Genomic DNA, 144,179 nt, shown 5'->3' with positions numbered 1-144,179 from the left:
AATCTTTAAGGAAAATCTCCACAAACTAAGAATTATATTTACTTTCAGCAGGCAAAGCCCTCAGAGTCAAACCCACTGGCTTCCTATTTCAGACTGTGCACCACCAGGTATTAAACAAGCTCAGCCCCAGGTCCATCGCACTCAGCCTGCCATCCTCCTGTTTGCTCTCAGCTCTGGTCCACAGGAAACATTTCTACACACCCAACTAAGCCCGAAGTTGTTCTTTGCATGCTGCCCATCAAAATTCAGGAAACAATTTGCCCCAGCTACACACAACACTGAACAACGGGAAAGGAGAAACTTCACACGTAAAAGCAATACGATGGCGCGGGGGCAATTCAGAACGAAGAATATGCTGAGAGGGAAAAAATACTGAATGGAATGGCGTTAATTAAGTTATGAAGGTCAATTAATTTCCATTATATTAAACTCTATTAAGACAGCTAACAACCAAAGATAAGAGGCTGAAGGCAATAACACTCAGCACTATTACACTGCCAGATGGTTTTCCTAATAACAAAGGGTTGCAGGAACCCAGAACTCTTATTTTTCTGTCAGCCAGCTCCTGTTCTGCTGGTGGCCACTATTCTTAAATAATATGCCCTGGGTTAAATTGTGACTGCTTGCATGTACAATCCTATCCAGTCACTTAATGCAGGGCTACATTTTACACAATAATGGATATTTTAATTCTTTTTTCGACACACATTTCTGTACTTTGAGCACATACAACTGCAAGGTTTTATCTCAAATCAACCAACGTATTCAATTGGACTCCCAGATTATCTGCCTTTGAAGGTGACTTATGTCAAAAACATTTTTCATTAAATGTGTTGCCATTTTTCCCATTTTCCACATTGAATATTTTGTACTACATGGCTGCAACATATACTGGTTCAACACCGTATGGCTACTGGGTCAAAAATGAGATTTATCCATCATAATGTCGTCCCAGACGGTGGCATTTTAAATAATGATATTCTGAAATGCATCGAGAGCGAACACGTATCTGTGACTATCTGTGACTGTATGTAAATGTGAAAACACACTCAAACACATAAAAGCAGAAAAAAGTGGCAAGCTGAACAAGCTTAAAAGCAAATACTTTTCTATTAAAAGGCAAGTTGGTCAGCTCAGCTTATGTCTGCAGTATGATTAAGAACCCCACTGTAAAACAATTACCAAGACACTATTCTGTATTTGATGTCTGAAAGAGAAAAGACCTCATGCAGACTCTGTGTGAGCTGGCAAGTCTATTTTACTGCTGATTTTCTATGAATAAACATATGCTAAGAGTGGCTGAAACACACTGCTGGTTTTAAACATGCTTAATGTAGTATTAGGGGTTCGTTTCCAAAGCTGTCTGCCTTGTTTATCAGCTTCCTCCCTCCAGCTGGCAAAGAATACCACTGATAGCAACCCCGATCAGTTGTCTGGCACAGTACACTCATCTACAGGAGACATGTACTTCTAGCAAGGAAATAAAGCCAAAAAACCCTAAACAAAATGGTTCTAGCAATTCAGAAAACAGTTGTACTTTACTACTGTGAATCAATAATAACCATATAAATTATATGTCATCAAACTCATTCCGTTGTAAATGTTACGGTGTACAGCACTTACGGAGCTTACAAACGGAGCGCGTGATGCCTGGGCTGCTCCGTACCACTCCCTGCACCCTCCTGTCTCCATCTTCCATTTGTGAGACCCTCTAGTGTAAGTGTAGCATGAAGATCAGAAAATGAGATTACTTTGTCTTTTCTAGCAAATTTTAAATTGAAAAGCTGTAATATAGTTCTCCAAATTGCTGTATAATCTGTAGGCAAATACGTTCCATACAGTTCCACTTAGGGCAGTTATTAACATTGCATCAGAAATATTATTATTTGAAGGACAGTTTAGACAGCACATTTCATGTGATAAGGATCAAGTAACAACAGAAAACTTCCAGAATTATTTGTAGAAAAAAAAAAACAGGAGAAAAGAGTGAGATCCAGAGGCTGCTGTGGGTCAGAACTGCCATGAGCTGACGGAGCTTTTAGGGGAATCTTTTGCAGCACTTGCCCTCGCAACCAGCACGATTGTGTCTCCTCTCCACATGCTCTGCCTTTCATAGGGGGGCACCTCCCTTGAACAGCCCAGTCTTCACATCTTGCTCACTTAACACTAAATGCAACTGTCCTACAGCATTCGGTGCAGAAGTTCTCCAGCAGAACTCGTATTTGTGAAGGGTGTCATCTGCATCCTTTGCCTTCTGTAATTTTCACAGAAGATGCCGACTATTCAGCAGTGGCTTTCGATACCTCCTGGGTCAGTGCTGACGGACAGGAGACTCCTCTGCTCCAGGACATCTGTTCTACACCAGGAGCAGTCACTCGCTGCACAGGCCCGTCTCCTGCCCCTTGCAGATCCTGGCTTTTAGTTACAACTGCTTACACATGCTACCATGTAGTCTGGATGAGAGATATTGATTTGTTATGAAAGATGCTGGATCAGGTCTGCAAATTATAAAATGCAGGCAAGGTCTTCTGCCCTGCTTCCCCCATAAACAGACCACCAGCCAATCAAGACAAAGATTCCTGCAAGTTTTGCTCCAAGACCCTAATCTTGGAGATTCCTGGACTAGAACAAAGTGCTAAATATTTAATGTAAGCAAAAACAAAAAGCAAAACAAGTTTTCTGATTCTCTATTAAATTTAAAGCAGAGCAAGTGTGAGATGGCTGACAAAGCAGCATTTAATTCCCAGCTATATCTAGACCAGAATACCCAGCCTAATTTACACAGACAGTCAGTCACAGTTCACATAATCACATACAGCAGAATATGACAGTGGAATTAAAGGACCAGGAAAGCATGTCTGAACCACGAGCTTCCTATTCTAAATGTATTAAAGGCAGACGTTTAATTCAGAAAAAGGCTAACCTGGTTGTTTCTTATTTTAAGCCAAAAATTTATTTCAAGCAGAAAATACAAAGTGAGTGATATAGCTTTTTTGATTACCTTTTTTTTAAATAAATCAAATAGCCAATTTAGACTTAAGCTTCCACATGCCACAAAGATGCACTAGAAGCGATAGCCAAGATTTTGAAATAAATTCTGATACAGCAACTGATCAGCAAACGAAGAATCGTCTTATTCCACATGCCAGTCTGTTTTTCCCCAGGTTCTTTTTGCAAACGGAGCTGACAGTACTCAGAATTTCAATTCAGTACGCTACACTGGTATTCACCTCCCAGCATTTATTTCCAGAAACAGGTGTGAAGTTTTTGACATCTAGCCTCACGCTTTTACTCCAATGTAAAGCAGAACTTGCTCTTGTGAAGTTACTGTAGCAACACTGGTATCATTGAAGGGAATTAAACAGCCAGTCTAAAAGTCTGATTTTACCAAAATTGTGGGCTAATTACTCCACAAATTCAGATGAGCTGGTATTTCTTGAAAAGCCTCATTTAGAAAATAACACATTCAAAGCTGCATCTGATGGAAGCTCCTGTCTTCCTAATACCTCATTTTATTGTATTGCATTTAAAATCAGTCACCTTTAATCCCAGGAACAAGCTCATTTCTACACTGTCCACCTGCCCTCTTTCCTATTACTTTCACATTATTTATCATCTTTATTTGTGTTGTCATATCTAAAACTAATGGATGGGCATTTTAGGACAGGAAGTAATCTCTCCGAACCTGTGAATGATGTAAGATGCTTTAGGGCATTCAAAATGAAAATTAATCATAAGCAATCACAGTACAGAATTTTTGGAGAAAGAAAACATAACAGAGCACTTGTTCTAATAAAATGAAACTAGATCATGTTAAATTTTCTGTAACTTTTTTTTTAACGTTTCTTTCATTTTGAGGCATTGCTCACATTTGAGCTGAGGATGGTTCAGAAGCCATGGTGGGTTAGGGCTCCTGAAGCTAAAGAAAAGCAGTGGACAGAAAGAAAACTCATCTTCCAGCTTAAGTTTATTATTCTTTATAACTGTTTGCTGTAGGCTACTTGAACGGAAAACTCTAAAACATCTGTTTTCTCACTGCAGCAGCTTTCTTGGGCATTTTCCTGGAGAAACCACTTAAAATATCGTTATTGGTCAAGGGAGAAAAAATAACCAGAAGTAGGAATTTGTCTCACAGAATGATACTCTCTTGAGATCTTACAAACACTGCCAAACTTGAAAGGCTGGCATCTAAAACAAGGAAACGTTTTCAGTAAGGCAGGGGTTTTTCTTCACCCTTCACTACCTAGATATTCAAAAAGGCACTATCAGAAAACAGTGGCCTAAAACAGGATGTCAGAAATGCTGGAAAAATCTCTAGAAAGGATAGGTGTGCAAGTGCGTTCAGCTCCCAAGACCTCAGTACACGAACAGCCTGGAAATTTGGGGCAATGCTTTGCCCCACAGGTGACGATGTGCAGGCAGAGCTGGGTGCTGGTCCCTGGAAGCCACGGGCAGCACAAGCAGAGGATGCTGAACACTCACCTACACAAATGGTCCTTTAAAAGACAATGCTAATGATCTGCTAATGCGATGAAGGGAAACAAAATCCTGTGTGTAACCACTATCACATCATTGTGGGTGATTAGTCAGAAGCAAGAATAACGAAAGGGAGCTTCCAGACGCGCAGAAAGCAGAATCTGTTCTCCATATCCGTAATGGGTAAGGCAAGAAATAGCAACCCAAAAGTGCATCAACGGATTCCCAGCAGTGAGGGCAATGAAACATTGAAACGTGCTGCCTGGAGATGCTGCAGAGATCCCATCTTAAAAAGCTTTTAAGAAACAGTTTAGGCAAGTGTTTGTCTGGAATGACGCTGCAGGACAGACTGGGTAAAGCTGCCTCCAGCCCAAGCCGAGGCAAGTCTAGGAAAAAAGCTTCAAAAACAAACAAAAAAATGGTGGGACATTTTTCTCCATTCATCTGCAAAACAGAAAACTGGAAAAGTTGTTTCATAGACCAAATCTTTACCCACTGAAAAACTCCTATGAGCTTTTCAATTCCATTTAAGAATGTAGAAGGAATCGGTCTCCAAGGCCATCAGCAAGCAGGTAAATGTGAGTCCATCCTCAGTGCATGTGCTTGCATCCTTTCCTATACTCCTTGCAAAGTGAAGCTTTGGGCATGCTAGGGATTAAAATGACATTTTTCCATGACTTGAGCTACCTTTATTTTAGACAAAGTTTTTGCTGAAGTCAAAAAAAAGTCTTGTTGACTTCTTGTTGAAGGCAAAAAACTTCAACATATTAGGACCAGTTTAAAGTCAGAGTGGAAACAGCATATGCTCAAATTACCCTTCAGAGTAATGACAGAAAATCACTTACTCAATTTTTACATGAAAAGCAAGTAGACCCTGCCCACTGAATAAACTCATGCCAATCTGTAAGAGTTTGAAAGCCTTTTACCTCCTCACAGGATGAAGGAGTCTTACTCAGCTATGAATTTCTTGCTCTCCATCTTGCAACAACCAATACGAAGATCCAATATGATTATTCAGAAGAGTAACAAACCCAAGATAACTATCTCACGAAGAAGAGTCAGATAACCAAACAGAGTTTGCCTAAACAAAGATGCAATCTGAGACAGGAAAGCTCACAGTGAATATACAAAGAATGCAGCTGTGAAGGAGAGAAAAACATGGAAGAGACCTATGGAAAAAGAATATTGACATGTAGATATTAACAAACCATGCTATGAACAAGGTATTTATGGATTAGACATTCAGGAGATGACAAAGGTTCACTTACTAGAATGCAAATACAGAGCAGCCAATGTGTTAAAAATAGTTTTAAAAAAATCAGAACATAAATGTACTTGCAAGACTAAAAGAACATAATAACTAAAAACCATAAATACCCTGCCTCATTTTCATTTACAGCATGATGATCTTGAACAAATCACCACATCTCACTGCTATTAAAACTTCACCTGGAAGTCTAGACTGATCCTGTTCTGAATTTGACAGCGTCTGCAAACAGACCTCAAACTTAAGCCGCATATCTGTTAGCTGATCCTTGCTCGGGCATGCTGAAGAAGCATTACAAAATGATTTTGGATGCTAACTTTTAATAATAATAATAAAAACCTCAAAATAAATATTTCAGCAGAGTTCAAAATAAATATCTTAGCAGGGTTCAAATTGCTTCATAACGGAAGAACATCCCTAAATGTTTAGCATCCTGCATTCTCAGTGTTGCTAACCAAAAAGGAAGGGAAGCCCTGCAGACTCTGAGGGCAGAGAACATATTTGGACAAAAAGGAAAGGCTCCCAAAGGACTGTAAACGTACCCTGCCCAAAGGTAACCTGTCCTTTCCCAATTCAGTGACAAATATTTTTCTTTAAGACCAGAAAAATGTTACATTAAGCCCGAAATTAGTAAATCAACAGTTTAGGAAGCAGGAAGATTAACCTCTCTCAGTTTTGATTGGTCTCTCAGTTCCCCAATGTTGAACAAGCAGGTGTTTTGTGCTCTGAAACGTCAACCAGCCATTGAATCAGATGTTACTTGCTGCAACAGATGAACATATTTTCATCCACCACTAAGTGGAGCTGTTACTCTTGGAAAAAAGTTTCTCCATAATTGCAAGTATATTTGCAGAGCAGATTTTGTTGGCAGTATCTACAGCTTTCTGTAGGGGGGGCAGGGGGACCAAAAGCAACCAGTTTTATTGTTGTTTAAGGTCTCAATTTCTGCAGTAATGCTATTTAATAAACTGAGTATTTCTCAGTGCTGTTTAGATTAACTGCTCTAATCCAACAATAAGCATCTATCAGCAAACATTCGGCAGTTCTCATGGGATGAACTAATGGCATAACTGTGGTTGTAAAGAATAAGCCTGAACATAACAAGAGACTGCTCCGTAACTGATACCTACTGGAACCATTTCCATCTGCTTTGTCAGAGGCTGTGTGTTTTGGGGCACAGCAACCCAAGCAAAACCTCCCACCTTGCAAGTTGTTACTGCAGCTCAGTGAAGATCTGAGGCACAAAGTGAGAACGGCATGCATCAGACGTCTTGCTGCCGCCTCTAGACATCATCCAACAACATATGAAAAAGCCACGTGCAAGGAATGTGAAGTCTATATGTGCACTATAAACTTCTGAAAAAAGTCTGCTGCAACGTCACAGGAAATCCAGCTACACCCAGAGGGGTTGACTGAGACATATACTGACATTGTTTTATCCAGAGCAACTTGTACAGTGACAATTGGTGATGGAGACTTCCCTGATTAAAATAAACTGAGATAGAAAAGGAAACTCCAGGAAGCAGTAACTAAACTGTGTTTTGTGTTCCCAAGTCCCATAAACGAAAATAGAAACATGACATTTAAAAGCAAAGTATAAATTGCACTTGGCTGTCAGCCCTTTTAAATGATCGGTCACTGGCAATCAGAATAAACCTTTGCTTTCAACACCCAAATCACTTCTGATATCAAAAGAAAGAAAAAGCAGCTGTTTTTTTTTTTAAGGCAAAATAACTGTAACAGGCAAATTCCATTGCTTTTGCATACCTCAGTGCTCCAACTCTGACATTACTGCAACTCGGTATACGAGCATTTTTTAAAGCTACAAAAATAAAAACTAAATTGAGTTACTGAGAAACAGACCAGAATGAAACTATATTAATGAGACATAAACTTGGGGTTGCAGTCCAATGTGGAGGACAGAACAGAAAAAAGGAGCTCACGAAGCACTTGCTCCACGTAACATTAAGCCCTGCCATTTGGCAAAGCCTGTTGTTTGCACAGCCCTCAGGAGCTCGGCTCTATGGGAAGCTGTGGGAGCTCACGGCTCCTCTAGGCTGAGCTTCACAGGAACCACCTTTTTGGGTTTTGCTGGGCACACACCGCAGCCCTCGTGCAGCTCCATGCAAGACAGGGATCCCAGAGAGCACGGGCACGTCATGCTTCTCTTGCTCTTTTCTAAGGCAACAACTGCTAGTCCCACCTCTCCACCCTGCGTTATAAAACGCAGATGACAAAACTTCCCAAGTGGCATTCAAAACAGAGAAGGGTGCGCTGCAGAGCGAGATGTACAGATGTCACAGCCCAGCTCGGACTTGTTCACTCCCCAGCTCATAGAAAAATAATGTGTCATAACCCATAAAACCATGAGTCATAATCCAGCTCTAACTTGTTTACTCCAGTGCTCACACAAAATGATGCAAAGATGACTGATGCTTACAGGGAGAGAACTTAAGCAGTGCGGTACCCTGCCCCACTTACCTATACTTAACCAGGACGTAAGAATGGGCATTTTAATAAGCCTTCATTACTGTGGAACAAGGTTTTACCGTGTCTCAGCCGCCCAAATTTTACTCAAGCCTCTTCCAGCATTTGGACACCTTTTCATTATTAATCATTGTCTCACATGTATAAAAAAAACATAACATTCCAGCTTACATTCTCTATGACAAACGTCCATTCTTTGTCTTCAAACTCTTCAGCATGGGGATCCTAGAAAAACAAACCAGAGAACTTAAGTCTAAAAATAATCCAGGGTGCCACAGAGAGAAATTCAGCCAAGATTTTAATACACTCATAGAAATATTTTTACCCACTGAAGATGATGGAGTGAAATATTTCAGCTAGGAGGTAGGCTTCAACAGATGTCAAGGAGATGACAAACAAGTTGGTGTAAAACTGCCAAGGATTTAATAAAGCCTCCTACGGATACACACACGAGGTTTCTTCTGATATATGCCCGTAATTTTATTTCCTTTCATCCCAGGCAAAGAATAAACAAATGTCACTTGAATTCTTACATTCCACCTTCCAGTAAGTACAACACATCCACATCTCGCAGAGAACTGTGGAGGAAGGTGCTGCTCCTCCCTGGCATGAGAAGGCACCCACCTACAGCAAGCATCCAAACCATCGTCCCCACCACCTCATGCTCAAAGCATGAGCGGAGATCCAGAGCCATAGCTTCAGCTGAGCACCGCGCTTCACTGCAGATTACTTAGACACCTGTCCTTCCTTCACAATGCTTCTATTACATTACACTCAAGGAACAACAACTGTTTTCACCAACAGGAAGACGAATAATGGGTTTCACAGATTTGGCATTTATTTCCAATTTCACGAGCTCTTAGTGCAGTGGTGTAGTCTACATCGTGTTGTCTGAAATCAAGATAATGTCAGAAAATGTAAGTCATCCCCTTCATGCCTTTATCAAGGATCTTACCTTAAGAAATATGTATATATTTTAATGTCATTAATTTATCATCCAGTCATACTTCTGAGCAGCTATAACAAAGTAATGTTCTCTTGCAAGGAACGTAACTTCAGCCTTTCTTCCTAACAGGAAGAGTCATTTTGCTATACCTCAATTTTATCCCATTATGTCTGGTTACAGGAAACCCCTCAACTACTCATTTGCCTCTGACACTTGCATGCTTTAGATAATTGCAGATAAACGTCACTCCCCTATAACTGCCTTCATCACACTCGGTGAGATCCCTCAGTACCCCCAGAGTTTTCGTGCTTCTGCCTGAAGTCCATTGATGACACTACATTAATTCTGTCTTGCTGCTGTAAATTAAGACAATGGATCGAGAGACTTTGCTTCTGCCTTGTGTATCTGCAGTGGTGCCCTCCTTCCTTCCCTCCCAGGACACTACAAGTCTCACGTTCAATCATTACAGCCTTATCTGAGTATCACCTTATTCGGGTCTTTGCTTTAACTAGCAAGTTACCCCTAGTTTTGCCTTCAAGTCTGACATGCAGTCATTACAGGGACTGTAACCCAGTACGAGAAATAATGCTCTTTAACTAGCTCTCATCAAACACACAAAAAATTTAGAAAACAGGAAGTTTACAGCATAAACAACTCCAGAAAAGAACAGTCATTTTCCTTCTCCAGCGCTCAAAATAGTTGGAAAAGAGTGCTCTTAAATACGCCTCCTCTTTGACTGAACTACAATAAAATCCAAGAGGACAACTATCACCTTATCCCCTCCAGCGCAGTGCTTCCAACAAAATCCAGCAAAGAGAGTTTGCTGCTGGGTGCAGCCCCTGTAAAACACCGGCTCTTCACGCAGCAGCAGTGCCACTGGGCATCAACCACGCTCACAGGGCGAATTCAGCCTTGGGCACCAGCATTAGCTGCGTATTTTACAGCCACGTCCACAGGTGTCGTGCGCAATACCCATTTTTAAACGTACTGCTCCAGCAATGGCATGCAGTTTCAATAAAAACCATGGTACTAGAAATTGATATCAAAATCTGATATGATTTCTTTTGCTATATGAGTAAACCTCAATAGATTAAAAATCGCAGTAATTTGAATGCTACAAATGAGTGTAAAAACATATTGTACCACTAGCCTTAAAGACAGAAGTGCAGCTAGATACATACAATAAGATACCTAGGTATCTCCATGTTCCAATTAACATACTTGTAAATATCAGATTATGTAATCATACATCCATCACGTTAATCAGCTTTGTGCAGTTCTGCATTATGTAAATAAAGAGCACGCTACCTGCTGCTTTGCTGTATCTCACATCAATTCCAACGATATCATTTTCTGTAATCCAGCTATTAAATACTTATCATTTTCACAAGTTAACCTGGGGCAACTACCTTTTTGTTTAATTGCTTCCTCTGATACAGCATAAAACGACATAATGAGATTTAATAGGATCATTAATCACTTCAGGTTTAATATGCTACTCCTTAATATGTGACTAAACTCTTAAAGAGTTCATCTTGCTCAATTTTCTTCATAACTTCCAAAACCTATTAAGGCAAGCTTGCAGGTTTCCATAAAACTCCTTGCAAACTCAGGGCCTGGTATTTTATCCTAGGTAACAAACCAAGCACTTGTTATTTTGTCCATGCAAGACGACAATCTATAAAGAAAAACTAAGCCCTTCTATTGATGGCATTAATGCTGATTCCCACCTCTGAAGGCCACAGAATCAGGTGCTCTGCTGTACACTTCTGATAATCTGATAGAGCAAAATCATACTGTATATCAAAGAGACTTCTCACTGCTTAACATGCTAGCGTGTACTTTACAGAGAAGCGAACACCTCAAGAAAGTTAAACCCAGTCTATTACCCCCGGATACCAATTACACAGAACAAAAAAGAAAAATGAAAAACTTCAAGGGCTTCTCTAACGAACAACCAAAAATCCAGCTGGCATGAAGCATGCTAAGACTTGGACACTTTGTGTACGTGTAAGGTATTTCAGATTTAAACATAAATATGTTCTTTGTTATTAAAGAGCCACATTTCTTGTTAGTCTTAAAATGACTCAGAAACATAAAGCCCCAAATAAGCTTATACAGATCAGCCTTGGCATTTAGTTGCAATAGACAAGTAAGCAGCTTCACTCTTCTCACTAAAATGCTTTTAGGAGAAATCCAGGGAGCAGCACACATTGTCCTATTTCTAGCTAATTTACAACTCGATTATGTGGTTAGCATTAGCAGATATGACTATAATTAACCCTACAATAGTTTCTGTTGCAACCACCATTCCACCCTTTGGGCTAACACTCCCATGTGTGGCCTCTATAAAAACGATGCCTTTATAAATCTGCCTAATTCTTTGGCTTATTTTGGATTTGCAGGGGGTAAATACCAGTAAAAAGCATAACAGCACGTACTTCCCTCATTATTGCAGGGCTAACCCCTAACTCTATATGCAGTTCCCACACAAAACTCAAGTGATGAATGCAGCAAACTATCATTTGAGGGCTGTACAGCTGACTACTTCCTAGGAAAAATAGCACTGCTGTGCGAAGAATCACCCTAGTAGTAACAACTATTACAGCCTTTCAAGTTTTCACCATGTGAAAGTCCTCCCAGATAACACAGCACACAAAACCCCACCTCACCTGCAAGCAGATGCAGCTCATCACTGAAAACGTGCAGCTGGAAACACCTGATGACAAGAGTTACAGACAGACCTCACTCCCCTGCTCCCTCCTGAAAGCAAATGCTAATGAAAATCACCTAAAAAGCTCAAGGAACAAACAGTGTAGTATTCTTCTCAGGCTGAAACTGCCTCAATACCATCGCTACCTTACTAACACAGAAGGAGCACGAGGAGGCAAGAGCCAAATGGATAGTTCTCTAACAATCTCTTGCAGAAGCACAGCTACACTCCATCCAAGATTTATTGCACTTTTACCTCGAATTGAAAACTGTATTTGGGTGAATGGATTAGAAGACTCGCCATTTCTTCTCAATATCATTATTTTTTTAAATCACCATTCTCAGTATCAAGAAATGGGGCTCATTTTCTTGTTTTTCTTTCCACACACATTAACCTCTCAGTATGATGCTCTTTTTTGGCATCTTCAACTAAGTTTTGGAGCCTTCTTCCCCCTCAGCCCTTCCTTTTTCTTCGCTCTGGCAAGCAGATGATCTTAGCACTCAAAAGAGATGCTTTGGTGGGAAACCAAGAGTAGGGAACTGTGCAAAGGAGAGAAGATCACCTTACAGCTCTCCTACAGTGAGATACCCATTAGATATCCTCAGACAACCATGTTCCCCACTCCCTTCTCAAAGTCAGTGGAGCATTTGGGTCCACCAGCTGAAGCCTAGCCATATCGTGCTTACCTGGGAACTCTCAACTACCTTCCTAGAGGTACGCTGACCCTCAACTCAATCCCAGAAACCTTCCTCTGCATTCCCACCCATCAGCCTCTTTCTGCACCTCTATTCTGCCCATCCACGCGCCAACTGCCATAAAACAGCCAGTCCTTCTGTGCTAGGGCAAAAGGAAAGCAACGAGACATCTGTGCATCCCATTTTTCCTGGTTTTTACCAGGTCATCACCAGCCCATTCTTCAAGGGGCTTTGCCGAGAAGGAGATGCTTTCTACAGGGTGGGAAGTGGTTTCAGAAGACTGAGTGAAGTTTACCCATCTCCAGTAATAGTTTAAAAGTTATCTTCACAGTTATTGCTGCTTCTCTCATAACAGAAATGAAAGAAAGGTACTGGCAAACAAGGGACTGCTGCTCCTCCTGAGCAGCAGCCAGAGCAGGTGGGGAAAATCTTCAGACTGTTAGCATCTGCTGCATTCCTCCGTCCTTCCCCATGCCTCCTCCCTAAGCTTTCCTGGCTTTTGAAGCTTGTCTTTCAATTATATCACTTCATACCAGCCTTAATCTTCGGTCTTTCTTCTGGGGGAATAAAAGGACTTAAGGCCTGTCATGCTGAATCAGATCAAGCGATGACGGGGTTTGATCTTCCTCTGCCAGTAACCTCCAGCAGATGCTCTGGGTACTCCAACATCTGTCTTCAGTGGTTGTAGTTGGCTGTTTGAAGCTGCAGAAGCCTCAAAATTTGACCCAATTCTTGTCACTTCCAATGTTGTTTGCAGAGGCCCGATTAGTCTAGAAACATCACACACAGCTCTGGTCAGCTCCTGTTCAGCTGAGCTTCCAGAAGGCAGCGAGCACCAAACAGACCTGTCCCTGTGCATTGCTACTCCAAGCTCACACTTGCCTGTACAGCCTCTGGACTAGAAAGACAACAAGGTTGACTTTTTCTTTTAACTCCAGTTTTACAGTTAGTGCCCACACTAACCCCGGTATTAAATTTAGTAAGCAAATGGAATTTTGCATTTCTCACATCCCTGAGGCTTATGACTTTTATACCTGATACACAACATCTTATCTTGTCTATGTGGCTGTTTCTTCTCTTATGGATTAACCTCCCAGGAGTCAGGTGAAACCACTGCTCTCTCCTGAGCAGAAACAAGTATCTTCTGAACCAGGGCTTCACTCTTCACTTCTAGCGAATGGTGTTACGGAAGGCTTTTTTCTCTTAAGAAAGACTGGCTACATTGGAAGGTAATGCTAGTGAAATAAAGGCATTAGTTTATAGCAAGGTAAATTACGTGACTTTGAGTGTGATGTATAACAAATCTATCAACTTGATGGAAAAAAGCCACCAAGGAGGAGAAGCAGCTTTTTCAGTTAGATTTTGATTATGACAAAGGAACTATGTACCACGTGTCAGCTGAAAAATGACTGTCCTGTGTGGTACTACGGGACATCTAGATCTGTAGAAAGCTAGTGGGCTGCCTGTTAATCTCGGAGTAGAAAATACTAGGGTGTTTCACAAACAAAATATATCACATGCATTACTGCTTGTTTCTGAAAATAACTGATGACAAGCATACTAGTCAGCTGTCCTTATTTTTTAATATCTGAAGTTATAAACTTAAGTTTCTCTCTACATATATATATATATATATTCAGCCTCAAACAAAGCCAAAGTTACAGAATTTCCCCCAACACATTTGCCCTTCTGCCTCAGTGAACCTACTTTTCCCTCTTCCAGCTGCCCCACGGCCCCCCAAAACTGCAGGAGGTGATCTGTACAGCAAACTCCTCGAGGACTGCGAGCCACACGACACACACCACCCCCTTCAGATTGCTGGGGAAAGGTGGGATTTCAGGAACAGCCCAGAAGCTGACAACAGCTCCACCACTGTGGGATGGGGCTGGCATCTCTGGATTACCTGGCACTGCTAACCTCATCTACTAACCTCCCATGTGATTTATCCAGAGACATATGTGGGGATGGGAATACTTTCAACCACTACAAGTCTCCTTTCGACGTCTATTTTATTCTTATTTTACTCTGCCTTTTAAAGTGTCTTTCTTCCCAACTTTGAAACGAAGAGCTGGTGATCTTCCCTGCTGTTGCAACAGCGCACTGGTGGGACAAACCATGTGTATTACTGACAGAACGAGTGCTTTTTGTAACCCAGTGAAGCAAAGTCCACGCTTCCTCTCAATGAACAAACATATTAGCTTTGGAAGCTCCTTGGCTTTTAAGCTAGAAAATAATGACCTTGCAATTTAAATCTTCATGGTGCAATCGACATTCACTTGGCTTTGCTAAAAGCATTGGCCTCACCTGAGGCAGAAAAAAAATCTCATTTAAAATCTCTCTAAGGTAATATAGGTGCGTGTTTGTACATAAGAACACAAGCAAATATACATGGTTTCACATATGACAGTTAAACCTTGTTTATGCAGGGACTCTAAAAATGAACTTCTGGAGTGCTACCATGGCAACAATGAAAAATGTGAATTCAGTGCGCTTTTCTGGCATTTGGGGATCTTTCTATGAAAGCACTACAAATCACAGACTTAAAATGCACAATAGGTTTGTTCTTTAACAGTGCCTCTTTCTTCCCATTTTGGTTGGGAAATCCAAGGCATAACCAAACAGCAACGTACAGCGCAGCAGAGAAAGCAGGGACATTTTCAGAACAAATGGAATTTTTTATGTAATTAGCACTTCAGCTGGCTGGCTGGACAGGAGCTAGAGCTAGCTAGGGGAGGCTGAATCAGTATATCCATTTGATGCTTTTTCCCTACATGACTCCAGAGCATTCTAAAGTTTTACCAGAGATCCAAACTTAAGGGAAAAGAAAAAGTTTATTTATTTGAAGTGAAAATTTTCAAAATGAAGGTTATTGTCTCTTCAATACTTGCTCTGCTTGAATTACAGATACATGGTTGGCAACAAGCTAACACCCAAAATAGGGATGTGCAGATAATGCCAAGTATCTTGTCTGCTGACCCATCACAACCGCTTCACTAGCCAGCTCTCAAGTGTCCACAGGTGACTACTGAAGAGGATATTCTTAACATTCTCATCAGCACTTGAAACCTCAACTTATCTCCTAATCCCACCAGCAACACGTTTCAACAGCCACTTACAAATGCACAGCCACTACTGTGTGAATCATTTCCCCAAACACGTAGCTGTCTATTTTGGAGTCTGCTCTTTCCCGTCCCTGCACTTCCATTTCAAACAGCACCACTGCACTAATTTGTTATCTGTGATTGCTACAAAGCTCTGTCGGAGCAACCTGCTCCCATCAGGAGGCTCTGCCAGCCTGGACGTGGAGCCAGCAGCTTGCCTTAGCTTCTCAGGCTGTAGCGAAAGGGGACAGCCACTGCTTGTTAAACAACAAGGCCATGTTAAGTGCAGTTATTGCGAAGTGATAAATGTTCAGCACTCACTCTTCTTCACAGGGAAGTGGCTCCTGAAGGGGCTTTTACAGAACTGCAAAGTGAGCCACCTCTTTTCCTGAGCTTTCCTGCTCCTTTTAGCCTCCCCCCTTCCAGAGGAGGAAACGATATAAATACCTGGCTTGGAAGTCAGCTCCCAAAACAGCTGCTGCAGTCTGCTATTACATGCTTCTCTTTGCACTCCTTAAGCACTGGCCAGCCAATCCATCAACCCTGCAGAAAATAGCTATTTCCTTTTGACTGTCTTTGCCCAGAACATACCAGCTGCACAAAGAGCAGCTCTCCAGGTGTGAGGACAGAGCCCACACTAGAGCCCAAGTGCTGTGGTAGCGCTGAGCCAAGCGGCCGCAGCATAAGCCGTGCTGACACCACGCTGCCTGCAGTCATTCCTCGCTCGTGGCCATTCATCCAGGCAGGCTGCTGTGCCCACAGAGATAAGTGCTTCTGGTGCGTTACCCAGCCTGCTCGAGAGGCTCTGCTCTGTAACACACCTGTGTCTCCTCGCAGAGAGAAAAAGGGGGTTGGGGCACTTCCAGGCACTCTCGCTGGAGGAGCCTGAGGAGCTGTTAGAGCAGACTTATGCAAGAGCTGCCTAAGACTATGGCACTTCTTTTATAATCAAAGTATTGAGATCAAGCAAAACTTGTGCTCGTTCCCCTCGGTGCGTACCGTTACCAGCACACAAAGCCTCTGGGGTTTCTCACACTCCTTCCTCTCCTCCCAGACCAACCTTTGTGATGGACAGGACAGAGACAGACTCGTTTCTGGGGAGAGCAGGAGGGGAGGATGTCCAGCAAACAGCTCTGTCTGGAGAGGCACAGCGCAGGGCAAGTTCAGGCTGTAGTAACACCTGACACTGGCTCCTTCCCTCCCCTCGCTGCCTGCTGCCAGCCTCGCACTACAACATGCAGCCCTTCAGCACCACAGCTAGGAATGAAAAGGCAGCGTGGGACCGCAGAAGGGTGGGAGACGCTTGTATTGCACAGCCACTGCATCACCCCACTGCACTCAAATGAAACTTCAGGTCCAACTCTTCACGTAACACGTTATTGCACACACGTTCAATAATTGTGTACATTTCTGCTTCACTTTACATGTTAAAAATATTAAGTAACGTCTAACGCATTACATAACCATATTCAGCTTATACAGACACGCAGCGTGGTCACTTAATGGTCTTAAACATCTTAATCCAAGCAGAGGCCCTTGAAGCATGCAAAGGCAAACAATTTTTGCTAGTGAACTTTTGAACCTCAGCTGAAGACTATGCGTCTGCTACAAAGAGAGACAAATTTATGATAGCGTCACCAGCAGCCCAGGAAATTTCTTTTCATTGGCCGTGCAAGGACAAAAAAACATATAGGAGAGAACCCCCCCGCCCTTTTAAGCTTAATGAACCAAGTAATAAATTCACATTTGTGAATTTAGTGACTAACTAGAAGCTACCTCTAAGTAGTTTTTCAGGGATGAAGTCCCCAGACCAGACATATAAATACTACTAATTGGAAAAAAATGTTACTGCTGCCCTAAACTCTAAATTATAAATGAGGACAGCCAAAATGTAGCTGGAGACACTAGATAAAAGAATGAGAAAGAGCTAACAGAATGAAAATCCCAGAAGAAAACCCTCTGCCTCCTGGGCAACCTCCTGTGCTGTCACACATCCAAAGCTGCATTTTTTCTTTATGCAGAAAGGACTCTGTCCAACAATATTTGGGAATTAAATTCTAGCATAACAACCAATTTCTCTCATTGCTTTGCAGCCACAAACTTTTTTTTTTTTTTAATAGAACAAATGCAGCCCCTTAAAAACATCCCCTGCAAAACCTGAAATTCCCTTTACTGCTCAAATACTCCGAATCCACTCTTAAGATTGAGCTAAGGTAAGTAGTGCGACGTTTGTGTGACATACCAAATACTGTGAAATTTGAAGCTGGATCCTGTTCCCTAATCAAGGGCGTAAGAAATAGGGTCACTGCACTGCAGCTGAACAAGGAAGTCTAGAAATGCTTGTGCTTTGATGACTTCTGGCTTATAGTATTTAAAGAAAACCAACCAGACTAAACCTTTCCCAAGCACTTGCACACGTACTACGTGCATACTCACACACGTACTAAAGTCAGTGCCAACGACTAGCTGTAAGCAGCTCAATGGGATAATTTAATGTGTTAACTAAACTGCAAAAGCAAGCTTTGGCAGGGCACAGACCATCCTTCTCTCCTGGATTTAAGCTGTGGACCTAAGGTTGTGCAGTTAACGACTTAAACTCACAAACATTAGGCCTTTGTGAACATAAGATGATATTTCCAATATGATTTTTTTTTTAAAGTTGCTTATGAAATAGGAAAGATGATGCTTCAAAAACATACCTTAAAAAGCGTCACAGTAATTTCAACATTTTCAGGAACAGGCCATACGACCACTCCACGGTACGGGTTTTTGATTCCGGGCTGCCAGCTATGAGCCTACAGAAAGAAAAGGAACAGTTGTCTTAAACCCATTATAGAAGTGCTGACTCGACTACCACGGGACCCAGCACGTGCAGACAGAGCTAACAAGTCACCAATTCCAAAAAAGCAGCTCTCTTAAACATATGACTCCACAGAAAACTGTAAAGGACATCATTAAGAATGATAAGCAAGGAAACCCAAACCACTAGCAAGAGTTTTTCCAGTGAACTGAAGTTGTTCCTTACAAGGTCCTAAGCTCTGGTCTTTAAGTACACAGCAGGACGCTCAAAGTCTTGCAGAAAATCAAGTCTGTAAGGACAGAGCTTCTGTAACAAGTTGAGCTTTATTTTGGTTTTACCCAGATGAGGGAACGTTTTATTTAAAGAAAATATGATGAGTGCAGCACACAGTGCAAGGCATGGCCATCTTTAGACTTAGAGCCAAAAGAGACTTTTGAGAAAACACCAAACAACGGTTTATAACACAGATTACATGCTACTACAACATGGAAATCCTTAAGAATTAATATGCTGGGGTACCTACACCTGGAAGGATCATTTAAAAACATAGCAAAATAGACTGAGAACTTGCTTAGCTTTGAGCTTCAGTTTGGGTTGATGCCTGATTGATGCTGAAATTTTAACAGCTGGTCCTGAAAAATGCCAGGTGCAAGTATTTCTGTTTCAGAGCAAGTATCCTTTTTTTTTTTTTTCCCAAGCTTAACTTAATCCCTTCTGTGATGCTGTAAAACACAAGAGGGATGGCTGCTGATGCACAAGTGACTGCTGAGCAGCCAGGGCGTTATTAAAGGTCTGTTCAAGTTTCATTAGGAAAGAATGAACAATATCACTACTGCTCTGAAGCCAATTAACCAGACTTTTTTTTAAAAAAAAAAAACAAAAAACACTAGTGCATCACTGCTCATTAGTTTTATACTCCTTTCAACACTCAGATCTTCAGATTACAACCCCCTGTTTGCTGGTAAAAGGTTAGCAGAGCTTGCCCCTCAGGTTCTCGGGTACCCTAAGGTTTTATCTGGGCAACTTTAAACACGAGCTTGCTACATCAAGGTGGGAAGGAAAGGTGTGAGGCAGCCCTATTCAGGCACCTAAAGGAAGTTCTTCTCCACTGCTGTGTGCTGTGAGCAGCAGGTACTCAATGCTGGTTTCCCACAGCACACACCTGCTGCCATGAGCCCTCCTGCACTCAGCTGGGCATCACCAGAGCCCGCAGCATCAGCACACCGCGGGTGAGGAGCGGAGGGATGAAGGAGAGGCAGAGGAGCTAGACAGAGACGTGAGGCTGAACTTTGCTAGCTCTCTTGTGATTTATCGCAGATTTTCGCCACCTTTGGTGTTCTGCTTAAAAGCCCAGCTCCTACAAATCCCAATTTTCAGAATTAGGCAGAAATTTTGGCGAGTTTCTATGCTTTGTGCTTGCAGAATAAATTTAAATAACAGGACCTGGGGCATCTGAAGAAAGAAGGGAAAAAGCAGCAACCTGAGAACCCAATTCCTAGAATTTTAATCCCATGAATTTCAATCCAATATCATCATTCTTAGCCAAGCCTGGGTGAGCTTTGGAATAAATGAGCAAACTACGCCATTCATAGCTTTACCCCGCAAGTGCATCTTACAAGAAAAAGTTGCTTTACAAGCAGCAGGACAGAGCACAGTAGTTTTCACAAAACTGCTGGGGACTCACGGCACCTCTGGAAGCTGTCCTTTCATAATAGCTGTGGCTGACACTGACACACACCAAACTTTTGATGCCCAAGGTCCAGGCATGGACAGCCTGCTCAGCTGAGAACCATGTTTATAAAAAAAAAACTAGAAAATGAGCACTCACTGGTGCACGCAAAGCTTTAGTTCAAGAGCTTTCCCAGCACTGCCTCCCACCAGGAGAGCTAGAAACAGATGATACACACACACACACACACAGATATATATATATGCTTTTTCTGTCACTGTGACAAGCGTGTCACCAAAAGCAACAACCAAGAGACAAGCCCTAGCTAATGAGCCTTTAGAGCAAAGCTGTTCTGTGATCAGCTGAATGTTATTAAACCCTCCTTTGGCTTTGAAAAAGAAATACTGTGCCACACGAACAACATGACAGAGAAAGGTAACATCAAAACTACATCTAGGTTGTCAGGAAGGGGAAAGGGAAAAAAAGAAAAAAAAAGGGGAGAACCCCAGCAGAAGTGCTAAGAGCTCAACAATAACTTAAAAATTAACATGGCAAGCGTTATCCCAATGCAATTTCCTCTCATCACGTGTCTGAAGCCAAGGAAGCAGAAGTGGTCAGACAGGAGCACCTCAGGTGCTCCCCTCTCCAGCCACGGCTCCAAACCCCGAGGGACAAAAGCCACGGCCTGGACAGAGGAGCAGAAATGCTCTGCTGTGTGCCAGGTGAAAAGCAACTACTCCCTTCTTCTGCCACTGGAAAAGGAGAGGAAAAGTTGTTGTGTGAAAGCTGGTTTTAAACAAGGAAACTGGAGCTATGGGAGGGGTTGCTGAAATACCCTATAAATAGGCTCGGACTGTGACTGACATCCTACTGCGTCGTTCTGGCACTGAGCGGATGACTGTTGAGGGATAAAGCTGTTTAAAACAGGACCTGAAGGTGATCCTACAGACTGCCACGGGCACTTTGGTCTGCCCAGTTTTGAGATCTTTCCTCAGTTCTCTCTCTAAAATGACGACGGTTACAATCCAGATGGCTTGCTCCTCAATCTCCTCATCCGTGCTGCCAGGAACATCACAACTGTCCCGCTCTGTTTGAGCTGGCGAGATAAACTTGACGCCTCTGTGGTTTTAGCCTCTGATTCCAACAGGAAGGGAAGAATCTTTAAAAATAGATTGAATTTAGCAACTTCCAGGGCCAGATAAGCAATATGTCCAATGCTCCTCTGAAAGTGGATAATGCACAGACAACACACCAAAGGGCTTACGCACAAAACTACTGGCACTCTTGCATACTCAATCTGCTCTCAAGCAGTCAATAATTTCCAGAACCATTCAAGAAAACGCTCTGGCACTTGTGCAAGCTCTCAACATTTAGTAACACCTAAGCCATTATCAGCAAGGTACAGTCACTCCACTCTTGGTAAGCCTGCACTCTCCAGTTGTGTGGAACAGCAGAGCATCAAACACCACTCTCACCCCCTCCACAGGTTAGACAAACTCAACTTTTGCTCTCCAGTGGTTTCTTCTGGGGAGCACAGAGTGGAGTTGTATGTAAAAGCAGCATTTCCCTGCACTGCTGAAACAACTGTACCAGAAAGTAAAACGTTCTAGAAGACCGAAGGAGCTCTAGGTAGTTCCTTATACGGATATACGCTGACCAGACAAAGGAAACTGAGAACAGCTCACGTGAAGTTTGCCTTTACTATATCACCCTCCCTTAAAATTACCCACCAGGGGCTGACCTTGACCATAAGAAACCATTTCCTGCTCTTGGCAGGCAAACCTGGCCAACAGCAATTAGCACAGGTCCCAGAAAAGATGACGACGTTGTACTTGTGTCTTGCAAAGCTGTCCATTTCCATGAAACTTGGTACAAGCCAGGTATTGTCATAAATGTTGTTTTGGAGCAGAGTGCTAAATCTAAAAGCTAGCTATTATCAATTCTCTGTAAAATAAGTAAGTGTATATTCAGCGTCACCTTACGAGGAGGAAGGGGGAGACAGCAAAAACAACATATCGAAATCCACCAACCCCCTATGAGAAATTGTTAGTCAATTCCTGAAAAAAACTCATGAGACTGAAGCTAATCCTTCCTTATAGTCACTGCTCGGATGTTGAGATTAAAACCGCAAACAGAACAATCTTTTAAATCTAAATGAAAGAGATAAAAGGGAAGTCAGTCCCAATCAAGGACTTCGGTTTCAAACACGAAGTTAATGAATACCACCAGCAGCTGCTCATCACTTCACCAGGAGGAAGATAAGGCAGAGGCAGGCAAGTGGGCTAATGTTGTGGAGATTACTTCCCCAGCTGCCACGTGTAGGGGATTTCATGACCTGGCACATATGCCACTGATGTCACAATCCCCTCTGCTCACTGCTGAGCACAGTTTTCCATCTTTACAAAATTTATTTCCTGACCTTTCACAGGCAAAATGTTAAGTAATCACAAAAGCCTATACTGTGAGACCCCTGTGCGGTCCTAGGGCTGACCACAGTATTTTAACCTGCTGTGAATTCTGGAATAGTTTATATGTATGAATGAAAAATATGTTCCTATGGTCAAGCCCTCTGTATTGTTGTTTAGAAGCTAACGTCAGAACCAGACCTACCATTGCTCCTCACCTGGAGTTCCAGGAGGGGCTTTACCGCAGGTCAGTAAGCTCTTACTTTTCCTTCCCTGATAAAATTTTTTGCCAATTGCCTAAGATCAGTACAGGAGGAAAAGAAAAAAAGAAATACAAGGTAAAAAACACCTCTTCTACTTGTCTCTGTGGCAGGCTAAGATGTAAGAGCCACATAGGAGCTGGCTCTAGTAGTACTTCGGGCAGCTCAGCTTGTAAGGCAGTCCCTCTTCTTCAGCATTATCCAGGCACAACACTTAAGAAGAGGAAAAAATTTTCCTGACTACTTCACTGAAAGAGGAGGAACTGATCAGCCAGGCCCTTCATCCCGTGCCTCACTGCCAGCAGAGCACCTTGCTGCGATTTGCTCCGTGGGGCGAGCCCCACGAGGTCAGCCCCATCCTGCTGCCAGCAGGCCCGCTGTGAAAGGGACGGACCGCAAAAAGCTGCCGGATCCGTTCCCACACCAAAGGGAACCTCAACAGGCAGCCTACGAGTGATCCGGTCTTCTTTTGTACCACAGCTCAGCATCACAAAGGGAAGAGGCAAATTAAAGGCCGTGCCACAACCCGCATCCCATGATCATCTTGAAATCGCTGTGCTCGGCCCTCCAGTTAAAGGGGCTGGCTACCAGAACAACACTCCCGTCCCAATCCCGCCCTCGGGATGCAGTCCAAAAAGCCAAGCACGTGCCAGAGAAGAAAGTTTAAAGCCCTGCAAACACCAGAAGGCTTTCATGTAACCCACTGCTGTTGGTCTCCATTAGAAGTGGGAGGGGACACGAGCAGACCTTCCCACGCATTTCCACGAGCACGCCTTCCCACAAATATCTTCAATTCATCAACGTGCACATCTCACAAACGTTACTACACTTCTACATATTGCTGCTAAAAAGCTACATGACTGCTACGTTTGGAAAATGAACAAAAACCAGTCTGCAGAAAGCCACTTTGCTAACACTGGGCTAGCTGCTCAAGCTTCATTTGACTCAGGTACATTCTTGACACATCCCTTAAATACATGATTCATGCCGTCTCTTTCACCAAACCTTGCCTTCTTCACTGCCCAGCACAGATGATGCTCGGTTAAGCAGCAGCACGTCAATCTCCCCTTCTTTTCATGCAGTTTCTGGCCTCACCTATACAGAAAACTGAATGCAGTTATTTTTCTCAAGTTTTTTTTTCTAGGACATCCATCCCTTTTAGTCACTGCACCTCCAAACGTCACCAAAGTTTCATTTTAGGGGATCCCTGGAGAACAGGAGGGTGTTACAATTTACAAGCAGAGGAAGAATAGCCAGTTTCCATTAATTTTCATGGTCTGCTTAGATCAACTGCGGCCTTACTTTATAGGGACTAAGCATGAAACAACCTGTTTTGTTTTCCAGAGCATATGTTTTTCACTTCAACTGCAACGATGGCTGCTCAACACCACTGCAAGCCAGCTGCCGTGTCCTAGAAATCCAGCAGATGGAAAACCACCTCCAATCTGGCTGTAATATTCTACCTAGCCTCAGCCAGGAGCTCTGCAGCTGAGGATGCGACAAACCCAAATTCCCCACGGCAGCATTTTCCCACATACCAGAGAGGCAGCCTCTTCTGTTCATGTCCTCCAACTCCTTCGACAAACACCCTCCGACTTCCTTACCAAGCAAGCAGTTTCACTCGCTGCTCGGTCGCCGTTCTCCCTAAGCGCTGGCTTAATGAGGAGGCGATGCTGTAGAAAAACAGTTCAGAGTTGCCTTATTAAAGGCTATATCATACACCTAAGAGCACGCACCAACCACGAGGGTGACTCAACCTAGTTTTGACTGCTTGCATCTGCAATCCTACCTAACTTCCCTAATTTACTAATGAACCCCGAAGGCCCAGGGGTGCCATTACTGCACTGTGCTGGCCCCAGGCACTCAGCAGCACGTCCGAGTCACAACGTGCCTTTGTAACGCCGGACCGAGAAGCTGAGAGTAAGGGTTGGCACCTGGCAATGAAGCAGCCAGAAAAGGCAACAGATTGCCAAGGACAGCAACACTGGTGGCCCAACGGCTGCTTTACTGATGGCATGTCCTCGGAAAGCCAGGCAGACAGCTCTTGCTGACAACAAGGGATCCTTTCTACTCCCTACATATAGGCCCTTTTAGTTCCCACCCCTCTCCTTCTCTTGGCTCCGCTCTTACTGTTCAAGTCCTTTCCCCGTTCCCAGCGTTGTTTCTCCTCCCTATTTAAACAGCTTTCGAGAAACCTGCAGCAGAAACACTGGAATCACAGGACAGGCACCTTCTCTCAGCTTTGATACTGAAAGGATCTTTGAAGAATAATTCTGTCAGGCTCTCAGAAGCAAGTGTAAATTTGATTCTTCACAAGTGCCTAATTCCACCACAAGCCTGCTTGCGTTCACAGGAACAGCACAAAGTGCTTCCTTGACAGCACGGCAGCACCTTTCCAAACTGAAATTTCTTAGTTCAAAGCCTGGAAATGCAAGAGCATCTGAATGAAATAAACATATTTACAACATATTTTTCCTTGTTCTATGCTAGAACAAAGACATTCCTCCCCTGCTCAAAACAAGGGCAAGTCCAAAAACCCAGGGCCTAAGCAGCAGGGTGTAACAGGCCAGTGCGACAACCCCTGCCAGAGATTCCACCTTGCCTAAACCCTGGATGTTGAAGAAGGTACAGGAGAGCTCTGAAAAGCTGTTGCAAGCCCACCCGTGATTTAATTTTTAAATAATTAAAAGACTCGTAGAGTCCAGCCAAGGGCCGCTAAGGTGATTCAAGAAACTAGGGCATCTCTTAGAAGAGGAGAAACTGAACAGTCCCGGCTCAGCCTCCAGAACTGAAGGCCCAGGGGGACCTTGAAGGGAGAGAGAAGAGCCGGAGCCGGGCTCCCCTCAGCGGTGCCCAGTGCCAGGACAAGAGGCACAGACTGGAGCACAGGAGATTCCCCGACCATCTTGCAGCACTCCTGCACTGTGTGGGTGATGGCGCACTGGCATGGGATGCCCAGAGATGTGGAGTATTCAACCTTGAAGATCTTCAAAAGCTGTCTGGACTTGGTCCTGGGCAGGCAGCTGTAGGTGGCCCTGCTGGTGGACAAGGCACCTCCAGAGGTCCCCTCCAACCTCAGGCATTCTGCAAGTCTGGTACTGATCTGGTAGGGACATCCCTCATTGTCACTGACTACAAGAAAAATGCAGAAAAGAAATCACAGCCTCTGAAGAAGTTTTTAGAGCAAAATCTCAACCATTTTCCTCCTCAAAGAAGCTTAAAAACACAGAAAATTATTAATACAATGTACTCTCTGCTCCCAGCGTCTGTCAAAAATAAAGTAAGAGGAAATATTCATTTGACTTGCTTCCAAGAAAGCAATTAGATGAAACAAATATGTTGAATTAAGTATTTTACTGGCAGGATGACTAAGAGATCAAGAACATTTATTGATCTGCAGTCTTGGACCCAAAAAGCTCAAATCGTATCAACCAACTGAACTTTAAAATTAACTCTATCCTCTGTCAAGGCCTCAGGGCCACTCAACCTCTTTTTACGCACCTTTGTGGGATATTACTAGGCATTAATTAATTAATTAATTAGAGAGAGATTCTGAGTCTCGGGTAAATCTCCCGGTTTATCTGAGAGTTGCATCCGCTGCCAGGTTAGGAAGAGAAAGGACAGATGCAGGATGACATACACACCTTACAATTTCATGGCCTGACTGAAATGACCTCAGCCCAAAAGATCAGCTAGCGTGGGTAAATCCTCTTGGCTCAGTGAAACGTTACCCCTGGAGCCTACAGCATCATGCCCTTAACAGCATGGGCAAAAACCCAACACTTCACAAAGCTCCGCTGGACTTTGTCAGGCCTGCTGTTCCTGAACATCTCCTAGATCTCAACAAGCCAATTGTTCATGGACAAATATCCTGCTTTTCACTCAGCTTTTCCAGGTTATGGTGGTTGTGTAAATATTGAATTTACCATTCTACATTACCTTTTCTCTCTGTTCTACAGAAATTTAAGGAAACAAACAGAAAAGCCACAACGGACATGTACATCACAAGTTAGTAGCCAGATATACCCTATGTTATGATTTCAATGTAACTTGAGCTATTTTATCCTCCAATGAAAGAGGGATAGTCTGACCAGCTGTGCTCCAGAACAGGAACAGAAGCAGGAACAGTTATCTTGGAAAAGGAGCCAGCCTAAGCTCACACCCTTTTGTTTACACACCGGGTAGTACCTTTGGGTTTTCATACCCCAAAGCAGAAGCTTGGATGCAGGCACTGGAACAGGCATTTGATGCACAGTCACCTTCAGTCAGCAGCAGGGCTTTAGAAAAGACACCTTAGAATAGTTTAGATCTCAGGTTAAAGGACAAAATACAGCAAATACACATGACAATCAGAAAACGAAGTCTGGAAAGAGAAGAGTAACAGTTTAAAAATAGATAACTATCTCCGGAGTAGGGTAGGAAAACATGTATCACGTTTTCTAAACATTTAGGTTCTTCAGTGTCTAAAAGTGTCACGGTACCTCCTGCAGTGTGGGAGCCCTCTCTCCCCTGTCCCAGGGTTCTTGGGAGAATTACACTGAGTTACACACACAAGCTTAAACCATGTCTATTTAACTGAAACGTTAAAGAATTATTCCGAAGCTTCCTCTTCTGAACAAGACCACATGCCACAGGCCTCACCAGGGTAAAAGTCAACTGCTGTGGGGCAGGGGAACGAGCACGTGTTGCTGAGCTATATGGAAACATTGCTGCTCAAGGGGAAGGAGGAGACCAGAGCACCCTCACAAACCCACCCAGGGGCTAGGACACTTCTTTTCTTCAGCTCATTCAAGTTCCCCCACGTCTCACCTGACAACTTCTGGACAGCCGGGGCCAGCCCTACACCAGAGGATGCGAGCTGACAGAAGAAATCCTCCAATGTGAACAGCATTCACAAAGCTTTGCCGGCCTGCTGTACATGTGAAATATCCTCCCCACCTCCCCAGGCACCGTGACAACTGACTGCCATGATTAACAGCAGACTGTACTCTTATTAGTCAATAATTTAATGCCACACAAGACATGGCCATATCAGACACCGCAGACATTTAGAGATCTCTGCCATTTGTTCCAATCTCAGTGCAAATGTAGGACATGTGTTTTTAGCTTCATTTTCTATGGAAACAGAACCACACGACCAGACCGCCCGTCTCGCCTTCCCCTTCTCCTCAGACCCAAAGGAGACTCCAGACAGGATAACTGCATCTCGCTGACAGAGCAGTCAAAGCCAGCAGTCTAGACAAACTAAGCGCCTTTTAACAGAGACAGCGGTCTTGTAAGGCTTGCAGATTCATTGCTGCAGGAAGAAAAGCACAGGGTAGCTCACAGAAAAGAGGGCTACTCTGCTTGTAGACTGTTGCACACAACAAACCCAACCCCATGCAAAAGAAGCTTTATGAGTGCCCAAATATTGGACAGACTTCACTTGAACTTGCCTTTCTTCAGGCTACCAGGTCATTAGCTACAAGACACAAACGCACAGGCTTCCTCACGGTGTTTGTAGGAATAAAATGTTAAAATTTAATTCTAAGGTATATGACAGGCCTGAAAGAGCCTGCTTGTATTCCTTTCAATTTGTAGTATTCTCTAGCTGTAAAACAGTCTCTTATTTACACTTGATCTATTGCATGGGTGTCAGATTCTTTACTACATATATTGTCTTTAAGACACTTCTAGTAGGAAAATATTCTCCTTTCTAATTCTGCCTAGGAATTAACAACTGAAATTGAACTGATGACACACTTGTGCTAAACAAATAACCGAAGCAGAAATCAGACTTAAGTGTTTCCATAAATTAGCGTTGACATCAACAGCAGCTTATTTTCAGCTTTACGGCTAAACCGAGTTCAAAGGAAAAAAGAAAATTAAAATATTTCTCATTTCTCCTACTGCTCCCCACACTCAGGAGACCAGTCCCTCCAAGAGCTGAGACTGCTTGTCACCAGAGCTGGGACTTAATGAGCAATTAACTAACCTTAGAGGATTTTCTTCGGCTTCTTCTTGTCCAAACCACCACGAGTTTATCTGGCTGCCTGTTGAAGAAAAGGAAGAAACAGATTCATTTACAACAAAATCAATATGAAAACAGTTTATATTAGAACTAGACAGACATAATGACATCATTAGAGGATACGTTATCTCTTAAAAATAGCTTATCTAAAAGTACTCTTGGAAGCAGTCATTTAGCAGGAAAAATAACGTTGTATTTATAGAAAAAGGCTGTCCTTCATTCAGCACACTAACATCATCCTTCTCCTCTCCTTGCCTGCAGACATCTCCCCACAGGGCAGCGAACAGGATTCAGCCCACGCTTCACTTCTGCAAATCCAGCCTCTTTAAAGACACCTTTGAAACAACCCAGCACCCAAAATAAACATCAGTGCAAACCCCAGCTTGAATTTCTAAGCAGGCGGATTGAAAAGACTCTGCTAAGGAGCAATGCGAACAGGTGGTTGCACTTTTTCATCCCCAGAGGACTACTTTTCCTACTTAAATACCTCAAAAATCAAGAGAATGAAGTACTGCATCGCTCCTCAACATCTCCCTGGATGACTGCAGACAGATAAATCAGAGCTTCCTCAACTCCTGCTCAAAAGGAGAAGCATGCTGAAATACAGCGTTGCTCTCCAAGCAATTGTTTGTGTGGCATTTGTAAGGAACGTAGATGGAAACTCAATACAGAACACTTACAGTATAAATTCTTTTCTCTTGAAATTTCTGAAGATTTATGTCTTGGTTAATACAGCCCTATTAGTTCTACAGTTGTTCTGGGTAATTTTTGACAAGGACTTAAGTTTTTTTTGACCCGTGATCCACTTCCCATCCTGTGACCACATTTCTGGTCCCACTTCCAGACCCACGACCCCTCTTCCGGAGCCTCCCGACGCTCTGTTCCACTTCGTTTCCTGGCTGATGACACAACTTCCATCAGCAAGCCCAACGCTGCCAAGGACTTTGAGCAGAGCTCACATCTCCACTAAAACGTGCCAAAGCTGCTACTCTGCCTGGCCGAAATCGCTACCGTCATTTCTGAGACGCTGCTGGAACAATCCCTGCCTTTCTACAGCCAACAGCAAAGTCTGTTACCTGCTAAAAAAAATCTCGGGGGGGGGGGGGGAGAACGTAAGGTACAGAGAAGAAGAGAAGCTATTACATGCTCAAAGCATTCGTGAGAAGATGCATCCAAATAAAATCTACACGAGTACTCGGAATCGCAGGGAGATCACATCTGCTTCATAGCCAGCTCTTTTCTACTGAAAAGCCAACTGGTTTACCAGGCTGAGAGCTCAGCTGAGGCACTGCTGAGGTGCTGGCGACCACATCGCATACTTTCCCACTGAGCTGTTCATCATTTCTGCAGGCTGCAATAAAACTAAGAGATCACCTACGATTCACATTCGAATCCCCCCAGAACTGAAGTTATCCTGAAGAACAGTCACAGGTAAAGGACAGTTGTTGTGCAGGACATTAGGACAGCGGCTTTTGTTTGCTGTTCTGTATTTGCACCTTACTCCGTTAACATTTCTCTTTCTTTCCAGCTTGGGAGAAAAGGAAAGAAATAACCTGCTCCATTTTAAATTCTGTCAGCTCACTTTTAGGGCTTGTTTAGGAACCTGACCTGTTTGTTGGCTCTGCTTGGGGCTTCCCTTATAAAGCCCCACTTGGTAAACGAGGACAACCTGTTACACTTGGGCAGATTCTCACTCAGGTGGTGCATCAGGTGCATCGGGTTCCCCCCGTCAGCTCTGGGGGAGCTGTGCCTGGGCCACCAGAAAACAAAATGTCCCCAAGTGACCTCCTTGAAGCAAGGCAACCCAAACCTCCAGCCTGTGACAAACATTTTTTCCTGGACTTGTTTCACTTCACACTTCAAAGCTGACTTATTCCCATTTAAGAAATCTGCTAGAGGAAGCAAATTGAGTTCAACTTTGACTCACTCGATCCTGAGCTTTCCTCTGAGCACAGACTAACGCCAAAAGCAAGAGGTGGCAGGGAAAACAAGAAGTTCCATTTCTGCAGTGCCAGTGGCTGCTGCGATGATGACTCCCTCTCCAAGCATGAGACCGTGTCCCAGGCGTCCCACAACAACAACCTGGGCAGGAAGAGACAGGACAGCGCTGGCCAGGGCCCAGAGGAAGGGCACTTTGGTCCAAAAAACCAAAGGTGAAGGCCTGGTGAAAGCAGAGGCGCTGCCATCCCCTCCAGGCACCGTTTTCATCTCGCCCTGTGCGCATTGGCATCGCAAGTGATTTTTCTGCTGACGGCCCCGGATCCCCTCCCGTGCTGGACATGCTGCAGAAGTGAAGGGCGCAGGCAGCTCCTGGCATGCTAACAGCAGGAGGACAGGAAGGCAGCCCCGATGGAGAGGCCCAGGAGCTGCTACACACGTGTGCCAACAGGGCGGCCAGCAGAGGAAGCACAGGAGCGAAGCGAGGAAGGAGGAGGAACAGCAGTGCTGGAAGGAGGTGATACAAAGCAGGAATGCTGCACACCTGCACCACAGCCACTTGTCCATCATGGGGTGCTCTACAAGAGACACGTGACTATGCCAGGGGCCTTTACAAAATGAAGAGAGAGGAGTGGCTATACGTAGATGCAACACTTATTCTGAAAAATTTATGTAGCAAAGCAATTGTCAAACGTAGACAAGCCCCGGTGCAGGAATCCTTCAGAATCTGGACATAAAACAACCAGCCGTGGGCAGCAGAACGTGGGCAGTCCTCTCCTGTGACACTTGCACACGCGTCCCAGGCTGGTAACCAACCTTACATGGAATTTTAATTCTTTCATTTCTTTTTAAACCACAGCATTGCTCTGCTTTACACAGCCTGCCGGGGACAGCTGGTGCTTCAGCGCAGCTCCCGAGTGGGAGCGGTGTCACATACACACAGTTGCCACCGAGACTGGATTTACTTCCCAATTTTGAAGAATCCCCTCTGCCAGGAATACAAAAAAAAAAAAAAAGAAACCACTAACATGAAAAAAACAACTAGAGACTCAGCTCAGATGGAGAACAAGCCTTGCTGATAGGAGAGCACCAGCAGCACCCGCTCGTTCCCCGAGGCTCTCTCTGCAGTGTATTTATTTTGTTAAGTACTGAGCACACAGTGCTCCTTCAGCTGCGAGTATTGGAGAAATCCACAGCCAGAGGTACTTTGCCAAAATAAAAAGAGAAAGGTAAGCACAATATGGAGAGCGAAAATTTGGCCAAATGGAATGGGGAGAGGAGGGAAGAGAAGATCCCAAGGGATGAGCTTCCCTGCTCAGTACACCACATGCTGCACTGAAACAAAACACCAGCAATTCCTCCAAGGTGTTTTCTTCAAGAGAGTCACAAGTCCAACCATTTAAAAATACCTTCACTGAACGGTTTTACAAGAGAGACCGTGAACAACCATCTCTTCTGCAACCTGCTCGCTGTTCTTCCATGCCAATACACTTCTAACGGGAAAAGGCCCAGCTCACATTTTAATCAGCAAATTTGGTTGAAGGTTCCCAGTGATGTTGCAATGCTAGGAAGTGCCCAAGCCGTATAATTCAGTCTGCTCATTTAAAACATTTAAGTAGTATTTCGTTCTTCAGACTTCTCCCCTCCTGCACATCGCAGACCTGGGCTGCTCATTAACCAACGGCACAAGCAAATCGAGTCCCCTCTGCAGGGTTAGGCTGACGATCACATTTAGCTGGGTATTTTTTCCAATAAGCGTGCTTTGTAAACTCAGAAACTGTTCCAAATACAGAATGCGCTGTGTTGCAAGCTGAACAAACACCAACGGTCAGCTATAAAGAATCAAATTAATTTCCTGTGCTGCACAAGAACATTTCTCATCCCTCCAAGCCAGCAGCTTTCAGATAGCCACCTAATCGGCTCCAGCAGGGTCGGGGTGTTTGAGGTAAGGAAAAACACACTGCTCACCCTATGACGACGGGATTGGGGCAGGGGCAAGAAGGGAGGTTTAGTCAAACCGCTGCATCTCCACGTTAAATAATTCCTTCAACACGTACAATTCAACCAACCTTTCAGGGGGATCTGGCCTCGCTGGGGGCAGCCCCTGGGAGGCAGAGCTGGGGGCAGAAGGAAGGTGCCTTTAGAAGAGCATCAGCCCCTGCTGAAGGCACAGAGCGAAACATCCAGCTTGGACTCAAAACGCGATGCTCATAAAGCCTGCCATAACCTTGTGTCTGCTGTCTACTCACTTGTGTGTGGTTCAGAAGAGGAAACCAACTCCTGAGAAAAAGGAAGTTTATGGTAACGCTTATTATATTATTTACAAGCGATAAGTGAAAGTTACTCAGCAAAACAATGGGGAAGATATGGATTTCAGAGCCTGTGGTTCAGCAAAAAGCTTTGTCATCGCCCCACAAAGTTGATAATAGGAGAATAAAAACACAGATTAACAAAACATCTATCATTTAAAAGCATGCCTGCTTTTCCTGTCAGACAGAAGCCATGATTCTGGTACTTTCGATTCTCCCATTAAAACAACTGAGTTAGGGAAAAGAAAGAAGAAATACTGGAACCAGACCTCCCCATATCCACAATTATTTAATAAAGCAGTAAAAACACTCCACAGACTGGAAAGAACTACATCATCTGCTCATCACCTTACATGCCACAAAATTTACTGATTGAAAGCGAGGTTGTGCAAGAGGCAAGGTCTTCTGGGGTTTAGTTTGATGATTCCAGGAAATATTTGGCATGATATTTTGATTACAGAACTCTCCAAATATCATCTGGGAGAGAAGGACATAAAAGGTATCGGTCTCCTGCTAGATCTTGTTTTGTAAATCTCTTAGCAGAAACAGATAACGTGAGCCAGAAAAGATACACCCTGCTCCACCAAACCCACCGGCTGAAAGCAGAAAACTACACAAGACTTTACATTTAGCATCTGTTGCTGGAAAGGACCACAAATGGCCCGAACTTGAATTATGGCCACCGAAGCCAATGGCAAGAAAAATTACTAACAGCCCCTTGGTTAAAAAGCAGCAGACACATCCAAGGATTTTTTTTGTAACGAGGGATCGTTACGTTTAATAACACCCAACCATCCTTATGTGCCTGTAATGCAGGAGGTACCTTTTGGGGATGTACACAGACAGACACGCAGCCTGCGTATTTGTTTTGGCATCTAATCACCTGTGTTGAGCTTCGCTTTTTTGGGGGGAGCAAGTTTTTTTCTCACTGTGTTTGATTAGAACTGCATTAATTACTACAGACTGCTAGATTACTCTTGTGAAGCAAGCATAAAGGAATATAATTAACAAGAGAAGCAGCAGCGTTAGCACAATAGCATGCAGATGCACCTATTGAAGGATAAAAATAATTACTTGAGGACTGAAGTCAAAGTACTACTGATAAGATTATTATTATTTTTTTTTTTTTAACCTTTCATCCCCTCTGCATTGTGCACACCAGCATGACGTGGGAGGTGTTCATTAGGAAGCAAGCCTCCCTCCCCAGCAGCACAGAGCTTTCTACCTGACTGCTGGAATGCCATTGGGGCTCTTCAATGGCCTCTTAAAAATACACACCGTCGGTTCCACACCACCAGTAATTCGGGATGAACGTTACTTTTTCCTCATTTTACAAATAATTACTTCGAAAAGCTGTCTTCGCAGCGCCGTCTGCTGCACTGGGACTTGGGCTGCGTGTTACCATTAGCCAAGGAACTAACCAAGCAACAGCCTCCTGCGAGCCTCTTGCTGAGCTTCTTCCTTCAGCATTTCCTCTCGGTGGCAATCAATGAAATTCCACAGCTGCCTACAATGCCGGCAAGTCCAGGTGAGTCACCATCGGCGCTTTAAAGAGACCTCGAGATGCCGGTAAGGATGATGTCACATGTTGCTGCGTTTGCCAAATTAGCCCTCTTGCTGAGCAAAGGCAGGGCGCTGACTGCACGCCAGGAACAGTGAGAAGAAAACGCCGCGCAGGTAAAGCCCACCTAAGGTACTTTCAAGATGCAGTACGTTGCAAAGCAAAGCTCTGCCTTTCACGACTGAGTTTGGGGTTTTCTCTGGCACTCCCCCTTACCTTCCACCACAGCTGCTGTCAGTCAGTATTCAAACCACTCCACATCACTCAACCTGACCGAACGAGATGCCAAGCTGAACCAGGATGGGTGACGTGGTCACCTGGCCTCGTGTTCGCTTGTGCACCCTCTGGGTGTTACCACGTCAGGCTGTACCTGCACCTGAACAGCCACCTCCCAGCCTCGTTTATCTCTGATTATGCACCAAGCCCCTAGAAGAAAGCAAAGCTTGCTCTTCCCTCGCTGCCACCATCCGACAGCCTTCGGGAGGCTGAGAAATTTCAAAAAAGCAATCATGAGAATGGGCACAGCAACAGGACAGCGTGACCGAGATCCCTCCGCCTCTGCATCTTCACTTCTTGCCCTTAACACAGCAAATTTCCTCTTCCACTTCTTCCTACAAGAGGTCTCTACATATTTTTTCAAAACACTGATTTTTCGCACGAAATGAAACTTTTTTTTAAAAAATATATATGCAGTTACATAAACTGACCTCTACAAAATGTCTCAAAATTATGCTTTGCTTTCCTTAAGTCGCTCTAGGTTGGGTTTGCTTGGTTTGAAAACCTAAAAGGGACAAAGTGAGACACTATGATTATTTCACGAGTGCTGTCAGACCTACTGAGTCTGCACAGCATCTGTTTGTGAGGCTAGGCATGGAATGTGTAGTATGTGCCGCTGATGGCTTGGTTTTCTTAAACCAAATACAAATGAAGTTTGCAGAATGAGCTGGATTAAACAAAGCCTTAGTTCATCCATTATTCAGAACAAGAGACAAGGACAGATTCAGCTTCATTTTTCAAGGAGTTATTGCAGCGAAGAATCTTGAGCAAAACAAACTCAATAGGATTTGGTAGCAAAACCTGTTCTTAAAGCTTTTTTCAAAGGATTTTCATACTGCAGAACACAAAACTGACCCTACCCTTCAGAAATTATTTCCTTCACTGTGCTGTCTGCAGTAGCAGGACACCTTGACCAGCCCCTGCATTTTGTCACATCCATCTGCCCTTCACGTAGAAGCACTCTTCGTGTGATCCAATCCAGCCTCACTCGTCCCAAGGCAGAGCTAAGGGTACTGCACCAGCAAGACCAAGTGGATCTCCTCCCTCACTCTCCTATAATCTCAGACACTTCCATTAGGCAGACATTTCGGCCAGCACTGCTTAGTCTGCACATTCACACCATGCATCCTACCACACTACAGCCTGGGAATGCTTCCCACTGCTCTGCAACAAACCAAAACAGAAAACAAGAGCTGTTTAAGCCCACCTGTAAAACCAGCCTCCCCAGGCAAGCCAAGCCAGAGCACTTAAGCACCACAATGCCCAGGCCAAGCTGTCGGAGCAGCCAGCTGTGGCTCAGGCTATCAGGGCCGCTCAGGCACACCTTCAGTCCTCAAAACAGAGCACGGTGCTTTACAGAGGAAAGGTCACAGGAGGCTACCAGGAATCAGATCTTTCTCAAGTCCCTGATTTTCCTCCTTATGTTCTTTTTCAGAATATGCAGTCCCCTCCGTTGTAACAACGGATCAGCAGTTTTTAAAAAGCTTTCAGTTTTCAGTGGGTGCATTGCCCCGACGAGCAGCATGTGGGGCGAGCAGCGGTGGCGGTCCTCCCACTCCTGACCTCCTGTGAACTCCCTGCTCTGCTCCTCTTCCTGCAGAGCTGGGGCCGGCAGCTGCCAAGTGAATAAACACACGCTCGTTACAAGTCAAACTCATTTTCACCTCGTCCCTAACAGTGGGCTTGAAAGCTGGTTTAACAGGGTGAAGTGCTAGATCATCTATCTGCTACGAAACTCCAGCGCCACGTGCAGACCTTGGCGCAGCCTCGCCACCCCACACTTCGTTACGTTGACACAAATGACCAACGTTATCTGCCTCGCTCTCCATCAGCGTCCCTGCTCGCTGTGGTGTAAAATAAAATACTGATCAGTAACAGCAACCAAGGCATCGAAGTCTTAGGAAACTTAAGCAAATAAACCAGGAATTTGGAATCCAAATTCCAGCTTCGGTCCTCATTCACCACACTGCCTTCGGAAACTTTTCAGACAGACACTATGTGGTGGTGTCTAAACTATTAGATTTTAGCCATTCTGATTTTGAAACATCACAGACAAATGCTAGAGATGTGTTTATCATAAAAAGTGCAAAAAGCACAACCTCAATAAAACAGTTTAACAGTTTAACGCTGCCTGAAATGTAACTTCAGCCCAACGAAAGCAAATGCCCAGGTGAAACAACACATTTCTGTATTAAAAACATGCACGAGGCTTCTTGGTACAGCACTGACAATTTTAATCAGGCCCCATTACAAAACAGATCCCATTCCATTTTTCCTTATTTATTTTTTGGAAGTAATATTCAAACAGAAGGCTTGTCTGTCTTTCAATCTAGAAACAGAAGAGGGGAAAAAAATGTATTTCTGCAATTGCTGCGGAACAAAAGGAAAGTGCGTACATGTCATCAAAACCACAGTGTGAGAAAACTGATCTGTAACACACACAGTATGATTTTCTACCTCTAATTCATCTAAAACACTTTTTAGAGAGGTTCTTCACAGCCTATTGGGAATGATTAAAGAAAGGCTGGTCGTTGTTGGTTTTACTGCCTGGGTGAGCCTCACCTTCACCAACTGGCACAGGAATGAAGGTTTCAACTCAAGGACCGCAGGGTACGACGCGCCATTCCAACATGCTGGGACCCTGACAGAGGTGTCTGAAGCAATGAGACACTGAAGCTTCCATCCTCCTCCTCTCCTTTAGGGTGGACTCACTCTAAAGATTATAGTTCCACGTGCGCAGGAGCATCTTTTGAAGCTCCCTTCTAACCCAACACCACCAGGTTTTCTTGTTTGTTTTGCTTTTTAAGGCTATGTGTTGGGTACACAAAGCAACTACTCTACGTTGAAGCTGCAGAGAGATTGTGAACACCCTTCAAGTTTCTGCGAAGGGAGCAAGTGAGGAACGGCACCAGCTGGTGCTTTGTCTGGAAGAAAGTTCACATCGCCTGCATCAGGTGCACGGATTACAGAACTAAAAATGCTCACAGCCAACAGAAAAACGCTGACACCTACAAAGAGCAAACAATTGCCGAGACTTGCAGAAGTCTTCCTCTTCAATACCTGAAATGTTTGAGAAGCCTGAGTATAGACCTGAAGCCATACAGACAACGCAAACTCTTGATGTTCACTCCTAAAGAAAACTACAGCCTAACACTGGGTAGCACAGCGCTGGTATGGAGCAGGCCAAGAGGCAGACCTGGTGTGCAGTGCCCACGCAGGGAGCAGTGTGATGAGTTCTGTGTGACACAAACTGACGCTTAGCTTCCTGAACCATGACTTGACCGAGTCCTACACTAATCCTTAATTTATTCTGAGACGTGAGCCCTCCTGGTCCCTGAACAACGAGTTCTCCAATTAAAGGTTTCTCGTCTGTCATCAGCCTGCTTTTGCAAATTAATATCACAAAGAAAAAAAGGTAGGGAATGAAAACACGGCACGCTGCCAGCTGCTTTCCTTATCTCTGCCCGGGAGATCAGATTTTGCAAATATTGTCAGTTCTCAACCACAGCCGTAACAGATACGGTGACGAGAAGCAGGAACCCGCTTGCAGGGAAGGAGGGCACTGGGAGGTGTGCTGGCAAGCTCCTCCCGCAGCACCGATGCTGCCATCAGCTCGGTTAAATGACCCTAAGAGCACGAGCCAGCTGCTTTCAGCAAAGCACCCAGTTCCGGGGAAGAACTCCTCTCCTCTTCTCTTCCTCAGTAGCTGGGGCATCAGTGGAGGCAAATCCATCATCCTGCTGTGTCCAGAGATGGAAAACCAGAGGATAAAAGCACTGCAGCAGTTCAGCTGAAGACCTCGGAAGGAGCCACAGCTTCAAAACACCGCGGAGAAGCACAGAACCTTGCGTTTACACCCGGGTCCCAAACCAAGTCACACGCCTGCGCACCAAGCACAACGAAAAGCCCCAAAAGCCTCCACAAACCTCGTGTGCTCCAAGCTTAGTGAGACTGTCAACAGGCAAAAAAAAAAAAAAAAAAAGAATAAGCAAGTGTGATAAATTTTGCAGCAGTAAATTACGCATGGATAGTGATCAAAATTAAAGCCATGGTTCTGCTGCATGTCAGAAAAAGCACCGATTACCGGAGTTACAAAATGTTTGCATATGGTTTCAAAGGGCCTGTTGTAGGCTACTAGAAACTGCCACGACGTTGCCCACAGGACACCCCGTGTCATGTTGATGGCCTTTGAGAACTGCTCCAAGATGGAGGAATGGCCAGGAGAAGTGAAGAAATGAGTTGGTTAAGTATTTACAGCTAAGTAACTCTTGCAAAGAGTACAAATTCAGAACAACTCCTCCTCTTCCTGCTCAATCTGTTTAATTAAGTTGTCGCATGGCTTCCAAGCTGCCTCCTGGAACACAAGTTAACACTTCTCATTACAGAAGTCAGCCTCAAAAGCAACACCACTTCTATTTTTACATCACCAGTTTCTTCATCTAGAATTGTACATCCACCGAAGTCTATGAATTGAGATCATTTTTAGGAACTTAAACTGACTGAGCTTTTTAATTAATGCCCTCGCAGTCACACCCCTGGCTCACATCCAGCAGCAGGGACTGGCGAAGAAAAATTGTGCCTTAACCCATGGATAAGGAGAGCAAGTCCTGCCAGCGCTACAGCTGGATATGGTAAACAAAACAAAAAGGAAAAAAAATTCCCTAACTCAAAGATCTATTTTGGGAAAAAAAAACACACAAAAAAAAACACCACTACCACAAATCTTACAGCTTTGACAATATGAATTGTATTTCGAAAATACCAAAATTCCTAATTTGTGGATACAATTGCTGAGACCTATGCTATTTCAAGGTCAAAACCAAACAAAAGCCAAATATACCAACAACTAAGGATCTTAAAGAGATTTTCCAAATCACTGCTGTTTGTAAGATGGCCAAGAGCAACCTGAAAAAGACTATAACTAATTCTTTCAGGATCAGCTAAGCTGGAAATCAGCAGCATATTTAGTATGAATGTTTTAGAGCATGGGTTTCTAAAGAGGAAAAGAAAACAAAAACCAAACTGAACCTGCGGCATAGCTAAACCCATGCTGGTGTGGAAAGCACACAAATACACATAAATAAATCACGTCTTTCAGCCTTTTTTTTTTTTTTTAATTAATTTTCATATATTGTATTTCTTCTGTTACAACCTGACCCAGGTTTCGCTGAAATCAGGAGCTCCCCCAGCCCGAGCCCTCCAACCAGCAGGGCAGCCCCGTGGCCAAGCTGTCCTCGCGAAGCAGCCAGGAGCACGGTCCTTCACACTTGGTTTTGCAGCACAGTGACCCACGCAGCCTCTTCCTTGGAAGGCAGACAGCTGGCAACTGCTATTCAATCGGAGGATGTTCCTCAAGGCACGAAGAGTCCTTTGCACCTTCAGCATTTTTGGATATAAGCTGCTGAGAACGAGCGCGGCCATTTCCTTGCCCGCGTTCCTGACGAAGAGGTAGAGACACCCCCAGTATCGGCTGTTTCCAAGTCCCTCTGTCACCCATCACACACACTCTTCCTCATCCCGTGACATCCTGGTGGGCACTATATGTACCAATGAAACCCCAAATCCATACCCTCCTCACCCTGTAACACAAGGCCTGGTTTTGTTTTAGCCTGATGGCTGCTTTAGTCCGCTGACGGATCTCAGCACGGGGCGCTTGTAAAGTAACATCTGCAGCCACAGAAGAGACTCCTGGATGCTGTCCAGGTTTTTTATTAAGTGGATTTGATGTCTTGCAGGCTGGATTCCAGTCTTGTACCATTAAATGAGGCAAACGGATAAGGAGACAGAGCCCCTCTATCCCACACAGCACACAGCTTAAAAGATTAAATAATTTTGTCTCACCCTAGATTTCAACTTTATTCTGATTTAAAATTTTTTATCTGTAAACACAACTGTGTCTGGTGTGAAGAGCGGTTCTCCCTGAAAGCAGAAACGTGAACAGAAAGGGAAGCTGGGTTGGTTCCTGGAGCAAAGCACACTTCTCATCTCACAGAGTGCTGAGAGGCGTCGCTTCCAAGCGAAGGGCAAGGTCCCCAGCCTTGCTGTAGCACCCGCTTGTGCCGAGCAAGGAAGATAACCCTGCCAGAGAGAGGCAAAAGCCTCCTACCAGATCACACACTGCGAGATCTGGCACTAAACGTGGATAAACAGAAAGAAAAAAATGATACTTTCAAGCGTTTAGAAGGGTAACAAGGTAATGAAATGAAGCAAAGTTAAATTATTAGATCTCAAAGCAGAGTTTGGATACATGTGCCTAATTAGGAGCAAAGAAGCCTAATGAATAAAGGCCCGCTCTATAAACTAACCACCAAGGGAACGGGAACCAATCTCAGCAGCCCAGCAGCACACAGAGCCCTGGGTGGGAAAGGCAGTTATGTGCGGAGTCATCAACACCGACACAGCCATGTGTGGGCACGCAAAGTCCCAGGGTCCTGCAAAAAATGAGATTTTCCACATATTTCAGCATACTCGACACAAAACGCACTTTTCATCTTCAAAACAAGCAAGGCTTAACAGCTGAAGCCTGCAAGGTTTTAACATATCAGGTTCTGGAGCGTTCAGCCCTCGCTGTGCCAGCGCTGGGTGCGTGGGGCAAGTCTCCACCGTGTCACACGAGAGCTTGGGAAGGACAGGCAGGCCAGCGGCGCATCGCTTGGGGAAAGCGAGACCGCCGCACCCGCGGCAAGGAGTCCTTCTCCTGACCGACAGCACCCAAACGAGAGTGCAACAGGGCTTTATTTATGCGCTTGTGCTCTAAGCCAGCTCTCCTTAGCTTACCCGGTTTGTGAGCACAGACAAGACCTTACTCTAAACACTTATCTCAGCTTGATCTGTTCATTTAACCTCATCCCTTGGGCTTTGACAGATGAGCGCTGGCATTTCTAGTGCTCACGCTTCAACCCACTGCTACCGTGCAGTAAAGATGCCTTCACCGTGAGCTTTCTTCCCCCCACGCCGTCCAGCAGAGGATCTGCAGCTCCTGGGACACAACCTAGCAGACTCAAGTCTTTAATTCCTGTTAATATTGTAGCAGGAAAAGGTCAGGACTCCCTCTGCCAAGCGCAGGGCTGCCCATGCCAAACACGAGGCACATCTACACACACAACAGCTCCTAAAAGCATTCAGCCCCCTGACACCCAGCCTCCGAGCAGCGAGGTCTTTCTATAAATACGTGCAACGATCCCAGAGCGCCCAAGTGATGCGCACAGCCTGTCCCCGGCACCACGAGGAGACCCACACCGAGACAAGCAGGGCCACGTGAGACCCTGAGGGGCTTGGTGGCTCTGCCACCCTGCGGGTGAAGCCTGTCCCTGAGTGGCAGCAGGGCAGAGGTGGCAGAGCAGCGGCTCGGGCACCGACATGCTCTCACATTGGACACTTGGGTTGAGCGTCCCCGGGATTTGAAGATGGATGCAGGCTGCCTCTTCTCCTCAGCCACGCTCTTCCTTCTCCTCTTCCCTCTCCCAAGAAGAGAACGGGGATCACGTGTGCACAGGGAGCTTCCAGCAGGAACACCAAAGGGGTGGGAGAAAGGGTTTGAGTGACACCACTGACAAAACATCTGGAAGGTGAAGATGCCACACAGCCAGCTTGACGGTATAAACACAACCATTCAAAAGAGAAGAGGCGCCTACTTTCATCATCTGGCTTTGAAGCATTCAGTTTCCATACCCTTGTCCTCAAGAATCAGCCACGAACCAGAGCAGCAGCTACGAAAAGGCGCTGGGGGTCTCCTGGCTCGAGGATCAGAGCCAAGAGTTAGCCTGGCTCCAACCAAGCTCGGAGTGGTCCCCGCCGTTCAGCCTCATCAATATTTCAAATGTCTCACGTGCCACTTTATCTCCTCTTGCACTGCACATCACAGGACAGATATGCCGGAGAAACAAACAAGCAAAACAATAGCAGCAAACACCCCGCGCAGAACTGTTGGCATTTTTAAACGGTAGGAAATAAAGCGTGACTTTATCCCCAACGGCCACGTTCTCCCTCCCACAAGCGTTAGTTTTCGGGACTGATTTTGCGGATGGAATACGAAAGAGGAACCTGAAAATCACCTGAAATCCAAGCGGGAAATAAATCGCAGAAAAGATTCTGCTGCAATGGAGGGGGGAAGAAAAAAGGTGGATCGGTAATTCTAATCCAGCCCGCGGACGTCCGTATTGAAGTCAACGAGCTTAAGCAGCATATTCCAACAGCTCTGATTGTATCAGAGCAGCGATAAGCCTCTGTCCTGCTGGGCAGCTGCTGCTCTGCCGGGGCTCTAACGGAGCTCCATCCTACCCGCTTTAGCCCCAGAAGCCTCCGTAGAGCTTAACAGGGTCTTGGCCTTCATTTAGCACTATATTTTCTACATAAACGCCTCTATTTTTTATAGCACTTGGGGTTGAACGGTCAGGCAGCCCGCCACGACCGCTTGCAAGGGGCTCTGACACGCAGCGCAGGTCCCCTGAACTTCCCGCGCCGAAGCCATCAGCACGGAGCCTTTCAAGGGCAACAACACGCTTCAGGCACCCATCGCCCCGCTGAAGAGCGGCTCGGTCCTTAGTGTCGTTCTCTAATATATCGCCCCCATTGGATATCGAGTGTATCACCCCTGTTGGATAAAATATCGGTCCATAGAGGATGGATTTGGATCTTCGCGCAAATTCCTTCCTTCCTCTCACCTGGCACTCACCCATTACACGTACTCTTCTCGTAATGCCAAGTCACTCACAGAAAAATAAGCAGAAAACAAACAAGAGCCCCCTCCCCACAGCTAAAAGCTTGCTGCAGGTCCTGCACCAGCCTGCGCTGACAGAGCTGCAGGACCGCAGGAATTTCACCCCAAATTCTCCGTGCTCGCTAGTTATTTCTGCACAGCAGAGCACCTCTTCACTTGCTTTACACCAGTGCCACAGAACTGAGAGCTGCTGCCTTCCGGCCTTTAAAGCAGACATAAATCTTCCTTATGAGTAATTGTGGACGTAAAGCTGTAGGAAAGCTGACGGAAGATGATTTGTGCACCCAAATTAGGGTGTGATAGAAAAGGTGACTTGTCTACGGTTAGCAGGGAAGCTGAAAGAAAGCCTGGTGCGGAGCCACAACTTTCTGACTTGTGTTGTTCAGACCACTGTTTCGAACCAAATGAGAAGCAAAAAAGATTTCATTCCCAGGCCCTACAAAAATCAAACCCCCTACATAGAAAAATCAGCATAGAATTCACCAAGCCTGCTCCGAACAAATGAGGGTGCTGAACTGACCAAGCCAGAATTATTTATATGAGGAGCAAAAAGAACTTTTACTAGTACCTTTAGTAACTGAAAACCTAGATAGCCTTGCAAGCTCTGCCACTTCCAGTACTTTCAACAAGCCTACTGTGCAGCTCCTGCCTGCGTGTGAATACAGTGAGCAACTTCTCTGCTGTGACTGGGAACTTGCCTTGGGACAGAAAAAAAACTGAACTCCCCCAGCCACACACGTACAGAACCAGCTTCCCAGGCTCACATAAAGAGTTAAATCATGCTTTGCTTTGATACAATAAGTAGCTCAAAAAAATGATAAAGTGTTATTATCTTCCTGTGACTGTGCATAAACGCATTAAATTATAAGAGCACGTAATGCTTCTGTAGGTGCTGCATTATTCCCTTTCCGCATCAACCACCTGCGGACTGGCACGTGCCACCTACACGGCCAACAACCTGCACAGAGACCCCGTGAGGAAAACCCAGCACGGTGACAACAGGAGGGTGCCTCAGTTTGAGCAGCCCGAGACATGAATTTGAACTGAGTGGAATGACACCGAGGAGGGGCATACACGATGCAGTTTTCTTTACAAAGTCATAAACACTCCCTTGAATAGAAAATGCAGTATGAGAGCTCCTTTCAAATGCATTCAGAGGTTTTGGGTTTTGTTTATTGCTTTGCTTTTGTTTTTAAACATCATATGATAATAATAGCCAGGCTTTTCCTACCTGCATCTTAAGAGCAGAAATATTTAAGTTACATCATTTGTTTCCACTTACCAGAGGAAGAGTCCCTGGAACGCTTTAAATTTAGCTTTCTTCTTTAACAGTATGATTGTTACTATCACTGTCGTTCAAAAAAAAAAAGTGAAATCGTAATTAGCATTCATCAAGAGGAGCTGTAACCTCCCTTTTAAAATAGGCTCTGAAAGAACTGCGACTCTTACAAATTAGGAAAGTGAAACATTGAGATGTGTGTTTGAGCAAAGCCTCATTTTATTCATCTATGGGCCATTAGTGACATCCAAGCACGCAGTACTGACTCCAGCTCCTGCCCTATGATTTGTACAGCTATTTTTAGGATTCACACTTAAAAATTCAAGTGAAGATGGAGCCCTCCCTTGACACGAACAGAGGCGCAGCAACATTTTCGATAATCAAGGCTTGCTCGGGACAATTTTTGTGATAAGAAAACTTTCTTCAATTAGGGAAGCAACTCTGAGCTGGAACAGTTGCTCTGGTACAAGAGAAAATATAAACCCACTTTCTATTGCTGCACGAGTGCTTAAACTGGCTGCGCAGCTATTTACATGAAAATGCCTCTAGATAAGGTACTTGTGTGCTGCTATCTCCTGTCTGAAGGAAGAATAGGTGCTGCGTGACATTGATTGCAAAGGCACAGGAAAACAGTGGAGCTGCTGCATATAGATGAGCTCTGAGTATACTTGCGTGTATTGCCTCTTCAGCAAAATCAAGCCTGAAAGCTCCGCAAGACCCAAAATTCCAGTTTTAAGGTGGAATGGCGTAAGGGTTGGCTGGGTCAGCACGCTTCTGTCTGTGCAACAAAAAATTGATGGCAGCTGAAAGGAACTGTACCCGACAGGAGAATAAGCTCCTGGACCGGGCACTACAACGAGGTACTTCACTGCTTCAGAACCACTTAACCTGCCAGCAAAACGGCGCATGGTTGTAAGCAAAGTGAGACTTCAAACCCTGCTAAACTGTGTGCCCAGCACCGCTGGGAGCCTCCCAGAGTACACAAAGGCGGACAGGATTTGTCCCTTACACCTACTGCCACCCACTCCACTGTTCGTTGCCAGCACCCAGGCTTTCCCTCCTCTTAAAATTCATCAGCAAACACTGACCTCCTATAGGCACGCTGCATCTTGAACCCTACATATTACGCAGGTGACAGACTTCTCTGTCCTGTTACCAGCTTCCATAAATGCATTTCCCTGCTCCTAACTTCTGCTTTGCTGAAAGGGATGTTCCACACAAAAAGGAAGTTAAGACCCCAGCAATAAAATACAAGCTAACCAAAGAGATGACATTGGCAGAAATGCAAGAAGGCTCCACGGCTGTTCCCCGAAATAATTATTTTTGCTTCGCATATGAGTTGCTTGTATGTAGGTCACTGGTTTTGTATCCCCAAACACAACAGGACCTGCTTGTACAGGCAGACCCGAAGACATTCAAACGGGCCAAAAAACCTTACATTTTGCTCCTTACCCCTCTGCTCACCCAACAGCTCAGCTCACATCGCAGCTCATCCTTCCCATCACTGAGCAACACTGCAACGAGCACATGTCCCATGTAAAACGCAGTAAGGCCAACCATTTTTGAAGGCAGCAGATGAGGGAACAAAACATGTAGGAGACCTGTGACAAACCTCACCAAGCCTCCTCTGTGCCCAAAGGAAGAGGGGGGTAGAAAAGTTCTTCTGCAAGGCTAACAAGGCAGCAGGCTCCTGATTCTCTGGGCTCTAACAGGGCTCCATCAGCCACAAAAGATATCAACAGTTCTCACAGAGAGGTAGACAGAAGTTAAGGTAGACTGCAGTCTTCTTATAGTCAAAAGTAGCTCAAAATTTTCCCCCCACTTAAAATTTGTTGACTCAATTGCAAATCAAGCAAGCACCTTCTTCGTAACAGCTGCTGCTAAAACAAGAAGTATTCCATCTCCCCCCAGCAAGCGCTCTACTTCTCCAAAATTTATTTCAGACAAATCCATTCTGCTTGCCCCAGTCAGCACGTTTTTCCAGGGGGACGCAGACTTGATGCTTTGCAAGTACTTCATCGGGATCCTCCCCGGACAACAGGACTGAACCTACAGGCGAGAATTGCCCTATTCCTGCACCCCGTACCTGGCAGCGGGGAAGGAGGCAGGCACTGCCACCTGCAGCAGCACGACTAGCCATGCTGCCCGCAGGGGCAGTGCCCTCACCCCAAGCTTTCTACATTACTGTTTCTTTTTTTGTTTGTTTGTTTACTGGACAGTTTTACAGCCAGGGACTAAGGCAGGCATCACGTCTCAAGCACCAGATGCCCACACTTTGAGCATTATGCATGCTCGCACACTATTGTCTCAGTTCTGTCAGAAACCCCCACAATTACATCAGCCACTATGAGAACTCTGGGGGTTAAAATTACTCTTGCTTATCTTGCAATTCAGAAATGAAAAAAAGAGACAAATCCCATTTACTGTAGGAAAAAAGGAACCCATTGGAAAGAAAATAATTCCTACACAGTTTTAATATTGTCTGTGTCTTGGTATTCTGAAAGGGTGTGAAGGCACTAGAGCTCAAAGCAGACATCTAAAAGGAGGAAAGAAAATGATTTTAGCAAGAAAATGAAAAATGAAAAGCAAAGCCTGCCACCCAAAAGAACTCCTTTTTCTACATACACAAACCCCAATAAACAGAGATAAGAGCACCATCCCCACAGGTATTTTAAAAGGATCTTTTAAAAGGCATTAACGGTAAATGTTAATATCCTAGATATGCCTCAGCTAGATTCTTTTGCTTTTTGTGGTATGAGAGGAAGTGGTGAAAACAGGGTCAGGACTTTCCCATTCTTAACATTTTCTTACACGTCGGAGATAAAGGAATGCAAGGGGAAGTTTCATGAATATTCACTTGCTTAAAAGCAACTTATTCCAAGTGCTCTATCCAGTTCAGATCTGCATTTGAAGATAGGAGCAATTAAAAACTCTTGTTCTCCTGCAAGTTTTCTGCAGCCTAACAGCTCCTGTTCAGGTTACCTACAGGAAGAGACAAACCACTACATCAGTTTTCCAGAAGACAGCGGGTACAAGCAGAAAAACCCCACAGCCAAACTGGTAAGAACATCCAGACTCGCCCGCCCAGAAGCATGGCTCCAGAGCTGCAACGATGGCAGGTGTTAGCAGCAGCTATCAGGGCTAAACCCTCTGCTAACAAACTGCAAATAAAGCAGCAACAGGTTGGTTTAGAAATGCACGGGCTGCTGAGGTAGATCTTTGCTGGAAAAGGGAATTAAGCTGTTGTGACAACTCTTCTCTGTTTTAATTCCCCTCCTCATGCACTGCCATAAACAAGGGGATTCAGAGTTTCCTTAATGAGCAGTCCCTGAAAGTAAAGGAAGTTCACGGTGCACACTGAGCGGCAGCGCACCACGTGCGGCCAACTGCACTCAGTGGTCCAGATTCTCCCATTACTCCGTTTAATTTGGCTTTTGATATTAACAGTTACTACGCAAACACATCCTCCCAAGAGCAGCTGGGAAGGGAAAGCCAGCTTACGGCACTGGATTGAAAAGCACAGGCTTCAGTACCATCATCTTCGCCCCGAAGAAAGCTCGGGATGGCCAACGTCTGAGGGAATCGGGCAGCACCACACCTGATGGGAAGCCCAGAGCCGACTTGAGCCGGCACAAAGCGAGGCGATGGGGCTCGCCCCGCCAGGTTGGCATGAGCACGTGCTCCTGGGAAAGCTATACAGCCACTGAAACGCACAGCTGGCCCCAAAGCAGCCAGTGCCACCCATCTGCCAGCCCCGGCTAGCTCCAACCCTTCAGGTAGCAGCAAGGACACAAACACTGCTTCTGGGCAAGGTAGGGGATGGCCCCAGGGAAGTGAGAGGTAGCAGTGGGGGTCGTGGTAACGTGTGGGTCAGAACTGAGGTGACACAGTGAGTCTGAACAGGCCACCAAGTGTTTTAAGTCAGCTGTCCCTGGAATGGGAAATGATCTTGCCCTTGTGATGTTCGGTCAGCACCAAAGCTGTTTTTCAAAGCATACGCGTTAGAAAAGAAAGAGCAAATCTGCTAGTGTGCTGCTTTGATGCAGCAGCTCACCCAAAACGAAGCCCACAGAACGGCTGCAGGACTGAGCGTGCACATGAAATAAAACCCAAAGCCAGTTTATGCTAAAATTAATACACAGAGCCACGGAGATCACAGTTCAGCAGCTGCAGACAGTTAAGCAGCTGCACAGCCCGGCCATAGCTTGGCAGTAATCCTCAAGAAAGTCTCCTTAAATAATAATGAAGTCAAATAGAAATAAGAAAGGGCCCGCAACAACAAGTCTCCACCACAGGGAGAACCTCAGCAGGCGCACACGAATCAGTTCCACGCTGCCTATCTCCAGAGGCTCGCAGGCAGCTGGAAGCAATGGCTGAGAAGGGCTCGCACTCCTGAGTCACCCCAAAGGCTCGTGCATTGGGAAGCCCTGCAGTGACAGCGCGGGCACTGACTCACGGCCTGGCTGAGTTACTCCAAGCTCTTTGAGATGCTCCTGCCCGCAGCTGCGGCTGGTCCCTGCCCCCTGGCAGGTTTTCCTTCCTTCCCCCTGCGTCTGGGCAGCACAGGGGATCTGCGCGCGCTGCTCCGCTCGCCTTACAAGCCCGAAATGAGGCTGCTGGCAGCTCACGGTGGCACACCGGGGCAGAGGAAGGCAGGGGAACACACTTGCTAAGGGACAGTGACATCTTGGCTCCGCTCCTGAATCCAGTGAGCCTCGTGAGTCAGGGCCTGAGCCACCAGCAACGGCAGTGCCATTTCTGCTAATTTTAGCTCATGCTTAACCCACAGCTCCCGAGTCCCTGCAATGCATCTCCAGGTGCCAAAAGCCGCAGCTATCCTGTGCCTCCACTGCCAAACCCCACGGCTTCCCAGCCGAGAGGCAATGCGCTTCCACCAACCGTACGCAGCAGAAATACATTTTTCAAACAAAGACAACAAGAGGAAGAAAACAAGGGCTGCTTTATTTACCCTACTGCTGTGTGCATATCTTAAAAGCAAGGAACAAAAGTTCAGAACTGAATAGTTCCTGTGTTTCAGAGTCCACTCCGGGACACGCAGAGCGGGCTGGGGAGTGTCCCACGGCGAGGCAGCAAACAGCCCACGAGCGGCAGTGCCCACCCCGAGGAGCAAAAGCAGAGAGAGGGGCAAGGGAAGCGGCACGCTCGGCACACAATCCCCTCGGAGTAAACCGGGAAAGCCTTCACAAGTAAACAAATAGCCCCCTCCGTCCTCACAAAGCCACCCAAGCAGAATGCTCTTGCTGGGGGCAGCTGAAGGGTTCATTTTATAAGAGTTTCCTCAGATTTAGCCAACCTTACCAGCCTCCTCCTCTCCTTATTCACACCAGGCTGTGAAAGGGGCTTCAGCTCTCTCCAACCAATTAAAAACTAATTGAAGTAACAGACTGGCACTACACAGCCCGACAGACTGAAGACTCGGCTCAGCTGAGGCCTCCACAATGTCATAATATTTCATTTTATTTAACCTCTTAACACTGAAAGAGCTGAGAAGAGCATTCACAGCGATCCAATCCTGAAAAAAAATATCTTTATTCCTGCTTGAGTCCACCGGGTTCAAAGGAACAGTGCACGTACTTTACTGTACGCACGCAACAGTGCCTGCAGGAACAGAGCCAGGTTTTATTTACTTGCAAAGTTCTGCGAGGAAGTTGACCACACACAGCTTCTCTCAAAAAAATAAAGCTGTATTTTATTTATTCGAGGAGAGAGCCCCGTCCCTTTAAATGAGTGAATGACAGGCCATTAGGATGGATTTGTCTACACATGGCTATAACCTAATAACTTCTGCTTCTGACAATTATTTTTGTTACTGCCAGGATGGTAAACGAAGTCATGGAACTGCTGGAAAGAATTCTGTCTCTCAAAGACAAATACAACTCTGAGCAACTATTTATGATAAACCCAAGTCTCCCTGCATTAGAGGAAAAAACTTGGTGCCTGGGTCCAGCAATGAGGTCTTGTAGGGACCGCTCACAGGGTTTCCAATCCTCCCAAAGGGTTACTGCAAACAGAAAGCGGGTGTAAGCATGCAGCACTGACAAGGAGAGATTTCACATTCACCTGTACCCCTCCTATTAAAACCATCTTCGCTGCACAACACGCAGCCACCAATTTAGATGAGAAACCCCTAACTTGTGGTCCATGGCACCGCCGTACGGATATAGAGGTGGCCAGGGGCCAGCTTGGGAAGGCAGGGCACGAAAGCAGCTGGTGGGAAGGAGTCAGGACTGGGAGACAACCCCCTGACAGAAGCCAGGCACAGAGCCCAAAGGAGCAGATCTGGATTTCTGACGTGAAGCATTTTCTTTTGGGTGCAAAGGAGGGAGAGATGCAAGCTGGCAGAGAACTGCTTTTGCATGTGGACAATAAGTGTTTTAATTGTCTGCAGGAAGAAAGGGACAAGACTGATCTCCGAGGCAGCTGGCGGTGATTATTTGGAAAGAATAAGTTTGATACACAATTTAATCCCTCAAGAAGCCCTCAGACAAAACTGGAAATGAATGAAGAAAAAAAGTAGTGAGATGTATTTACAGATGGAGATAATTTGGAATGGAATTGGAGATCTAAATGAAGAGCGTGAGGACAGTATAATTTAATTGAGAAGGAAAGAAAAAAGCTAAAAACCAAGTGAAACTGCCTAATGCTTCCTTTGCATGAGCCGTACTTGTTCTGGTACACCTACACGGCCATCACACAACTGCAAGTCCAATCAAAAACTCAGAACAAGCCCATGACAAAAATCATGGGTCATGGGAAAAGCAACTCAGAAGTTCCTGAATTCACCTGCAGCTCTCTCTCTTTCTGGCACACATTTCAATGTGATTCACCTTAATAATTAAAAGCACTTAGGTGCTCACAGAATTCCCCCTTAATGGCTATGCAAAGCACGGAAATGAACCGAGCAACCTGACAGCCTGACCCTGAACAGGCAACCCGCAAGGATTTCCACCTCCAGCAGTCAACTCCAGGTCTTTCGGCAGCCTTCAGCACCAAGGAGTTTGCTGGAAAGCAGGGACCAGAAGGCAAGCAGACTGGTGTGAACTGTGCAATCTCAGGAAGCTCGTTTCTCTCCCATGCACAGTGCATGCCAAATCTCAAAATTCCTACAGCATCCAGTTATGAAACTACAATAGAAGAGAGAAACAGATGGCTAAAGCCTTTAGAAAAAAAAAAAAAAGATTAAGCATTACTTCATTTGCAAAAGAGAAAGATGTATTTGAAAATACAGAGCCTACTTCAGACCATACCTAATTGATATAAAATATGCCACTCGCCTGGTGGAAATGCAGCCTGCCTTCCGTTCAGGCAGCGTGCACGAAAGTTTAACCCTTTTAGAACACCACAGCTTAGTGTGGTTTTCAGAAGGATTTAAAAGCAAAGCAGTTCATAGAGATGACAACAGGCATTATACACATTGCTAAAAACCACACATTTCTCCAGCTCCAAAGCAACTGCTGGATGGCAAATCCTATAGGAACGTTACCCTTTTCCAGCGCTTTTAGGCAGCACCTACACTCAGGCGAGCAGCTTTCCTGCTCATAAGAGCACCTAATGGACAACAACATATTAAGAACTTGGAAATGAGGCAACACCACACTTGAAGATCCTGTTGAATCCCTGACTTGCAAGACATTACACACAAACAAGGGAACATGAAAGCCAGCCTGAGGAGCTCACGGGTTAGGCATTAGATGCTTCATCAGCCCTGTAAAAGTGCCACCACGGCTCCAGGTCCAAGCCCAGGAACTGGTCTCTGGTCTAAAAGCGCACTTTCTCCTGGGAGGCTCTTCAGCTGCGCCTGTTCCTCAGACGAGCGTTGACTCAGTGCTTGAACACAGGCCTCTGGCAGCTGAGGAGCCCCAGGGAGCCCCAGGATCTGTGTGGGGCCTGACAGGGGAATCAAGAGGAGCCCTGTGCTTCCCTGAGCTGGCAGCCTAAAGCCACCTCCACCAGCACCAGCAGAATCGGGTCGCAGCACTCCTGTCGAGGTGCCCAGCATGCTCCTAGCCCTGCTAGGACAGCCCTAGGAAGCAAATACTTCCCTTTGCACCTCTTTGCACTTGTACTGTATGCAGTACATACACAGTGACATAAGTGAAATGCATGAGACTGATTTCTCTTTTTTTGGTTTGTTTTTTCTCCTCAGTGAGACTAAATGAAATCTCCTACCATGCGCAGCCCTTTCAGGCCAGGACTGCAGCTCGCCTGCAAGGCTGGGTGGAAAATCCTTGCGCTGCCCCAGCTTATCCCAAGGGTAAGCGGAGGATGACACACTCCAGCCCTGCCAAGCGAGCGCCTTTCAGAAATCAAATGCTTATATGATTAATGCAAAGCATTGCGTTTTCACAGTAGCAGGAGTCACTAATCCATATTAAAGACCAAGGCTGCATTTATTTATATATTTAACGAACAGCTCGAAATGAACTAACTGCTCAATTTTTCAAAGGTACTGAGCCACCACAGTAATTAGGTCTGGGTCAGAAGGAGCAGACAGAATGCCACAGAAGCAGCACAGTCCTGCTAATTACCCAAAAAAAAAAGGTTTTTCTAATGACACAGTGACAACGCTGGACTATCTATCACAACCTGTCTCCCCCAAACACCACTAATGAACAGCAATCATCTGAGGGTAGCTGCCTTTAGTCGCTGACAGAAACGAGAATCAGAAGTTGCAGACAGCAGAAAAAGCAAGCAAAGGGATTTTCAGCCAGTGCTGGAAAAATGATGCTGTACCTACAGATAATCCTTTTAAAGAGTGAAGCAGCACCACCAGAGGGGTAGTGACTTCCCACACAGCAAGCATACACACTGCTTTTGTTTCTGGAGTTATTTTGAATGCTAAGTAAAAAAATAAAAAAATCCATCAACACAAGTTCGGAGGAGTCAAAAAGCATCACAGCCTACCAGAAACCCACCCAATGTTGCAAACTGCACACGATCAGTAATAAAAATCGTCTAAAGCAAGTCACTTGCTGAAGAGTTAGATAAATGGAAGCCTAACAGAAGACAGCAGTTCCCAGAGAGACACGCAGCCTGTTTTGGCCATGCACAATCCCTGCTCACAAACACATCTCAGATAAAGTGTGTTTATGACTGCATTGTCATTTATTTTAAAATATGAATGGAGTATTCTTTTCCTGCAGAAACACTGCATTGTTAAAATGCCAGCGCATTAAAATAACTTAGTGCTTACTCCATATTGATCAAAATACACTTGCAGTGTGGAGCTACCAGCACAGACTACAGCACTGACACGTAATATACGTTAGGACCGCTTTCAGTAAGAACTAGCATATGGTGTTCATTTTTTCCCTTTTGTTTTCACTTGTACCAAATTCAGACAAGCGTTAGAAATAGGAGAGCTAGTGATCCTATCAGCACGTGCAAAACCGTATCATCCCCAAAGTTAATGAAAGACTTAGCTGAATGTTACCAAAATACACAAATATCTCCCCTTTTGTTTCATAGAGGAGTTCCACTTATGACAGCAACACTGTATCGTAGCTTGCATGTTTAAAGAACATTTTTGTTAAGGCTCTCCAAACAAGAGGAAGCAGAACAGAAAAGCCTACAATCAAATGACTGCGTGAATGATGTTTTCCCCCATTGTTTTTTTTCCTAGAATTCATCCACATTTTGCTACCATACTGTTGTTTTTTCATAACCAATACAAGCACCAATCTAGCATGTATTTACATTAAAGAAAGTAAAATCAAGATTCAGAAGGAAAACCTACTTTTTAAAAAGCAACCTGCATATTTGAGGTTTTGAAAGACTCTATCGCAACTTCATACACACGCATTTTGCTAGGCGGGTACCCTAGCTTATGACTAAACAATAAGAATTGTTTCTAAAATAACAGCATTGCTCACAAGAAAACTTTCATGCATGGCTATTTCTTAAATCAAGTGAAAGTTCATTGCAGATCCAATCTGAACACTCCCTTGGAGCATTCATACTTTAGTGCTGAAGCATTCTGCAAATTCACAAGGAAGGAGTGAAAGTGAAAACAAGGGCCAAAAGAGGATTGGTTTATGTTAAAAAGAAAAAAAAAGCCATGCACCATCACAAGCACAACTACAAAAAAAAAAATAATTGAAATCACCGTAGAATACTCTTTGGCCTGAACTAACCAGTAGATCACATGAGATAACCACAACAGTCTCTTTCAACTTTCAAAAGGTTTTTATTCATGTTTGTTCTGTGAAGGAAAGTTCAACTTCCAAAACGGTTCTGTTTCTTAATAATCTTTCAAGACATTTTAGGCATGAAGACAGCTTGATTAAAAAAAAAACAAACAACTTAACCTGACAGTATTCCTTTAAGGCAGAGCAGCGAGCAGCCTTCCAGCACAGATTTCCAACTCCAAGAGATAGAACTGAAATTTGTAGAGGCAATTACTCATAACCAGTGAAAGCAGCCAGTGCAAGTGCCAGCCTTGCCAACAAGAAGACAGGCCAAGTATTAGAAGGGAGGCTGCAATTTATTACAAAACAGTTTGAACATCTCAGTCCACGAGGTCTGGAAGGCAATTTCTCTGTCCCCTGACACTACAAGCTCAGATTAATGTGAGGAATTATGGCAGTAACATCAATATCCCAAACATATAAAAGCACACTTAAGTATTTGTATAATGGAGATGTTTGCTAGCAGACTATCTGAAAGCTGTTTCCAGTCTTCCCCTATCAGCTGTATTTAAGTTCCTTCTGTACAGGAAGGAAGATGTGCCTGCGCCAGACCCGTACAATTAACTATAAACTGCTGTCTATGTCTAGTCAGCTCCAAAGCCATCCAGCCAGACCACTTAGGCACGAAATTCTGTCTGGCTAAACAAGCACCTTCAGACAATTCCCAAGTATGCCTCTCGCCTCCTCCCATTGAAAGATGGAAAGGAACAAGGAAAGGAAGGCGGAGAGCCAAAACATCTTCAGGTAAAAAAAAAAATAGTCACTATCAGAATTGTTTGTACCCTATATTACACACCACTGTTTTCAGGACCGATCTCAAATGCCTTGGTCTGCTAACAGTAGCGTCAGCAGGTAACATTCAGCATCCAGAGGTGTGTTGGAAGTCAGAAAACAAATCTCAGAAAATATCTTAAAAATAAATAAAAAGCAAGAGACACTAAGTCACAGGTGCTGAGCTCATAAATGCACCGCCCCACGTGACAGTAACGCCAGCTAAGAAAATCAGAATAGAGAATGAAACCAACAGGTCCAAAATAAGTACTCAGCAAAGCACTCAAGAGAGACTATGGGGAAGTAAGAGAAAGCGAGGGAAAGCAAGGCCAATGCACACACCAAACGGTACACAATAAGCAACATCCTCCCTATTTCAGCATCGGTAACTTCCTCCACCGTTTGTGCAGCAACACGAGCTGCTCCTTACCATTTTTTGGTGCACTCCACCATCAGCTCCTGGTAAGAGGCCACAAACTGGAACTTGGATGCATGTTTCCCAACACGCTGCAGTCTTTTCCAAACTGAAGCCATGACGGCGAGAAATACCAGTCCTGTGACAGAGTAGCAACTCTGTGAATACCAATGTAGGTTTAAGGGTGTATGTGCTCAATGCTAGCAGATTTCTAGACAGATACAGTAAAAACAATGCACAAGAAGCTTGAGGGGATGTCTACAATTCATATTCTGGCTCTCCCTTCTTCACGGGAAAAATCCCATCGTAGCTGAATGGCTCATCCCTGTCCAGGAGCAGCATGCAATAGGCGCGGATGAGTAAGAGAAAGACTGAAAGGAAGTTCTCTCATGGAATCATCATTCCTCACGCAGTGGATGATGTGGAGACTGCAGGACTGGAAGACAAAAAAGACAGGGGGAGAAAGCATCGGTTAACGTACGACATGCTACAGCACTGCAGGCGCGTGCCATCGGGTACCCTTCAGACAGCTACCACGAACCTCAAAAATATACCCCCCTCCCACCAATTAACTAAATAAATCAGAACGCTGCAGCGATGTCAGGAATGCAAACCACAAGACTATTTGGAAACATATCAACACGTCCTCTTCTTTTTTTTTTTTTAATCGGCACCATCGTAACTGGCAGCGAGAAAAACAGAAAAAAAGGGGGGGGGGGGGGGGGGGGGGACGACGACACTGAAAACCGAATCCCTCGGAAGCATCCCCGGGCATCACGGCGGAGGTACCGCCGGTGTGCGCCCAGCGGGAGGGCCACGGGGGGAGCCAAGTTCTTTGTCTGCAAGCCGACGACAAAAGGTGTAACAGTTGTTTTCTCCCTCACACACGCACGCACACACGCACGCCCTGCTCCCATGTCTCCTCCCGAGGAGCTGCGGGCAAACAGGCGGTACAGCCGGCACGCCCGTGCCCGGCCGGGGGCACCCCGAGCCCTGCCCGCCCAGGACCCCCCCGTTTTCCCCCCCCCGCACCCTCAGGGCTCACAGACACCGATGAGGTGCGAGGAGAGCCCCCACCCCCCCGGACCCCTCACAGCACCTCACGGCGGCCCGGCGGCACCCCCGGGGCTCCCCCCGCTCCCCTCCCAACCCCACAGCGCAGCCGTTGGGGTTTAAAAATTTAAACCCCAACGGCCGGCGGATGGGTGGGGGGCGCTCACCTGGCCCCAGGTCCTCACACGGGAGGGTCTCGGGCGGCGCTGCCCGTTACCGCGGCGGCAGCGCCCCGCGGCTGTCGTCCCGCGGCCTCATGGCTGAGCCCCGGGCTCACGCCGTGCCCCGTCAGGGTCCCGTCACGCTCCCGGTCACGCTCCCGGTGCCGTCCCGGCGGGCGCAGCCCGGCCCCGCCGCGCCTCACGCCGCCACCATCGCCCCCCTGCCGGCGCTGCGCTGAGGGGAGGTGCAGCCCGGCCCGGCTGGTCCCGCCCCCGACGCGCCATTGGTCCAGCCGCCCGCCCCCGCGCGGCTCATTGGCTGCCGCCCCACGTCCATCACCGCCAGGCAGAGAGGGGCGATCCCCGCGCAACGGGGAGGGAAGGCGAAGCCCGCAAGCCCTCCTCTCCCATCCCCACGCAGGCTTTTTTTTGATTGGTCGCGGCGCTCGGGAAGGCGGGGCTGAGTGAGAGGAGAGCGCAGTCGATAGGCGAGCGCGACTGCCCGTCAGCGCGGGAGAGCGCGGCGATTGGCAGCGGCGCTTCCTAAAGCCGTGAGGAGCGGGCTGCCAGGGGAGGGGCGGGGCCTGAGGGCGGCGGGCTGGGGCCGGGCGGGGTCCCCCGTCAGGTGCGCTCTGGGGCAGGAGGGGCCGTTTGTCCCTCGCACAGCCCTGCTGGCTTTATTCCTAAAGTTGTCTCACGTAAACACTAAGCACAGCTGACCCTTACACTTGTCTGCTTTATGTCCCGGATCCCACCCAGCATCCCGGCTGGCTCCCAAATCCTTGGCCACGGTTCTGTTGTCCTCCAGCTGGACGGCTCCTGGCGTGTGGAATAAACGCGGGAGGCCCGGGGGCTGCTCGGTGACTTGTGTTCCAGACATCATTATTTATTAACATTTTCCATTTCCTTCATAGTTCTCGGCTTCAGGTTACACCAGGCCAAAGAAGAGCGCAGCACATGGCATCTTTTTCCTTCATTGTAGGGGGGGATTGCAACACAGGCAACGCTCCTATTATCCCATGGGTTACCAACAGTAACCCATTACAAACGGGTTTTACAATCCGTGTCTAGCAATCCGCAGCTCTGGCGATTTTGGGGAAAGCTGTGGAATCCAAAGGGTGTGAGCAATTACTCTGAAAAGGGCAAGATCCTTGGCCGTGATGCAGGAGGAATCGTAGCTCAGCTACGGAACATGCCTCAGGATCTGAGTCAACATCTAGAGGAATAATCACATTTTGACTTAACCCAATATTACGAGCACAGTCGTGAAAACAGAAGCAAAACTAGTTGCACAAAAGTGTCCGATACTCACTCTTAAGGTGATTGAATAAACAACTCACAGAACTCCCAGAATGGTCATCTTGATCGTGAACAAAATGATGCATTATCTTAAGTACAAAGACCTCTTCTGCAAGCAGGAAAAATAGCCACATAATGAATAGGCGGATGCTTTTTTTTTATTATTTAAAGATACATAACATGTATGATACAATCTACCTAAACCATATTCCTGTCAGAACTGTTACCTTCCTCGCCTAAGGAAAGCTGAGGAAGCATATTTGTGTATATTTCTGTATGCCCTCATCGGTGTCGTTCTGGAAATGGCACAGAGCAGGATGCTGAGAGCTGCTCAGGCTGGGAAGCTGCTGGGGACGACCAGGGAGTCCCCAGAGCAACCTGACCTGGTTCTTGCAAGCAGCTGGTCCCACCAAGGACACCCTTGCTATCCAAAAATACATGCTTGTGCTCTGTGACTCCCTTTTTCTTTCCTTCTGCTGACACTGAAATATGCAGCCTCCCTCGCAATCTCCACAAAAATTCCCAGCTTCCCCCCCCCCCCCCCGGATTTTGACTCTTGCTCCCTGTTTTTGGCCTGATGTTGATAGATTGCAAGCCTCCTGGTCCAAGTAGAAAGATCATCTGTGCTCTACTTATGTTATTCCATTAAGCTTTAAAGCTATACAGCCTCTCCCTTATCCTTCAACACCTCTTCATCAGCATGACTAAGGACAGGTTGTTCACCAGTAAAAAATGACCTTTGCTAGAAATAGCTATCATTATAAATCTCAGTTTCCATGTCCTTCTGCATATGAGTCTGCAGAAATGTCACTGAGGAAATCGACTAATTGGATTATGTCAGATTTGCAAGAGCATTCAGCTTTTTGAGGCAATGGGCTGTGCACATGAGGTTACCTTCACCTGCCACATCTTAAACTTCCTTATCTTTCTAGATCCCATCAAATGTTTGATCCCATGTTAACAAGCGTAGCGGACAATTTGCAGTAATTTCTGTAGATCTGGGTAAAGTCCCCGATATGCCACTGACTGATGTGCAATGCCTTAAAATTCATTTCTGTTACAAGCTATGCTCATCACATTCTGTGGCAGCAGGCTAGCCTGATTGCTCTTTTCCTTTGTTTTGTCCCATCCCGACAGTAATTTAACAACAACAACAAGTTACATGCGTGACACAACATAAATATGTATGCAGAAAATATAAATCAGTTTTTAATCCTCCCTTCTTCCTTTTTTTTTTCTTTTTTGTTGCTGGAAAAACTCCACTCAGCTGTCTTTTCACATGAGCTGATGACACCAACAGTCATTCTCTGTTGGAGGGAAAAGTGGTCTGAATGTTTCCTCCGCTAGATATTGCTTTTTTTAAAATTATCATTTATTTTTTATTGGGGGGGGAGAGGTAGGGTGTGGGCAGAATACCCCATTTTATTTACGGGACGACAACTTGACTTTGAGACCAGCAGATGAGACAATGTGACTCCCACACTGCAGAATTAGCCAGCCCAGTTACTATCACAGCCTGTAGCGAAAGCATACAACTTCAGCAACACTCCCTGTTGCTTTTGGGGAAGTAGCACTAAGTAAGAAAACATCACAATTTGTTCTTTGCCTTACCAACAAAAGAAGCAGATCTTAGGATGTGCTGTAGTGGACCTGTTAACACTCTGGCATGGACAGAGGCCAGCAAGCCAGCCTGGAATTTACCTCCTGTCCAGCTGACCTGTGTAGCTTTTCTCCTGCTTGGCTTCAGCCCACACTTGCTGTGTGGTGAGACCCTGCTGTGCTCTGGCCAGGCAAGTAGTGCCTCCCCTCCCAGCTCTGTGCCAGAAGGGGTGCCCAAAAGTTCATTCACTGTGCGGCAGCCTCATGTCACAGCCTCTACGAGCAGCTTTGTTGCAGCATCACAGAGGCATGGGGTGCTCCTGCCTAGCCCAAGGACCTGTAGGCAAAGCCAAGAGTCTGGCTCAAAAAGGGTGGATGGAAAACATCCTCACACGTCTTTCCTTTATCTCACCTCTCTTGTCTGGCTGAAATTCTTCCTAATCCACTCAGCAGTAAGGGGAACATTGTATTTATCTACAGACGAGGTCAAGGACAGGAGTCACATTCCTGAAATGCAGAAGCTGCAATGCAGGAGTTCAGCCCTTGGAGTCAAGACAAAAGATTGGGGTGTTGATGGTGGAGACCCACACACTACGGACAGCATTTTCCTATTCTGCAGCATAAAATCCTGTATCAGAACTGATTTCTCCAAAGAGCGTTTTCCAACATTATTTCCAGTCAATTTCCCTTTAGTTAGCTTGCAAGTGGCCTGCACAAGTCCCGTCATTCAACTTCCAATATCCTCGAGAATTGTCTCTCTCATTGTGGCCCTGGTTTCTCTCTCTTTTTTTTTTTTTTTTTAAAGCAGCTTGTACTTCATCCATAAATAACAACTTTCGATCCTTTTATCATGCTTAGTGTCTTCTGTACCTTTTCCAGTTCTTCAATACCCTTCCTGTGTGGTCTCCCTTGCCTTTCTGCAAAGTATAATTACACTCATATACAACATCCTGCAGCACTAATGAGGTTAAGAGCATCTTTCTCTCTGCCTTTTTAAAATAAATACCACATTTCTTAACAAATAATTTAAATGTTAATTTAATTCAGGCTGCCCTTCAAGAATAATGACCTCAATTCTCTAGAACCATTCACCTTTTCTTATTGTAATATTTTTTTTGTCTTTTCTAAAGTTCTGTTTTAACTTTGAACACAGCTTTCTTTTTTAATATATATCTTTTTAATAACCTAATTGCTTGTTACACTGCCTGCCAACAACACTGTGGAGATAGATGAAAGTGAAAGGGCCAAGCTTTAGACAAGATAAAGCCAGGGAGCAACTCGTGGCTGGGATTTGGAAAAAGCACTTTAGGTGGGTATGGGATCAGGAGTGAGAAAGCGAGGCTTTCTCCACAAAAACAGAATAAGAACAGAAAGACTCTTTTCCAAGAGCATTGGCAGAAAATGTGAGATGGAAAAAGTTCAGAGGTAGGCTTGCTTCCTAGCTCCCAAACACACACCCGCGTTCCATATGATGCTGGATCTGTGGAATCTCAGAGCAGCCAGGTGGAGATAGAGGTTCCTGGAGACATCTGAAGAAATTGCAAATCTAAAGGCGGGAAGGTCACACAACGGTGGTTGTACAGCCCATCCTGGTGTTTTTTTGTTTGTTTCCTCTTAAAGTGAGATCCTGCCTATTAGAAAATGCCTAGCTGGACATGCAATCCGAATATTATACTGGAAAATTTTAAAACCTTTTAATGGTATTTCTATTACTCTGCGTAAATGCCAGAGAAATCATAAAAATGTAATACAGCTGTCTCCAAAGATTATGCAGGAAATTTCTCTTTGTCCAAATACAATATCATATGTCGTCTTTAAAGAGGACGGCTAGTTAACTTTGGATCTATACCATCAGTCATCCACACAGCCTGTTAGGAACAGAGGTATGCTTCCTTGGAGTAGAGACATCAACAGCGCGCAGACCAGGGCAGATCACATCTGAGGCCTTCTCAGAAGCTGGTCTAGAAGAAATTACCTTGCAGATGTGATAAGACAATCTGTTATGCAAACCTGAGCTCCTACGAGACTAAGGAAACTTGTAAAACCAGAATCCCAAACATCATACAATAGGACATTAGTGGCTGATGAAGACAGTCTTGAAGCAGAATGGGATCATGTCTGCGTGGTGGGGCCTTAGTCCTGCAGGAGGTTTATGGCTCGCAAAGTTACACATGATGAAAATGAGCCCCATGGACCTATTCGTGGGTGCAGAGATATCCAAGCAGACAAGCGTTTCCAGGCTTTGGTCGTGGTGTTGGAAGTGAGACTGCATGGAAAATGACCTATTTTGAAAGGACAAGCAATCAACTGTGTGGTAAAATTGACTGCAAAGTTGCCTGCTCCAGCTTTTGAAACCTCAGCAGTCACCCTGTTTAGGTAAGTATCTGTAGTTAATCTGGAAAAGAAACAAATATAATCACACCCAAATTACATAATTCCAAACTCAGAAACTGCTTTAATATGTGCAGATCAGCCCACATGTATTTAAATAGTATTGCAAGTTACTTCTAACTGAATGTTTTACTTTGTCATCATGGCGTTGCTCACCTTTTTTCACCCACTGTCTTGGGGAAAGGGACATTCATATTTTTTTTCTCTCTAAATAGTTTTAGAAATGTTATTGCCACATGCCTAGGATGAGTGAATGCTTTGCAAGCTCTACAGAGCTACAATAAAAATAAAAAAAGAAAGATCCCTACTGCATCTAGGTAGCACAGTGGTCCACCTTGAATCACTAATTTTAAAATGAAAGCTCTGGGGGCATAAATGGGTTTATCTCTTACCTCTGGAGAAAACAGAACTCCCAAAGCCCAGTGACAAGAGTCCCAGCCCAGTGCAAGTGCTGGGAGCCATCTGATCCAATGACTGCACTGAGATGCAACTTAATCAGTCAGCACAGATGTACCTTCCTTTCATCTCTAACCAGAGCTCTGGAGCTCAGCAAAGGACCTGCACAACAGCAAAAGGCTGCTGAAGGCATTTCAGCCTCTTTCTTACTTGCAAAAGTTCCCATATCAACCCAGGTAGCAAAATCTGTTTTGGGAAATAACATGTATCAGGTGTTGTGGCAAAGCACAGGAGAAATGACAGTTCAACGATGTTGAAAAGAAAACTATCAGAGATTAGTTTGCCTGACAGTCTGTCTTTATGCTCTCTGCTGCAGAAGATCAAGAGTCCTTTCACATACAATTAATTTACCTACAGCGTGAATCAGCCTCTGTCAGTAAGTAAGGGCTGTAAGTGTCGCCGTTTCAGAGCAATGGGTGTCACTGCTGCCTGGCATCTGCCCTCTGCACACCCCAGAAGGACAGCATCATCCGGCCACTTCTGCTGCAAGTCCTGCTTGTCTTATACTGGAGCATTGCATTTTGGGGATATAACATTCAGAACGTTTCCTGCACTAGAATTTTTGCCCAAGCAGGCAGTTCACACAACCAAGTGGGGAACTGCCAGCCACGGAAACCTCAGATACAGGTTACGAAGACTGAAAGAGGCAAGGGAGCAAACACTGCCTGTTATCAGGAGAGGCAATCCCAACTCCTCCCTCACAGCACCTCGCAGGTGATGCAGCCTGCATTGCCAGCTGCCCAGCACCATCTCTCTCTACGCAAGCACAAAGCGTGACCACTTCTATTGCAGCTGTTTTTCCTTTGAATGCTGTAGTGTTGCAGCTTGTGCAGAAACATTAATCCCTAACACAGGCACAGTTACACTACAGCTGCTCTCCCAAGAGTCTCTTCAGGTAGCAGATATGTATCATTCACTCACCACCCACTCTTCTTCCAAACCTAAGACACCCAGCACCTCAAAGCTGAGATACGAAGTAATGCCTGGAAGTCTCAGGTCCGTTTCTGATACTGGTAAGATGTCCAGCACAAATGACAGTTCTGCCTCTGGCCTGGCTGTTCTTCTGCACGCCACTCTCACAACCCAGAGGTGGTGGCAACCCAACTAAACTGGTGAGCTGTGGCTTTACTGGGAGTATGCAGAACCCAGCTCTTGCTGAAGTAGTGGCAAGAGCTCTTTGGATCTGGTCTGGTACAGCTGAGGGGAGGAGATGGAGCTGCAGAAAGAGGCCACCTCAGTTCTTGTAGTCTGTGGGAGGACTTGGTGGTGCCATCCAGGCACGCTAATGACACGTGTGGAGAAGCAGTTTGATAAAAGGTTTGCAAGTTGCATCCATTCCCAGCTCTGCCAAAGGTTAGCTTTTGCAATCTCTTAGTTATCTCTGCAATGAAAGGGTAATGATGCTTACCTACCTACCTTTAAAGTAGGATTAAAATACTCAGGCACTCTGTGGTGGACCAAGATATGCTACAAACAGTCAGCAGGAAAAGCAAGACTTGCACTCTGGGTTTTGTGATTTCTAATGTACTTCCCATCCCACTAGACTATTTTTAATTATTATTTATTTATTTAGGTGAAAGGAATAATTACTAAAGAAATTCTTCTGTGCATTCGTATATGATCTTTTTGTAAGCATAGCCAAGACATGAGTGGATTTTCTCAGGACAGTGAAGAACAGCTCTACCCTCATGGGATTTTCTTTTGACAGCCTTCTAGTTGACAAGGCAAACTGCAAAGGTGATAGGACTGTGCAACTCAAAGTTGTGTGTTCCTATTGCTCGTTCAAAGCACTGCCAAAACTACTGATTTCCCCTACCATCAGTCTTAGAAGAGCTGAACTGGTTTAGCTAATCTTCCCACCCCAAAGATCAACCTGAAACAGTCAGAAAAGCAGGCACAAAGAGTTTGGCTAAACTATAAGGAACCAAACAAGGAGGCTGTGGCATCTGGCAAGCTTACTAACCGTAGATGCACTTCAGCTTGCTGGACCCACTATATCATATAGCATTGACCTCACTGTTTACTGCAAAATCATGATGTGTTCCTCAGTGCATGGCACCATCACCTCAGTGAAATTAAAATAAAACCCACAGAAAGGGTTTATATAACACCAAGACTACAAGATCTCTAATGTAGTTTTCTTATTGGAGCAAGAGCCAAGAACAGCTTAAATTCATTAGCTAATGGCCTGTGACAATGAAGGACAAAGGCAATTATTAAGCACATCTCCCAACTGATTGTTTCTATGTGAAGAAAATGCAACAAATTATTGTTCTCCCATATTAATGTACCATAAAGGATTAATATCATATCAAGAAAAACCTATCCCTTTTAAAATGCAGACTAATGCGGACAAATTTGATTTTTATAGACATAAACTTGGTAGAAAAATCAAGATTTTATTAGAGCCATGGACAATCACATTACATTTTATATGATATGAGGACTTTGCTATTGAATCAGGAAATTGATCTCAGGAAATTTTGTCTTCTGAAGACTTATCAATTCCCTGAGCATCTCTCATTGCATCTCAAACACTTATCCTTGGATATAATAGCCAGAGGCATTATACCTTAATAGCTGTTTTTATTTATAGATAAGTCAGAAAAAATATGCAATATGGAGTCTTGAAGGTTAGTGAAAGCCTCCTACCTCTCTCAGTACTAGCTGTTGATACACTTCTTTCTTCACATATTTGAAAATTGAAAGAAAAAGACAATCAGTGTAGCTATGCATCTGGAATGATAAAAACTGTTATTTCATTTCTGTGTCATTAACAAAGCTTCACTTTCGATGAAGCTTAGATTAGGAAAATCAAAATTTTGCAAGACCTTGAGACTCACAGCAAGCATAAAAGTCCATAGGAGAATTAAACCAGATTTATGGTTAAATAGCTTGAATGCTATGGGTCTGTTTCTGACATTAATATAACAATACCCTAACATGGAAAGAGAAAAATCAACTTCCCAGTTCAGGCAAAGCATATGATACACAACTCTCCTTGTAATTTTTTAAGGCTGACAGGTAAAGCATTAAGGAGATACGTGTCACCCAAATCTGCCAAGAGCTGTAAACTCAGATTAAGCAGGACCCATCTGGATCCACTATGGCTTCAGGGCCCTATCCCGTACACATGCATGAGGGGCTGGTGGCTCTGAAGCACTACTAAGCCTCCCAGAGGCTGCTAACACCAGCTCCACATCAGAAAGGAAGGCCAGGCTATCATGCAGTCCCCTATCATGCAGTGAGGAGAGACCTGCTGAGATGCCCAGCTGCCATTGCTGAAGAGCAGACATGGCTGTCTCTTATTTTCAATATCGATTTGAGGTTTTCTGAAGCCTAATGTGCTTCACTACCACTCGTCTCTTGCCAGCAAGATGCTTGGCAACTGCTTTTAGCAGAGACTTCTCCCAGCATCCAAGCACACGACCTGCAACTCTTTATAACATCACACAAGATTACAAAGGAGACCAAAAGCCCTGGTTTTATGCACAGTATTTTTATGAAATCACACATTCTGGGAAGCATCCACCCATTGTTTTTGGAGAACACGTGTGATTACTCAGAAACCCACTTGGAGCTGCAACCCATCCTCCTCCTCCTTTGTACTCACTCCCAGTTGTCACTCATAGGCATTCAGGCCTTCCTCTTACTTTGGTGGTAACGGGTCATTCGTGCAGGGCTCAGCAAAACCCCAAACTTGTCCTCTAGTGACATGTGCTGGCCAAAACGCCTCCTTCAGCAAGCACTCTGTAATCCAGGCCTCATCCATCCTGAAACAAAAACAGTTTGGGATGAGTTTTGGTGTCCCAGCATGGCACAGGCATGCAATTACAGCTTGTCCCCAGGGCTTTGATGGGTGTCCCCCGTGTTCCAAAAAACAGCCTTTGTACATTTTCTCTTTGCAGCTGACCTTTGCAACATAAACCACTGAGAGTAATAAAATGAGTAACATGGACTATGTATATGGAGTGGTATACATTATGAAATTCAGTGTAATTTTTTTTTAGAAGTCATAAAAACATTATCTAATTCCCAGTAACCCTCCCCCCAGAGACTCCAGAATATGCTTATACACCTAGTGTCAAAATCATAAAAAGCCTGATTTTACACTATTTGCATTGTGGTGAGGTAGCTATTACATGACACTTCATAAATACAGTGACTCAGAAATAATTAGTATGCTGAATAACAAGCTTTCCACTACAATACAGCGCTGTACATTTTAAATCACCGATTTTCAGGAAGCACTTACACAGCCTAGCTTAAACACTACAAATAAAAGAGAATTCGGGGGGGGGGGGGGGGGGGAAATGCTGCTGTTGGGTTTTGTTCTGCTTTCTTTCCCTTTAAAGGGAGGTATATTGATAGTAACAACCCCGTGGCCCCAGGGACAAGCAGCAGTAGATGCGCCTTTCCCAGGTGGCAGGGACAAAAGAGGCAGCACGTCTCACCATTACGACACAAGGGAGAGGTTCCAAGAGAGCATCGCGTTCGCGAGATTAAAATTAACCCAAACGCCGAACAAAATCTTTCTTTGAAGGAATGAGATGATTTAAAACTGCTTGTAATTAAGGGAGAAATAGCACTGCACACAGCTCTGCTCCAGCCAAGGAGTACTCCAGATTTTCAATGCTTGGCTTATAGTACTTTTTTTTTTTTTTTGTAAAAACACACAGTGAATTTTATTGCCTTTTTTGGATGTTAATATGCAACCAACTATAAATTGTGACTTGCAGCACTGGATAATTTCCCTTCAAGAATGCCAAGCAGGTTCTGTGCTGGATCAGCCCATGTGACAGCACAGCAACTCACAGCATCTCGGACATTTTTCAGAAACAATTTGTACACAGCAGCTTAGCAGGGAAGCCAGAGCAAACCCCATCTCAGGGCCAGCCCGTGATGCTGGGTTTTAACCTGCTGAATGTTCTTCCTGAAAATAAAGAAAATTTCATATTTAGCTCAAACTCTCAGGAGCAGAGAGTCAGATTAAAAATAGGAAATAGCAGTATCATTCACCCGTGAAATGCATCAGAGACACTTGCCTCAGTTTCTTCTCCTGCTCTTTGCTGTTGTGCTGGCACCAGACTGAGGGCTCCCCTTCTTGCTGCTCATCCAAGGAGAATGACAAATTTTAAATGCAAGGCTAAAAAAAAAAACATAAAAAGGCATTTAGTTTCAGAGTTCACGTAGATACGATACACGCCACGCAGCAGCACTGTCTCTAGGGCTGCGTTGCATGAGACAATAACATATCTGAAACAGCACTCAGCTGCAGGGGTTTTCATTGCACAAATGTGGCCTCTTGCCTGTTATTTTTCCTGCAAGGAAGTATTTGCAAGAGAACTACCCTCGCTCTGAGAAAAAATATAGTTATCGGTAATTGCTGACATGAACCTATGGAAACCTTAATGACACTAGCTGGGCCAAAATGAAGCTTAAAGTAGGCAGCTGTGCCTCCACCAAGCCAAAGCAACAAGTGCCACACCTGAATTTTGACTAACAAGGGTATTGAACCTGAAAAAACACTACCCAAAGAAGCAACTATGGATGAGGATGTGCACAAAACACCAATGTTTATGCACGCTTTGCACCTCTTTTCTGTAAAAATCCCCTTTGCTCTTCAGAAAAATACTTATCTACACTGAGAGCCAAGAGAAGGCTGTTTTTTTGTTTGTTTGTTTGCTTTTTGTTGTTGTTTTTGTTTTTTAAACCTTAATCAGAGGGCTCGGCTTTGCTGAGTGTCATAATTTGGTTTTGGCAATCTATCACATAGGAACCCTACACAGTAACACCAGCTCAGACATAAAACATCGAGCTGAGGCCATAGCTGGGATATCCAATTGCCTTTGCCCAGATACTACAGTCAGCATGTCATCCTTAATAGACAGTTTCAAAGCAGCCTCCAATATTTGCAGGTTGTAGAGCACAATCTGTGTGCTGGAGCATCAAGAGATTTTAGGACACTCCAGTGACCTTGCTTCAGCACTGCCTGATGCTTTCAGCTGCAGAAATTTCCCTTTCCTCTCAACACCTACATATCACCTTCCAATTAACAGCTATTAAAAAACTTCCAAAAGCGTCTGCAGTTTGTCACAGTCTACATTTGATGATAAATTCATTAAAGATCAAATATCTAAATTATCTCTTATTCCTTGTGGGTTTTTTTTTTTTTTTTTTTTAGTCTTCTGTTTCATCCTTCACTCCCTCCATCGTTCATCAGAGGTCCGAGCTGGGATAAGTGAACTACTGAATGTGCGACAGCATGATCCATCTAGGAAACCTAATCCAGGAGCAATGATTTTCTTACGCCTTCTACTTTCTCAGGGCCCAAGGGTTTTCATGGGAGCTTGCTAAAGAACCATTTTGATTCGCCTGTTTGTGTAAAAATAATCCATGTTTCCTTGACATGTTGAGAATACAACATACCAGCAATAACTCGCACACTTCTGAAGGTCTTTCTGCTTGTGAAAGACCAGCACGCTACTGGCTTTATCAAGAGGTCTAAAACTTGCTTGTGGAACTCGAAAAAGGCCTTTCCAACGACTGATGCAGTAAATCTGCAGGGCTAACTCGTTAAATTAGCAGAACTGTTAAGTCTCACCAGGAGTAATTGCTGTCTTATGCAAAAGATGAAATATGCTCATCCGGAAAAGGAAATTTCACATCTCTTAGCTGGTAATGAAATAACAGGCCATCACAAACTCCTTCCAGACTATTCTTATTTGGACATGCTCCGCATCCTTTTCCAAGCCAGCATTTTCTGGCCAATATAACCCCCTGGGAGATCCTCTCTCTTCTTACATCTCCTTATTTCCAGCTCCAGTCTTGCTTGGGTAGCTAAGCAGAAGCCAGCTGAGAGTAACAGCATTACCCTCATAATATGTACTAGAGAAAAGTGTTCCAGAGTTGTGGTCTGAAGGATTACCATGTCCATAGGGCTGAAATGGTTTCATGTAGCTCTGTTTTGTTTGTAGCTTCTGTAGATCACAGTGTCATGACACTTAAAGCTACAGAGGAGAGGTCTCAAGATTTGTAATATTTCCCTTGCTACTGCCATTGCAAAGAGCTCGCTTACTGCTGCAGGAAAAGGCTAGGAAAGTTGGGATATTGGGATATTTTTAATAGGAAACCGGTCTTGTAGGCAGCCTCCTGCAATTATGTTAAAGGTGAATACCAGAAAATACTATATTTTGGAGAAACTTGCCAAAATCCCAAGATCACAGGTGCCACATGGTCACTTGTACTTACACGCATCCTTTGTGACAAAGGAACAACAGCACTTGGTGAAAGCACGTGCAGATGGAGTGGATGCAACCGGTGGCATCTGAGTGCTGAACAACGACCTGACTCTCACCGGCGGTGCTTTCTGCTCTGCACCTTCTGGGAGGACACCCACAGGGCAGGCTCCCTGTACCGAGGCCAGCACTGACATCTGACCTGCAGCTGGCTGAGAAACACGCGTCTCTGGGGAAGGCACTGGGTCTGCAGTTAGTCGAGAACAATGAGTTGTCCCAACGAGGGAATAGTTTGCAGGCTCCTTCATTCACCACACACAGACTGGGTGGAAGCTGTCAAAGATGGGTACGTCTTCCTCAAGCAGTCCTACTTCTGGTCTCCCAGAGAGGTGACAATAATGAGGGACCACATCCTCAGCTGGCATCCACCAGGCCACCTTTCCCCAAATGCCTTCTTCTCCCAGCTCAACCCGTGAAATGAGAAAAGCCCTCAATCGCTGCTTTTATGGATGTCAGATTAATTTTCCATTCCTGTTGCCAACAACCAGCCCAGCAATTGCAACCAAACACCTGCCTGGGGCGACTGCAAAGTCTTATCCTAGCAGGGCTGACAGCCCCCACGGGACAGCTATGGCTCTCCAAGAGGAACCCCTGCGTGGAGAGACAGGCTTTCATAAGTCACTGCTGGAAACCTTACCCTAGAGACTGGCAGCAGGGCTGGCACGCAGAGCCTGGGCACAGAGTTTGTCCTGGGGTCATCTTGAGAAGGAATGGGGCACCGCTCCCTCATGGAAATGATTCATTTCTAAAAATCCCAGAGCTAGCAAGGAGCATTGGGGAATGCTACCATCACACACACATCCTCAAAACTCTCACAAACCGTGGCAGTTACTGCTGGACACTGTCGGGTTTACTGGCCTGGATGGAGTTTGACACAAACACCAGTCACTGGATCTCCACAGCAGGATATAGGATGACTGCCAGCTGCTCTGATTTGCAGCTCAACCTCAGCCTGGCCCTTGGAGGCTTTAGTCTACAAAACACCTTAGGGCCAGCTGCACCCAGTTGCATGGGGAGAACAAGCTGCATCTTGGGCATTAAGAGCTCCCCATAGCTGCTCCAGTGCCAGACTTGGCTTTGCTCCCCAAAGCCAGACTTGCTGTCTGGCTACCTTTGACATCTCCCCAGCCACGTATAAGCTCAAATCCTGCACAGGTGACTGGGGCTGGGTGAATTCTCCCTCCTTACTCTGCAGCAGCTCCTGCAGCTCTCCCACCTCCACTGCATGGAGAGCTGAGTGTCAGAGCATCTGCAGAGCAGCAATTTCCCAGCCAGCTCCTGCCTCTATTATCCCTTGCTGACTGCCAGGAGTTGCATGGGACCCAGATGCTCAGGCCCATGCCTGAGCTCTCCTCCACGGCAGAAATCTGCACCAGTGTTGCTGCCCAGACACCTCCATGGGCAAAGAGACAGGGATGGCATTTGCAGTTACACCTACTTGTATCTTTGTGCTGTGTGAAAAACTAGCCTTCCTTGCTCATCTAGTTTTTGGCTAAAAAGGTCTTGTATTCGATTACATCCTAAGGCACATCTGGTTTTAGCAGTACAGACTGGATACTTGAGACATCACAGAGAGAAGGTGTTTGGGTTAAGAATGCTCTTGTGATAAAAAAGTATGGAAAGTCCTCAAGTGTTTGTTTAGAGAAAGTAATTTCCATTTAAATGCTGGCAAAATTTCAACAATTTGATTTTAGTTCTGAAGTGTTGAAAATACCCTCAGATAATTTCTGTAGCATTCTAGACCCCAAAGGTGACTGCAGAAAGCAAGACACCTAAGAAATCAAGTTAACTGCAGAGCTGAAACTCATTTCCTGTTTTCTAGGAAAACAAAAAAGGGCCCAATACTCTTAAGCTTTTCTGAGAAAGATCTTCTCACAAGCAGTTTAAACAAGACCGGTGTGATTTGCCTTTTTTCCCCCCCAAACTAAACAGAGCTTGCCCCTTGAGAACGCCTCTAAGGGTTTCACAAGACATACTGATCCATATCCTTTACTGGACTTTGGTACAGAGCATACTGCTGTAAGTACTGTTTGGATTAAAGATGAGAATGATCTAAAATGCATTTCTAATGGAATTTACAATCAAATATGATTTAAAAGATGCTTAAAATCAATGATACCGTATTTGTGCTCTGAATTTCATCACAGCAGTGGTCCAGCCATCATATTAGGATTTGGTCTTGCCATCAGGAATTAGGTGAGACTTATGCACCAATGCAGATTTTTCTGTTTCATCACCGCCTCTGACTTCACCTCACCTAACAGAATCCTGAAATATGTGCAAAATCAGAAAGCTTTGCTAGTTTGGGGTCAAAGTTTGACCCAGTTTCCAGTAAAAACAACATATCAGTCCAAATTCTCTCAAATTCAGGTCTAGGTTTACTGAATCTTCAGTTCATTGAACTTGGCTCCGATATGTAGAGCTCATTCTTCAAAGAAACCAAGTGAAATTAGGTCTTTAGCTCACCTCAGAAGAGTTAGCAACGCCCAGCTATACAGGTCTCAGCAGATTTCCTTTGCAGAGATTTTGCTAGCAGCACCACTTGTAACACGATTTGCCTCCATCTAGCAAGACGAGATGTTGCAACTAGCTGCAACCACCGCTGTTGCTTCATATCGGTTTCAGGGGAGCACATTCCTTAATACGGTTTGCAAAGAAAGCTGGTTTCCATTTAAAAATGAGAAAGTGTCTCTGAGCAGGCTTTTGAATGCTCTCCTTTGTTAACTAACACAAGTAACAGGCCTGAATATGACAACGAGCTTCACATCACTAGCGTGCCTCAGAGGGAGGAAATGAGTAAAGAAAAGCAGCTTGTGATACATCAGCTCAACCAGCCATCAGTGTGAGTGCACCCGACAGAGCACAACCTGCTGTCGGCTTGGTTTAGGCAAAGAAGGAAATTATGAAGATGACAAATATTAATAGTGTTCCTCTCTGCCAGGACTTCCCTCCCTTTGCAATCACCCAGCTTTATCGGACCTTTGTGCTCACAGAGCACTGGGACAGGACGTGTTTCTCCACTAGCAAAAGAAGAAGAATGTCAACTTGGCTTTTGCTAAAGCTGATGGTGTTCTGGGAGGAAAAGGTATCCCAGCACCCTGCTAGCACAGCTACTGCAAACTTAAAATATCTGTCTGAAAACGACAGAGGCTGCCCAAATCCCCTGCAATGCTGGTAGCAGCCATTTTGACGTGGCACGAGGATAGTGCCTGGCCCAACCAGCAGCTCTACTCCAGGCACACATGGCCAAGCACAGCCTGAGGGTGGCCCAAGCGCAGATTTTGTACAAACTGCAGCTGGGAAGCTCTCCCAGGTAACACAGCAGATCAGGATTTCCACCATGGTCTGAACAACGCTATCGTGGAGGCTCTGCCCACACCTGTCCTGGACACAGCAGAGAGACCTCCTCCTGCCGAGGAGGCAGCTTGGACACGGTGTCCAAAAGGCATTCAATGGAGCACAAACCCCAGCATGAATAGGCACGTTTTTGCAGAACTAAAACAAAACCCATCGTGGGTATGGACCAGAACATTTCCCGGCTGTGCCCGAGGTTGCAGGAGGTGGGTGCCGTGGGTACCCCGAGTATTAACCAGAATTTCTCTGCTGAGGTTTACCAGACTCATGGCCACAGCTCAAGCTCTGTACTGTAGCCTTGCGTTTGAGGGGAAAAATGGGATACCCACTTTAGCATAACTACCAGTGAAAAACTTTAGCCCTCTCCTACAACCAAAGCTGAAAAACCTCCAGGAAAGCCAACTTTAGTACAACTTTTCTATCTCAAGCATCTCTACAATCTTCACAGTAACAGCCAATTTCTTTACTTGACCAGCAATTGCTTGATGCTTACCCTGAGAAATCATTAAGAGACCTTACTTCACAGAAGAGAGTTCATCCTCTGAAAAATAAGGCCATTTTAGGTATTGACAGAGGGAAAACAAAAACTGATACCCACAAAATCCTTACTTAGATTTACAAAATGCAGTCATTAACACGTTTATATTTTAATCTCGTTCTATCGTTCTCCAGATTTAACATCTATCCCAGCTTTCCATTCCCCGCAGTAGCTTTGGGTTTTATCTCAATCTTGGCATTATTAACCCACAGACACTCGCTCTCCATCAGCATTTCTATTTGGAAGCAGATAAGAAATTAAAGCTAAGTTAGTTTATTGTTGAATCATTTTATATAACAGACTCAGTGCATTAATCCTGATATATGTGGTCTGGGGAGGCGAGCAGAGAGGGCTGTTATGCTGTTTTGGGGAGTTTTTCTGCTCTGCGCCTAGCACATGTGGTAAGGCAACAGCAATAAATCAGAACAAAGGAAATAAAATACTGAGGCTTTAAGGAACATGTGTTTTAGAAGGAAAACTTGGCGCACCACTAAAAGCAATATTGCCATATAACGGATGTTTAGAATACAGATGTAAAAGAGACAGGCAAATTTATATAAATAACAGCAACTTACAAGTCTGTGCAGCTTTCAAACACTGCAAGCCCATCTGTACTCCTCGGTCTTCCTGGACCTGGTCAGATAGACCCCAAGCTCCAACAGAGCAGCACACCTTGTCTCCAAGCCGAGCTGTGACACATCAGGCTGCAGACAAAGGATCAAAGAGTTAGAACCAACCCAGGCAATCAGTATCTTGCTTTCAAGGACCAAAGCTCTCCAGCTGCTTTTGATGGCCCCACTGCAAGCCAATGTCAACTTGAGACATGCAGCTGGAGGAGTAATGTGTCTTCCCTAGGACCTGTACATCCCTCCTGCTGCAGTGGTATGGCACTGGTTTCATGCAGCAAGAGAGGACTCTGCTGAGGCTCCCTTCCCAACCTTGGGCAGGCAGAAGTGCTCAACATAAGCACTAATTACTTTGGAGCAGATTTTCCAAGATATTTAGGAGGCTAGGCAGGAAGGTGGGGTTTTTCAGGGCCTCCAGGTGGCTCAGATTCAATCCCCGAGATGGACTTTTTCCTCCTCTCTCCCTGAAACCTACTGAGGAACTTCTGAAGGGCCACTAAGTGCCTTTCTGCACCTTCAGGCACCTCAGTACCTCTGCAAAGGCTTTGAGGTTTCATATCACAACCCCTCCTCTTGTGGGCTGCCCCTGGGACTCCTAGCCAAGCCGGTGGCCACGGGCCAGCATCAGGCAGACGAGGGCTAAGGGCAGGAAAGCAACCCCAGAAGCTGGCAGAATAAGAGAAATCCCAAGAGGACGAAAGGGCTCCTGCTTGTCTGCCCCATGCCTGTTAACATTTTAGGGTAAATGGTCTCTATTTCATTTAATGCAATAGCTTTGCCACCAGCCCTCTGGTCAAGTAGTGTAATGTTAAATACACCCTGCACACACTTTGCTTGTGAGGTAGGGTTTGCCTTTCCAAATTTGCCCCTTGCTTTATCAGTTCCAAGCTTAAATAAAAACAAAGCCCAGATGCTGAGAACTGAGATGGGGGCTGTGAAAAGAGACAGAGGGGGAAGACACCATAAAGGTGAATTAGGGAAGCACAAGCGTGGGGGTGATCGACGAGCTCCAACCTGTGATGAGTCCTTCCTATAAGCAGCAGATACAGAAGCAGAGCCAGCAGTGGGAATGACCAGAAGCGAGGAAAGTGGAGCCACATCTCCCAGCATCAGCAGCTCCCCAGCTGGATGCTGGTGGGAACAAGGAGTCCAGGATTAGCACCTAAGCAGGGCTTTGATCGGGATGCACAGCAGGATGCATGAGAAGGTTAGGGAACAGCACACAACCTGCAGGAACATGGGAGAGAAAAGGGAGAAATAACGCAATTCTATTTGCTATAGGCTAGTGGTGAACCAGCAAAACCCCAGGAAAAGGAACAAGGTGCAGCCAGACGGTACCCCTCTGCAGGAGAGGAGGAAAATCATCTCAGTGAGCACTTCTTTCCACTCACCACCATGGAAAGCCAGCCAGGGGACACCAGGAACATGCACAGGGCCAGCTGCTCAAAGCTGAGGAGCATCATCACTGCCAGGTCATCAAATTAAAACAGGATAAACCAGAACACGAGCCTGCAGACAGCATCACTCTGAAATCCTGTCATCCATACCATCCTGTCATCTGAAATCATACCATCCTTGGGGCTGGGCAGTCCTCCATGGTCCTGGAAGTCCCCAGCGCCAAGCAGAGCCTGGGCCCTCTCTGAGCACATCGGGTGGCAACCAGGCAGCAGCCCTGAGCTGCTGGAAGCCCTGAGAGCATGGCAAGGAGCTTCTCCACATCAGCAGTCCTCAGACCAAGTTGGTATTTTACAAAGTGTGGCCATTTATCACCCAGTTTTGGAAGGGTGCATCAAAGAAGCCATTTGTATCCTGCAGCAATCAGCTCTGGAGAAGACAGGACAGGCCCTCTCTCCTGGGAGACACCTGGGAAATGCACTGATTCTGGCTCCATCGGGTCACACGAGCACAAGTAACCCAAGCAACCTCAAAGGCAGCTTCCCCACACAGACAACCTCTCTAAATCTCAGTAGGTGAAAACCAAAAGAGATTGGTTTGGGCTAGAAAGAGAGGACCTTTGGCAGGTTACATGACTAATGACAAGGGAAAACACAAAACAATTTGGAGCAGCTGTCCTGCAGCATTGAATAGGATCCCAGCATTGCTGGTTTCAAAGGATAAACATGCGAATGAGGCCTCCAAAATCTTGTTGCTAGTTAAAAAAATAAAAAAATCCAAGCAAACAAAGAACTCAATGAATTTGGGGTTCTTTATTCATTGCTTTCCAGTTACTGAGCCTGTGGAGTATATTCAGGTCATGTTTTCAATCTTTCCTCCATCGTTACAAAATATGGAAGTATGCTTTATAATATTACACTGTAATGAAAACCGAAATTTCCTCCCTGTTCTCTGTTTCAGGATCCACACCTCTGAGGAAAGCTCAGAGCATTGTCAATTTGTGAGAAAACAGAGCAGGCAGAATTGGAATTCCAGAGGTGGACGATCAGGGGTGAGCTCGGTGCAGACATTTTATAAATCAGCCAAGGCTGAATTACTGTTAAAAGAAGAAATCAGTTTCAAACAAAGAAAAAAATAAGAGCTGTAACAAGCCAACCCAGTCAGAGTCTTTACAGAAAAAGGCTGGGTCACTCGAACACAGAGCTTTGGCTGCTGCTGCTGACCAGAGCCCTGCTGTGGGAGCAGCCAGGACCACCCTGCCCTTGGGATGCTGACAGTGGGATAGCCACAATCCCGCCCAAGAAGTACCCAAACACACGAAAGTCGCAGCAAATTCCCCTCCTCCTGCCACGGCACCCAGGGTCCTGCACCACAGCTGACAAACGGGGTCAGGGTAATCTCCAGCAATCCAGCTAAGCTGGCTTTCTGCTTGCTCTGCATTTTCAGCAGCAATGCAGAGCAGATGCAATGGGGGTCAGGATCTGGCCCCCCACATGCATAGTTTTAAAGATTATCATTCAGCAGAAGCTGTTGTGAGGAGGAAAAAATGCTGAGTCCAGAGCCCAAGTTATTTCTCTGACCTTGAATACTTTAAAACATAATATTTTATTTGGCCGGTTATGGAAAACATGTGGCAAAGCCTTCATTTTTTGGAAGGTTTGTCCTGCAACACAAAAGGAAGGAAAATAATTGAACTTTTATTCCGCCTCTCCCTGCTGTGCACATCCCTACACCCACACAAGCTGCTCTCACTTGAATTTTAAGTTCTGAATACATTCGATAACTTTATTTGCTCAGCAGAAATACCAACAAGGTCTCAATCAAAAACTAACGCCCTGGTCTGGGGGGTGGGGGCAAACAGGAAAGTGCCCCCACGCAAAGTTCACAATACAGGTGAAATGGAAAGGTTCAAAATGAGCAGTTAGAAAGAGATGAAAAGGAAGAAGTTGAGGAAAAACTTCAACAGGACAAAACATTCACCCCATTCCTACCATAGTTAGCAGCTGTAGAATTTTTTCAGTGATAAACAGTTATAATCTCTTACCTGAATACAACGCTGAAAGACCAATTTGCAGCACCATTTTTTGGGGAAAAGGGTTGTTTTCAGAGCTCCAGTTCCAAATTTGACCTAAATTCAGCCCTCAGACAAAGCCTTTCCCTGTTTAAAAACAAAAAGGGATCAGGAGAGAAGAAGGAGGTCAGGACTAATTCATTTACCTCCCCAAACCCCTGCACGTGCCCATGACCTCCAGCAACAGCACCTGCAGGAGAGCTAGGGGGTGAGGAACATTATTTCAGACAGGAGGAGCACTGCAAGAGGGTTGCCTGGAAACTTGTTTGCTGTTTTCCCCATCCTTCCAGCTGTTACTGCCGCATCCCACTCCCTCCTAAAACTTTCCAACAGACACTCCATAAAACAAAGGGAACTTCTACAAGTAAAGCTAGAAGGGCTTCAAGCCCCCCTCCAGCAGAACAACTGCGCGCCTGCTGCAGTGACAGTGACACAAAGGGGTGCTCAGACTTCCCCCAGGAAGACTGATGCTGTGGGACCACAGGTAAAAAGAAGATGCACATCTAACCCTACCAGCCCAGCTCCAGGGAGGTTTATTCCCAGCTGAGTAACAGCATCAAGCAGCAGTAGGAGATAACCCTCCCAGCCTTTCTATCTGTTCCCACAGATAAATGGCATGGAAAAGGTATTTCTAGACGCCTCAAAGCACGCAGTGGGTCGTGATTGTTGGGACAGTGATAGCTATTGTCCTACTTCCTTCTTCAGGGACAAATCCCACTTTTCCCTATAGCCTCTCCCCATCTGAGCAGGACCTATAACTCACCTCCTTTCCCCCTGTTGACTGACCAACCAACCCTGAGCTCTCTAGGCTTGTAAGTAACAGGCAAGCCCGCTGTTTAAGGCACCTGCACTCTGTATTCAGCAAACCAGTTGCCATTATCAGTGGTTGTGCTAATCAGGCAATCAGTGGTAGCCCCCGAGCACTGTGCCTGCAGCCCCGCCAAGGGCTCGCCGCTGCTCAGCAGCTGGCACTTGGCACAGCAGCTGTGCGTGACTCAGGCTGGCACAGCTCCGGAGATGCCTTCCCCTGGTTTGTAGCTGCAAGTGATTCATTGTGTTCAGACTCTGTTGTTGGCATGCCAGCCATGCTGTAAAAATCTGGAGTTAATAAACTCCGCTTTCAGGTCACAGCAGTGCTTTCCAGGGTGTAGCTTTGTAGCGCGGGCCGTGCTCGCTCCCGCCCCGTCAGCTAGCACAGTTGCTGATGAATTTCCCACTGGAAAAAACAAAAACAAAAAGAAAAGAAAAAAAAAAAACGTGGCCACATACACGAACAAGCCCAGGGAAAGCCTCTTGCTCCACTTTCTCCTGCTCCCTTTGGCATGCGCAGGGGAGCCCACGGTCCTGCAGCCCTGGTCCCTCCGCCTAACCATGTGAGAAGCCTCCTGGCACCTGCAAGCTGGGCTCCCCCTGAGAAAGAAGGGAAGTTTTTAAAAAGAAATAAAAGACGAGAGATGTCACAACCCCTCGAATCCAGGGGAATCTGAAAAACGTTACCCTAGCTCCAGGTAACAGAACTGTTGATGTCCTGGGCAGCATCCTGCTGCAGCGAAGCAGGTTCCTCCTGGGAGGGCTGTTCAGCCCCGCTGGCTCCAGCCCCTGCGAGGGGTTCTGTCTTGGGGCATTTCTGTTCTCCTAGGCCTATATCTATTTCAGATCTGGCCTTTGACCTCTGCCTCATGTCTGCAGCTGTGAGATAGAGGAATTCTTCTTTTCCTCACCTTTCCTTCAAGACAGCAAAAGGAAAGGCAAGCTTTGCCCTCCAGACATGCTTTGCAGAACCACAGAGGATAGAAAGGGAAAAACGTTAAGAGGATGGAGTTACGCTGAGGGGAAACTCTTCCCACACCTGGCATTTCCCCACCTCCTTTTTGCTGCTCTGCCGTGCGTTTGTGGCACCAGCAGTGACACCGCGCTGTCGCCTTGCAGGGCCTTGGACTGGCTGGGGTGTTCCTTGCAACGTGGCCTGCTCCTGCTTTGCTCGGGAGTGAGTTGCGCTGGAAACTGCCTGAGGAAAGGCTGTGACTCTGCACGACACCGAGTTCATCTGTGGAGCCATATAAATAACAGGAGCATCTCTGCCACACGCGCTGCACTCTGCTAAGCAGCTGCTGCCTCTCTCCCCAGAACCAGTGACATTTTGGAGCAGGTAAAGTGACTCACGCGTTACACTGCAGCCTTTTTTCTGCACCAGATCTGGAGCTCGCTCGTGGATCCCCAGCCAAGAAGGGGTGGAAGCGACTTTCCCTTCTCAGCATCCCACGGGACAGGTATGCTTCAGCACTGGCTACGTTTCAGCAGAGCGATTCGTTTACTCTCGGCCGTACTTGCAGCTTGTATAAACTGGATCGGCATCAATGGAGCTCCACCAGCTTACATCAGCCCGAGAACGTGGCTCTGTGTTTTCACGGCACGGAAATTGGGCCTGGAAGGTTTGGAGCAGGCTCTCGACAGCGCAGGCTGGGTGCCCCACGGGCACTGAGCCCTGCCTGGGGGCAGCGGGGCTGGGGAGGCGGGCTTGCTTTGCGGTACTGCAGGGAAGGACAGCCGCAGTGAGCGACAACGTGAGCAGCAGAGGGCCTGGGAGCATTCCTGAGGAAACGTCCATCAAGCAAAACAAGACATGTTAGGAGCAAAATGGGGAGCTGGGGCTGAAGGAGAGCTGCAAGAGGCCCAAGAGAGCCCCGACGTGGACAGTCAGGAGAGCAGGAGCAGACCATGGTAGAAACCAGCTCCACAAGACAGAGCCAGTGTCAGCAGCTTTTCTTACCAAGAACCAAAAGGATGGAAGCGCTTGCATTCAGCCACCCAGGAGAAAATCAGCAAGCACAGGACAGCTGCGTGCAACCAGAGCTAATCCCAAAATACCAGTTCTGTGCCCAGTCCTGAGCAGTGGGTCCTGCGCTCTGCTGGATGCTGGAGGTGAAGAAATGTGCAGGCTCCACCCTGGTCATGTCACACCCTTTGGGGTTAACGAGGGCTTGCAGCCATCCTCTGTCCCCAGGTCTTCATGGAGATTTACTCCTGGGCAAATCCCACCCCCCCAAAAAAGCCAGAAAAACACCACCTCACTGACAAACATCTCAGCCCCTAGCTACCTGGATTCAGCTTGGAAACTGATGTGAGAATGAGGCCGAGCACACAGTGCTGTATTTTATACATTGCAGTTGTCTGTAGGAACACTGACCCAGAGAGAGCAGCGCTCTTTGCAAAACAGGGCTGAGCATCCGTAAACCCATCTCACAAAAAAACTGCGAGCCATTAAGGCTACCACTGTTAAAATGAAATCAAAGCCTGCAAATACCTCAGGCACCTTAAGGAAGATTTTGGCAGATCTTGGGCCCTTTGGTTGAAAACTGCAATCCCTGAGCTCTGTGCTCCCCTTCAACTGCTGCATCCTGATTCATGTCTCAGCCTCCATAGGCTGCTATCCCCCTCCTAAGTGTGGCCAGAGCTGCTCCAGCCCAAACATCTCTGCTTTGCCTTGCACCTGAGCACCACCAGGTCCTGGCATCGCTGCCTGGGTCTGGTAGCGCTGTCCCCATCCCCAGCAGGGACCAGCCTGGGAGCCAGAGCAGGTAAAAAGCCGTGGTGAGCGATCCCATCCCCAAGAAGTGCTCCTGCAGCAGCCCAAGGAAGCTCCTGATCCAGGTCCTGCCCCCCAAGGTGTGGGGAGCTCCCCAGCAGCCCCCAAGCACCCAGCTGCCCTGTAGGGAGCAAAGCACAGAGAGACCCAGGAAGGGTGAGCGTAAACAGGAGCAAAACCCTTGCTGTGGCACGGACACCAGGCGTTCAGCGGCTGCGAGGCGTTTCTTAGATGAAGGCCAAAGCATTTTAACAGCAGACATTTACAGCAGAGCCTTCAGTTATCTTCAAGCCACCCATAGCTGTGATTCCATGCCATGTTTCCCTCCTTTGCAGGTGCTTTGTGGCATCAGTGTCCCAGATGATGCCAGCCCTTGTCCAGGGCACCCCAGGCTTGGGTCGGCTGTGCCTTTTGCCACTCCTTCTTGTATAACTGAAGCTGGAGGTAGAGCTTTGCTTCTGAAATCCTGCATCCATTTCTCCTTCTGTTGTGAGAACAGGGTGGATTCAGACAAGTAATAAAACATACTAAGTGCTTGTGGTAAATAAGTGCTGAGCCCCAGCTCTCCCCACGCTGTAATCCTCTGCAGTTTTCTCTGGGGCTAGTGCTTATTTACCCGCTTCCAAAATTCTCAGCCTGACAACTAATGATGCATTAATCACTGTCAGAGTGGGATCTTTGTTTCTGCTCTTCTGCAGGCATCTGTCAGAATCACAAAAGATTAATTACCACACCAGGCTGGGTGCAGGAACACAGAGACTCTCTGCATGCACGTTCTTCACTGGATGCCTTGCAGCCCCTTCAGCAGCCACTCCGGCCTGCAGGAAAGCGCACCCCTTCTCCCAGCTCTCTCCATCAGCCAGAGCAAAGCCTTCCCTCTTCGATTTCTAGCTCCCCCTGCTTTCACTCTGCTTCAGGAGCTGGCTGCCTGCACCCTCTTGCCCAGACTTTGGTCTTTTTTCAGCCTCACGAGCAGCACTAAGAAAATCATCAAAATCCTTCCCTGCCGCAGCACCCCGCTCCCTTCTTCGTTGACCACGTGAGACGGTGCCTCCTCTCTGCTTCACAAAAAGTTTTCTACAGTTCTGTTCTGACCTCCCAGCCACACAGTGCTCTACGGCATATATGTAGAAATACAACAAATAGACCCAGCAGCAGTCTCTGGGCGACATTTAAGCTCCACCACAGCAGCTGAAGCTGCAGCTCTTCTTACCTCATCATTCAGAAGAGCCCTGGCAAACTGAAATACGCATTTTACTTTGCACCCAGGAGTCTGGACCCAGATGCACCCAGGAGTCTGGACCCAGATATCCACAGGGAACGGACACTGCCAGAAGGTGGAGGGATGCTGGGGGTTTGTCTGCTCATGGTGGCTGCAAGCATTTGTGCGTGCTGAGGCAGCACCAAGCTCCTCCAGAGCGGATGCAGTTTGTGCCAATAGTTAAGTTGTTCCCTACAACATGGGTACAGCTGTTACCAAAGGTAAAAGGAAATAAGCTCTGTCTAAAGCATCTAAAGTGAGAATAAATAAAAATTGTTTGGTTTTACTCAAATGCAAGCTACTTCCATACAGAGGGGTGAAGGAAACCCTGCCTTGGCTGCTCTACACTGCTGAGCACTGCCTGAAGAAGCCTCTTTTTTTCCCTCCCATGAATGTTTCCGTGCATGATTCAGCAGCCGTCTACAAAAAGCAATTTGGAAGATGAATGATTTCACTAGGACAGGGAAGAACTGAGAGAGAACATCTGTCTGGGTGCAAGGGGGTGTTTCAGCAGACGCACCTCTCGCTCAGGGCTCGGATGGTTTGGGACCTGTCCGGCCCTAGGAGGAGCAGGAGGGATGGGGACCCTCACACAAGGCAGGATTGTCACCTCCACAGAGCGCAGCCCACTTACCTCCTCCCATCCTTGCAAGACACAGCAGATTTGTGTCAAGGCAAAGGACTTTCCCCTCCAGCAAAGGGGCCCGAAGCCTTGATGCCTCCCCTAACCTGACAGCAGCCTCTCGTTACCAGGTTGCACGTGCTTATTTTGTACGGGGACTGAAATCACGACATGCCTTAAGGTGTGGTTTTAGGACAACCCTACAGAGGCTAAATGCTACAGTTTGGGCTAAAGCAGGATGTGCCAGAGCAGCCCTCCTACTCCCCTGGCCCATAACAGACATGAGGCTGCTCTCATCTGTTTGTTTTATCATATTACAGTTGGAGAAATTGTGCACACCCCTCCTATTTTTTTGGCTGTAACAGACCCATTGTTGCATCTTGGAATCTGGACCCAGCTTGCTTCTTAGGAGTTTTCCATAATAAAAAAGCTTTCAGAGATAGGAAGATAATTGATTAAGTAACCACTTGCAAATATGTAACCAGGAAAGAGTCAAAACATGCATCCCTAAGCTCCTCTTAGCTATGAGGAATGGGGTTTAGCCACGGCTTGGAAGTGCGTGTCTTTCAGAGCATTCCCTGCTCTTTATCTCACCATTGCGATCAGGCAAGTACAGATACTTTTGGTGGGGCAAATTCTGCTGCTCTTAGTGCCAGATTGGGCTTGGCCTTTATCTGGGTTTCTGTGGCAAAGCTGTGGCAAAGTCGTAGGCACTTTTGAGAAATGCCAGCTCCCGCAGTCATGTTACGCTCTTACTTTATCACACTTCGAGTTCCCAGCCTCGCTGATGGCTGAAAAAAGTTCAGAGAAGATTAAAATTCAAAGCATGAAAGTGCAAGCACCAAAAGGCCCCGGCAAAAGTTATTACCCATTACCTCTGGCGATGCCTAAGGCAGCTTCGCCATTTCTGAGGATTAGTTTAATGGATTTTGAAAGCTTGGATCACACACGGTCCTCTCGCTTTTTCTTAAACAGGTCCCAGGTGCTGGAGTTGCTTCAGTTCTTGTTCCCCTCTCTTTAGTAAAGGCCTGAGAAGCAGGAACAGACAAAATCAAGCAGTAAACAAAATCTAGTATTTTGCATATAGTGCAACAGTTTTGTTCTAACAATCTTTGAGCGCGTGGGCTCGCTTACAGAGGGAGAAGGCTGGGCACAGCCAATGCAATATAATTATACTGCCTCTGATACAACTGAAGTTGAAAGTGTAACCGGATATATGAATATCTTTTCCCTTTGGGAGATTTAGCTTATACCTCCTTCCCAGAGACAAATCTAAAGCAGGAAAAGAGTTCTTACTCCCAAACTGGAATTCTCTAATCATTACACTGCTGGAGATTTAAATGTTCAATTTGCACTAGGAAATTGCCTCCTGTCAAGAAACTCTAGTAATTTCTGTAATCCCAGCAGTGTGAGGGATCCTCATGGCTGCTGCCCTTCAAACAGTTCTCTGTCCAGAGCTTTTCAGCCCGCTGTGCTGCTTATAAACACCCGAGAAAGCAGCTGAGCCTTCTTAGAGCTTTACTTCTTATATACTTCTGAATTTTAATTGATTTTCCTGGTTTCAGCTGCCGGCTGTCTCAGCAAAAGGACAGAGCTACACTGACCCACACTTCTCTCTCCCCAATGGCAAGTCTATTTGTGGCCCTGCACAGTGTCGGAAATAAACTGCTTTTCTTGGAGAGAACCACTGGCAAGCATCAGGCTCGCTACAGAGGGCACAGCAGTCTCAAAGAGACTCGTTTTAACTCGGATTTCAAAGTCCTCACCAATGGGTTTGGAGGGTTGGAAATGCTCCTGGGAGTGGTGGTGATGGAAAGAAGAGGTAGGAAGTAAAAAAGTAAGATTCCTCACCCCATTCTATGCTTGGAAAACAGTCCTTTGGGGTCTGCCTGCTCCCTTCCATCATATTTTTTCTTATAGCTGGAAATCTCACTAGTGCAGCGCTGAGAATATTTTAAATGACTCATTAATGTTTGCATACATATGCCAGATGCTTTCTTTTTTTTAATAAACAAACAAACAGAAACCTCAAACACTCTGAGAGATGTAACATTTTCCCCTCCAGTGAAGGACAGACTGACTGCTTGTGCAGGAGAGTGGAAGAAGGTTAAAAAAAACCCCACACACGTACACTGCCACCACCACCCCTCCCCCAATAAATAAATAAATAAATAAACAGAAAAACCACTTTATGAACATTTCTCCTCCCCTTCTGACCCCTTCCCCTGCCACACTGGCTATCCAGTCTCTGGGGAGGTGAGGAGGCACTGAGAGAAGTCACAGCTGTTTATTTCCTCCACAACACCTACAAGGAGCCTGGACTGGCAGCTTTGGACCACCTTAGCTGAACATAGCGGATGGGACACTGTGTTAATCCAGCTGCTGAGATCATTGATGGGTTGTTCACCAGAACATCAGCCCACGGAGGAACCCCCACCTCAGTACCTGAGGCCACCCCAGAGATTTTTTCAATACCTTATGAATGAGGCTTCCTAAGCAATTTAGGTGTTTTTAGTAATTTTATCCCAAACCCTTTTTCTTCTGATATTTTGCCCAATTCATCTGGAAATGAAGCGCTGTGATTTCCCAGTCCTGGCAGTCTTCAACTTTGCCAGGCAGTTCACCATGAAAACTGCAGAGTTACACAAGGGATGTCTGAGATAACCACTAGGTGTGCAGAAATGGGCCTTGGCAGAGCTGTCAAAGAGCTCAGATCCAAACCTGCAGGGAAGGTGATACCAGTGAGAAGTAATCTCTCCATGTTTGCTCCGCCAGCTTTTCTCCAACGCATCAGCTCTCATGAGCCAAGGAAATGACCACAGCTTCATATGCACACAGAGTCTGTGTTGTAGAGAAGTGTTCATACATGCTGAACTGATTCTACATCAGCAATCACTATAAAATATTAACTGAAAAAGTGAAGAGTATATTCCTTTTATGTTTTATGCAAAGGCAACAGCTACTGAAAGCAAGAGGGATTCAGGTGAGTGCTCCACAAGATGTGACTAGAATATGTTTCTTCTGAAGTCCTCTAATCAGAAATAGTAATATATTCCTTTTTTTCCCCCCTAAGACTTGGAAATCACATTTTAGCGCCTGCCACAGGACTGTCAGGATCAGCATTTCACGAAGCAATTCAGCCTTTATCAACATTCAACAGCATTGTAACTCAGGAATAATTAATGTAATATTAACATAGAGTTATCAAGAAAGGTAAGAACGTACGCGCTCAACATCAGATGCATTTAGCATTTACTGCAATAACGTGATCAGCATGGAGTCATTTAACATAAATGTCAGCTTCAGCGGGATGTCTCAAGGCAGTCAAGAGCATCTCCGAGACGTGCCTCTCGCTGTAGGTACCACCCTCAAGCTCTCCAGAGCTCTTCAGCGTGCTCCTTCTGAGGGCCATCTTGGGAAGTTGCACCATGTCTCTGTGTCAAAACAAAAAAAAATAAAGAAACAATTTTGTAAAACCCACTTTTCTGAGGTATATAACATGTATCTATATTTCCACTCATGAACTATACTAGACAGATCATACATACAGAATATTTAGGAATGACCGTAGTCTATAGAGAGTCTATAGATCCATATTTGTGCATTTATATAAACATACTGACGTGAAAGTAGATAAAATTCAATTCATATATCCATTCTGTCAAATGGGGGAACATGCTATGGCTTTTACAGAAATTGTTTCTTGACTTAGAGTGGATATATCAGGCAGCATAATGTGTACTACTTATACAAAATTACTTACACTTTGCTATGCTGCTATATATACACCTATATTTATATATATACACACACATACGTATTAAATATATATATATATTCAGTGGAAGGTTTTGCTTCATAACAAAGAAAGAGAGATAAGCTGCTTTTCCTCGTATGTGGAAAGGATTTAGTGTCTTTTAGAATGACCAGGTTCAGCAGTTTGGGGCCTGATTCCTGCTTTTCTGTTCCCTCTGTTCCCAGGAGAACTCCTGTACAGCCAAAAGGAAAAGGAGCTTGTCTGAAGGGTTTTGCCGCTCAGAGCTGCAGTAAATGGCTAGTGGGATTTGCAAACACAGCAAGGCTGCTACCTTATGCTGATATTAGCAGGAGCAAGGTGCCCAGGCACGCTGAAAAATCCCTGCAGCTACTCAAGTCTCACTTGTAACAGCACGGTGCGTGTGACAGACTGCCTGGAGCCAGGACCCCACTGAATTTCAGTGGAGCTGGGACACCTGGATCTAGCAAAACCCTGCAGCAGTGAGCACTGGCAGTGCTGGAGATCTGGAGCTTACACCCGCCGGTTGTGTATGTGCTGCAGCCTCGTTCTTCCATTCAGCTCATTTTTCCTCTGGCTGCCACGACTGCTCCAAAACCGGGGTACAAAGAACAGGGAACGACGAACACACACATAGGAGTAAAAACCTCTGCTCAGCAAGATAAGCCCCAAAGGCCAGATTCTGCGCCATCAATCACAGAGCTGACATCAGCAGCGTGCAGTGGAAGGGGTGGCGGATCAAGCCCGACTCAGGAGACACTCCTCATGTTATCCTAACTGCCTGAAGCAGCGGTGACACCACCTACTACAGTCTCCTTGCGATCCGTGGGGCTTTAACAGCGTGTCAAACATGTCTTGAACGAACACCACGTCTGTCTTTATTTATTTAAGAGCTTTTCCCACAAATAAAACCAGAGGCTCAAAATTATGTCTAGGTACAGTTCCAACACACTGCCTTTCCCTGAGGCACCAGCAAAGAAGGCTGATTGCAGTGGAGGCACTTGTGCGTGAGAAGGTCTCCTCACTGCAGAGCAGGCGAGCCAGCCTCTGCGGCCTCAGACAACACGCTGAAGCTGAGTCCCACCACTTTTCAGAGAGTGCCATGCTTGTTTGACTGCGTACAGACCGAGTGCTATAGAAAAATGTAAATATTTTTATGGCCTTGCTTGCTTAAAAGCCTACGAGGATGGCTGGCTAAGTGGAAAGGAATGCTGTGCACACACAGCAGAACAAATTTAATGAAAGACAGAACCCAGAGGTATTCTTTAACCCAGAGACGGAGTGCTTTGCATTGTTAAACAGCGGTTGTTTAGTACACCACAAAGAGAGCATTAAAGTCTAGATAACACAATTAATAATGAACTCTCCAACACAAAGTACTGTCCCCACCAGCATGACCTCACTCTCTTCATGCACAGAACACAGGCTGGCTTTACAGAGCTACTCACTCGTCTCGTCTTGCGTTTGAGAAACCGGCCAAGTGCCCACTCCACTCCGCGCTGCTGGAGGGTGACGGTGCAGACGGAGCGAGGCTCCTCTCCGAGGTGCACAGGGGAAGGACAAGGGGCAACGAGAATGAGATGGAAGACAGGAAAATCCACTTGGACATTAGGAAAAGTGTTTTTTACTCTGCGAGTGGTCAAACATCGGAGTGCAGAGCAGAGAGACAGTGGGTTCCCTCTTCTTGGAGATACACAAACATCAGCGAGGCACGGCCCTGAGCAACTTCATTCGGTTGGCCCTGTGCTCACCAGGGACTGGATGAGGTACATACAAGGACTCCTACCAGCCTCTCTTATTCTACAGTGCTTTGGTTATCCCCCCGAAGGGTACTTTTGAATGAGGTATTTGCCACTGTCTCTTTTCTTGCCTGCCTCCTGTGTCAGTGCATCAACACGGACTGGCTGTTGCAGACACCACAGCCACTGTACCGGCTGACAGAGCCTCCAGCCAAGTGACACCTCAGAAACAGCCTGTCACATTAAAGTCACCTTAAAGACTGGCTTCATCGTGCCAAAGCTAAAAGTCTACAGAAGAGACCCAAATTTGGTGCTGGATCCTTCCCACCTGACCTGCATCCCATTCCAGTTAACAGCTGAGCCCTGAAGGGGGCGGGGGAAGAAATGCATGGTTTTACCTCCACGAAATCAGCCTTCCAGCTCTCCTCCCAGCCCCAGGCAGCTGCACGTGTTGGAGAGCAGCGGTTTGGTGTCAGGGTGCAGAAGAGCTCAGCAGGGCTGCTCAGAAATCACTCCTCACAGCCCGAGGTGCCCAGCTCAGTCGTGCTGACCTCCACCCACCTGGGGAGCATGAGAGTTTGAAGACCCACTTAACAACCAAAAAAAAAAACACAGAAGTCTCATAAGACAGTCAACAAAAACCCTGAGCTGAGGTCTCCAAGCTGTCACCGCTGGGTGTCTCCAGTAACCACAGGTGAGACCTCTCAGAGTCACCTCTCTCTTAACCAAGCCCCTGCCTGGTGAGAAGCACAGCCCCCAGCTGCTTGCTACCAGGACGGCAGAAAAATCGCTGCCTGTCAACAGCGCACGTCAGCAGCAAGATCACGGGCAGCCAGCATCACCATCGGCTGACAAAAAAAATCAAAGGCAGCCTGGATCTCCCTCGCCCTGCTCCGTCTTTCAACACCGTGTTCAAATCAGCTCTGAGAGCAGTCATGTTCCACTTACTTCATGGCTCTGTGTCATTTCAGATGTTACCGTCTCAGCGAGGCACGGTCTCCGGCATAGGGATCTCCCGTTCAACCCACTGGGATACAGCTCTAGGGAGGCCAGGAGAAATACGCGAGGTGTAAAAACTTTTGGAAAAGAGCCTAGATGCAATACTGAAGAAGACGTAGGAGAGGTAAGCCCTGCAAAAAGCTTGGCAGCATCCTAATGCAGTTAATTTTTTTAAATACATTTATTTAATTTATTTTACGTCATCAGTGATTATGAAGCTCGAGTTTAACCTGGGGGGGGAAGGAAACAAAGACTTGTGGATGGATAAAAGCCCATCTAAAATATTAGAGCCATTGTTACAGCTAAATATTACAACCATGTTAAATTGTTTCTTCAAATACAAACGCTGCAATTATGTTAAATGCAAGGTTACTGCTTCCCATTTAACAAGCCCCTGGCCTTCTCTGCACGCTGGGATAAAAGCAGATAGACAAGGTTTAGCTGGGCCAGGCTAAAAGCACGAAATTATTGAGTCCTATGTCAGTTTAATCTAAATTGCACAGCACACGGTCTCTGACCGCTTGGGGACATCTTCCCCTTGACGCTGGGGCTCACACTGATGTCTTGCTGCCTGTTCAGCCCCCCCCTTCTTCCAATCCGTCTTATCCCTACAGTTCCCTCCTGCCTTTCCCCCTTGCTCCTCCTGCAGCCCCTGCCTGGACGCTTGCTGCCATGAGGCACCAGGGATGCTGATCCGTTCCCCTTTGTCACCACCCACAGCCTCTCTGCTCACTGACCAGGGATGTGAATTTGTCTTGCTCCTGGATGCATTTGGGGCATCTTTACTTGAGTCTGAATTAAGAGAGGTTTCAGCAGGCTGAGTGCAGCTGCAGCAGTGAGCCAGGGAGCTGTAAGGGGCCCGTGGTCCTGTTACTGCAGGACGACTGGAGAGTGTTTCCATTGGGCTTTCACGTGGCCTCGTTCCCCTTCTCCTGCTGTTTCTGGCTTCAGTTCCAGCCGCATGCGAACAATGCACCCTGTGTGCATGTTTCCCATTTGGTGCACAACCTTGTAAAACATTTTTAATATGTGATTTACAGTGGTTCTGGCTTGGCCTGAAACTGTTAGCCTCCAAAACAGAGCAAGGGTAGACTGGTAGAAAGCATTTAGAGGGAAAGACAGGAACGGGCAGGCAGGGTGAAGGCTCTCAGGCCGCTAGCAGCCCCAGCACCCAGCACCGCAGCCTATGAGAAGCAATAAGCAAACAGATTGTTCCTCCCTCAGCCAGCGTTAGCTCCACATCATCCCTGCTTCCAGAAGTGACATCTTCTGGCAGTAAGCAACGGTGATGGCTGCTCACTTCGACATCGTAAAAAGCAGAAGCAACCAAAAGTCACCGCAGTGTCTGAGCCAGATCCACTTATGACATTTTCTTCCCCAAGAAAACTGGAAAAAAAAAAAAAAGCCCTACTGGAATCATATAAGGAATGGACAAAGTGACATTATGCTGAAGCTGGAGGGGGCATGTGTGATAATTTTATAACAGGAATGTATTTTTAAAGGGAATTTTCATGAAAAGCAACATCTAGTTTACAAGCACCAGGCAGCCCAGTTTGTCATCATTCAAAGTCCTTAAATGATCTCTCCAAACGCTCGAGTAACTACACTAGGCACAGCACCCTGTTCGAATTCCAATTTCTTATTAGACTTCAATAAAGTCTCAACTGGAAAAGATAATATAAACTTCCTGTCCTAAAAACTGCTACCACATGCCGTTAGGGCAGTAGGGGAACGAGGCAGCGCTGTACTGTGCATCTGACCAGCAGATGCAGCAGCATTCGAGTCTCCCTCACGGTGAAAGGCATTACGAAATGGAAGACTGCTCTGATTTGATTTTACATACATACATTACGAGACGATGTAATCTCCGCTTCAAGTGCTGACAAAACACACTTAATCACCTCTTTGAGGATTCTTTACAGAGTTGTTGCTACAGTGTAAAGTGCAGAGAAATGTTTCGTGCAGAGAAATGTTTCAAAGCCCTCTGGAAAGCCTAGCCAGGATGCTTTCTTCACAGGTTGAAGCACACGAGACAAGCGCAGAAATCTGAAAGGCTCCCCAGACACTGCTCTGTGAAGAGTCACTGGGGGAGGTTCTTAAAATAATCCATCAACTCAAGGATCTCAGGTTTGATCCCCGTTTCAAACTGCTTTATACCACAGTTCTGTCAGATGCTTGAGGAAACCAGCACTAAACGATGCCCAAACAGCATTTAGGCAGCACCTGACAGTGCAGGTCTATGGCGCCCGTTGGGATGTGCCTGCTGGGAGCTCCCCAAGGGGACACCCATGATCATGGCCACTGTCCTGCAGCTCCCACCCAATGCCCTGTTCCCAGCTGTGCCCAGACCAGAGCAAAGCCACTGAGCCCACTCACTCTCTGCTCGAGGTTTCAAACCTCCCCCTTCCTCTCATTAAGACAGTCTAAAGATTATAATCTCCCTGTGTACGAAGCCTGCACCTCTCCCCACTGCCTAGAAACATTGCATTCCTCAGCTGCACCTATCTGCAGTGACTGAGCTGACGGAAGGCTCCTCCAGGCACTTTGGAAGGGAAAAGGGTCATCCAGCTGCTACCTGAACCCCTTGAGCTCTGAGGCTAGAAAGGATTTGGAGTGGAAACCGTGGGGCTGCCTGACTGTAACCGGGGTTGGAGTTGCATCAGACACTGCAAATGTGCTTTGGCCACTAAAGGTGAACGGAGATGCCAGAAAAAGCTTGGAGGTCTCATTTTGTCTTTTTTTTTTTTTTTGGTAAAAGTTTTCCTTTAGTTCAGCCATTTCATCTGTCTATGTCAATTCACTGAAGTAGCTCCCCCCCCCCCCCAGGTCCTGGGAGCCACAAAGGGCAGCCCACGGCTTGCTAAAGAACGACATTTCTTTTGGCATATTGATTACCAATACTGCCACTGCACTGCACATGCCCAAACAGGTTTCCGAGAACAGCAGGACTCTTAAATAAAATGCTTTAGTTCAGCAGGCGTATTTTCTAGTTACACTTCAAAACAACTGTGCAAAAGTTCTTCATTATTCCCCTCCTGGTTTTCCCTTCTCCATACCCAAATGCCAGTATTGAGCTTAAGACCTCCACAAAACATCTCTCCATGCGTTTTGTTGCTCTCTTAAATGAGCTTTTCAACCATACTCTGGCAGCAGCCTAAATATTCACTGATGTCTTTACAAAAGTAGAGGAAAGAAGCCTTCTTTCTCCCATCTCCACGCAAATATTTTTGCTTAAAAGCTAGCCAACAGCCTGACCAAGAGATGATGGCACACAAAATGATGTAAATAAGTGCAGCTCATATCAACCAACTGCAAGAGCTGAGCAAGAAGAAGTGAGAGAGCGCGTGTGTGTGTACGTGCGTACGTGCACAGGCGATAATATAGTAAAAAATTTCACTGCAGAACTGAAGCCTGACACTTCCAGATGCTAGGTTACTAGAAGTGAGGTCGTTTGTGCAAACATTTTTTGCCCTCCCTGAACATTTACCTTACAGTAGAGTCTCACATTTCATAATCACATGCTACTTTTTCCATTCCAGACAATTCGGTGCTTAGCAGGGGTGGCACTAACCAAATAAAAAAAAATATTCAACATTTGATTCTCATCACTCATGGTGTTGGCTCACGCCTTAGGTACCGTGCACGGTTCCAGCACTTCTCTGAATGCACAGCTACTCATTTTCCATATGGTCCTCAGTGAGATGCCTACTCCTATAGATCCTGACTGCTCACAAGCTCGAATAACTGTAACTGCGCAGCTCCCTGGCGAAACAAAGTGATGGTATTTATTCTTATTTAGGAGACGAGGAAGTGGCAAGAGAGATGGCCAGACGTGCCCCCTTACGCTAGCACCTAATGTTTTTTTTAGAGGCTGCCTCTTCAGAGGCAACTGCATCCAGTAGTGCTTCCTAGTGCCTGTACCTGTCCCTGCCTTGCCAGGGAGGGAAGGATCAGTGACGTCTTTGCCTGGTGACAAGGTGGCCTTTTTCTCTTGGGAGCTGATGCTGTCAATGCTCACGCACAGTCATCTTCACCTGGGCTGCACCCAGCTCTCTACCTCCCCGGGACTTTCCTGCTGATCAAATGAAGCCCCTGTGACCTCAGCATGTGGAGGAACTGGGACAACAGCAGCCTGTATGTGCCCTCCAGGCTCTGCCCGAGCTGCCTGTCATTAAGCAAAACGCTAATCCCAATCCACCACCAGTGCACCCGGCTCGATTAGCTCTGCAGCTGTCTTGCCCTGGACACTTAGAAAATGCTTGCCGCCCCCACCCCGTATTTCCTGGGAGCAGGCAGATCAGCTCTTTTGCCTTCAGACTTGACTTCAGCAGAACTGGATTGTCCTTAGGGAGCCCTGGAAGAGCTGGCTCATCTCCAACTGCTACTGAAATCAGGAGTCCCGTTGTTTTTTTTTACTCATGAATTTTGAGTCATGCCCCAACATGGCTCTACATTTTCCCTCTGCCATAGAGTCACACTTCTCCACCGAGGCTTTTTAGATAGAAGTTCAGTTAGGACAGAGCAGGCTACACTGTTCCCGAGTTGGCAGGAAACAACAGTCCCCAGACATTAACATGATGGACATGTCGACACAGAGAAACGTATGGTACCAATTAAGACAGTATCAACAATTATGCAGAACACAGTTGAGTGGATTAATTTGTTGCCTGGAGTAAAGGCTGCCAGTACGGAGCTAGCTGTCAAGAGACACACTTTCATCTTGCATGCTGCCTTGTGCCAAATACTGTGAAGCCCATGTGCACTAAGGATGATCGCCAGGTTTTCTTTTTCCACCAGCAATGTTGAGCAGGGAATCAGCAACCAATTAATGTCTCTCTCTATGTGCTGCTTCCTTTCTTCTCTGATTAAAAAAAAAAAAAATGGAAAAAATCCCTAAATGACCATTTTTCCCATAACACTAAAATAAGAACTACAAAGTAACTGGAAAAAGATGGTGCTTTTCTTGCTCAGAAAGGTTTTCTTTTGCTGAGGGGCTTACACGATAACTCATTTGTCAAGCACACTTTTTTTCTCAGTTCTCTAAGCAGAGAGAAGAGAACTGGTTAAGGCATGTGTGACTCCTTTCCAACTTGCTATTTTTACACTGACCAGAAGGATACTTACACATGCTCTCTCTCTTGCTTCCCACACATCCTTTGCCAAAGATGCAAGATTAACTCTAAAAAGTTGTGACTAAGGTCTCCTGCCTTATCAAGTACCTTCTAGAGGAGAGCTTAAAACACCTTAATTCTTGCAGGTTTGTAGGAGCAAGCAGCTGATTGTCGCAAAAATCTTCACGTTTGCCAAATGCTTCATAAGTCTACGGCTGTCAGAGTATTAAACAGTAAACACAAAACCAGGACTTGTAAATCATCATTTACTGCATTAATAAGCAGCAACATTTGAATTCCTGCTAAAGCTTTGTACCAGCTGTGCTTTGTCTCAAAATCCAATTAAAAAAAAAAAATCTGCTTATGCTTGTGCCTGCAATATGAAGAATATTGAGCTGCCCTTCACAAGCTCCACTGTTGCTTACAGAGCATACAGACCCAAATCATGCTCCCGTTGCTCCATATTTAGGCTTGTTAAACAACAGCGTGCCTACCTGAGCTATAAATTACCTCGAGGCTTGGAGTAATGCTATCCTGAGTAAGGAAACTATTCATAACACTGCACTCCTTAATTCACTGCAGGCAAAGTCCCCTACCCACTAACACGGCATAAGGTGATCACAATCAGCGATGGAGAAATCCAGTTGTAACACAACATTCCCAGTAACCACGTTGTTCTGGGAGCAGCACAACCCTGAAGTCTAGTTTTCTGTATGTTTACATCCTATGTGCCTTACTCCTCCAGCCATTACACCTGCAGAATACTTGCAGTTCAGCAGTCCTCCCATCACAAAACCTTCCAGCTCCCTCCTGGTATCTTTATTCCTACTACATCTCCTTGGGCAAGGGAGCTGGAAGCTGCAGGGTCCCAAAAATGACGAGAGGAAGAGCTGCCCTTCCCTAAGGACCACACTCCTGCAGGTGTCTCCTTCTCTTGACACTGATTTTCAGAAAAAAAAAAAAAAAAGTATCTACCAGACCATTACCCCTTGACCAATTTTGATCAAAATCGGTCAACGTTCACCAAAGCTTAAGAGGGTGAAGGATGGACAGAGAATGCAGGAGATCGGACTAACACGAATCACATCTGCATATTTATGAGCTACACATAAGCGCGGAGGGGCTTCCAATAAATTGCTCACCAGGCGCTGAGCGTTAAGTCTGTGGGTATTTGTCTGATTAGCAATATTCGCTGGTATTGCACAGATAACACAGGGCATTTAACAGGATATCGAGCCTTCACAGAGGCACTTCATGATTTCTACCAGTGTCTCAGCCACTGCGCTCAGGAATGGGAAGAAATCTTCAGTGACTTCCAACACCCTCACCAAACTATAACTCTGTGGCATCACTTGGAGACTTACTTCTGTGCCCAAGCACTTTGCCCCATCTTTCTAACTTAAGACTAAATTTTCTTCATCTCAAGAGCCTCGTGCACAGGGTTGTTTTCTTCATTGGGCTCAGGGATTTGCACAGACCCAACATCCTCCAAACGAAAAGATAAAATCTCTACAGGCACTTCCTGGAAAGTTATTTCTGCGGCCAGTAATCCTCTGCCCGCTGCCAGGCACGCCACCTTTCTGGTAAATACCAGCCTGGCTCTATGCTGGATGCCTGACACCTCCTCTGCGTGGCGAGGACACGGGCTGTACGACTCCTGCCTCCCAGCCCGTGGCCGCTGCTCCCAAGCCGCACTAAAGCGAGGCTGCTCCTTATCTGCCATTTCCAGACGCCTCTGACACAGCCTAAGGGGCAGAGGGGACTAGCAGTAATGACAAGGAGAATCAAGGAAGGTCAAAATGGGACAGAAAAAAATATATCCGTTCAGACGTGCCCAAATAGGATTTCTTTTTTAATTGAACATCTAAACATCTACATCTTTAGGAATTTTGATGAGGTTAACAAAATATGTTCCCTCTTTTTCCTCCAGCTGGAAACTGCAATAAAAATGGTTCCTCCTAAGCATCTTTTCACTATCTCCTTTTTTCCTTTTGTACCATTCTCCTTGTCTTTTACTATTTTGGAGCTTTTCCAATGTGAAATGTTTTCAAAAATGGCAAGATAATGAAAACATCCCCAAAGCAATAAAAAGAGATGAGATAAGGAAAATAACTACAAGACTTCATTTAGCCTTTTACACTTCGTAACACAAGAAAAGGAGGACACAGCAAACTTAAAATTCTGAAATATCTACATATCACCTTGCTAAAAAAGAAGTAAAGTAGAAAGAAACAAAACAAAACTCTGAGTTTTTTTTTCTTTAGGAAGTACTTGTGAATACATGGAGATAAGCACCTTTCAAAAGGTAAGTCAGGTTTGGTGAAGCAGGAAACATTCCACTGGGAAAAAAAAACTGGAACCCAGCTCACTGTCATGGAAGTTTAGTCATCACCATCGCATGATCAGCGATTAATAGGAAAATGAGGCCACGTTGACTGCTTCCCTGGCAATTTAGGATAGAGAGGAGCTTCAGGAGACCTCAGCTAATGGGAGAAGATAAAGGCCAGCACATGGTGTAGGAGTGAGGACAGTTATTCTGCAGCACTGGTGGAATAAGTGTGAGCTTGCGACCCTCCCACAAGGAAGAGGATGGTGGAGCCCACATGGAGAGGGCCGGGGAGCCTATGCCATTTGGGTAAGTTGGAATAAAAGGCAGCAAAACTATCTGATTCCAGCCTGCTCTCAAAGAAATGACTCGGGCATTCAAATATACTAAAATATTAAACACTGTTGAAGTATTGATGTACTTGAAAGTTAAACGTATTCTTCTCTAGGACTGGAGACTGTGAGCTCGAGAGCGATGGCAATCCTCCCACCAACCTTTAGATATCAAGGACACCCCTAGAGACGTTTCGACCTAGACTGCTCTAAAAGCTTCCTTAAGAGAGGAGACAACTAGCCAGGCCCCTCCTGGTACTCTCTTGGTGGCTACCTTCGAGATGATGCGACAGAAATCATCAGAAAAACCTCTCCAAACGTGTGTCTTCCTGGCTGTCTCAAGAAGCAAGACCAGGCTGAGTCCTGGGATCAGTTGTCTCCCGTGTCCTCTCCTCAGGGATTGCTCACATCCTCGCTCTGTGCTTCCCAAGTCGAAATCTGCAACTGCAGGGCGCTCTCTAGTGTCTCTGCTCTGCCTGGGAGAAGCACAAGTACCCCAAGGCACCGACACCATTCCAGACCGTGTATAAATGCCAGGCAGAGGGATGCCCGAGGCCTGCTATAAATTAAGAAGAGTTCGCCAGTGTATCTGTTTGAGCGAAGCGTCTGGTGGCAGCCACTGCCAGACTGGCCATCAGCATTGTGCAACCCGGGTTGTGGTCTGGGGTGTACGCTCAGGGGAGAAATTCTCATGGAGGAGCTGGCTCAGAGACGGCAGCAGGGAGGGCTCAGCAGGCCTCCTCCCACCACCACAGCACCGGGGGACGAGGCAAGGGCAGAGCACGTTTCTAGCTGCTGAAGGTGAGCACAAGCCAAAACAGTGGGCACAAACTGGCACCTGCTTTGGTTTCCCCTTAAACGGCTCGTTGATCCCTTTATTACTACACTTTCTACTGCTACGGTGCCTCTTTCCTCCTGTGCTCCTCTGAGGCTGACAACTCCTGACAGAAACGCAGCACATCCCACAGCCCCATAGCCTCAGGTCCAGCTGCGTTCACCTAAATGACAAGATCGATGTGGCAATCTGCTGCAGAACATATGAGATTCCCCTTCTCCCTCGCTCTCTCCTCTAATATACATTTCACATTAAATCAGCATCCAAAGGGAGGCTCTTCTAGCGCCTGAGAGAACGTATTTTCTTTGAGCTCGCAACGCTGTCTGGTGACAAGGGGGGGAATATGCTTGCACCATGTAATTGATTTGATGCACGCCACGTTTCGGTGGGATAAACATCCCCCCCCCCGACTCCTCACATCCCAGTGTCTCCAGCCTAAGCTCCTTGTTAAAGTGCGTTGGGAGCCCATCAAAGACACTGAGTAGTTTTGACGTGAAGATAAATGCTCTTATCTTCAGCTTCCGATGTTGCTTCTCTCAATAAACACTCCTGACAGCTTTCACTGTTTAAACTGCTCTTCAGCTGGGTATGGGAATACAGAGACACCGTTTAATCCACCTTTTATTTCATCAAACTTCTCTGCTGGGACTGGAAGCTGGGCTTGTCACCAAACCAGACAACTTCCACTGGAACACAGTGCCACAATTCACAGGGAACAAATTAAGGCTTCATCCAGGCAACACACTTAAGCACCTGAACAAACCTGTGGCTTAAGCTTATCTGTTGTTTTATGGGCTTAGCATGTCCCAGATGGACATGCGTCTCCAGAACCTCTCATACAACTGCAGTACACCAGCAAAACTACACATCCCAATAGTACTGTGCTGCTGAGGTACCTTCACAGGCAGGCAAACACTAAAACATAAATAACTGTCTTTCAAGAGGCCAGTGCAAGAACCAGGAAAGAAAACCTGGTCCTTCACCTTCAAATCCTCCATCTCTTTCTGCAGCGAGCTGGCCCTCAGCTCAGCCTCTCATCCCAGAACAGAGGACTGAAAAGCCTGCTTCGTGCTTTCAACCTCCCCTTGCTGAAGGACCACCTACAGATCCCAAACCCAAACACAGAGGCACAGCTCAGCTGGAGCCCAGGGAAAGCCCCAATGATTTGAACGGATCTAGGATTTCACTCTCTGCTTCCCTACATGGAGATTAAATAAATAGTCCCTGGCTCCAAAAGCACCACGCATGCCTGCCTGAGCTCAATGAGATATTTACTTTAAAGATGCAGAAAAGTTGCAATCATTTCCAGCAGTATGGCAGGGGATGAGCTTTAGGGCCAAAGAGGTATCCATTTCAGGCATCATAAATCCAGTCCATGTGTCTTTAATGCAGTGGAACAGACTTTGACAGGAAAAATGAAAGAGAGATTAAAGAAAAAAAATACAAGAGAATACACTGCCAGAAGAAATAATATAAAAATGCCTTAAGTATATGAGGAGGAAAATGCCTCGAGAAAGAGCAGGTCTCAGAGCCCCAGCAAGCAGGGGGAGCAATCAAATAAGGAGGTTGCAACCAAGCCAAAGTCTTTGTAACAGTACGCACACCAGAATATGACTGGGGTTAGGACAAGGTTGAAGAAATGGCTATTCTGGGGGTAACTGCTTATGCTGAGACACTACCATGTTCCCAAATTGAGAAAAACAGCCAAGAAAAATCATGTAGCTTGCTATGAAACCCCCTCAGGCCAAATGCAGCAGCAGATTTTTGAAGTAAGTGAAATTACTCTGAATTTCTAGTAGAGGAATCCAGCTTTGATTCTGCCCAGAGCATTCTGTATGAGCCTTTGAACTGTGGCAATGAAATATTCAGCTGCACAAATCAACAAGCCTATATCCATACCCAGCTCCAATGAAGGGTCACACAGTTTTCTATAATAAACAGCATTTTCAAACAATTTATGTTTAAAATTTCAGACAGGAGATGAACTCAGTTTTATTGGCCTCAGTTGGAAAGCCACCTAGACCATCCACGCTCATATTTCAGGGGGAAGTCTTCAATTCACGTTGCCATTGCATTCATTTCAATGCAGTGACCTCCCCTCTCTACCCCACAAAATGCTAATCACAAAACAACCCAAATTTAATCCTGTGTGTGCAGAAGACAGCACGCTTCTGGTCCCGCATGCTAACCACGAGACTGCACTGCTTTAACAAGGGTGGATAGCCTTTGGGTCCATTGCTAACATCGACCACTAGCGTCTGAGTTCATGCAGAACAGACAGAAATAGCAGTTGTAGCTGGTGACCAAAACTTACATTCAGAGTCCAGCTGCATAAATTTAGACCTCTTACTGAGGGAGCTCAGATACACACCTAGAACAAACAAACAAACAAAAAAAAGCACAGTGTGTTGTAGGAAACAGCTGTATGAAAGCACCCAAAATGTGGCTCCCACCAACCAAACTTCCCTGGCACGCACAGCAGGATCAGATTTTTTCCTCAGAACGAACAGTTTGCTCCTACTTTGGCTTGGTTTATGACAGCTATATTCTAAGGCACCTCCTGAAAGATACGTGGAAAGCAAGACACAGATGTCTTACAGATGTTTATATACACCAGTTTTGAGTTTTACAGACATCCTGATATGTCAGAGACTGTCAGTTCTCTGTGCTATTTGAGAAACTGTGTTGTTATCAATTTAATGAATCAGCTACAGAGAAGAGAACTCTTCATAATTCAGTTTTAAGGTCTGGTCCTATCACACAAATCAAAGATTGAAGATTGAATCAGAATCTTACAGGTTCCTCGCTACAATCTGCAGCAAGGACAATAAAGTAGATCAGAATTACAAGTTACAGTTATAACCAGCTCCATGCTGGAAGCTGTGCCAATGCTCATCAGCTGATTACCTGGAAAACACTATTTTTCTATGGCACTGACACTTGTGCTTCCCTTTGGAGGGTTTGTTGAGGTCAACCTGTAAGATTAAATGGGACAAGAGTACTAGTTTCCTCGTGCAACCCTTGCACATGCTTGTGTCCAGCTGCTGAAAGGAGTGATGCTCAAAGCAACCATGTATAGCAATGTTTGCACAATCAGGTGCACGAGCAATGGAGACATGCACCTTAGCAGTAGTTGCTAACCTGCCAAATTTACTAGTTTTCTCTCAAGACTGCAGGCTTTTCACCCTGTCTGTAGATACGGCAGAAACACCACGCAGAACACTATTTTTTATGGTTTCATATAAAGAAACAAAAAAAAGGTGTTGAGTAATTTACGCATTAAACTGTTCAACAGCCCATTTTTATTTCCCTCTTTCTTCTTACAAGTTATAAGATCAGACATACAAATTTACCAGCTTTCTCACAGAGCAAAATTTTAAGCAAATGCTTTGTTTTGTGTTTTAAACCCCACGTTGCTCAGACTTTGTGCTTCAGGCCACTGACATAAAATTTACCAGAAATTTTCCCTGGGGCTACAAAGAGATTATCCAGCTAGAACAAAACCCTTCCAAAAAGCAAAAACGCAGCCACTGATTTTGATTCTTGACTTCTCTCCGTCAGGTTTAGGAAGCCCTGCAAAGCACAGAGGAATTATCGTTTGAAAATAGCTTGGCAATGTTGGTGTGGATGCACTGCTACTGAGTGTTTTCTGCAGCTCCACGCCCAGAAGAACAGGCAGATCAAAGTGAGCAGGATTACTTGAGTTACCTACGGACTTCTTGCTGGCAACCAGTCCAAATTATTTCTGCGTGCATATCTCAGTGTGCTCTCTGCTGTCAGCATCCATTAGTACAGCTGGATCAGAACTGCGCTGGTTTTGTGCATCGACATCTTAGCATAGAGAGGGGAAGCTTGGGGTTTCATTTGACATGATCAGCTGCAGTTGTAGGGCTTGTTATCATTTACCTACATTTACCAGTGATGTGCCTTGTATCCACGGCAGGTCACAGGCATGCCTAAGAAGTGCACTAACTGCTGGTCGGCCAGCAACACAAGCTGGTATAACAGAGCAATCCTACATGACTTCAGCCTCGGTCCATCAGAAGGAAACTACTCTGAGTACGCTGGTGCTGTACCTATGGGATTACTGAGAAAGCACAAGGATTGATGCCAGGTAAGGAGCCCCACCAGCACACTACGTCACTAATGCCGGGGCACATCACGCACAGCGCCATGCTGAGCACCACGTACTTGTGCTGTCTCAGGTATCTCTGCAAGCAAACATCGAGCTGCACTCGAATGGCATGTTTGTCCCTTTATTCCACTACTAGATTTCAATCCATTGCTGTAACCGAGATGAATAATTCTGGGAGCACAACGGAGAATTGTTTGCGATCAAGGAGTTTTCTCAAGTTGGCAATGATTTTAAGGGCCTCTATATGCTGGTAAAACCCAAGAATAACTTAAATCTCAGAAGGTGGAGGCACCCTGAAAAAACAGACCTCTTTAAAGCATCCCCAGCTGAGAGCCCCAAAGCAGCTGGATCACCAGCCATTTTCCAAATGCTGGGCCAATGTTTGCATGTACAACGGAGTATTACGATGTCCAGATAGCAGTATGTGAAATTAATCAGCCCCAAAGCCAAAACACTTAATCAGCCCAAAACCACTTAGTACTGAAGCTTGATGAAAGTTCTGAGTGAAAATTCACGTATCGTCAGCAAAGGTTTTTTGAATGACAGTTTCTCTCAAGTGTCCTGGACTAGAAAAGTGCTTACACATAGGCAAAAAGAAACGTGAGGCAAAAACCAAATGTGAGTGTGTTTGATGAAAAATTCTTCTTTAGCTAAAAGCTGCATATTGACATCTCTCTCAGTGCTGCCTCTTTTCATTGCTGCTAGACTATGCTTGACGTCGTCCTGATTTCTGATCCTGCTAAAGGCACAGTGAGACAAGTTGGGGCTCAAAGGAGCAGGATGAAGCCTTTGCTGCTACCCAGGCACTCGTGGTCATTATCCTTTCTGTAACATTCCTGTATGAAAAGCATTTCTTAGCCTAGATTCAGCAAAGCACTTAAGCACATGCTGAACGCAGTCAAATCAAGACCGGACAAGAAGCGGGCTGTCATTGCATCAGCCGTTACAAAACTCACTGCAGAAGTACATAATGAAGTCGTATGGCCTGCCCCATGTGAAAGTTCTTACCTGAAAAAAAAATAAACCACATCCTTAATCCACTTCGGCAAAGTGCTTCGTACTGTCAGGACTTCGATCAAGCTCAGGACTGAAAATATGCCTACATTACTTGTCTACTCTTAGCAAAAATAACCTAGTCCCAAGGAATTGGGGACTTTTAACCCATTGCACTGGAAACTGTAGCTGATGATCTTTCTTCCCCAAATAATGTGACATTCTGAAGTTTAGTTTAACTTGGCGCTTTTCCTTCTCTCTTCTTTGAAATGTATAGGGCAAAAAGCTGTTCTAATATATTTGTCTAGCAGTTCACTCTTGCAAAGTAAAGAAATATTGAGAGCAAAATGGAAATAGCAGAAGGGTAAGTTATCCAGTCGATTGACTCCACCCCTCACAAGGATGAGACTTTTGGACATAACGGCTGGAATAAAGCACTGTCAGTCCAGGCTCCAAGGCTGAAATTCTCCCTCCTGGCAGTGCAGAACACACACTTGGCATGAGGCAGCTTTATGTCCTTCTAATCTGCAGCTGCCAGACCCTAGGCCCAGTCACCCATGCGAGCTGGGGCAATCTTCTGTGCCATGCCTGCTGCCAACAGACGTTCCTGCAAGCAAGGGGCAGCGGGATTCAGGAATAATCTCAACACGTCGCCTTCTGCCAGGACTGGCTGCCACGGAGGGACTGCCTAGCAATTATTTTTCAGTCGCTCTTAAACTAGGGCTCCTTGAGGCAAAGCTGAATGTCAAGGTGGAGGTGCCAACAGCTCTAAGTCTGATTTGTAAACTCGAGCAGCTAACCCAGATCTGATGTTAAAAGCCCTCCACATCCGATAACCGAGACTTTAACAATAAACAATCTTTATGAGGACTGCTTAAATTCACCTCCAGGGTTCTCCAATCTCACAGCTTTGTAGAAAAATCATCTCCTTTATGCTATTACGCTCTCAGAAATCCACTTTCAGCACAGGAGCAACCACTGACTTACACTCCCCTCTGCCTCAAGTAGCTGCTTGCCTTTTTATAAACAAATTCACCTGCAGCAGCTATAAACCAGTAACAAGTCTCAGAGGGAATGTTACGTTACATATTCACGTTACACGCTGGTGTATTTTAGGAAAGAGATAGAGTTTAGAAGTTAGAGGATAATAAAATTAAGAGAAATAACCCCTCAACTACTTCTTCAAAGAAAAAGACCATTCAGACAAACTGCTGATAGACTCCAGCCTTAAAGGAATTTCCTTCCATTCTGCATTTGGCACCAAGCTCTTTCTGATTTCTGTACCCAGACATATTTTCCTTCAGGGAAAATACATTACAGTTAGAACACTGCCCGCGATTTCATAATATGTATTTATGAAGTTAATCATACCCACGTCTCTCAAGGCGTCTGTTAACCTGGGCTGGTAAATTCCTAATTATCCTTGCAGGACAGAAATATCAATCCTGAGTCGTAGTACAGTGGTTTGCCACATTTAATGTTCAAGGGAATAACATGTTCTTTAGGCATGATCAATACAGGCTGTCTGGTACTGCAGTGAGCAATTTGCAATGTACACTGAAACACCTCCAGTTTATTCATCACCTAAACCTTTTCCCCTCTCTGCCCATTAGATTTCCTCTCACGGAAATCAGGGGAGACCTACTGTGATAAACATCTGGCATAAATGGACACGGATCCATTCAGCTAGATTTGTTTTGTTTACAGACGAGCAGATGAGGCAGCACATGATACGGAAATCAAGAAGTAGCTGCAGAAAAAAAAGCAGTTTATTAGCTCCATGCCCATGCTTGGTAAGACGCAAAGTAGAAATTGAGGAAAGCGTGGCTTAGACTAGATACTAGGGCTTAATTTTCTAATGATACGGACACCAGGATAGATTTGTCCAGGCAGACCGTGTAGTCTCTGTCATTGGAGAGGTGTGGTTTGGACATGGATAGCCTGGCTTTGGGACAGGAGGATGAAGCTGCCTCTCTGGGGCCTTGCAAAATTTGCACAGAGGATTTTAGGGAAGCCACACATACACCAGGTTACAACAGACAAGACCTGGTGGATATTTGTAACTTTTTAAATGCGAAAGAGACTAAGTAAGTGCTTCCTTATGGAAACTGACTTTGTTGTCTTCCAGCTTCTGTTCAATTACTTCTGACTGACCACGGTGGCAAAGTGCATAACCTGTCACACCGTAACACAAAGCCTACAGCACGTCAGCACAGGTCTTTTCCCAACTAAACTACTGCACTTCAGTGAAATAAGGCAGAAATTCTCAGAAGAAATCAATCACAGCAGCGTCACTTCAGAGCAGACCACAGCTTTTCTCACTGAGACCTCTTGTCATTCAAACATGTACGAACACAGCCCATATTTGCCTCTTGTTGTGGATGCTGCAGTTTAAAACACCACTTCACTCACACAGTCCAGCACTCGATATATTTCTAATTAGAGCTGCTGTATCAGCATCTGGTGTTTTAAAATACTGCTGCAATAAATCCTGCAGCTATAAATTTAGTATTTCATAAAGGCAGGCAAGATCTTGTAGACAGATTCTGAGGGGGGAAAAAAAAGCTTTCAATTGAGCCCTGTAATAAAGCATTCCAGAGAGAGAGAGGTCAAGCAAGCAAGCTAGATTAGATCCTTCAGTCTGCCTCCTCCACCATGAACAGCAACAATTCAGCATGCAGAAGGGGAATTCCTTGTTTTTAAACATCTTTACAGTAAAAAACACCATTAGACTTTCTCCAGTCTTAAGCACCACTTTGCGGATTCTGGTTACGTGAGGAACCCCATCTTCACATGACAAGCAGAAATTTTTCATTTCAAAGCCAGCAGATTGGGGAGTTCAAAATGATCCTTCACGGTACAACAGCAACTGGAACCACAGCTGAGACTGAGGTACAATGGTGCATATGGCCAGTGCGTACCCACACGTAAGAAGCCCCCATTTTAAATAATTGAAAATGTAATAAAGACAGAATTAAGCGCTCTTGGGAACTTCAGAAAGTCACTATACTCTTTCTTCGGTACTGCATGATGAGAAGCTGAGTCAAGTTTTGTTTTGTTTGGAAACACAACAAAAAGCCTAAAGCTAACAGATTATAGAACAAAAATAAACACGCAGCCAAATCCCCGTCCCAACGGAGAGACACCGTAGATTGCAGCGGTGTTGCACTAGCGTCCCCAGCAGCATAACCCACCATGTTTGAACCAGAGGTCCCGAACCAGAACTCTGCTTCTGCGGAATTTGCAGTCATTCTCACAGTCCTGTACGCTCACAGGCATCGGCCTGGACACGAATGGACAATGGAAACCCTCTGACACAGACCTGACAACAACACACAACTTTACATTTGGCAAAGCTTCAAAGCAGAGGGAGAGTTTGTTCTTGTTTGGAAGCATAAATTTAGGCAGCGGAATGCGTATCAGAGAATCCAAATAACCAGCCTCACTTTCAGGGTGCTGCTGCAGCTCCAACTTAAGTTGCACTGAAGTTTTGACACACTCAGGCATTTAGGTAACAGTCCAAATACAAATTTAGAAATTAAAAATACAAAACCCAACCCTGCGATTAGTTTCTTAACTAAACAATAGTCCTCTCTGTCTTGTGGCTGGTTTTTTTTCCTAAATGATCAAACTACTAATGTGTGTGCTTCACACATACAGGGCTTAGGCTTGAACTAACTGCAAAGGATGGGCAAAATTTATTGCAGGGAACTACTACCACCAGCAGCAGGCATGCAGTCACCACCAAGACCTTCCTTTGCATGGGTGTATCATCACGCTGATTCACGCCACCTCAAAGGTAATTTTTTTTAAATACTGTGCCATCTTTGGATTCTGTGATAAAAAGAGAAAGCTGTTTCTGGCCCTGCCAGGGCCCATGCCCCAGGAAGCATTTTGCAGGAGTTATAAAGAGTAACAGGTAAAGCACCTGCTGTGATGCCCAGAGAACACAAACAGGCCTCCCATCTGGGGGAGCTCATATCCACAGAACAGCCTTTGGGGAAGCTTAGATCTCTACACAGAGCTCAGATTTTAAATAGCTGAGCACCTTGGTTTAGCAAAACACTAGCCTCCATTTGCTGAGAGTTCAAACACATGCAGCAAACACATCCCTCCTTCCCAAAAACAGCCTTCTGGGGGAACCAACCCATGAAAGAGGTGAAGGTGTAACTGAGGCAGAATTAATCCCCAAAAAGATCTGGAAGCAAAGGAAGAACATCGCTTTGATCATGAGCTTTGTCAGCAAAACAAAACTTGAAGGCACCCAGCCTGTTTGCAGCGTTATAGCATGGCATTCACCAGCTATTCCACGGCTATCTTTTGGAAGTAAGGGACCTCTCTGCGCTGGTCAGGACACTCAAAGAGTCCTTTAAGGGTACTTCAAGGGCCTCAGTAGAAGTGAGAATCCAGCACAAAATCCACACCTTTACTCCCAGCATATCACACAAATTTAAAGCACTTCTGAAACACAAATGGTGAAACTTGTTTAATAGTAGCAGCAGCCTTGAGAATTTCCTAGTGTGCTTGACAAAACATCGAACCAACTCAAAAAAAAAGAGCCAAAAAAAAGCCAAGGAGCTGTTCTAACTAACTGCCTAGTACAACAGGAAGAAAATCAAACTGTGGGAGCAAGTAATAGCCCCTCTTATCGTTGTTGTTGCTGTCTTTATGCTTAAGAAAAAAACAGCTAAGGTACGTTTATTGAACAGAGCGGCTGCAGCAATCCATAATGGTTGAAACAGGAGCCTCGGAGAGGTCTCATCAGCAACAACAATTGTTTACCAGACACAAATATCCTGTAGGTATTAAACGAACACCAGGGACTAGTGTACAAGCGACACAGAGAAAAGATTGTCCTGGGGTACTGCACGCCAGGAACACAGCTGTGAAATTGCTCTGGCAGACACTGTCACAGCTAATAACACGATCCTTTCAAACACACACATTAGAGTCTTCGTGGCATTTGTAATTTGTTAAAACTACCAATCTGTCACTTCATTCTGAGAACAGGAGGAGAAAGCAAGCCTGTACTCTGCTTGCCTGCACATACCTCGACTCACCAGCACTTTTTACATTTTACAGCGTTTCAAACAAAACACTGGGCAGGTATTAATAAGGGTCAAGCAAAGAGGAGTGTGACTTTTGTTGCTTGCACGCTTAAGGCTACATAAGGGGCAGCAGCACAGGCATGCCAGGGAAAATCTCATTTGTGAGATTCCACCCCAGCAAATTCAGAAATACAGCCATTGCAATTCAGGTGCAAAGATAAACCACTGGCACCATTTAAATGAACTCTGTGTTTCTGAAATGCCAACTGTAAAAAACTGCTGATATTTAATTTCGATAGATATACTGCATCTGGTGTTTATGGCTTAGTGCTGTTGCCAGAGAGCCCCAGGAGCTTCGGTCTGGGAGCCAAGCCAGTGTCTACCAACTTAGTTGGACTACTGTGGATACACAAAGATCCAATATTCCTCTGATTTAAAGCTTTCAGGCAGATTTTCAGAGACTTTTGTTTTATTTATAGCTAGCATGTGTGGAGAGAAATAAAACGGTCATTTAATATGCTGCGCAATTATGAGCTTATTTCTTCCAGTTTCACATTTCAGTAGCTTATTTCAACACACAGAGAAATGGAAATCTGGTTATTTCTACCTTAACCTTTCATACATGGATAGACACAAAGAAACTAAGTAGCAGAATGTCTTCACATTACAAAAGGAAAATGCCAAAACCGGTTTTAATCACAAAAGCTGGACACTTACCGTATTTACACAGATGGTCATCATAACGGTTTCCGTCACGTAACAGTTAAATGTTTTTCCTTCTTCCACTCCTTATGGCCCATATTGATATCCTAATGTTACAGGAAGCTCTGACCTGTCAGTGCAGATGTTCTGGTGTTCTGATTCTTCACGTTCTAAGATTCTCTTCTGCTTGAAAATGGAGTGGGTGCTCTCCAAACGCCCCTACAGAAAATCAGAAGAATTTTGTTCATTAAATTGACCCCCCAAGATGTGTGCCTTGGTCTAAAGAAAATTAAACAGAATTAGTAAAAACAAAGCCTATATTCCATCTTCGGGGAATATTTTAAGTATTTGCGCAGACAAAAATATTAAACAAAAAAGTGCACAATTTCATTTCTCAGGGACATGTAGGATGCTTGGCCATCTGCTGAAAATGTAAGACTGCCAAATATCACAGATTCACACCTTGAGTCTGGAAATAGAGTTCACATGGCAAATCCATGCATTTCTTGTGGTGTCTGCATTCCACCAGCCTTTCCTTTACCTGCTGCTTAGTTTTACACTTCACTGACTGCTAAGCTGGATTGCTTCACAGTTTTTGAAAGAGCAGAGCCCAATTTTGCAAAGTCCCACTGACTGCCATAGAGCTGCTGGCTGGATACCTGACTGTATGCTTGATAGGTTTTCAGAATTGGGGAACATAAGAAAATCAGAGCATGTGGGAGATCAGGGCCTCTGCTCAAAGCCACTGGCAACAGGAAAGGAACAGTATTGTGCAGTTCAGGGAAAATTCTTCCCTCAATGCTGAGAAAGTAATCAAAAGGAAAATACTTAAAGGCTGAACTTTAACAGGCCACCAGTTTATACAGTGGGAAAAAAAAAAAAAAAAAGACTTCCACAAGGAACTGACTTAATCAGCCATAATTTTAATTCGTATAAACCTGTTCCTTTCGTCTAATTACCTGAGAGTGTGGGATCAGTGTTCCCCTAATTTAAAGGGTGTTAATGAGATCAGGACAAACGCAACAAGTGCCTGAAACTTTGTTTTACTATCTCGTTGGTAATATTGCACAGGTTCATCATCTCACCGCTGTCTATAGCAAAGAATTTTATGGTGAGATTTGTGCAAAAGTCACCATTATAGTTGTTGAGTCTGACAGCATCTATTGGCAATTGGCAAAATAACAAATACAGATTGCATTTTTTAATGTTCAGAAACCTACCTATGAAAACCAGCATTAATGTTAATGCTTCCTGAAACATAAAAGTCATCTTTGAGCCCTTCAGTTATTTACCAGGTAGTTCGCTAATTAGCAAGCATCCGCTCCCAGATTTTTATCATTGTAACTGTGGTATAACTCTACTGCCCTCACAGCTCAGAGCTTTGGCATCCACATCTAGCTAGGACACAACTGTGCGCACATCTGTGACTGCAGCTTGTGTTGCTTTACAGCCCCCAAAACAGGCTAACTAGCACAGGCATCACCGTCACTGTGCCTGTAACAGGACAGGCTTCAAAGTTACATAGCCAGGTCAAAAAAAGCTGGACAAACATTCAGACTTGTTGCTTTTACTAAATTATTTGTTTGTAGAGCTGTCCTGCCTGTGCTACCTAGGTAGCCCTGGTGCCACGCAGACCTGATAGTGCTGCTGAGCTGCTTTGTCTTTTCCATGAAATAGGGATAAGCCTCACCTGCACTTCAAGCTTTATTTTATAAAATCACTTACACAGCAGAGCCTGCTGCCTTCCCCACCTCTAAGGGGACATGCACAGCATCCCTTCAAATTCTGGGATATCTGTAATTCCTTCTCCAAATCTGCTGCCATTATTTGAAAATCACTTCCTCCTCGTCTCTTCTGAAGGCTGTCACGGCCAGTTTATTTATTTATTTATTGTGCAGATTCCTGCTGCCATACACGTGTTTGGAGAACTCTTGGAGAAGTATCTGTTGTCAATATCACATCGTTCATCAGCTCGATAGCCAAATGGATTTCTCAGAACTCATGCTTGTTTAGCTATCTTCCTCTGTAGTTCTCCCAGTGGGATAGAAAGAAATTAAATTTAAACTAGGCTTTAAATTATTTAGTCAGAGATAATTGAGTTTGGAAAGTCATACTAGAGAACGATCACCCAGGGAAGTAGCTAAATACAATTTGGGGAAAGGAGAGAGGAGACGGGGAAAGGATTTAGGAGATGGAACGGGAGTTGACGTGTCATATTATGTTCAGTAAAACCACAATTGTTACCAATCCTTGTAGTAAAGGGCACAAGCTGTTCTTTCATTCTGGTCATGAGGAAAATAACTTCCTGCGCACATCCTTTCTCCTCAGACAGAATCAGGCCCTAAGGGAAGCCGAAAAACCTGGTGAACAGACTACCTCATTTTTAGGGTTCAGACACAAAGTGACCGTGTTTTCTAAAGCAGGAACAAGCAGAACTTGTTTTCATGTTAACAGTTTTTCTTAATGCTGAGAGGGCATCCCATAAGGGACAAAACCTAACTGGAATAAAAAGTCTGCGCTGACTGCACCGCTGCTTTTAATAGTGACACAGAGAGGCACCCTCAAGGAGAGGACATTTTGTGGAGAGCTGAGGGTCATCATCTTCTCACAGGTAACTAGTGATAGGACTAGAGAGAACGGCCTCAAGCTGCACCAGGGGAGGTTCAGTTTGGAAATGAGGAGACGTTTCTTCTCAGAAAGAGCAGTCAGGCATTGGGACGGGTTGCCCATGGAGGTGGTGGAGGCACCGTCCCTGGGGGTATTCAAGGAAAGGCTGGACGTGGTGCTTAGGGACATGGTTTAGTGGGCGATATCGGTAGTAGGGTGATGGTTGGGCCAATGATCTTGAAGGTCTTTTCCAACCCTAATGACTCTGTGATTATATCACAAAACGAGCCTCATGGACATTCACTTCTAGCAACAGCACAGCTCCACCAGCTCCCCACATTCTCTCGTCCCAGCCCCTCAGCGGGAGCGCGGTGGCCCCCACCGCGCCTGCGCACCCCGCCCCGTCGCCACGGCGACGGAGGAACCACGACAAGTCGCTGCCTCGCAACATGTCGCTGCCCGAGCCGCTGAGGCGGCGGCTGGGCTCCTTCAGCCGCACCGTCTTCACCGACAGCCGCGGCGCCGGCCCGCCGCTCCCCGGCGACCGTGCAGGTAATCGGCCCGCCCGCAACAAACATGGCGGCGGGGGCAACCGGGGGGGGGGAGGCGGGGAGCGCTTGCCAGCAACCAAGATGGCGGTGCCAAGCGTCTCCTGGTGGCCGTTGGGGCGGCTGTGGGCGATGAGAGGAAGCCGACTCGACCCCAAAAAGTGGGTGGGGGTGGGATGGCGGAGCTGCCGGACCCGGCTTGGAGGGAAACCCCACCGCCCTCCTCCAAGCCTGGGCAACGCTGGTGAAAAGTGGAGATGCCCTGTACACGAGGTCTGGTTTCGCCGCCAGTAGTGTAGTGTGGCTTAGTGAATAATTTCCGGAGTAGAGCAAGCACAGTTTCAGTATCACGCTGCACTTACCATGCTGTAGTGTTGTAGGCTTAGGACTGGTTTCCTGGACACAGAGAATATTCAACAGGATGTTTTAAAGTCAGTTGTACAGGATAGTTTATACCCACCTTTACAGCACTGGAAGAGGGTTTGTGTGAAATACTACAGGTAAAATCCATTGTTACTCACACACCAGATACTCAGACCTCCAAAATAAAAAGGAAAAATGATTTATAGGGAACGAGAACAAAAAAGAACTGAGTTACTGGTTTAAGGTCAGTATTTCTGCACAGTTTGGACACAAGATACTCAAAAGCTTGAAGAGGTACACCAAGTTACAGTTAGATAGCAAAATCTCAAAGTATCAGCTTTCTTTCTTTTCCCAAGTCTGCCGTAAGGACTAATAACTATTCACCACGTTGCCAGTGAAACCTACAGGATAACATGCCCCTTTTTCATACCTTTGGAGAGACAGTTTATTTTCATGGCTACTGTCAATGTAGGAAGGTAATGTTCATAGAAGTTAACATACAAACATTTAACTGATAAATCAGTTCCTAGGTGATACAATTAATCAAAAAGTCACTTTCTTTGTGTAGTTATGCCAGTGTAGCTGTACTGCTCACACTGGTTACGAAATCATTTCATTTATCAAACAACATATTTTTCTAGGCTCCGAGAAAGTGATTGAATGTGAAGTGAGAAAATGACTATTTTAGTCATTTCTTTTCAGTTTCCTTTTACGAAAACTCCTACCTGCGTATTCAGCCCATGGAAAGCAACAGCAAACATACAGTTAGTTTCTTACAGATCAGGATTTCAAATCTTAAGCTTACGCATATATACTTCAGTGAGTTGACCTAGCATGAAAGAATTGGCCATTGCAATAGTCTTGCATTTCCTTTTTTTTTTAAAAACAATTCCAGAAAATAAGTACGAGTTAAATTAGGAATAGAAAATGAATTAGAATTGTCTTGTATTGCTAAGCATTCATTGAAAAGACAATTTTAAAACTTGAGCAGAAGTTACAAATACCACTGTTGCATTGATGAAACCTTTAATGTACTTCAAACATCATCATTGCAATTGAAATTAGAGCTCTTGGCTTCTGTTTTTGAATAGCATTATGAACTATTAAATGTTCATCCATTGCATATTATGTAGTTACATAGTGACTTGTAATTGGATGGTCTTGGGGTTTTTTTGTTTGTTGAAAAATAAAACAGTTTTGGAATTCTACCTCAGTGCCCTCCAAAATCAACTATTACTACATTAGTTTTGAGGCTGAGAGACTGATTCATTAGGACAGCTAGGACAAATTTAGGTAGATAGTGAAACTGAAATACCTATAGATTTTCATTCATTTGTAGATTGTGGCAAAGTGCTGATGCTTAAAAATGGGATTATTAAACAAGGATATTGGTTGTCTTACACTTTCTATTTCAGTATAACAAATTCCTGCCCCTCACACCCTACCCTTAAGGTCTGTCCTAGTTCTGCTCCCAAATCCTCATCCGTTCCCACCTAGTCTAGTAGCTACCATGAATACTTCTGCAACTGTCATAAAGACTTCTGGAACAGACTGTACCAGGCTGCATGTTGCTGGACTGGAAACAGGGATGCCAGACTGAGATGGAACAAAGACAGGTATGAAAATGGCCGGAAGATACGGAATGAGACAGTAATGTCAGAAGAGAGGTGGTTCTGAGTCTGGAAGCAAAGAAGTATAGCTGTCAGTCTGAGTTTCAATTGAATATTGTCATTGTAGCAGACAGACAGAAGTCTTGAATACAAATCAATAGGTCACAACAAATACTATCTAAACTTGTTTAGTTTTTAGTTAGTGCTTCTTAGTTAGAGCTTAGCTTCACTTATTAAGTGAGGAAACGTGTCTACGTTCGGGGAAAATGTGAAAAATGGGACTGCTGGTAATGGAAGTAAATGGGTTGCAATATCAGTTGACTATGACAATAAAACCTCACCCATTAAAAATGAACAATTCCCTTGGAATGCCCATTTATATTTTTCCTTGTTTTCAGTCTAATCTTTTAGATCTATAATTAAATGGTAAATATAGAATTTACAGCCTGCAGAGTTCAATATTTACTGTTCTCTACACTGAAGAGAACAAAACGTGTTGATACAGTCTTGAATAAGTTTTCATTTGATATGTATTTGAAGTTCTTAAGAACTAAAAGCATTACAGGTTTCTTGCAAGCCTGCTCTCTAGCATTAAGTCCCTACACAGGAAGATCATGTACAAAACAAGGATAATCCAGTGTGTACTCATTTCAACTTTGACCATTCTCTTAAGAACAGCAATAAAATTACCACCTAATATTTCTGCAGTATCAGTATACAGCAATACTTGAGCTAAGCCTATCAGTCAGATTGATTAGGTGGTAGCTTATGGCTTACTCCACAATCAGACACACAGCTTGAATTTACGATTAAGCAATAAAATTTCTGTATCCTGTGTACTGGAAGTTACCTTAGATTCCAGAAAATAGTGTAGCCTAAGATAGGGTAGTTTTTCTTCTTGATATGTGAAAACCTTTAACATTTAACTTGATGGAGAAAGGTGTTAATGCTCTTGCTTGAAGCTAAGATGGAACAATCTTTCTGTCTGAACTATGGTACAAACTAGGAGTGATAAAAGCTTCTGTTTATCTACAGATAATGAAATAGTTTCCAGTTTACCACTACAGATGTCCCTCTATTTCAACGTTTATTTTTTCCCATTTTGGTGGCTCAGCAGCGTTGTCATGCTCCAGCTGAAGGTAAGTTCTAAAGGAAAGTAGTTGTCTGTAAGTGTAACGTTTCTGATCAAACACCTCCCCATACAGAGATGGTGCTCACTGACATTAGAAGTTAAGTAGGTTTATTTGGGATTTGCTTGAAACTGGAGGCTCAAGAGTATTTGAAAGCCAATACAACACTGTAAACTTACAGTAGCATACGGTTTCTTCATTTAACCACAGATGACATGTTATGACACAACATGGTAGAAACTTTTACTCTCTTCTTCCCTCTAGTATCCAGTCCTGTCAGATTACTACAAGTTCATTCTGGTCACAGTCATGATCCTAGCCTCCCTAATAGAGGGCATTCGACTGTACCTGGGATACATGGGCAATCTGCAGGAGAAGGTATGTTACTACACATACATTTTATTTTGTGCAGGAGAGCTTTCTGCAGTTGAACATAAATAAAATGGCATGGCAGTTCATTCAAGAGATTTTAAGTTGAAGTTATTTCTGATTTACAGCTTGCATCTTGTATTACCTTGGCACCAGCTTGCATTAACTTTTGTGGATTCCAAGTTCACCCTCAGAGGGGACCCCTCTCACTCCCCAAAACTGTTTTTCAGAAAATACAAGTACTGTTAAAAACGTGGTATATGGAAATGTTAAGCCACCTCACTTTGCCATTTCACATTATTTCCTGTGTTTTAGAAGATTAAAAATAAGTGGTTTTGTATTTTTTCCATCTCCAACTGCCAGTTTTTAAAAGGTGTTATCTCCCTGTTATAGGTCCCTGAGCTGGCTGGGTTTTGGCTCCTGACTCTCCTCCTGCAGTTACCTATAATTCTCTTCTTGCTATTTAACGAAGGTTTGAAAATTCTGCCACTGGAAAGATCTGTCAATATCATCTTTGCCCTCTTCCTAATCTTCCAAGTCATTGCAGCCTTTGTCACCCTGAAGAGAATGGTGAACAAACTGGCAACTCACTTCCGCCTTAATGAATTTGACAGGCTAGAGGAACACCCTGGGCATGAGTTTTACAGCCTGAGTTAAGAAGAGAGTACAGTGTCCAGGGCTGGTGGGGGCCCATGCTGAGGAGCTTCACATGACCAATGCTGGCTGGGGATCACACACCAAGGACCTAAGAAGCCAACAGAGGCAGTCCTCATGCTGCTACAGCTCTGGTTTTGTTTCGTTGGGTCATTATTAATCTTCCTACTTCAGGGGCATTAAAAAAATAGGTCTTGCATAAGAGCCAACATTAAACCTCAGAGCTGAGGTCCACACTGCAAGAAAAAAAAAAATCATTGCTTGCTGAGTGGACCAATTCATCTGTGCTCTGTTACTGCATGAAGTACCTACAGAGTAGGTTTGGTGGCTTTGACATTTTAAAAAGTCATGTGCCATTTCTAAAGAACAGAAGACTATTTTCCTAACTGTTTGCACAGAAATATTTTGTTTACAATAAATCCTTTATACACGTTTGGATTGACAGCAATTTTCTCTCTATTCTTCCAGGTTTTGTGGGTGTTCAAAGTCTAGTATTGCAGTTAAGGAAAAAATGAATAAGAACATAGGGAAAACTCAAGTCCCAGAAAGAACAGTAGGGATGCCAGTGATGAGACAGTAAGCAAAAACTAGAGTTTGAGGTGGTCTTGAAGATCATTCCAGCACTAGGAATTCCTAACTAATCAACTAGGAATGGAGTTTATGAAGTGTTCTCTGCTCAGAACTCCTACACTCCTCTTCTTTGGCTTAGCTAGGGTTTTAACTATCAAGCCATTCAAAATGAATGGTGCAATTTTCTCACACAGGAGATCCAATAAGTCAGCAGTAGCAAAATTATAGCCATTAAAAAAATTGGTTTGTATCACTGAAGGCAGAGCATGTTTCTTGCAAGCCAGGACATATACCAAGGTCCTCTCATTCCTGTTTGTATTAATGTCTGGACTATCTTGTTCAGTTTCAGTAATAGCTCAGTGTTAGTTTTTCTTGTCAATGAGGGAGGAAAATTAGAAGTAAAATACATTTTTATATGAATCCTTTGAGTTTTCAGTTGGGCAAGAGTATTCAGTTTTTTGGAGCTGGCACAAACATCCAGACTACTCAAAGTAAGGTAAAGAAGTCTTACGTGAAAAAGGCACAGTATGCTTAAAGCTGATGGATGTTAAAAGCTCAAAGAACCTATAGCAAAAAGAAGGCATTTATCTTTGTTTCACATATTTGGTTTTCAATGTATGAGTGAATGGTGTTCTTCACTGGATGAGTGAACTCAATTCTACTGAATTTCCCCCCCCCCCCCCCCCCCCATTTTGTTATTGGGAAGCATATATTATCAAAGCACATACTCGTTTGCTTTTAAACAAACCATGACTACTGCCAACAACAGAATTAGCTATTGTGCAGAAAAAGAGAATTCCTCTATGAGAGTCTCTAAGAATCTCTTTCTTAATTAAATGTAATGTTAATGTAAAACATTTGAAGCCCATCATCTAAAATCTGCAAGAGAGAAATTGAGGCTTAAGTTAGATCATTTGAAAAACGGTTTTGCAGCATTAGAAACCCCTTGTAAAAACATTTGTAACTGATGCAATATAAAAATGTGAAACAGTTCCTATCAGCTACACTGCTGCACAGCGCCAAGGCCAGGGCTGATGAGGTACAGGAGAAGCTTGGTAGGATCCATTACAGTAACAGATCACAGCATAATGGGTCCTGACAGGCCAAACAGAAATATCAAAAACCTTTTTTCTCCTGTAATTGTGGAGCATAGCTCAGATGTCTTAGTGCCTCTGTAGCCATACAGCCTCTTCCTGGCCCAGTGCAATGGGTCTAATACCGCAGGCTGCCCTTTCTGGCGGAGGATGGAGGGTAGACCTCCAAGGAGCTCACCTCCACCACTAAGGAAACCCGGCTGTTACAGAAATACAGGTTAACAAAATACAATATGGTAGTTGAGCCCTGCTAGCTTGCAATGCCTTCCAATAATTTGTTGAAGGGAACATAGGGAGTCAAGTCAGCATCTTTTTCTTACGTGCACCTCCAAACCTGCCCTTGATCTCATTAACAGCACAAGCATCGAACAGCTTGGAAGAAATTCTAGGGCAATTGCCATCCCTCCCGCCCTGCACGTAGCTTGCCTGTTCCCCTTATTAAAAACCCACTGTGGGACAGGGCGGGTATTACCAGGGAGGTACACGGAAATGGTACAGTAAACTAAGCTCTGAAGAGACAGAATGTACCTGTAGTAATCTAATCTCTTGCCTGAACTAGGGAATGCCACATTCTTTGGTTTTCTTCCCTCTATCACCTTAAAAAGTTTTAAATGTTAAACTCTGTTGTAAGATAAGAGTGTAATGGTTGGGAATGTTTTTGACACCAAATACATCACATACAACATGATAAGGACTGAAAAAAAAAAGTTAACGATACACCAATACTGACAACAAGGAAGTGGCCTCCAGGCTTAAGGCTGTGAGACGCGATTCAAAATCCTTGCTTTAGTGATAAGGAAACCATAGGCCTGGAAGATCAAATTGCCATGTAGGACAATTATCAGGAGCCAAAGATACAGGGATACACGCCTCTTTGCTGGAGAGACAGACAGAATATTGATGAAGTGGATACAGAGAACAGCATTCAGAGAAGCACTGTTAGAAATAAGAGTTGCCTGGAAATGCTAAAAGGTAGAAACCAGCCTGGGATGTGAAGCTTCAGCAACGATATTGACGAGTCCAGGATCTCTGGACTGCCTCTGCTCAGGTTTCATACCAGACCTGGTAGTCATTTCATCATTACCATTTTGAACATTTAATTATGAAGAAAGCCTGCAAGTACTTAGAAACTTACATTCACAGTCTACAGCTGCATTTTTTCCCATGAGTTTCCCCACTCCTCACATACCCAGAGACAGGAGAAAATTACAGTAGTGCTCCAGGAAGACAGAACAACAAATGCAGAATTGCACTAGGACTTTCTCACCATTTGCTAAGTTTGGCAGGAACTGGTGAGACTTCAAACAAGCATCATCACTTCCCTCCAGCACATCAACCGCACCACACAGCTTGGTGTCATCAGCAAACTTGCTGAGGGTGCACTTGATCTCACTGTCCATGTCACCCACAAAGATGTTAAACAGCACCAGTCCCAGTATTGACCCCCTGAGGAACACCACTCGTCACCGATCTCTACTTGGACATTGAGCAGTCGACCACAACTCTTTGAGTGTGGCCACCCGGGCAATTCCTTACCCACCGAGCAGTCCATGTCTCTCCAATTTAGAGACACGGATGTCATGGGGGACAGTGTCGAATGCTTTGCACTAGTCCGGGTAGATGATGTCAGTAGCTCTTCCCCTATCCACCAGTGCTTTAACCCCATTGTAGAAGGGCAACGGATTTGTCCAGCACAGCCTGCCCTTAGTGAAATCATGTTGGCTGTCACCAGTCACCTCCTTATCTTCCATGTGCCGTAGCATAGTTTTGAGGACAATCTGCTCCATGCTCTTGCCAGGCACAGAGCTGAGACTGACTGGCCTGTAGTTCCCTGGCTCTTCCTTTCCCTTTTTAAAAAAAATGGAGGTTGTTTCTCCTCTTCCAGTCAGTGGGATTTTCATTGGACTGCCATGTCTTCTTAAATATAATAAGAGCCTCGCAACTACATCCACCAGTTCCCTCAGGACCACTGGGTGCATCTCATCACCTGATAGCTATCAATAGCTTTCCCTTCATAAGCAATACCTTTGAACAGCAGAAGTCTACATACAGAACTCAACCCCACAGTTATTTTACCAAGTTAATTGTTAGGAAAGGTCAACAGCCAGTTTGAAATGAAATCTCTACTTCCTTTAACCAAAGAAGAAAAGTGAAGAACAGGCATATTACCTTAAAATGCTATTTTTAGATTTCTGATCAATTTGATGGAGTATTTTGTATTCAAGGGTGTAGTTGCTGAGTTGTTAAAATCTGAAGTCAGCATTCATTCCTTGTCAGAAATAGACTTTTATTAAAGGATTTTTTTTTTTTAACTAGTATCTGGGCTTCCGAGAAGGTGAAATTAAATTTGGAAGAGGATTCACTTATATACCTCACTTAGGCCAATCTGATATGGCAGACACGAGAGAAGGGACAAATTTGATAAAGACAGACAATTTATGGAAGAAGGGGTGCAGCATTAACCTTCCTATACCAACAATTTACTCTTACAGATTGCTGGAAGATTTGTATCCAGAAGAGTGAGATCATACACTTCACTCTCGTCTTTGTCTCTTATAAACTAGAATAGAGTTTGTGTTAATCTTTAAATAGTTAATGAAGCTAGTAGAATCTGCACCATTACATGGTCTGATAAGGTAGTCAGTCAATAGTCATGTTTGATAGCTGGGTAAGGCTCCAGAGATCATTTATTTTGAAAGAACTAATTTTGCTTCTCTAGGACAAAGATCAGACAGCAGCAATTAAAAAGGACTTTGTTCAGTGCTTCAAATAAAGCAAAGATAATAGAGAGGTCTTCTGCAGGAGGCAGGCAAAGCTGTATATAAGGGTCAACTGATAAGAACAAGAAAAAAAACTATGACAGAATAAATAGGTTCAAGAAGTGTAACGCTGAGGGAAAATTACTATGTTGATGATAGATGCCACTGAAAGAGCAGAGGATTTATTAGAAGGAAATAAGTGTGCTGAGTTACTGGCTTGAAATCTTACAGGGATTCAGAGGAAACACATTATTTCACCAGTTAAGCAGCAGCTTACAGGATACAGTTCCACATTCATTATATAAATGCAACTTATGCACCTTGTTACAAAGAAACATTTTCCATACGATCCAAGGTTTGAAAGTAATAAAGATACCATTCTTGGGAAGCACATACTAGCCAGGAGACACGAGCACAACAGGGAACCCATAGGGAATGACAGAACAAGGCTGGCAGACAGCTGCAAACATGATCACACTAAGACCTATGGCTTCCCCAGTGAAATTCGGAAGTATTCCTGACGTCCTTAAGAGCTGCCTTAATGCAGTGTTAGGGAAGGAGTTCCCACAGTCTGTGAAAGAAACCACTGTTGTTCTTTAAGGGATAGAAAAGGCCCTTCTTTATTCACCTTTGATAGAGCCATGCAACTTCCAAGTCAAAAATTCACACAAAAATGCTTGAGCCATTGATTACCATCTTCTCAGTTTATTCAAACCATGCCTTCAGCTGAAGTCTTTAAGGTGAGAAGAACATCACATACACTTACTCCCAGTCACTCATACTGCTAACGCTGGGGGGATTGATTTAATTCACATTACTCTGCACGGAGAGAGCTTGTGGCAGGCTGGAGCTTCAAACAGCCTCTCCTATCCCATGCAGCTACTGGTCCTCAGTTGCTTAAAGAGGAACCTACAGCTCGTGACCAATATGCACGATTCTGGATCGACAAGATGGTTGATCTCCTGTTTGAACTGCAAAGGATTCCAGGTTTGAATTATGTTTTTGATAACACGTCAGTTTGAAAATGAAAGCTTACCAGAAGTGCTGGAACTGACAAGACAACATCCCTTTGAACAATACCTTTACTTTCAAATTCAAGTCCCAGAAAACCTAAAGGTCACTCATTTTTTCACATGACTCAGCATGGTTAGGAAGACAACAAAAACCAATCAGTAAAAAAAGGAAAAAAAAAAAGTGCATTGCCAAGGATCTTCCTAACATCACCCAAGCCACTCCAGCAGCCTATAAAAACTTCCCAGAATTATCAGAGTAGAAAAATCCTCAGTGCGTAGTAGACAATTCATACATGCACCTTAGTTAGGCTTCCACCATATTCTGAATACAGCAACAACAGCTTGGGGTGTCCTAAAGCACAGCTAAGCTCACTGAATAGAGACAGCAACGATAGAAAAATTTCAAGGTCACCATGTCCTTCAAAAAATACCTTTAAAAGTTGCTAGCATTGGTCAGCCAAGACAAAGCTACATTCCTGGTGCAACAGCCTTCACCTAAGAACATAACTCCTGAGAAAAATTACACCACCTTGGAAAGCTATCTCCAGAAGAACAAGCTTTATAACACCAAGGAAGAAGGGTTAAAGAGTCTCAGTCTTCACCCCAGCTGGGAACAACTTCAGGAGTGTCTTGCAACCCTGATTAAAAGAACTCAAAAATCAGAGTTAGTGGGTTGAATGGAGACAGCTGTGTGGGATACCCTGGGTGTAATTTTGGGGCTTTAGCAGATGTCTCCTCGTGCCCCACATACAAGGGCACCAGGGGACTGTCCTGGTGAACCACTCCAGTCTGCCGCGTTGAGGGGCATATGATGGGAGTAAGTATGCTCAGCTGATGTGTCCCACCACAAAGAAACACTACTCGGTTGTGCCATCTGACAATGATTTCCTTTCAATTTATATTTTTAAACCAATCACACCACAAGAAAGGAGTCTTGTGTTAGTCCTTAGAAGGCTAGTACACTGTGCCTGAAAATGTGTGTCACCTTCAAATAGAAAAACAATTCCCTCTTTCCACCTCTACACAACATATACAGTCTTGTACTAGAGTAACAAGCAAGCAGGTGAACACTTCCCACTACATACACACATTAACTTCTAGCCAGCAAGAGGGATTATTAAATAATCAGTCATTTATTCAGAACTCAGTGGTTTAATCTGCCAAAAATAAATCACAGCTTGTCCAGTTATTTTGATAGAGCTGCTTTGGCTGACAGATAGCAGAAGCAACACGCTGCTTCTACAAAGACACTTGCTTTCATGTGTTAGCATCCTAGTAGCAGAGTGACGGTGCTGTGCAAGCTGTATTTCTCTAAACAAAGAGGCACCATCCTGTTAGGATCGCCGTGACCCCCACTTCTGGGTGTGTGGTGGGGTTTGCACGGTTAGCATGCTGCATATCTGCAACGGCGTACCGGCTGAACACATGCAGGGAGATGGCACCACGCAGAGGTTCCCTGCTCTTTCACCACTGCCACCAGTAATGGAAACATTTCCAGGTTGCTGAGTTTGGAGAATATTGAATTTTTCCTCTTCCCCAGTTGGAGAGAATGCAATCCCAGCTGCTTAAATCGGGCTCTCAGGGTTAGATACCTGCCTGCCTTTGTATGTGACCACCTCTCAGACTGAGCAAGCGCAGAGGGCGGCCACAAATTTCCTAGACCTGGGGTGTGTGGAAAAAATCAAAAAGCTCTAAAAGCCAGGAAAATAAAATGGACAAACAATGAATTACAAAAATCCTGATAAGGCAGCAGCAAAAGGATTAGGCAGGCTGGTCACAGTCAGCAACAGTGAAATGTGACACAATAAAAACTCGGTTATTGAGTTAGAACCGCCCTAGGATACAAAAGACCGAAATGAAGGAAAGCTCTGGATTACTTTGTTCTTGAATATTGATTTATTTATTTTTTTTCAGAAGCATGAGGCATGAAATATTACAGTGATAAGCAGAGATTGGGAAAGAAAAATAACCGAGGAATAGTCTGCAAGGGATTGTTTAAGATGCACTGAACGAATAATTTGGTTCAGTCCTAAACATTCCCTGCACCACATTTGCCCACATTCTCATTTGTCTGTACAGCTTGAATTATATGTTGCAAAAGGCTGGTGCTGATCCAGAAAGGCAAGAGAGCAGCAGTATGTACCCCTTGCTCCCCGGACAGCGGGTTCCCACCTTCCGTGTTTGAGCGGTCATTCCTCCCACCCCAAAGTCAGTCCCCAGCACAGGGCAGCTTTGTGACCATTGGTGCTGCTGCCCTGTCAATAGGGACATTAACTGATATTAAACCTCTGACAGAAAGATGGACCCTCGGTGGGGACCCAGGGAAGGGTTATGTTTGTGTTTTTAATTTCACCATATGGCCAGCTGCCACTGCTGTAGGCTGCCGAGGCTGTATTGCTGGCAGTTAATCAGGCAGCCAGCAGCTTGAATTTTTAGTGCTGGCTGGCAGCCAGTTGCTAATATTCTGGCCCTGCGCGGTCACCAGCTGTGACAGGAGCTTGAGCGGGACCTCTGCATCCCACCTTCCTTCATGCTACCGCCGAACATGTCCCAAAACAAAAGCAAAACCAGAGCAAGCAGCGCTGAGGACGTATATCGTCCCACTTGAGTGAGAAATCAGGTGTCTTCCTCCAACCCCAGCACCCTGGGGAAGTACAACTCATCTCTCATGACACCTACAGAAAACCAGTGACCTCAAACAGTATCAGCTGGAATCTCTTCATCCTCAAAAGGTGTTTGCACTGTTTTATTTTTTTTCAGAAGTCCAGACACTCAGAAATTGATACTGCTCTGTTTCAAGCTTTAAAAAAATAATTTTTAAAAAAAATGAAAAAAAAAATAAAAAAATGCTAAACCTTTCAGGGAGAAAAGAGAGAGAGGGTATTTTCCTGGGGAAAAAAAAAATCCATAGCCACACTTCCTAACTAGAACAGAAAGACCATGCTTCTCAGCATCTCTTCCAGGTAAGATCTCTGCCTATTGCCCTGCTGAACAAATGATTAAACAACAAATAATTTCTGCTTCTTCACGCTTAGAGAATCAAGAAGTCTAGAAAAATTGCGTAGTGCTTTGAGCCACTTTACTGCTTTGTTAGCACTTCTGGAATCAGGCAGTGAGCGAGTGCCAGTGTGGGTCTGAAGGCTGGCGGACCCTTCTCCCCTGAATGCCCAAAGACTTTCAAGCTGGCTCTGCTCGCCGCATGCCCTGCGTGATGCCGCGTTTCCCATTTTATACCATCAGATCACCATCCCACGTGAAAGGTATCCAGAATACACCGTTTCCCTAATTTTTACACCGATAGGAGAATGAGGCACTTTTCCAGGCACACGTGGCTCGGCCCTGCAGAAAACCCAGTGCTGTTCATCTGAAGAACAAGCATGTGCAGCTGGTTCGGTGCCTCAGCTCGGGTGCCCACGCTGGCATGCGAGCAGCTGTGCAGTGATGGCACTGTTATTTAGCACCCGTTTAATAGAGGTAGGCTGCCAAACACCGAGTTTGTCCTGCTATCAGTTCTGCATGGTTTTGGTGTGTTAGACATGAGCAGTGCGTTTCAGAGCTGTGTTCAGGACCATTCTCAGGGTCTTGTTTGCTCTAACAAAACCAGAAGCATCGGTCTCACTGTCAACAACGTGCACTTACATGGATGCTGTTGCCTGGACCCTTTTGGAAGAAAAAAAATTGCTGGAAATATCTTCTATTCTGTTTTCTGCCAGCAGAGGGGCAGTCCAGCTTTTTCTCTTGCTAGCAATGTAAGAAATCCCTGTTGTAATATCTAGTGCTCATTATCCTCGTTGATAGCTTCCTGATCCTTTGCAATGTATGAAGAAGCTGTAGCAGGAGAGCAAGCACTCACAGTTTCAGTGGATTGGGCTTTAATTCACTGCTGAGGCTTCCCAAGTCACCTAAACCCTCTATCTCAGGCGCCTTCATTCTCCTGAAAATGGAAAAAAAATAAGCAGTCTGCATCCAAACCTGTCAATGGGGAGAGTCAGTGTGCGTAGCTTAGCCCACCACCAGCCAGTTAGGATAGAAAAGGGATTATTTTCCTCCTCCTCTATGGCTAGGAGAAATCAGGAGCAAGCAGACCCAGCCTGTAAAGCAGTGCATCATCTAGCAAACAGAGCTACCAGCAAAAAGTGCTTTTGAAAAGTTTCTGGTTTGTCACATTATAAGTGGGAAGCCAGCATCTTTAATTTTCAGAAAGTGTCAAATATTGCCTTCGAAAACTAAAATCTGACCACGTCAAACACTGCCAGGCTGTACCTTTGGAACCGTGTCAGGTATTTCCCATGATCCAAACAGGTGTTGTCTCCGGAGTGCAAAGAAGTCGTGATACTGCAAACTGTGCTGCAGTACCATTGCCCCTCGCGGCAGGGAAAGGAGGAGAGTGCGACAAGGTCTGGGAACATGGAAATCTGAGAATAAGATTGCACATCATCATGGTGATCGTGGAGTCTTATTGTAGAAGCTAAGACCAGAATCCCACTACAGTTAACATTATCAGCCACATCTCTCGTGCAACAAATCTTCACGTGTGCAGCCAGCCCTGAAGAGAGCCACTTAGGCTCCGTATGTTAGAAAACCTCTTCAATACGTTTAAGCTACTGCACTGATTTAACATTCAGCCACATGAAGATGTTTTCCTGCTTCATTCTCCATCCCTGCTCCTTCCTCTTCTGAGCATGCCTAGATCACTGCGTGTCCCAAAATAATAAATAAAATAAAATAGCTGAATACATCCAAACCCATGATTACACAGTCCCACAGCCAACTACCACAAGACAGACCGACAAGAACTGGAGGAAAAATGCGAGCTCAAATACCCGTACCAAGTCAAGCTACAGTTAATCTGAATAATTTCAAGGGCAGGTCCAAAACGCACAAATATTTTGATGATCTAAGTTGAGAGACTCCACCTCTCCCTCTTCAGGGCCGTAAACAAAGTTAGGTCACTAGAAAAACTTCTTGAACTGAAGTACCCTGGCAGCAGAACATGCTCTTCCCTGTAGTTGTAATTATTACAGCTTTTATTTAAGCAAAAACATTGTAAAAAACAGGATAAAGCCAGAATGTTTAGCAGGACTTTTATTTTTTTTAAGCTAACTTAAAAGCTTAATGTTACCCTTAGGATGCTCTTAAAGCCATTTTGGTAGGATTGTATTAGTAAGAAGAAGGTTCCTTGTGGTGGAGTCACTCCAAAGCACCTGGGAGGACTTCTGGATGTGGGGACAAGGTGGCACTGCCTGCACATCGCCCGCGCATCCTGCAGGATCCAGCACCCACAGCATGGCTGGCGGCTGTGCAAGAATGTGGAGGAAGAGCTATAATTACATCTCTGCGCCAGTAATTATGTGTATTTCACACAGCTGAGCAGATGTCGTGGGGTACAATAGGTGTTGTGAAGAATACTCATTTATTAAGTAATTTATAGCATAATAATTAACAGCTAATCACTTGCAAGTTAAGATGCTCTGGGAACGGACCCAATTCGCAGTGTGCGCTGCCTCCTTCCAGGAAATCTCGCTGTTTAGACAGTGCTCCTCTGCTGCATCCCAGCAGAGCCCTTGCTTGCACACATACATCTGCAGGTAATAACTGGGTGCGTGGCAGCAGCGCTAACGAAGAAATCAAACTCCCGTGTGCTGCATCGTGATAGCCGCAGGGCAGGGTGGGGAGCACGTGCTGCTGAAGGCATAGGAAAGGGAGGAAGAGGCTTTTAGACCGTGATCTGCTGTAGAAGAAAACCACCATCTTTTTTTTTTTTTTTACAGCTGAGCAGGCTTCGTTTCTCTGCCCAGAGGTGGATACAAGCCAGGGGCTTTCCCAGCCTGCAGTGCCCGTGTGCTTGCCCGTGCTGCAGGGCCCGACCTGCACCTGCTCCAGCAGAACGGCTCCAGCCGAACTGGGGAGATTTGGGGTAACTCAGAGCCTCCCTTTCAGGGAGTGTACCCTCATTCCTGCATCATGAGACAAGCCATAGGATATATAACACTCCCACAGCCTTTTATTTCTTTGCTCTTGAAGTCACACTGATCCCGAAGCTTTTTATCCAAGGGTCTCTCTAAACCGAAATCATTTCCATCGGCTTCCCAGTCCCACAACTGGCTTCGTTTTTGAAAAACAGCAATAAGCTGAAGCCATTTTGCCATTTCTCTTGGGTTTCAGCCTTTGTTTCTGCTTCTATCTTCTGCAATGCAAGCAGAGGCAACTCGCTGTGAGCCCGCAGTGTTGGAGCCTTTCCACCTCCTCCAAGATATGCCCAGCCCACGTGTCCAACAAAACGTCCCTTTGCAGTGGTTCTCATTATTTTTTGCTTTCACCGAGGTGCCAGCCATGGCCACCACATGTTCAGTGAGATGTTTCACGTTCTTTCTTGTTTTTCTGGGGAGGCAGATGGCAACGGATAGGGTGAGAGGTCTCCCACAGGGAAGTGCCTCCACGTCTTCTCCCCTAGCTCTGTGATTTGTATCTGATGCCAGTGCTCTGCAGCTAGGCAAGGCTTTCCCTGCCTGTTTCAAAACCCAGGGAAGCATATTAACTTGAAGCATTTTGGGAGAATGATTTCAACCAGAGCTCGGTGACTCTCTTTAATAAATTAAAGCAAAATAATAAAAAATCAGCTGACATCAGCTGATGCTCCCCCACAGGACAATCCCAGCTTCCAAGTTAATCACAGGCTCTCCCAAATCTCTGCACGCACTGCAATAGCTCAACGATAATGCATGTGGGAATGATTCCTGCTGCAAAAAAAAATCATGCCTCATAGCCCATAAATCCACAGAGTGTGTCATTTCATATGGCCCAGGGCTGCGAACGAGCTGAATGCTGCACAGAGAGATGACAAATCCATTTTGGATGTCAGAAGCAGAATAGCTTCCAGTCAATCTCAGCCTGCAATGCAAGAATTCAGATTTACAGACCCAGAAGATTCACTTTTTGCCTCATTTTATTGTCTATTAATTCACTCTGTGGCAGATGAGAAAGATTTTGGAAGAACAGGTGCCAAGACACTGACCTGCAGCAGGGAAAGAAGTCGACCCCTCTCAGTGCAACTCAGGAGAGCAGGCGAGGAGAGGGATGCAGCCCTGGGGCAGACTGTCCTGCAGCCAGCCGGCAGCCCGTAAGGCAAAGGGGGACTGCATGCAGCTCTTTTGGCCTCGGTGGAAAATAAAAAGCAACCTTCTTTGGGATAGAAAGCAGCTGATGTTTGTAGCAGGAAAACAGTAACACCTACTGCTCGTGATGGGCTTGGTGTTTGGATCGAAATCCTGCTGTTTTGCACACGTGCACCACAGATGCTTCCAATAAAAGCCTAACATTTCTCCAAAATACTGCAATAGAGGGCACAGGCTGTCCTGAAAGAGCACCCATTGGGAGCCTTGCCTGCAAATTGCAAGGGGCAGAGCTCCTCAAAAAGTTGGGGGCTGAAGCCGGCATGCGCCCTCGCCTCAGACCATGAGCTCTTGGAAGCCAGATCCTTCCCAGCCATCCATTACTCGCTCACACACAGGCACTGCAGGGTTTCCCTCAGTGGCTTCCAGTGTGAATTGAAGATGCGTATGGGAATAGGATGGGGTGGGTAGATTAAATGCTGGGGACTTTCCCCACAGCACTAATTATTCCTGGGTTTAAGGGCAAGCTGAGCAGCGCGCTGGGCGAAGCAGAGGCAGGCAGAACTTTGCTCCTTGTCCTCATTCCCCGGGAGACCCCAGCCTCCAAACCTCCACCTGGGAGCTGCTCCATCCAGCTGTAGCACGCAGACCATCTCCCTCGATCCTGTCCCTCCTGCAGTACGCAGCCATTCCCCCCTTGTGCCTCCTCCTCCTCTCACCATGCACCGATGGGTCTGTGCTCCCCACGCGCCATCCTGGTACCAGCCCCATCCTCGGGTTTATCATCACCCTGGTGCACTGTGCTACCGCTGGGGACACGCTTCCCAGCCGTTATGTTAGAGTGGGGACGAGCCATTAAGGGGGAGATGATAATTCCTCGTAGCACGGAGCTGCCAGAAGTCCCAGCTGTGCTCTGCAGTAACATAATTCTTTGCGATCTGCCTGTTAACCATGCAGCTACTACAGACGTGGCTAGGAAAAAATGGAGCACGGATCAGATTTTATTTTATTTTTTTAAACAATTCATATCCATCACACCATACGTATCTTACAACCAAAATAAAAAAGGCTCACCTTGAGCCAGGATGTCAAGGGGCTTGAACAGTGACTACCTTATGCTGGATGCCCCAGTAATGCCCTGCATGGGGAGTTTTTCCCCTGGGCTCCATGCCCATGGATGGAGGAGGACAGGTACCTGCAGGGCCCCCTTCATGGAGCCAAGGGGAAAAAAGGGGAGAGGGTGCCCGGCCAAATCCTGCTTTGGCTCTAATTTTGTAGAGGATGAGCTCCAAGAGGGACTCAGCCCAAGGCTACAAGGCAGATAGATGGCAGAAGAGACAGAGTTGCGTTTTTCATAACATTTACTGTCCAATTCTATGTGTGCTGAAAAAGTTTGTTTCCCAGCAACGAGGACAGTATTATTTTAGCCCTCGCTTTGTTCTTTGACCTCGTCGAAGAAACAACCACACTCCACAAAAATACAGACCCGCTAATGGCTTCCTTCTCTTTATGATGGAAAATTACACATGCTTATCTGCCTCCTACAGAGACACTCACAATCAATTCCCTGCTATCTGCAACATACTTCGAAAACCACACATAGAAAATGCTCTGTAAGAGCTGATAGGCACAAGTCAGGCAACCCAAGCAACAACTGGGACGTTCTGGGGAGGTCTGTTTGCACCTGGTACCCAAACCTGGACAGCACTGATGCCAGCTGGGGCTAGGGAGTCTGTTCTGTAGGCAGGAGCCCCATCAGCACCAAATAACTGGGGTGAGGCTGTTCTCAGAGGGCACACACGCAAACATCTTCCTGGAGCTGCAGCAGGGAGCAGCCCCCTCCAGCTGTGCCCCACATCTGGCAGCCCCTGCACAGGGCCAGCCCGGCAGAGCAGCCCGTGCTAGGCTTTCAGTGGCGGACAGTGCCCTCCAGTGGGACATATGCCACCACACCATTGACATGCCTTCCCGCAGAGAAGCAAGGTTATTCGAATTTAAGAAATAAAATCAGTAAATAAAAACGAAACAGAAAGATAGAGAAGTCACAAGCCCAGACTTGGGGACACAACTGCGCTTTATTGCCAGCTAGGAGGATGAGGTGCTGGGTGTTGCTGTTTTCAAGTGGCTTTTCAGCAACCAGGATTCATAAAAGCACAAAAAGTGTTGTCCCCGTTGCTTGTCTTGTAAAGGCCAGAAAACTCGCCAAAACCTTACAGTCGAGTCCTAGCATGTTTCTCACCCCCAGTGCAAGAAGCTGAGAAGTTTGTCATTGCTTCAGTCTTGTCCTGGTTTCCTACAGAGCTCTGCCTGACAGGTAGGGAGCAGAGGTGCAAGACTAATTAATTCCTTAAATTAAGTAGCAAAACACCTTATTTCTTATTTTTTTCTTAAAAAATAAGCATTTATTTTTTCATGTACTGGCGCATCTGCACAAATCTCAAGGAGGGAATGTGGGAGAGGACAGAGTGCTGTGAGCAAGCTCTTCACTTCCAAAGCAGAGCAAGCATTTAAAAGCCATAAACGACAAGACGAAGACAACTGTGAGAGAGGTGTTTGTCCATAAGAGACACAAGGAGGGGCCACGCAGCCAAGGAAGACAGGACCAACAGCAGAGGTGATGGTGGCTAGCAGCATTTCGGGGCTCTCCTAGAGCGGGGGGGACTGCTCCAGGAAGACACGGTAAGCTTGCCCAGGGTGGGCCCGGGCCCCCCACAGCCACTCCGGGGGCCTGGCTCGCAGCTTCAGCTGGAAGGGGTCGAGGCGCAGGCAGTCCTCCAGGTCCCGCAGCTCCATCACTGGCTCCTCCGCAGGCCTCTCCGGTGGCTCCTCAGGCCCCAGGTCCCTCCTGGGGCGCTGTTCCCAGCATTTTGCCCCACACATGGCTGCAGCGGCCACCAGCATTGCCAGGCAGGCCATGATGGCCGCCCCCACCAGGATGTCACCGTGTCGGAGCAGGAAGCCCATCCCTGACAGAGAAGGTCCCACAGCCTCAGGGGTTGGGCCTGGAGCTGCAGGTGCACCTCCGGTGGGGCCACCATCCCCAAAAAAACCTCACCGCTGCTTCCAGAGCAGAACATCCCTCCCAAAACCCTGTCCCAAATTGATATTTAGACCATGAGGATGTGCTGGTTTCCCAGCAGAGCCATCACTGAAATCATGTGTGGCTGCATGGAGGCTGGGCAGCCTGCTGCCATCCCCCTGCAAACCCCAAGGGTCCTTCTCCTTCACCCCAGCGATAAAGTTGCATTTATGAAATACATTAATATAATGCAATACTTAACTGATCTGGATAGGCTTAGACTACATAAATGGTTAGTGAATTTGGAGCTGAGAGGATGGAAGAGGAAAGTAATTTGGCTGTGAGCTCACATTCATCTTGAAGCCGCTTCCAGTTTTGCAGGGATGAGGAGGAGTTTTGGTAGAGTAGCAGTGTTTTAAGTGGGTACTGCAGAATACTGGTGTACTTCAGGCTGGGAGGCCCTATTACACTGCAAGATGGGATCAGTCAGCCCTGATTACAGTTAAGCACCACATGCCATCTGGTCAGCCTTGTGCTCAATTTGTTTGAGGAGTGCTAGGGTAAACACTGGGAACATCACCATCCTTCTTGCCAAGTCCTGCAGTGTGACAGGAGATTGATCACAGGGCAGCCCCAGCAGTGACCAAGCTTACTGATCACTGCACTGTAGCAGAGGTAACCGCTAGATCACCCTTGACCACACTCTGCTTGAAGCTCCAAGCAGACAACATGAGGAGATGCAGAAGATCTGGGGGAATAAAGGCTCATGCATGCCTAATTTTAACCCTGCTGCAGGAAAAACAGCAAAGAGGGAGGAGAGAGGCTAACCCTAATAGGGAGGTCATATTTAGAAGTACCAATGCAGCCCATAAACAGAGCACAACCACCAAACACCTCAGCTGTCATCAGCAATTAGCAGCATAAACACCAGGTTCAGGCACTGGCTGCTGCATCCACCCACTGGTCCCAGGGCACAAGGGGTTCACTGACAGCTTCCACCCACTGCCAAAGAGGGTTTGGTAAAGCTCAGTAAAGCTTTCAGGAGCCTGTGGGAGGTGGCTCACTTAATTAAACCCAGCAAGCAACAATATTTCAACCTGACACAGTTAACTGATGTGAGGTCACCCCTTGGATGCCTGTCTAGGCTCCCCTCTGAAAACTGATGCCTTTACAGCCCGCATGGGAAGAGGTAAAGACAGTTTGTCCTTCAAGTACAAGGCTCACCTCTCTGGCTTCAATACCTGACTTCAGTTTGAGAGGACTGCATAGTTCTCTGGTCCACAAGCAACTCCTAAAGAGATGCTCCTAAAGCCAGGGCAGGAAGCATTCTTTTGCCTACAAGAACATCCAGCTGGGAATTGCCTGGCCAGGATATTATCTATTCTTCCCACTCCTAAAGCCACTATGCCAGCAGCAGTGCCGTTTTTATGCATCAGATGTAAACACCTGATAGCAAAGGCACAGCTGGTTGGACCTCAGTCAAGGTTACACATGGCACGAGCTGATACGTAGGAGCCCTCTGAAGAACGAACAACTACTGAAGATGCTGCACAAGTGACTTGCTCATCCCTGCAGTACATTCACACCATCTCTGCACACACGATCATACACCCTCCCTCCCCAACCCAGGAGCACAAAGAGATGCAGAAGAAAGCAGAGCAGAAGAGCGCTACTGTGACTCCTACCTGATGTGGGAGCACGAACGCACAGCGTGCCAGACTTCATGGGAGAACGGTCCTCGTAGCCCTTCTTGCAGCGGCACAAGTAGGTGCCCACACCGTTGAAGCACTCTGCCTCCTCCCCACACAGAGTGACTCCCAAGCTGCACTCATTCACATCTGACAGGGAATAGGTGCCGTGAGTCACACCAGGCTGGGCACACAAGGGCTCTGCTGCCAGCCCAAGACAACTACCTTCCACTAGCAGCGAGACCAGCTGCAGCTTCTCCACTCCCACCGAGGCGCCCAGCAGCTCTTCCAGCTGGGAGTGCAGGAGCAAGGACACATTTCTCTCCTGGGGCTTCAGGTGCAGCCAGAAGGTGAGCAGCAGGCTGGCATTGGTCGTCCTGAAGGCAGGGAGAGCCCAGGGTGAGGCAGGAGGAAAGCATCACCGTCAGGCCCTGCCATGAAATTCAAGCCTTCCACTCTTTAGCACAGAGTCATGGTGCTTCAGGCTCTTGCAGTGAGTTTGTGGCAAGAGACGGCTTTGCTGGAGGAGAATGAGGAGCACCACAGGTTACAGAGGTGCCTGCCGAGTGGGTGGCACACCAATAACCCTACCTTCTGACTTGCTTTAACTTTATCTCATTGACTCTGTTGGCAGAGAGTTTCAGGTTCTGCTGAATCTGCAAACAAGAGTGAACAGTGATGATTCAACATTTGGTGGGCAGAGATATGGCATCAAGCTTTCTTTTCCCAGTCCTCCCTCCCCTCTTGCTCTTACCCTTCACAAACCTCTCAGGACACATTAAGTGTCCCATTGCCTCATGCTCTGAGCCTTTTGCCTAGGATACTGCTAATGGCACCCATCTGCCTAGCTTCAGCTCAACTCCAAGCACACAAGGTGATTTGGGAAGGGCAATGGTAACCCCAGGTAAGCATTTGGGCACTAACCAGGGGGTGGATGGGGTGGCTGCCATCCAGCTTTCTAGAGCAGGAAGCAGGCTGAACCCTACACACACTACAGTCCCAGAAGGCAAGATCAGGTGAAGACTTGGAATCATGCAAGTCTTGCCCCTCCTGGGCTCTGACTTGAAGCTGCCCCATTTCTAGAAGCAAGTTACAACCCTTGGTTGGTTGCATCCCTGTCTCTGCAGTGCTTTCCTGCTGTCTTGTGATGGCTGCAGCAGCTGATGCCAGCCACTGCAGCCAGGCACCCTGCCAGGGCATCAGCATTGGCCTCAGCTGGTGACCAGCACAAGCAACTCAAATGCCAGCTCATCACATGGCATTGGCAAAAAAATCCCTGGGGTGAAGAGCACATGACCTCCAGTAGCTGACCATTTGGGACATAACATTTGATTTTCCATCCCCATGCCCAGACTTACGCGGTTCTTAAGGGATTCGATAAGATCTTTTCTGAGCTCACTTCCACGAAGAGAGATCCACTCCTTGTGCTTGATTTCAGTAGTTACTTCAAACAGCACATCTACCAGAAGACATAAGATCTGAGCATGTTTTAGTCAACAAACAGGCTCCTAAACTGAGCTAGCCCCAGATAATGGCAATGGCACAACAGCTACACAAAAACGTCCTCATCCTAGTGCCACATGGGTGTTTCCAGATGCTGTGCATCAGGTAGAACAAGCTGTGGATGAACAGGTCAAGGCTAACCTCAACTAATGCCCTGTACTGAATCCCGGAATTGATCTTTGAGCAAAGAGCACACAAAGCATTAACATGCATTTGATTGCTTTCAAACTTCCTCAGCAATCATCTTTCCCAAAGCTATCTCTGTAATTTGCAGTAGCCTAAAAGCCTCCTCTCTCACCCGTCTCTGTTTGGGATCAGCTTAGATAAACAGCTGTGGTCTGGCTGAATCCAGGCTAGCACAGACTTGCCAGAGTCTGTTGTTTAAAGCCTATTTATTCAGCAATATTTCTCCTATTCAAAGCACAGCCCCCTTCTGCATTGATTCCTTTTTGCAAGCTGTTTCTGGGGCTTGCTGTGCCATCCAAGCCTGGTTCTGTGCTTAGCTCCTGCTCCCATAGGCAGCTTGTGCTGTTCTCCCCAGTCTGAGGAGCAAGGCTCCTGCAGACTTCAAAACCAGGTAGTCCTGAGACACCCATGTGAGTGTATTTGAGAAAGTGAGGATAGAATCCACTCATTTACCTTAGAAAAAAATAAACTTTAAAGAGCCAACAAGTAATGCTGGAACTCCAGCCACCCTGCATTTATGCCAGCTTCAGCATGTGAACTCGGGTTTCTTCAGAGTGAGTGCAAAATGCTGTCCAAATGGCCACTGGTGAGAAGCACCCTGCACTCCTCTCAGAGTTTCACGAGCAGACGATGCCCATGCACAGCACCAGCCAGCACACCGGACTTAGGCAGTGCTTTAAGACCTGCCTGAAGTTTTTGCATCACTTACCGCCTGGGTGGTGCGGGGATTGCAGTGCTGTACCGTTCCCCAGGGATGCCAGAACAGAATCCAGATCTGTCAGAGCAAGGAGAAGAGTCAGGCTGCTGACCTCTGCCTACTGGCAAGGGGGAATAGAAAGCAGTCTACTATCAACTCCTAAACTTTAATGGGGGATGAGTGTCATTTTCCCCCTCCTCCCTCTAAATTCTGGAGCTCAGACTGCTCTAACAGCTGGGAGCATCATCCCATAGATGCCTATGATACAGCAGATAACCCTGTGTCTTCCCCAGTTCCACCTTCCTTCGACATGGTAAGAGTCAGGAGTGCTACCACATGGACCAGTGGAAAGGAACAGATGAATCTACAACATACAATAAAAACCTCTCAAGAGTGCTCCTTCTCTGGAAATGGACACTGGCCAATGTTGTGGATCAGTTTGGCCACAAATAACCCACAAAATGCTTTACCAAAGAGGTCTTCGTGTCTTTCCTGTGGTGACACCATGCCTCCAGCAGTCACACCAGGAGAGGGATAGAGAGGAGAAGGTCCTGTACTTGTGTTTAGCGGTGGCTTTTCCAGCATTGGCAGTCGATGTGTGGTGACCACCTCTGCTGCCAGGGTGCCACTGGCCTGTCCCAGGCTAGAGGAGTCAGAGAGGCCTGCAGTACTGCTGGGCGTCTCTGAAGATGGGACACCAGGTGAGCTATGTGGGGCTACAGTGACCAGAGCAGATACCAGCCGTACATCCCCCTTCGCAGCCTCCAAGGGGGGTTGCTCAGCTTCACGCCCAGCATCGCCTCTGGCTGGAGCCACCATGTTGTCAGATTCTTCCCCCTTGGTGCCACCATCCTGAAGGCTCCTTTCCATCTTGGTTTCATCCTGCAGCTCACCATGCAGGCCCAGGCTAGCGCCAGGCTGGGCATCTTCTGCAAGATCAGGAAGGTGTTGGTCTTTTTCATCTGAGCTTATGAACTCAGGCTTGAACCTGTCTGCAGGAGGCAGAGCTGATGGGCTCAGAGAAGCTCTCAGCGTGGGCAGGAAGCCTTTTGTTACTGCTGTCCTCCAGCTCTCCTGAACAGGCTCTCCAGGAACTATAGTTTCATTTGAAGAACCCGCAGCTTCATAGTCTCTAAATACATAATACTGTCCCTTAAAATGTTTGTATTCACTGCTTAGGGAGCCACCCCCGGACAGAAATAACACATGGACCACAGTGGCTCGCGTAGCAAAGATCAGAGTACCTCGGTTGTGACAGGCGTACACGACTTTGGTTTCCACACTTGAGAGGACACCCTGGAAAATCATCTTGTCCTGATTCTTACCGCAGCCTTCGCTCCCCTGAAACCCCTGGACATAGATGACAACGTGCTTCTGGGGGCCTGCCCAGATGGTCCAGTTGCACCAGATGTTGGCTTTAATGTCGCCATGTGGGGGGAGGTAGAACATCCCAAACCCACCCTGAAAGACGACGTGGCATCTCCTGGCGGGGAAGTACTCTGTTGCCCAGGGCAGTCCCAGCTCTGGCACATTGCAAACAGAGAGGGAACACCATCAGTGACTGTTATACACACCAAGGCACAGACATTATGCTTCTAGGAGTCATCACAGAAGAGGTCCTGTTTCAAACCACCTCCTGCTGGGAGGTTCCTACAACTCCAGCCCCCAGAGCCCCATCTCTGCTCTGCAAACAGCACTGAGCAGAGGGACCTGGTCGCTCTGCATGTCTCTCCACAGCCCTTCCAGCCTCAGAGAGCTCGAGCTACTTGCTTTTGATCCTAAAAGAGGCTTAGCCAACAAGACTGCTCTGTTGGAAGCACCCACAGGCAGCTGGGGTCTCAGCTGCCAGGCAGGGACTGCAAGTGACAGGCACCCCCTCCAACCCCTTCTGCCTTCTAAAGACACCTTGCAGCAAGACACAAAGCATTCGTAGACCTACCAGCGTGTTGTTGTTGCTGTCCTCCTAGCATCCATGTCTTTCTGGACAAGGGGTCGCTGGAGGGCTGCTGCAGCTCCTGGCCTTGCAGCACTGTTTGTCCCTGCGGGGTCACAGGAGGACTGGAGTGACGATGGCTCGAGGCATTTCTCTGCTCACCTGCACCTGCTCGGAGGCCTTCTGTGTTTTTCTGTGTGTTAAATCCCCCAAGGAGGGAGGCAAAAGCCAGTCAGTCACCGGATGCTGAGGTGGTGTTGTGGTCTCCCCTCACCCCCCAGGTGCCACCCCATAGCGACAACTCACCTGGTGCTGGGGACAAGGAAGGCCTGTGACGGGCCTCGGGCTGGGGATGGAGGCCACAGAGGGACCCCTGGCTGGCAAGCCTGCAGGAGCTGGGGTTTCTTCTCGCTGGCCACCCTCCTCCAGCACCCGTTTGCTCATCTCAAGGCCAAGGGGGCCAGGGGACACATCTGCACCCAGCGCAGGGGCTGCTGACAGATGGCGAGGTGGTGATGGGGAGAACACCTCCTGTCCTCCATGGACAGGTGGTGGGGTGCCTGCCCTTCTCCTGACAGGATCCGAACCCAGAGCTACTGCTGGAGGCGAGACTGCCCTGGAGACAGCCTCCACTTGTGAAGAAAGAGGATCCTTGGGGGCGAAATTGCCAGATCCAAAGCCTGCAGGGACGTGGTCAGGGTGAGAGAGGGCTGGTGTGGGGATTTTTTTTATTTCAGGGGGGGAAATACCCATCAGCTTCGTATGCTGGAGGCTGGTCGTTCCCAGGTCGGGTTGAGTTGTGGACAAACCCTCAAAACTGCTTTGGCTTCTCTCAGGTGGCATCTGCGAGCTGTCCTTTCTCACCACTTGGTACGGGGTACTCAGGCTAGGCGTCAGGCCCTTCGCAAGGCCATCAGCATCACCTCTTGCTGCTCCATGGCTTTTGTCCTCCTCCTGGCTCTTGTTCTCCTCCAAACCAGCTGTTCCAAGCCCCTGGTATGTGGTGGTATCAACACTGTCTTGGCTTGCCCTTCTGCCAGGGGACAGAGCCTGTGAGCGAGCAGCCACGTCCAGGTGAGTGGTGTGTGTTGGTTTAATGGTGGGCTGTGGGCTGCCCACATCTCCCAGCCTCCGGGTAGGGTGCAGGACAGACAGACCGCCCTCCTGACCTGTGCCTGTGGGCTGCAGAGAAGGCTCTGCTCCCTGCAAGGCTCCAAGCAAAGGAGTTTCCAAAGGCACACTTGAAAACCCACCGACGTCTCCACTCGTGGCAGGACCCTGCTGCCAGGAGCCCGGCCCTGCAGTGGGGCTCCCACCCTGGGCCATGCCCCCACACCGATCCTCCTGGCAGAGCCTCGGGCCTGCTGGTGGCTCAGGCCCTGGCACACGAGCAGCTTTTGTTTCCAGGAGTGGGATCTCTGCACCTCGGTATGGGACAAGCCTATCGGGGCTTTCTGCAGTGCCTCTTCCCTGGGGGGACACATTGTGCAGCACCGCAGTCACACCAAAGCTCTCGGTGCTATCTGTGGTCCCAAAGCCCAGCACGTCCCTGGGGTCTTCAGACCAACCAGGCTCAAAAATACCACCTGGCTTGGGTAGCTCTGGAGACACAGTTTTGGGAATTGAAGCGCTGCTAGAGGAAGATTTGCCTTTCCCATCTTGGAAGGTGAAATACTTCCCTTTAAACTGTGAGTCTCTGCAGTTTGGCACATACCTCTTCAGCAGCACGACATGGACAGCCCGAGCAAAGGTGGCAAAAACATGCGTCTCCTTCTTCCAGCAAGCATAAACCACGCTGTTTTCCACCAGTGAAGAAACTCCTTCGAAGAGGATTTTGTCCTCATTTTTGTTACAACCCTCCTTAGTGGTAAAGCCCTGGATGTAAATTATTATATGCTTTCTAGGGCCTGCCCAGATTGTCCAGTTGCACCAGAAGTTCATTGGAGAATCACTACAATATGCAGGAGGAGAAAACTCCCCATAGGCATCCCTCAGGACTCTGTGGCAGCTTCTCATAGATGCGTATGCCATTATCCATGGAAACTCTGCCCCTGCAAGACAAGAAGGGGCAACCTCAAGTTGTCCTCCATCCCCACCTCCCAGAAAGTTACTCGTCCTTACTTCCCGAAGTTATTTTCTGGCTAGCTGCCCCAAACCTCCTCTCCATTAGTGCTCATCCCCACCAGTACCTACTCCTCCAGAGCACTTGGAGGGCTGGGGGCAGCTGGAGAAGCCCCGACTGCCACCACCACCCTCTGCCCCAGGGGGACCCAGGCTTCAACCCCACTGCCACCACCCTGGAGAAAGGAAAAAAGAGAGCAGGAGTTTGGGGATGACTGTTCATACAGTTGCAGAGCCAGCAGGCAGTGCTGTCCTGAAGGCATCTTTACCCCCTTTCATTTCAAGGCTTCAGCCAAGCAAAAAGCCCTCGCAGTCTCAGCAGGATGAGCAATGTTAACATCCCACAACAACTAGTTTAGCCCTCAAGTAGGGAACGCTTTCCCTCGGGCGGCCAGAAATACAGCATTTTCCAAAAACCACTATCTCCAAGCTAGAAGAGCCACAAGCAGTGGGTTTGCCCTGTAGGAGCATAGTTCAGATTCGGACTGAGCTCCTGCTATGTGCTTTAATTGCTCCCCAACAGCAGCTTGCTACAGCACAGTGCTCCTGCTACTCAAAATGCTGGTATAAGAGTTACACCTTACCTGGTTTCACATCCCGATGCTCTGGGCAGGATCCACAACCCTATGAAGAAAAGAGTCTTACTGCAGACACAGGTGTCAGCATCCATGCTGGTGCAGCCCAAGGCAGGTAGCAAGGAAGCAGTGAGCCCACTCAGAGCCCCCACCCCCTCCTTTTTTCCCCCTGCAGCAACAAGTGATGCCTGCTCCCCACCTCCAACACCAGCAGCGCTACCCAGTTGACGCTTTCAGGCCACAAACAGCACGATAACATCCCCAAAAGAGAGTCAGGGCATCCCCCCCATCACTCACCCCCGGGGCAGCACCAGCAGCCCCACAGGGGGGGCTCAGCAGCCCCCTGGGTGCTGGTCCCCATGCCAAGGGCACCAGCACAAGGAGCACCAGAAGGGGCAAAGGCTTCATGGCGGAGAGCTCACAGCATTAAAACAAGACCCAAAACACCCTAAAACACTTCTTCCTCCCTAAAACAACCCAGAAGACCTCCCCCAGGCACAGCAAATGCTCTAGCTCCTCTCTGCTATATGCACTCATATACCGCCTGGCCACCCGCCTGATTGCAATTAGCTCGTCAGGGACAAGCCAGCCGTCCCTCGTCAGAGGTCAGCCTCACAGCTTTCCTCCTTCCCTCCGCGCTTCGGAGAGCAGGCACCATCTTTTTGTGACATGTAGTGTTGGAAACCAGAATCAAAGCATTGATGTTGCTTGTGGCGTGACCTCGAAGCAGAGCCCAGCTTGCTTTATCTCTCCACAAAAATGATAACAAGGGATTAAAGTACTGGGGGGAAAGCACCCTCATGTAAAACCGTCTCCATTCCATTTTAACCCGTTTTGGCTGGACTCTGATTTCCCCAGCACTCGGTGAAAGGAGTGAAACCACCTCAAAACACGAGGCTCCTCTCCCTGTCTGTGCCGAACGAGGCAGAAAGCAAACAGCCCAGGTGATGATGTGCAAATTATCGGATGCTTCAAGTTCTTTCAGCTGCAATAGCCTAGCTTGTCATTAGGGGCAAGGCACAGAAAGCAATTAGGCTGTTTGATGTACAGCTTTGACAACATATCCTTTAAAATGTCAGTCATAATTTAGTACCACAAAAAAAAAAAAAAAAAGAAAAAAGAGAGAGACAGAGAGAGAGAGGAAAGAAAAAGAAGAAATCCTTTCTTCTTCTAAGTTGTCACATCTTGACAGGCTGGAGTGGGCCTTCTCCCATGGCGGTGTGTTTGCATTTACAGCATCCCAAATGTCCCCAGAGCCTTGCTCGGCCCCACTGCAGCCTCCCCATACTGGCCTGGGCATCGGGCATCTTGGCACCGGGCTTTAGCCCCTGGAGAGAAGTCCTGAAGGGGCTGAACGGGATCGTAGGGCTCCGTTTGTTGTTAATTTGCTGGTACATAAATATTTGGGTAATTTTAGAGGGCTAGGGTTTGTTTTTCTTTGTGCGGTAGGTGTTTCTGTGTGGGCTTCCTCCTGCTTGCAAATCTCCTACGTACATCTACTCTGCTGTCATTTATAAAGTGGCGTAATCCTGCCGAGTTTAGGAGAAATAAATTTACCTTCTACCTCCCCCTAGCGATTGCATTTGGGCATGAAGGGAGAGGGGAAAATGAAGCTCGACAAAACATTAATCCTCTTTCCTTTTTATAAAACCAAAGGAAGCAAACATGTTATGGGCGTCTCTTACCCGTGATTCCCTTCCCTCTTGCACACCAAAAGTAACAGGAAGAAAAGAGGTACAGGAGGAAAAGAACCTGGGGCTTCCCCCCTCTCTCTCCCCAGAAATAACTGGAAGGTCTGGAGAAAAAAAAAAAAAAAGTGATGTGGATGGGAGCTAAAAGCCCCAGCTCTGAAGGTCAGTGACGCGATGCTGACAGGAGAAATGCCAACACTGCCCATAGGGTCCAGCTGTCTGTGCCCATGGTGGAGCAGCCCCATCGCAGCTGGGACAGGAGAGGCTGGTCCCAAACCGGCTCCTTCTCTGCAGTGGAAATGGTGCCTGGACTGGGAGAGAGGAAGGAGAGGGATGAAGGAAGCAAGGAAGGAGAAGGAGGGGAGGGAGAGGAAAATGATAAAAAAGACAAAGATGAAGGCAAAAACAAAGATGAAAGAAGAAGAGAAGAAAGGAAGAATGGGAAAGGAAAAGGAGGAATAGAGAAGAGAAAAAAAAAGGAAAAATAAGAGGAAGAAGAAGGAAAAGAGAGAGAGGAAGAAGAAGGAAGAAAAGGAAGAGAAGAAAGAGAAGGAAGAGAGATGGAAAGAAGGAGGAAAAGAAGGAGAAGAAAAAGAAAAAAATGAGAAGAAAGAAGACGGAAAAGGAGGAGAAGAATAGAAGGAGAAGGAAAAGGAGGAGAAGAATAGGTGAAAAAAGGAGAAGGAAAAGGAGAAGAATAGGAAAAGAAAGGAGGAAAAGGAGAAGTGTAGGGAAGAAAGGGAAGAAGGGGAAGAAAGAATATGGAAAAGAAGAGAGAAAAGGAGACAGAAGAGCAGTGACTGCTGTGCCCGTGCCAGGGCTGTGCCCGGCGGGGCCCCTCCAGCCCCTGGGATCTCCTGGTGCTGTGCCAGGACCGGGTCCCACCAGGGCAGGGCGTGGGGCTGCCACCGGGGCAGCCCCGGGTCA

At 45.8% G+C, this 144,179-nt stretch overlaps 3 protein-coding genes across 21 annotated transcripts in view; 1 reads left to right on the top strand and 2 right to left on the bottom strand.

The window, feature by feature from the left end:
* The window catches only part of EHBP1 (EH domain binding protein 1), a 214,381-nt gene extending 156,602 nt beyond the window's left edge, over positions 1-57,779 (bottom strand). For 16 of the 17 annotated variants that reach the window (XM_083832192.1, XM_083832202.1, XM_083832203.1 and 13 more), the window contains exons 1-5: positions 57,526-57,779; positions 56,321-56,741; positions 28,794-28,851; positions 18,385-18,480; positions 8,402-8,455 (exon numbers count right to left, since the gene is read on the bottom strand). In XM_083832192.1, coding sequence (XP_083688318.1) covers positions 8,402-8,455; positions 18,385-18,480; positions 28,794-28,851; positions 56,321-56,424 — 312 coding nt within the window. In that variant the 5' untranslated portion in view covers positions 56,425-56,741; positions 57,526-57,779. The remainder of the gene's footprint in view (positions 1-8,401; positions 8,456-18,384; positions 18,481-28,793; positions 28,852-56,320; positions 56,742-57,525) is intronic. The other variant, XM_083832198.1, reaches the window with a different exon arrangement.
* A 29,476-nt stretch (positions 57,780-87,255) lies between these two features.
* LOC310897980 (uncharacterized protein) lies at positions 87,256-142,076 on the bottom strand. 3 transcript variants are annotated; one of them, XR_014582868.1, is made up of 12 exons: positions 141,859-142,076; positions 141,571-141,610; positions 139,172-140,916; positions 138,872-139,058; positions 137,403-138,455; positions 136,945-137,010; positions 135,905-136,005; positions 135,138-135,202; positions 134,772-134,923; positions 134,544-134,696; positions 110,026-110,229; positions 87,256-87,449 (listed from the first exon to the last, which is right to left on the bottom strand). XR_014582868.1 is itself a non-coding variant. In XM_083832190.1 (11 exons), exons 1-11 carry the CDS (start codon positions 141,967-141,969, stop codon positions 132,486-132,488), a joined length of 3,993 nt encoding a protein of 1,330 aa, XP_083688316.1. In that variant the 5' UTR covers positions 141,970-142,076; the 3' UTR covers positions 131,817-132,485. The 3 variants fall into 3 exon arrangements, 2 of the variants coding, with proteins under 2 accessions (XP_083688316.1, XP_083688317.1); XM_083832190.1 differs by lacking the exons at positions 87,256-87,449; positions 110,026-110,229 and adding an exon at positions 131,817-132,805; XM_083832191.1 differs by lacking the exons at positions 87,256-87,449; positions 110,026-110,229 and adding an exon at positions 132,891-133,456.
* TMEM17 (transmembrane protein 17) lies at positions 112,709-117,735 on the top strand. Its single transcript, XM_083832231.1, has 4 exons — positions 112,709-113,169; positions 116,174-116,277; positions 116,533-116,646; positions 117,031-117,735. The coding sequence occupies exons 1-4, from the start codon at positions 113,067-113,069 to the stop codon at positions 117,292-117,294; spliced, it is 585 nt and encodes a 194-aa protein (XP_083688357.1). The 5' UTR covers positions 112,709-113,066; the 3' UTR covers positions 117,295-117,735.
* Positions 142,077-144,179: the final 2,103 nt, after the last annotated feature.

The sequence above is a fragment of the Anser anser genome, assembly GCF_964211835.1.
Source record: "Anser anser genome assembly, chromosome: 3".
Lineage (NCBI taxonomy): Eukaryota > Metazoa > Chordata > Aves > Anseriformes > Anatidae > Anser > Anser anser.
Note: the sequence above shows the minus strand (reverse complement) of the source record. Positions and strands in the feature narration are given on the sequence as shown.

Coding starts and splice junctions, on each gene's coding strand:
- TMEM17 (XM_083832231.1), top strand. CDS start 113,067: ATGTCGCTGCCCGAGCCGCTGAGGCGGCGGCTGGGCTCCTTCAGCCGC. Junction 113,170..116,173: donor GCTCCCCGGCGACCGTGCAG/GTAATCGGCCCG, acceptor GTTTATCTACAG/ATAATGAAATAGTTTCCAGT. Junction 116,278..116,532: donor TTGTCATGCTCCAGCTGAAG/GTAAGTTCTAAA, acceptor TCTTCCCTCTAG/TATCCAGTCCTGTCAGATTA.
- LOC310897980 (XM_083832190.1), bottom strand. CDS start 141,969: ATGAAGCCTTTGCCCCTTCTGGTGCTCCTTGTGCTGGTGCCCTTGGCA. Junction 141,611..141,858: donor CTGCTGGTGCTGCCCCGGGG/GTGAGTGATGGG, acceptor TTTTCTTCATAG/GGTTGTGGATCCTGCCCAGA. Junction 134,697..134,771: donor GGTCTCGCTGCTAGTGGAAG/GTAGTTGTCTTG, acceptor ATTCCCTGTCAG/ATGTGAATGAGTGCAGCTTG.